The sequence below is a fragment of the Panthera onca genome, chromosome X, assembly GCF_046562875.1.
Source record: "Panthera onca isolate mPanOnc1 chromosome X, mPanOnc1 haplotype 2, whole genome shotgun sequence".
NCBI lineage: Eukaryota > Metazoa > Chordata > Mammalia > Carnivora > Felidae > Panthera > Panthera onca.
In genome coordinates, this window is record NC_138357.1 from 24,707,564 (window position 1) to 24,851,742 (window position 144,179).

The following is a 144,179-nucleotide window of genomic DNA, read 5'->3' on the forward strand; positions in this document are numbered from 1 at the left end:
CCTTTTTCCTTTTTTTTTTTTTTTTTTTTTTTTGTTTCAAAGAAAGTTTATTATCTTAGATTTCTGGAGATGAGAAGTCTAAAACATGTTGGCTGCATTCCTTTTAGAGAGTCTGGGGAGAATCCATATCCTTGTCCTTTCCAGCTTCTAGAGGCTGCCCACATTCTTTATTCATTGTCTCCTTCCATCTTCAAAGACAGCAGTGATGGTTAAGTCTTTCACATTACATCACTTTGACTCTGACTCTCCTGGCCACATTTTCTCTTATAAGGACACGTGTGTTTACATTGGGCTCACCCAGAGAATCTAGGAAAATCTCCTTCTCTCTCCACATCTGATTAGCAACCTTAATTCCATTTACAACTTTAATTCTCCTTTCCCTGGTGACATAGCATATTCAGAGGTTCCAGGGATTAGGACATGGATATTATTCTACAGACTACATCATGTCAAGTTTATCCCTACCACACTAGCCATCTCAATGGTCCATTAAAACATTTGTTAGATGATATCACAACTCTAGAGTGATTTTAATTTCTTTTTTTAAATATAATTTATTGTCAAATTGATTTTCATACAACACCCAGTGCACATCCCAACAAGTGCCCTCCTCAATGCCCATCACCCACTTTCCCCTCTTCCCCACCCTTTACCAACCGTAAGTTTGTTCTCAGTATTTAACAGTCTCTTATGATTTGCCTCCCTCTCTCCCTGTAACGTTTTTTTCTCTTCCCTACCACCATGGCCTTCTGTTAAGTTTCTCAAGATTAACATACGAGTGAAAACATATGATATCTGTCTTTCTCTGATTGACTTATTTCACTTAGCATAATACCTTCCAGTTTCATCTATGTTGCTGCAAATGACATGATTTCATTCTTTCTCATTGCCAAGTAGTATTACATTGTATATGTAAACCACATGTTCTTTATCTATTCATCAGTTGATGGACATTTAGGCTCTTTCCATAATTTGGCTCTTGTTAGAAGTGCTGCTAAAAACATTGGAGTACATATGCCCTTACGAATCAGCACTCCTCTATCCCTTGGCTAATTTCCTAGAAGTGCTATTGCTGGGTCATAGGATAGGTATATTTTTAATTTTTTGAGGAGCCTCCACACTGTTTTCCAGAGTGGCTGCATCAGTTTGCATTCCCACCAACAATGCAAGAGGGAACCCGTTTCTCCACATCCTTGCCAGCATGTAAAGTCTCCTGATCTGTTGATTTTAGCCACTCTGACCAGTGTGAGGTGATATCTCAGTATGGTTTTGATTTGTATTTCCCTGATGATGAGTGACGTTCAGCATCTTTTCATGTGCCTGTTGGCCGTCTGGAAGTCTTCTTTGGAAAAGTGTCTATTCATGTCTTCTGCCCATTTCTTCACTAGATTATTTGTTTTTCGGGTGTGGAGTTTGGTGAGTTCTTTATAGATTTTGGATACTAGCCTTTTATCTCATATGTCATTTGCAAATATCTTTTCCCATTCCATCGGTGCCTTTTAGTTTTGTTGACTGTTTCCTTTGCTGTGCAGAAGGTTTTTATCTTGATGAGTCCCAATAGTTCATTTTTGCTTTTACTTCCCTTACCTTCAGAGACATGTCAAGAAAGAAATTTCTGTGGCTGAGGTCAAAGAGGTTGTTAACTATTTTATACTCTGGGTTTTTGATGGTTACCTGTCTCGCATTCAGGTCCTTCATTCATTTTGAGTTTACTTTTCTGTATGGTGTAAGAAAGTGGTCTAGTTTTAATTTCTGCATGTTGATGTCAAGTTCTACCAGCACCATTTGTTAAAGAGACTGTCTTATTTCCATTGGATACTCTTTCCTGCTTTGTCAAAGATTAGTTGGCCATACTTTTGTGGGTCCAATTCTGGGTTCTCTATTCTATTCCATTGGTCTATGCATCTCTTTTTGAGCCAATACCATGCTATCTTGAGGATTACAGCTTTGTAGTAGAGGTTAAAGTCTGGGATTTTGATGCCTTCTGCTTTGGTTTTCTTCTTCAATATTACTTTGGCTATCTGGGGTCTTTTGTGGTTCCATAAAAATTTTAGGATTGTTTGTTCTAGCTTTGAGAAGAATGCTGGTTCAATTTTGATTGGGATTGCATTGAATGTGTAGATTGCTTTTGGTAGTATTGACATCTTAACAATATTTATTCTTCCAGTCCATGAACATGGAATGGTTTTCCATTTCTTTGTGTCTTCTTTAATTTCCATCATAAGCTTTCTATAGTTTTCAGTATACATATCTTTTACATCTTTGGTTAGGTTTATTCCTAGGTATTTTATGTTTCTTGGTGCAATTGTGAATGGGATCAGTTTCTTTATTTCTCTTTCTGTTGCTTCATTATTGGTGTATAAAAATACAACCGATTTCTGTACATTAATTTTGTATCTTGAAACTTTCCTGAATTCATGTATCAGTTCTAGCAGACTTTTGGTGGAGTCTGTCAGGTTTTCTATGTAGGTTTTCATGTCGTCTGTGAAAAGTGAAAGCTTGACTTCATCTTTGCCAATTTTGATGCCTTTGATTTCATTTTGTTGTCTGATTACTGATGCTAGGACTTCCAACACTATGTTAAACAACAGTGGTGAGAGCGGGTATCCATGTCGTGTTCCTGACTTCAGGGGGAAAGCTCTGTTTTTCCCCACTGAAGATGATATAAGCTGTGGGATTTTCATATATGGCTTTTATGATGTTAAGCCATGTTCCTTCTATCCCAACTTTCTTGAGGGTTTTTTATTAAGGAAGGATGCTGTACTTTGTCAAATGCTTTTTCTGCATCTATTGACAGGAACATATGGTTCTTTTCTTTTCTTTTATTAATGTGATGTATCACATTGATTGATTTGCGAATACTGAACCAGCCCTACAGCCCAGGAATGAATCCCACTTGATCATGGTGAATAATTCGTTTTACATGCTGTTGAATTTGGTTTGCTAGTATCTTCTTGGAAATTTTTGCATCCATATTCATCAGGGATATTGGCCTGTAGTTTTTTTTGTTTTTTTGTTTTGTTTTGTTTTTTGTTTCTTTTTTGTTGTTGTTGTTGTTTTTGCATGGTCTCTGTCTAGTTCGGGAATCAAGGTAATGCTGGCTTCATAGAATAAGTGCATAAGTTTTCCTTCTGTTCAAATTTTTTGGAACAGCTTGAAACGATATGTATTAACTTTGCTTTAAAAGTCTGCTAGAATTCTCCATGGAAGCCATCTGGTCCAGGACTCTTATTTGTTTAGAGATTCTGATAACTGAATCAATTTCTTCACTAGTTATGGGTCTGTTCAAAGTTTCTATTTCTTCCCATTTGAGTTTTGATAGTGTGTGGGTGTTTAGGAATTTGTCTATTTCTTCCATGTTGTCCAGTTTGTTGGCATATAAGTTTTCAGAGTATTCCCTGATAATTGTTTGCATTTCTGAGATATTGGTTGTAATAAATCCATTTTCAATCATGATTTTATCTATTTGGGTCCTCTCTCTTTTCTTTTTGAGAATCCTGGCTAGAGATTTATCAATTTTGTTTATTTTCTCATTAAAAACAACTCTTGGTTTCATTTATCTGTTCTACTGGGTTTTTCTTGTTTGTTTGTTTGTTTTTAAAGTTTATTTATTTTTGAGACAGAGAGAGACAGAGCATGAATGGGGGTCAGAGAGAGAGGGAGACACAGAATCGGAAGCAGGCTCCAGGCTCTGAGCTGTCAGCACAGAGCCCGACGTGGGGCTTGAACTCACAGACCGTGAGATGATGACCTGAGCTGAAGTCGGACGCTTAACCGACTGAGCTACCCAGGCATCCCATGTTTGTTTGTTTTTGATTTTATATTGTTTAAGGGGCCTCAGCTAGCTCAGTTGGTAGAGCATGAAACTCTTGATTCTATATTGTTTATTTCTTCTATGATCTTTATTATTTCTCTTCTTCTGCTGGGTTTGTGGTTTCTTTGCTATTCTGTTTCATTTCCATTAGGTGTGCTGTTAGATTTTGTATTTGGCGTTTTTCTTGTTTCTTGAGATAGGCCTGTGTTGCAATGTATTTTCCTCTTAGGACTGCCTTTGCTGCATCCCAAAGGGTTTGGATAGTTCTATTTTCATTTTCATTTGTTTCCATATATTTTTTAATTTCTTCTCTAATTGCCTGGTTGACCCATTCATTCTTTACTAGGATGTTCTTTAACTTCCATGCATTTGGAGGTTTTCCAAACTTTTTCCTGTGGTTGATTTCCAATTTCATAGCGTTGTGATCTGAAAATGTGCATGGTATGATCTCAATTCCTTTATATTTATTGAGGGCTGTTTTTGACCCACTATGTGATTTATCTCGGAGAATGTCCCAAGTGCACTCAAGAAGAAAGTATATTCTGCTGCTTTGGAATGTATAGTTATAAATGTATCTCTCAGGTCCATCTGGTCCAATGTACCGTTCAGGGCCATTGTTTCTTTACTGATTCACTGTCTAGATGGTCTGTCCATTGTTGTAAGTAGAGTATTAGAGTCCCCTGCAACTACCACATTCTTACCAATAAAATTGCTTATGTTTGTGATTAATTGTTTTATATATTTGGGTGTCTCCAAATTCGGTGCATAGACATTTATACTTGTTAGCTCTTCCTGATGGATAGACCCTGTAATTATATAATGCCCTTCTTCCTCTCTTGTTACAGCCTTCAATTTAAAGTCTAGTTTGTCTGATATAAGTATGGCTACTCCAGCTTTCTTTTGACTTCCAGTGGCATGATAGATATTTCTCCATCCCCTCACTTTCAATCTGAAGGTGTCCTCGGGTCTAAAATGAATCTCTTGTAGACAGCAAATAGATGGGTCTTGTTTGTTTGTTTTTTTTCTCCATTCTAGTGCCTTATGTCTTTTGATTGGAACATTGAGTCCATTTACATTCAGTGTTATTATTGTAAGATATGGGTTTAGACTCATTGTGTTATCTGTAGGTTTCATGCTTCTAGTGCTGTCTCTGGTCCTTTGTGGTCCTTGCAACATTTCAATCAGAGTCCCTCTCTGGATCTCTTGTAGGGTTTGTTTAGTAGTGATGAATTCCTTCAGTTTTTGTTTGTTTTGGAAAATCTTTATCTCTCCTTCTATTGTGAATGACAGGCTTGCTGGGTAAAGGATTCTTGGCTGCATATTTTTCCCATTCATCACAGTGAAGATTTCCTGCTATTTCTTTCTGGCCTGCCAAGTTTCAGTAGATAGATCTGCTACTACCCTTATGCGTCTACCTTTGTATGTTAAGGCTCGTTTATCCCTTATGTGTCTACCTTTGTATGATAAGGCCCATTTATCCCTAGCTGCTTTCAGAATTTTCTCTTTATCCTTGTATTTTGCCAGTTTCATTATGATATGTCATGCAGAAGATAGATTCAAGTTACCTCTGAAGGGAGTTCTCTGTGCCTTTTGGATTTCAATGCCTGTTTCCTTCCCCAGATTGGGAAAGTTCTCAGCTATGATTTGTTCAAATATACTCTTCTTCTTCTGGAATTCCTATCGTACGGATATTGTTCTGTTCATTGAATCACTTCGTTCTCTAATTCTCCCCTCATGATACTGGACTTTTTTATCTTTTTTTCACCTTCCTTTTTTTTCCGTAATTTTATCTTCTAATTCACCTATTCTCCCCTCTGCCTCTTCAATCCGTGCTGTAGCCACCTCCATTATATTTTGCACCTCATTTATAGCATTTTTTAAATTCATCATGACTATTTTTTAGTTCCTTGATCTCTGCAGCAATTGATTCTCTGCTGCCTTCTATGCTTTTTTCAAACCCTGAAATTAATTTTATGACTATTATTCTAAATTCCTGCTCAGTTAGGTTGTTTATATCTGTTGTGATCAATTCTTTTGCTATCACTTCTCCCTAGAATTTCTTTTGAGGAGAATTCTTCCATTTCATCATTTTGACTAGTTATATGTCCCTTATGAGTTTTAAAAGCTTGTTATGTGCCCTGCATTTGTGAGCACTGCTATATTAAAGGAGGTCATACACTGTCCAGGGCCTGGCCCTTCAGGAGGTGTTTTTCTGGAGAGTGTTATTTGCTTTCTGTTGTTGTGACTTTGGTTATTTTTTCCCTATGCATAGTGATGTTTTGGACCCTCCAGCATGTGTGCTTTTATTTGTTCTGTGAAGTAGCCTTGGAAAGGAAAACAAACAGACAAACAGGAAACAAAAACATGCAAATACACAAATAAAACAAACAAACAAACAAACAAACACAAAAAACTAAAAACTAAAAACAATCCAAAAGCAAAAAACCAGAAACACCAGCTACAAGTAAAGAACAGAGTGGAGGCAGTGCTGATGGAAAAGCACATACAAAGAAAGAAATGACAGGAGGGGCAGGGAAAAGGAAAAAAATAAACATTGACCAGGAAGAGAGACTAAAAGCCTTAATCCAGAGAGAGAGAAAGGAAAATAAGGAATGAGGCAGGGAAAAAGAAATGAAGACAAAGTTACACAGACAGAGAAACTATATGGCTTGATTATTCCCAAGAGAGAGAAAGGAATGTAAAGAGGGAGGTGTAGAACATGTATCAAGAGATATGATACATATGTATGTATCATGTCTGTTTAAACAAGCCAATAGCCAGAATAACCAGCCTAGAGGAGGGAAGAGATAAGGAGAAATGGAAGGGAGAATATAACTATATAATGAGAATTGTCCTAGAATTAATCCAGGCAATGTAGCAGTGCTGGTCTGGAGGAGGGGTCCATCTGGTTCCACAATGTCTATCCTGCTCCTGTAGATATGCAGTTACCCAGTGAGGAGGGGCATGGTTTGGTGTAGGCTGGTCCTGTCTCCACTGTGGGCTCCGCATGCTGATCTCTGAGGGCCTGCTTTGGTGGGGATGGTGAGAAAAATAGCAATTCCCAGTCTCTTCTCCATGACCCAAATCACTCCTTTGGAGCTGTCCTCACTGTGCCCACAGGTACAAGCACAGATGAGGCTGTCTGTCTCGTTCTGCTGACTCCTTTGCTCTGGTGCTTGGCTGGGATTTAAGCTTCTGCTCCATGCGACCTGGTACTGGGGAAGTGCCTCCCAATATGTGGTCCCAGCTGGTTTTGTCCTGTCTCACAGCACTTCAGGGGATGGGACCTGTTTTTCCTGCTGCAGACTGTGCCCCTGATCAACCACTGAACCCAGAGGTGCCTCCCCTCCTCCCCAGCTGCACAAACATGGCAGTCGGCCCCAGTCCGAAGAAAGCCCTGCAGTTAGAGATGAAATCCCTCTCTGTCCCGGCCCAAGGTTTTTTCTCTTGTCCAGATGCAGCCTTACACTTCCCCAGCCACTCTTTCTCTTCCCTTTGTCTCTTTGCAGAAGGGGATCCTCCCCTCCATACCTACATGGCCCATTTTATCTCTCCTAGTTCACAATCACCCATCTATGGCCCTTCAAGTTGTCCCAGTTTCTCCTTGGTAGACTCAGTCTCTTTTCCTCCCAGACTCGGGATTCAAAGTCCTTTGGCTTCAGCCTTTCTTTGTTTGAGAGATGTGAGAAGTACAGATTCCCCCTACTTCTCTTCCATTTTGGCCACCAGTCCTAGAGTGATTTTCATTTCTATATGCCACTTGAATTTTTATTTATCCCTTAAATTATATTAAATGCCACATTTAATCATTTCTGCATTTGAGGAAAATCAACAAAATAAAATTTGACAAGGATAATTATGATATTCAATATTTTCATCAAAATGCCATCTGCTAATGTTGTTATAGAGGGGATTTCTAAGCTATGAAGAACTGGATAAGTCCCATTCAAATTAGAAGCAGTGACTGTAATTATCAAGAAGAAGAAATAATTCTAGTCCAATATTAACATTATTAGTAATACTAATATTAAAATTAATACCAATACCAGTATCAATGCTAAAACCAAAGAAAATATTAAGTCAAATATCAGTCCTAATTAATGCTAACATTAATATTAAGCAAGCAATCATTATGCATTAAGATTTTTATATGCACTTTCATTAAATCTTCACAACCTTATAAAAAGGTATCATTATTTTCACAATGTAAGTAAAAACAATGACGGTTTGCATCGATAACTAAGTTCTCTGAAGTCTCACAGCTATAAAATGATAAAATTAGGATTATGTACCAAGCCTGCTTGTTTCCAGAGAATTACAATTTCCTAGCAGCAATTTGAAAAGCAGACAAAAAGTGAAAGGAAACTAATCTAAGTACCTTGCTGAAGCATTTTTTTGGCTCCAGGGAAATACTAAAAGTTAGTGTTCTACTAACACGGTAGCAGATATAATGAACTCTTGATGTTCAGTGACATTTAATTAATATGGTTTTGTCTCCAGAGTTTCTGCTTCTCCACATGTAATTACCATTTTTTCTTATTCTATAACTTCTTATGTTTTTATTGTTATTTTTACTAAAGCATTTCTTAGTGGTAATGCATTTGAAAATACTACCATAAAATTTTATATAATATTAGTACTCTGAAAAGAACATATTGGTTGACCAGTTATAATCAATTCAGTTAGTGATTGACCAGAGTTTCTGCATCTTTTACACGGATCAGTTTCATTTGTTCTTTAATTGCTTTTGAAAACTTCTTTTGATTCTTTAGATGAAAGAGATCAATGTGTATAGCAAACAAGACTCACACATCACCCTTTATGACTCTAACACCAGCATTTATTCATCACAGGTTCAGGTTATATTTTTGTGATGGGTTTATGCATAGATATTTTCTTTCCTTATTATGGCCAATGGACATTTCTGAAATAACAATCAGGAAAAAAGAATTATATCCATTCTATGGGTCTGGTGGCACTAAGTATGACACATGATTTTGCTTGGTGACAGCTCCATGTGAACAATAATAGCTATTTCAGGACAGTGGTTCAGGTGTGCAGATTTAGACCATGGACAGAACAAACCTCATGGACCCATTTGGGGACTTATGGTATAACATTGGTCCCATAAGTATAAGGCCATCCTTACTAAACTGGACATCCTTATCTTATTTCTGACCAAAAGGAAAAAAGGTTCTCAGTTTTGCCTCATTGAGGATGATATTAGCTGCATCCATGCTCATCATGGATATTGGCCTGTAATAATCCTTTTTATGGGATCTTTGGGTTTGGAATCAAGGTAATGCTGACCTCCTAGAATGAGTTGGGAAATTATCCTTCCATTTCTATTGTTTGGAACGGTTTGAGAAGAATAGGTATTAACTCTTCTTTACGTGTCTGGTAGAATTCCCCAGGGAAGATACCTGGCCTTCGACTTTTGTTTGTTGGGAGATTTTTGATTACTGATTCGATTTCTTTGCTGGTTGTGGGTCTGTTCAAATTTTCTCTTTCTTCCTGTTTCAGCTATGGTAGTTTATATGTTTCTAGAGATTTATCCATTTCTTTCAGATTTCCCAGTTTGTTGGCATATAATTTTTCATAATATTCTCTATAATTGCTTATATTGTTGTGCTCTCTTCCTTTTCATTCATAATTTTATTTATTTGGGTACTTTCTACTTTCTTTTTGATAAGTCCAGATAAGAGGTTACCAATTTTATTAATTTTTAGAAAGAACCAGATCTTAGTTTCATTGATTTTTATGTTGATTTTTGTAGTTGTTGTTTGCTTGTTTCCATATCATTTATTTCTGCTCTAATCTTTATTATATCCTTTCTTCTGCTGACTTTAGGCTTTATTTACTGTTCTTTTCTAGTTCCTTAAAAATTTTTTAATGTTTTATTTTTTGAGAGACAGAGAGAGAAAGAGACAGAGTGTGAGCAGGGAAGGGGCAGAGACAGAGGGAGACACAGAATTCAAAGCAAGCTCCATGCTCTCAACTGTCAGCACAGAGCCCAGTGTGGGACCTTAGCCCATGAATGTAAGATAATGATCTGAGCTGAAGTCAGATGCTCAACTGACTGAGCCACCCAGATGCTCCTCTAGTTCCCTTAGGTGTAAATTTAGGCTGTGTGTTTGAGAATTTTCTTGCTTCTTGAGGTAGGCCTCTAGTCCAATATACTTCCTTCTTAGGACTGCCTTTGCTTCATCCCAAAGGTTTTGGCCTGTCATATTTTCATTTTTATTTCTTCCATGTACTTTTTATTTCTGCCTTAATATCCTGGTTAACTCATTCATTCTTTAGTTGGATGTTTTTTAACCTCCATATATTTTATGACTTTCCATATTTTTTCTTGCAGTTGATTTCAAGCTTCATAGTATTATGGCCTGAAAATATGCATGGTATGATCTCAGTCTTTTTGTACTTATTGAGGGCTAATTTGTGACTCAGTATGTGATCTATTCTGGAAAATGTTCCGTTTGCACTTGAAAATAATGTGTAGAAGCTGTTTATCTTGATGAGGGCCCAATAGGCCATTTTTTCTTTTAATTCCCTTGTCTTTGGAGATGTGTCAAGCAAGAAATTGCTGCGACTGAGGTCATAGAGGTTGTTGACTATCTTGTCCTCTAGGGTTTTGATGGTTTCCTGTCTCACATTCAGGTCTTTCATCCATTTTGAGTTTATTTTTGGGTATGGTGTAAGAAAGTGGTCTAGTTTCATTCTTCTGCATGTTGCTATCCGATTCTCTCAGCACCATTTGCTAAAGAGACTGTCTTTTTTCCATTGGATACTCTTTCCTACTTTGTCAAAGATTAGTTGGCCATACATTGGTGGGTCCAATTCTGGGTTCTCTATTCTATTCCATTGGTCTATGTGTCTGTTTTTGAACCAATACCATACTGTCTTGATGATTATGGCTTTGTGGTAGAGGCTACAGTCTGGGATTGTGATGCCTCCCACTTTGGTTTTCTCTTCAATATTACTTTGGCTATTCGGGGCCTATTGTGGTTCCATACAAATTTTAGGATTGTTTGTTCTAGCTTTGAGAAGAATGACGGTGCAATTTTGATTGGAATTGCATTGTGTAGATTACTTTTGGTAGTATTGACATTTAACAATATTTATTCTTCCATTCCATGAGCAAGGAATAATTTTTTTCCATTTCTTTGTGTCTTCTTCAATTTCCTTCATAAGTTTTCTTTAGTTTTCAGCATACAGATCGTTTACATCTTTGGTTAAGTTTATTCCTAGGTATTTTATGGTTTTTGGTACAATTATAAATGGGATCAGTTTCTTGATTTCTCTTTCTGTTGCTTCATTATTAGTGTATAGAAGTGCAACTGATTTCTCTACATTAATTTTGTACCCTGCGACTTTCCTGAATTCATGTATCAGTTCTAGCAGTGTTTTGGTGGAGTCTTTAGGGTTTTCCAGGTAGAGTATCATGTCATCTGTGAAACGTGAAAGTTTGACTTCATCTTTGCCAATTTTGATGCCTTTTGTTTCATTGTTGTCTGATTGCTGATGCTAGGACTTCCAACACTATGTTAAACAACAGTGGTGAGAGTGGACATCCTTGTCGTGTTCCTGATCTCAGGGGGAAAGCTCACAGTTTTCCCCATTGAGAATGATATTGGTTGTGGGCTTCTCATATATGGCTTTTATGATGTTTAGTATGTTCCTTCTATCCCAACTTTCTTGAGGGTTTTTATTAAGAAAGAATACTGTAGTGTGTCAAATGCTTTTCCACATCTATTGACAGGACATATGGTTCTTATTCTTTCTTTTATTAATGTAATGTATCACATTGATTGATTTAAAAATATTGAATCAGCCCTGCAGCCCAGGAATAAATTCCACTTGATCATGGTGAATAATGCTTTTTACATGCTGTTGAATTTGATTTGCTAGTATCTTCTTGAGAACTTTTGCATCCATGTTCATCAGGGATATTGGCCCGTAAATTACCTTCTTTGTGGGGTCTCTGTCTGGCTTGGGAATCAAGGTAATGCCGGCTTCATAGAATGAGTCCAGAAGTTTTCGTTCTGTTTCTATTTTCTGGAACAGCTTGAGAAGGATAGGTAATAACTCTGCTTTAAATGTCTGGTAGAATTCCCCTGGGAAGGCATCTGGCCCAGGACTCATTTGTTGGGAGGTTTCTGATAACTGATTCAATTTCTTCACTAGTTATGGGTCTGTTCAAATTTTCTATTTCTTCCCATTTGAGTTTTGGTAGTGTGTGAGGGTCTAGGAATTTGTCCATTCCTTCCATTTTGTCCAGTTTGTTGATATATAATTTTTCATAGTATTCTCTGATAATCGTTTGTTTTTCTGAGGGATTAGTTGTGATAAACCCATTTTTATTTGTGATTTTATCTTTTTGGGACCTCTCTGTTTTCTTTTTGAGAAGTCTGGCTATGGGGTTATCAATTTTTATTTTTTCAAATAACCAACTCTTGGTTTCATTGATTTGTTGTATTGGGGTTTTTTGGGAGGGGATTCTAAAGTGTTTATTTCTGGATTCTATATTGTTTGTTTCTGTTCTGCTCTTTATTATTTCTCTTCTTCTGCTGGCTTTGGGGTTTCTTTGTTGTTCTGCTTCTAGTTCCTTTAGGTGTGCTGTTAGATTTTGTATTTGGGATTTTTCTTGTTTCTTGAAATAGGGCTATTTGCAATGTATTTTCCTATTATGACTGCCTTTGTTGCATCTCAAAGGGTTTGGATTGTTGTGTTTTTGTTTTCATTTTTTTCCATATATGTATTTAAATTTCTTCTTTAGTTGCCTGTTTGACACATTCATTCTTTAGTAGGATGTCCAATCAACAAAACCAAAAGGCAACTGATGGAATGGGAAAAGATATTTGCAAATGACATATTGGATAAAGGGTTAGTATCCAAAATCTATAAAGAAATTACCAAACTCAACACCCAAAAAACAAATAATGCAGTGAAGAAATGGGCAAAGGACATGAATAGAGACTTTTCCAAAGATACCTCCAGATAGCCAACAGACACATGAAAAGATGCTCAATGTCTCTCATCATCAAGGAAATACAAATCAAAACCACACTGAGATACCACCTCACACCGGTCAGAGTAGCTAAAATGAACAACTCAGGAAACAACAGATGTTGGTGAGGATGTGGAGAAAGGAGAACCCTCTTGCACTGTTGGTGGGAATGAAAACTGATTCAGCCACTCTGGAAAACAATGTGGAGGTACCAGAAAAATTAAAAAAAAAATAGAACTCCCCTGTGACCCAGAAATAGCACTACTAGTTAATTATCCAAGGGATACAGAAGTGCTGATTCATAGGGGCACATGTACCCCTATGTTTTTAGCAGCAATTTCAACAATAGCCAAATTATGGGAAGAGCCTAAATGTCCATCAACTGATGAATGGATAAAGAAACACTAGTTGGCAATGAGAAAGAATAAAATCATGCCATTTGCAGCAACATGGATGCAACTGGAAGTTATTATGCTGAGTGAAATAAGCCAGTCAGAGAAGGACAAATACCATATGTTTTCACTCATATGTGAGTCTTGAGAAACTTAACAGAAGACCATGGTGGAAGGAAAGAGCAAAAAAATAATTACAAACAGTGAGGGAGCAAGGAAAATCATAAGAGACTCTTAAATACAGAGAACAAACTGAGGATGGATGGGGGGTATGGGGGAGAGGGGGAAATGGGTGATGTGCATTGAGGAGGGCACTTGTTGGGATGAGCACTGGGTGTTCTATGTAAGCAATGAATCATGGGAATCTTACAAATGCTCTTTTTCATTTAGTTTTTGAGTCTTATTATCTCTCATTTTCATTTTAGATAATGTCTATTGCTTTGTGTTCAGGTTTACTAATTTTATCTTTTTCAATGTCTAATATCCATTAATTCCACTGCTTGTATTTTTTTTAATTTCAGACATTGTAGTTTTAATGTCTATAATTTTGATTTAGGCATTTAAAAATATATTCTATGTCTCACTTTAACTTTATTAACATTTACGATAAATAAATGTTCTGAACTCCTTATCTGCAAATAACCACATCTGTCTCAGTTGGTTTTGATTGCTTGATTTTTCTCCTCATTATGATTCATATATTCTTACTTCTTTTCATGTCTAATAAAGATTGATTGAATGCCAAGCATTATGAATTTTACTTTGTTATGTGCTATATATTTTTGTATTCCTATAAATATTCTTATATTTTTATGAGGTGTATTAAAATTACAATTTTATTCCTCTGAGTCTTTCTTTTGAGATTACTTGGCTAGGTTCATTTAATTTAATCTAGTTATTACCAGTACTGAGATTAGACCCTTCTGAGGTTTCTACCCAATACCCCATGAATTATAAGGTCTTTACTTAACTGTGTGAGTTAAAACAAGCACAATTAATGGTCCCGTGTAATTTCTGAAAACTGTTCCTTTTATCCTCTCAGTTGATTCTTTCCCAAAATTCAAGTAATTTTCTTACAAACATTGACCAGTCAGTACTTGGCTCAACATTCAAGAATGATAATACATGGATTTCTTTTTCTTTCCCTAATCACCTCTTTCTTCTATAATACTCTGACCTACAAATTCTATTCACTTTGATGTCTCCAGATTCTCATCTCTCTCTTCTGAACTCAGACTCCAAAACAATAAAGTTGAGCAAACATGAGACTCATCTTTTTTATTTTGTTTTGTTTTTTCTTCATCTGGTATACATCACTATACACTATACGCTATTCTAATATCCATTACCTTATGAAACATCAGTTTTTATGTATTGTCTGGATTTTGTCCTTTTTTTCTTCTTTATTTTTGGACACATGGAATGATGGCAAATCCAATCTCTCTTACTACATCTTTCCAGAGATAAAGTACCAGTATTTAAACTCTATTAACTTTAAATAAATTTACATAATTAAGTCCTTAAGCAAATCTCTAAAAAATAAACAATTTATTTAAAGTACTATGCAGACTTCTACAGAAAATGGAACTTTCATTTTAATGATTTCTTTTAATTGAAATGACTTGTTCATTAATCCTGGAAAACAATTTTTAATTTTTCTTCATCAGCAAGCACCATACTTGCAACTTTCAAATTAGTCCCCTTGAATAAACCCAAAGCATCAAAGTTAGTTTGTTCACTGAGAGAAGACTCTATTTTCTGTCCTGTATCACATTAGACTCTTATATTTCAATGCTGAAAAACCAAAAGTAAGTAAATTTTTAATAAACTTTAGTTTTTAGAGCAATTTTAGGTTCACAGCAATATTGAGCAGGATGCACAGAAATTTCCCATGTTTCCCCAATACCCACATATGCAAAGACATAATAAAGATAATGCCCACATTATCAACTCCACCAAGAAAAGATACATTCATTATAGTTGATGAGCTTACATTGGCACATGGTGATTACCCAAAGTACATAGTTACCTTAGGGTTCACTCTTGGTTTTGTACATTCCATGAATTTGGACAAATGTATAATGACATGTAGCCACCATTATAGTATCAGACAGAGTAGTTTTACTTCATTAAAAATTATCTGTGCATTGCCTATTCATCCCACCCTCCTTCCTGGCCCACTAACGTTTTTTGCTGTCTCCATAGCTTTGCCTTTTCCAAAGAGTCATATAGTTAGAATCACATGTACTCTTTTCAGATTGGCTTTTTTTTAAATTTAGTAATATGCATTTATATTTTCTACATATTTTGTCATGGCTTAATAGCTTACTTCTTTTTAGTGCTGAATAATGTTCCATTGTTTAGATTAAACAAAGTTTATTTCTCCATTCACCAAATAAAGGACAACTTAATTTGTTCAAGTTTTGGCAATTGTGAATGAAGCTGCCATAAACATCCATGTACAGGTTTTTCATGGACATAAATACCTTTGGGTAAATACCAGTAGCCTGTTTGCTGGATCATATAGTAAAAGAGTTTTTAAGTTTGGTAAAAGATGCCAAACTGCCTTCCAAAGTGGCTATGTCATTTTATATTTCAATCAGCAACAAATGAGACTTCCTGTAGTTCAACATCCTCACCAACATTTGATATTATTGTTGTTCTAGATATTTGCATTCTAATAGGTATGTAGTATGATCACATAGCTGTCTTAGTATACGGTTCCCTGGAGACATATGATATGGAGCATCTTTTCATATGTTTGTTTGTCATCTGTACACTTCTTTGGTGAAGTATTAAATTCTGAACAATTTTTTAATTAAATTGTTATTTGTCTCTTTTACTATTTTTTATTGAAGTGTAATTAACATATAATATTATATTACTTTCAGGTGTACCATATATTGATTTAACAATTCTATATGTTACTCAAAATTCAGCATAAGTGTAGTCACAATTTGTCATCTTATAACATTATTACAACATTATTGATTATATTCCCTATGTTGTACTTTTCATCTCAATGACTTACTTATTTTAGAGCAGGAAGCTTATACCTCTTAATCCTTTTTACTTACATGCCCCATTTCTTTACACAGATACCCTCTGGCAGCCATTTTGTTCTGTGCATTTAAGAGTATATTTTGTTGTTGTTGTTTGTTTAAGATTTCACATATAAGTGAAATCACATGGTATTTGTCTTTCCCTGACATATACCACTTAGCATCCTATTCTATAAGTCCATCCATGTTGGCACAAATGGCAAGAACTCGTTTTTTGTGGCTAGGTAATACTCATATATATGAATATGAGATACGAATATGAGATAAATATATATCTCACATCTTTATCCACTCATCTATCAATGGACACTTGAGTTGCTTCCATATCTTGACTATAGTAAATAATGCTGCAATAAACATAGAAAGGTGCATATATCTTTTTGAGTCAGCATTGTTGTTTTCTTTGGATAAATACCCAGTGGTAGAATTACTTGATTACATGGTATTTTTATTTTTAATTTTTAAGGGACCTCCACACTGTTTTCCACTGTGGCTGCCTGAATTTACATTCCCATCAACAGGGCAGAAGTGTTCATTTTTCTGCACATTCTCACCAACAATTACTATGTCTTTTGTTTTTGATTCTAACAATTCTCACAGGGTGAGGTGATACTTCATTGTGGTTTTGATTTGCATTTCCTTGATGATTAGTGATGTTGAGTTTCTTTTCATCTGTTGGGCATCTGTAGTCTTCTTTGGAAACATGTCCTCAGGTCTTCTGCACATTGTTAATTGATGCTTTTTGATGTTAAGTTGTAAAATTTTCTTTATATATTTTAGATATTAACCCATTATTGGATGTAACATTTACAACTATATTCTCTCATTCACTAGGTTGCCTTTTGTTTTACTGATGGATTCCTATGGTGTGTGATTGTTTTTTTGTTTGTTTGTTTTGCTGTGTCTCACAGTTTGTTTTGTTTTGTTTTGTGTTGTGTTGTTTTGTTTCCCTTGCCTTATGGGTCATATCCATAAATATTTTGGTAAGGCTAATGTCCAAGAGATTATTGCCTATGATTTCTTTTAGAGATTTTATAATTTGGGGTTTTACAGTTAGGCTTCAATCCATTTTGAGTTTATTTTTGTGTAAGGTGCAAAAAACCAGTCCATTTTCATTCTTTTGCATGTAGCTGTGCAATTTTCCCAACACCAGTTATTGAAAAGACTATCTTTTGTCCATTACATATTTTTGTCTTTTTCATATAAAATTAATTGACCGTATAAGTGTGGGTTTATTTCAAGGATCTGTATCCTCTTCCATTGTGTTTATTTTTTTGCTGGTACCATTAATGTTTTGATTACTGCAGCTTTGTAGTACTGTATTCAAAACTGAAGATACCTCTAGGTAATTAGATACCTCTAGGATAGGGATACCTCTAGCTTTGTTTTCTTCCTCAAGATTGCTTTGACTATTCAAAGACTTCTGTACTTCCAAAAAATATAGGATTATTTTTTCTAGTTCTGGGAATCACCCTAGCAACTGTGAATAAATTTCATTAGGTTGTGGTGAATCATATTTTTAAATATATTGTTCAATTTGGTTTGTTAAAATTTTGTTGAGAATTTTTTCATGTGTTCGTCAGAGATATTGGCCTGTAGTCCTCTCTCTCTTTTTTTTATAGTATCTTTATCTGGTTTTGGTATCAGGCTAATGGTGGCCTCTTAGAATGAATTTGGAATCTTTCCTACCTATTTTAATTTTTTTGAATAGTTTGAGAAGAATAGGCATTAACCCTTGTTTAAATATTTGGTAGAATATACTTTAGAAGGCATCTGATCACGGACTTGTGCTTGTTGGGATTGTTTTGATTTCTGGTTTAATTCTATTGCTGGAAATTGGTCTGTCCTAATTTTCAATTTTTCCTGATTCAGTTTTGGGAAGTTATATGACTCTAGGAATTTATCCATTTTTTGAACATGTGCAACATGTTGGCATATAATTTTTCATAATATTCTCCTATAATACTTTGTATTTATGTTATTTTGGTTATAATTTCTCCTATTTTGTTTCTGGTTTATTTGAGTTCTCTAACTTTTTTTTCGGAGTATGGCTAAATTTTTTTACAATTTTGCCGATTTTTTCAAACCATCTCTTGGTTTCATTGATTTTTCCTATTGTTTCTATTTCATTGATAGAAATAAATAGTTTCTATTTCATTAATTTCTGCACTAATCTTTATTATTGTCTTCCTTTTGCTGGTTTTGGGCTTGTTTGCTCTCTTTTGTAGCTCCTTTAGGTGTAAGGTTTTGTGTTTTATTTGAGATTTTTCTTACCTTGTGAGATAGTCCTGTATTGCTATGAACTTCCCTCTTAGAACTCTTTTTGCTGAATCTCAATGAGTTTGGATCATTGTGTTTTCATTTTCATTTGTTTCCATGTATTTAAAAAAAATTCTTTTTGATTTCATGGTTGGCATCATTTGTTTGGTAACATGTTTTTTAGTGTCCATGTATTTGTGGTCATTCAGATTTTCTCTGTGGTTGATTTCTAATTTAATAGCATGGTGGTCAGAAAAGATGCATGGTATGACTTTGATCCTTTTGGATTTGTTGACACTTGTTTTTTAGCCTAACATGTGATCAATGAGGGTGTGTATTTTGATGTTTTAGGATGTAGTATTCTGAATATATCTGTTATATCCATCTGGTTCAGTGTGTCATTCAAAGCCACAGTTTCCCTGTTGGATTTTCTGTTCAGATAATCTATCCATTGATGTAGCTGGGGTGTTAAAGTCCCCTACTATTATTGTATTACTATTGATCAGGCCTTTTATTTTTGTTATTAGCTGTTTATATATGGGTGCTCCCATGTTGCATATGAAAATATTTACAATTGTTTTAATTTCTTATCAGATTGCTCTACATATGATTATATAGTGTCCTTCTTTGTCTCTTGTCTATATATCTCAAAGACTAGAGACAGAGTGAGCACAAGCAGGGGAGAGAGGCAGAGGGAGAGAAAGAAAGAGACAGAGAATCTTAAGCAGGCTTCATGCTTAGCATAGAGCCACAAACAGGGCTCGATCCTACAACCCTGGAATCATGACTTAAGCCAAAATCAAGAGTCAGATGCTCAACTGACTGAGCCACCCAGGCACCCCCAGTCTTTGTTTTAAAGTCTATTTTGTCTGGGCACCTGGTTGGCTCAGTCAGTTAAGCATCCAACTTTGGCTCAGGTCATGATCTTGTGGTCTGTAGTTCGAGGTCTGCATCAAGCTCTGTTCTGACAGCTCAGAGCTTCAAGCTTGCTTCAGGTTCTGTCCCTCCCTCCTTTTCTGCCTCTCCCCTGCTCATGCTTTGCCTCTCTCTCAAAAATAAATAAACATTAAAAAAATTAAAGTCTATTTTGTCTGATGTAAGTATTGCTACCCTTTCTTTGCACTTCCATTTGCAAAATAATGCTTCTCCATCCCTTCACATTCAATCTGTGTGTGACTTTAGGGCTGAAATGAGTCTCTTTAAGTAGCATGTTAATGGGTCTAGCTTTTTTATCCATTCTGTCACCCTATGTCTTTTGGCTGGAGCATTTAGTCCATTTAAATTTTAAGTAATTACTGATATATGTGTACTTATTGCCATATTGTTACTTGTTTTATGGTTGTTTTTGTAATTCTTTTCTATTACTTCCTTTCCTTGCTTTCTTTTATCATGGTTTGTTGGCTTCATTTAGTGATATACTTGGGTTCCCTTCTCTTTATTTGTTGCATATCCATTATATGTTTTTGATTTGTGGTTACCATTAGGTTTGTATATAACATCTTATCCATATAGGATATGCATAAGTTGATTGTCACTCAAGTTTGAACTCATTCTTTACTTTTCTACCTTTCATGCTTCAGGTGTATTGTGTCATATTTTAGATCCTTTTATTTTGTGAATTCCTTTGCTGATTTTTGTAGATATACTTATTTTTACTGTTTTGTTGCTTTCTACTTTTCTTACTCCTACTTATGGCCTTTCCTTTCCACTCAAAATGTCCCCTTTAACATTTCTTGTAGGGCTGGTTTAGTGGTCATGGATCCCTTTTTTTGTTTTTCTGGAAAACTCTGTCATTCCTTCTATTCTGAAAGACAGCCTTTTTGGATAGAGTATTCTTGGGAGCAGTTTTTTTTTTTTTTTCCATTTTTCTCTTAGCACTTTGAATATATCATGCTACTACCTCCTGGCCTGCAAATTTCCTGCTGAAAAATCAGCTGATAGATTTATGGAGTTTCCATTGTACATAACTGTATTCTTTTATCTTGATAATATTAAAATTCTCTCCTTATAATTACTTTTTGCTATTTTAATAACTATACATCTTGGTGTGAACCTCCTTGGGTTGATTTTGTGGGGGGTCTCTTTAGGCCTCTCAGATTTGGGTTTCTGGGTTTTTTTCCCACAGATTTGGAAATATTTCAGCTATTATTTCTTCAAATAAATTTTCCTTTTCTCTTTCTTCTCTTTTTAGGACCCCTATAATGTGAATATTATCACACTTGATTGTGTCACTGAGTTCCCTAGGTTTATTTTCATTTTTTAAATTATTTTTACTCTTTTCTGTTTTTTTTCTCTCTCTTGATTTCATTCCATTACTCTTTTCTCTAGGTCACTGATCCATTTTCCTGATTCCTCTAGTCTACTATTTATTCCATCTAGTACATTTTTAATTTCAGTTATTGACCTCTTCATGTGTTATTAGTTCTTTTTTATGTTTTCTAACGTTTTTAAACATCTCACTGAAGTCCTCCACTCTTTTCTCAAGTCTGCTGAATATCTTTATGACCATTACTTTAAATTCTCTATCAGGCATATTGCTTATCTCCAGTTCATTTAGCTCTCTTGCTGTGAATTTGTCCTGTTATTTCATTTGGGACATATTCCTCTCTCTTCTCATTTTGTCTAGCTCTCTGGGTCTATTTCTCTGTGCTAGAAATGTCAGCTACGTCTCTTGCTCCTGAAACTAGTGGCCTTATGAAAAAAAGGTCATGTAATGTCCTGCAGTGCAATATCCCTTGTTCACCCACACTTAGCACTTCAGGGGTGTCTTTTATGTGTGATTGCAGCTGAGCTGCTTTTGCACTCAGTTCAGTAGGCCACAATGGTTCTTTTCCCTGTTGTAGACAGGGTTTGGTTTCTGTGTTGTTAGTGGAACAGTCTTGGGCCATCTTGGGCTTAAATTGAGTCAGATGCGGCATTTGCCAGAGATGCAATAACACTTATGCAGGAGAATGTGGAGGCAGGTTGCATGTTCTGCACTGTTCCACTGGGAAAGGAGACTTGCAGTGCAGGTGTTTGAGGCAAACCAGGTTGGACATAGCACATCTGCAGAAGTGTTTGGGTGTGGGATACACAGAGTTAGAAAGTTTGTGCAGTCCCACTGTGGGAGGAAACCTGGAGCTGAGGCCTGGCTGGAGGGGGCATGTACACAAAAGAATGTGATAGTGGGTGTCACTGTTAGCAAAGCTTGTGTGGGTGTGCTGTGGAAGGGAACGTGGAGCCAAGGGCTTGCTGGAGGGGGTATATATGCAGAACACAGGAATAGGACACACTGTTAGCAAGTTAGATAGCAAGTCTTGGTGTTGTGCTGGTTCCCACGGGTATCAACATGTCTAGGCTTGGCGGGGGGGCTGGTGGAGGAGGGAATTGGAACCCACGAATTCCTTTCTTCCTGGAGAAGTCTTCCAAAGAGCCCTGCCTTTCCAGTAGAAGCTCTGTGATTAGCAAACAAATATCACTCCTATATTACCCCAGGCATTTTTCAAATTGCTGTTTATCTGCTGTATCTCTGTGAGGCTCTTTGTTGTGCTATATCCTTAAGGGTAGGGTAGTAGGGGCACCTGGGTGGCTCAGTCGGTTAAGCATCCGACTTCGGCTCAGGTTTCGGCTCAGGTCATGATCTCGCAGTCCATGAGTTTGAGCCCCGTGTCAGGCTCTATGCTGACAGCTCAGAGCCTGGAGCCTGTTTCAGATTCTGTGTCTCCCTCTCTTTCTGACCCTCCCCCGTTCATGCTGTCTCTCCCTGTCTCAAAAATAAATAAACGTTAAAAAAATTAAAAAAAAAAAGGGTAGGGACTCAGTTTTCTCTAGTTCCAGGTTTTAAGCCCACTTGATTGTAAGAACTGGAGAAATTTTGTCCCTCTGGTTTTCAAAGCCAAATGTTAGGGGGATTTCTTTTCCCTATGTGGGCTTCCTATGCCTGGGGTGCCTGGGGTGACAATCTGTTTCTTTTCTTTCTCCATGCTCACAGAGTCCCTTCTTCCTGTGGACAGTATGGCAAGTCCATTTAGCTCCAGAACACTTCTCTGCCCTTCCTACCCACTTTGATATGGCCTATTCTCTATATTTAGCTGTGGAGAGTTTGTTCTGCCAGTCTTTGTGTAGTTTTCTAGGTTATTTACATTGATTTGGCTGTAACCTAGTTGTAACCATGGGACAAGTTGAGCTTAGGGTCCTCCTTCTCCATAATCTTCCTCAGAAATCTCTTAATTTCTTTTTCTCCAACTTAATTATTAGTGTACAGAAATGAAACCAATTTATGAATATGAATTTTGTATCTTGCAACTTTATTGAATTTATTTATCAGTTCTAATAGTTCTTTTTTAGTGGGGTCTTTAAGATTTTCTATATAATAGTATGATACCATCTGCAAACAGTTGGTTTTACTTTTTACTTACCAATTTGAATGTCTTTTATTTATTTTTCTTGTCTGATTGCCACAGGTAGGATTTTCAGTACTATGTTGAGTGAAAGTAGTGAGAAGATATATCCTTGTCTTGTTTTTGACATTAGAAGAATAGCTCTCAATTTTCACCATTGATTATAATGTTAATTGTAGTTTTGTTTTAATGTATGGCTTGTATTATATTGGGGGTATGTTCCCTCTAAACCTGCTTTGTAGAGAGTGTTTATCATGAATAGATGTATTTCGCCAAATGCTTTTTTTTGCATTTATTCACATTATCAATGGTTTTTATCCTTCTTCTTGTTAATGTGATATGTCATATTGACTTATGAATACTGAACCATCCTGGCATCCATAGAATAATTCCTATTTAATCGTGGTGAATAATTTTGTAATGTATTGTTGAAATCAGTTTGCAAATACTGTGTTGAGGATTTTTGTATCTATGTTCATTAAGGTATTGGCTTGTAGGGTTTTTCTGTAGCGTCTTTATCTGCTTTAAAAAATTATTTTAAATACTTTTATTTATTTTGAGAAAGAGAGAGAGCTAGAGCAAGCAGGGGAGAGGCAGAGAGAGAGAAGGAGAGAGAGAATCCCAAGCAGGGTCCACAAGTCAGCCCAGAGCCCAGTGCGGGGCTTGAACTCACAAACTGTGATCATGATCTGAGCTGAAATCAACAGTCAGATGCTTAGCTGACTGAGACATACAGGCACCCCTCTTTATCTGCTTTTGGTATCAGGGTAACGCTAGCCTCATGGAATAAATGTGGAATCTTTCTTTCCTCTTATTTTTTTTGAATACTTTTAGAAAAATAGGTATTAAATTTGTATTAAATATTTGGGAGAATTCACCTGTGAAGCAATCTGGTCCTGGACTTCCATTTGTTGAGAGTTTTTTGAATACTGATTCACTTTCATTACTATTAATCTGTTCCAATTTTCTATTTTTCCCTGATTCAGTTTTGGAAAATTATATGTTTCTAGGACTCCATTTTTTTAGGTTGTCAATTTGTTAACATATAATTTTTCACAATATTCTCTTATAATCCTTTGCTTTTCTGTGGTGTGAGTTCTTATGTTTCCTTTTTCATTTTTAATTTTATTTCCATCCTCTGTTTTTTTCTTGAGAAGTCTGACTGAAGGTTTATCAATTGTGTTTATCTTTTCAAAGAATCAGCTCTTGGTTTCATTGATTTTTTTTTCTATTTTTTGTCTCTATTTTATTTGTTATACCCTAATCTTTATGATTACTTTCCTTCTACTAGCTTTGGGCCTTGTTCATTTTCCTTTTTCTAATTCATTTAGGTGTAAGGTTAGATTATTTGATATTTTTATTATTTCTTGAGGTAAGCCTGTATTACTATAAATTTCCCTCTTAGAAAAACTTTTGCTGAATCCAAAACATTTTAGACCATTGTGTTTTCATTTCCATTTTTGTCCATGTACTTTTTTATTTTGTCTTTGATTTCCTAGTTGACCCATTTTTTTGTTTAGTATCAATGTTGTTTAGCCACCATGTGTTTGTGGGGGTTTTTTTCCCCAGATTTTTTCTTGTAATTGATTTCTAATTTCATAGCATTGTGGTTGGAAAAGATGCTAGATATTGTTTTAATTATTTCAAATTTATTGAAACATGCTCCGTGGCCTAATATGAGATTTATCCTGGAGAATATTTCTTGTGCACTTGAAAATAATGCATGTTCTGTTGTTTTGTGATAGAATGTTCTGTATATATCTGTTAGGTCCGTGTGGTTTAAGGTGTGTTTCAAAGCTACTGTTTCCATATTAATTTTCTGCCTGGATGATCTATTCAGTGATGTAATTGGGGTGTTAAAGTTCCCTATTGTATTGCCATCAATTTTTCTCTTTATGTCCATTAATATTTGCTTTATGTATTTAGGTATTCCTATGCTGGATTCACAGATATTTATTATATCCTCTTGTTAGATTTATCCCTTTATCACTGTGTGGAAACCTCTTTGTTTCATGCTACAATCTTTGTTTTAAAGTCTATTTTGTCTGAAAGAAGTATTGCTACCCCAGTTTTTTTTTTCATTTTCATTTTAATGGTATGTATTTTTCCATCCCTCCACTTTCTATCTGTATATGCCTTTAAATGTGAAGTGCATCTCTTGTAGGCAGCATATAGATGGGTCTTGTTTTTTTTTAATCCATTGTTACCCTTGTTACCCTATTTTTTTATTGGAACATTTAGTCCACTTACATATTGAATAATTATTGATAAGTATGTACTTGTTGCCATTTTGTTTATTTTTTCTGGTTGTTTTTGTAGTTCTTCTCTGTTCCTATTTTTCTTCTCTTACTCTTCTTGCTTCTGGTTTGATGGCTTTCTTCAGTGTTGGGAGTGGATTCTTTTGTTCTTATTTTTTGTGTGTCTATTATAGGTTTTTGATTTGTGTTTACCACTGGGTTCATATGCAACATCTTCTGTGTATAACATTCTATTAAGTTGATGATCAATTAACTTAAACACATTCAAAAAACACTAAATCTTTACTCTTCCTCCCTGCTTTATGTATATGCCATATTTTACATAATTTATTTTATGTATTCCTTAACTAACTGTTGTAGATATAATTGATTTATCACTATTTGATTTAACCTCTATACTAGTTTTATAAGTTCTTAATCTACTACCTTTGCTCTGTTTGCTTTTACCTGTGAATTTTTCCCTTTCATGCTTTTCTTACTTCTAGGTATAGGGTTTAATTTCCAATTAAATAATTCATGTTAATATTTCTTTTAAGTATGGTTTAGTGATAATGAATGTCTTTAACTTTTGTTTGTCTGGGAAATTTTCTCTCTCCTTCTATTTTGAGTGATTTCTTTCCTAATAAAGTATTCTTGGCTGTAGTCCCCCCCACTTCAGAACTTTGAATATATTATACCACTCACTTTTGACTTGTAAAATTTGTGCTGAAAAATCAGATCATAGCTTTATGCTGTTAGCCTTGTATGTAACTATTTTCTTTTCTCTTGCTAGTTAAAATTTTATCTTTAGGGATGCCTGGGTGGCTTAGTGTCCAACTTTGGCTCAGGTCATGACCTCATGACCTCATGACCTCATGTGAGTTCAAACCCCTCATTGGGCTCGTTGCTGTATGTGGCACAGATCCTGCATAGGATCCTCTGTACCCTTCGCTCTGCCCCTACCCTACTTGTTCCCTCATTCCCTCTCTCTGTACTCCTTCTCAAAAATAAATAAGCATTTAAAAATTTTTTAAACTTTTAAAGAATAAAATAAAATTTTCACTTTATTATACCATTTTTCCATTTTACTTATTATGTGTTTTGATGAGGACCTCTTTGAGTTTATATTATAGGCTCTCTGTGTCTCCTTTACTTAAATATCTGGAGATTATAGGAGGAAGATGGTGGCATAGGAGGACGCTGGACTCACCGCGTCCTGCTGATCACTTAGATTCCACCTACACCTGCTTAAATAACCCAAAAAGCCACCAGAAGACTAGCAGAACAGAGTCTCCGGAGCCAAGCTCAGACGAGAGGCCCACGGAAGAGGGTAGGAAGGGAGGCAAGGCGGTGTGAAGCAAGGACGGAGCGTGTTCAGACAGCAAGCAGAACTTAACATCTGGAAGGTTATAAGTTAACAGCTCTGCTCAGAGAGCGGGAAGGCTGGAGGACAACTGGAGGGAGAGATGCTGAGCCCCGGGACGACAGAGCTCAGTTTGGCGGGGAACAAAGGCGCTCACCAGGGCTATCTCCCTTGCCCATCCCCCAGCCAAAATCCCAAAGGGAACCAGATCCTGCCAGGGAAATTGCTTGCACCGCACAAACACCCAACGCTGTGCTTCTGTGGATCCAACCCTCCGGCAGCGGGTCTGACTCCCTCCCACTGCTGCAGGGCCCATCATGAAGCAGATCACCAAAGGAGAAGCTAGCTGAGCTTGCCCCTCCTGCCCTTGTGCACCTTGCTTATCCACCCCAGCTAATATGCCAGATCCCCAGCACCGCAAGCCTGGCAGTGTGCAAGTGGCCCAGAGAAAATTCTGAAAGCAGCTAGGGATAAACGTGCTCTAACATATAAGGGAGACCTATAAGACTCGTGACCGATCTCTCTACTGAAATTTGGCAGGCCAGAAAGGAATGGCAGGAGATCTTCAACGTGATGAACAGAAAAAATATGCAGCCAAGAATCCATTATCAATAAAGTCTGTCATTTAGAATCGAAGGAGAGAGAAAGGTCTTCCAAAACAAACAAAAACTGAAGGAATTCGTCATGACTAAATGAGCTCTACAAGAGATCCTAAGGGGGATCCTGTGAGACAAAGTACCAGAGATTACTACAAGCATGAAACCTACGGATATCACAATGACTCTAAACCCATATCTTTCTACAATAACACTAAATGTAAATGGACTAAATGCGCCAACCAAAAGACATAGGGTCTCAGAATGGATAAAAAAACAAGACCCATCTATTTGCTGTCTACAAGAGACTCATTTTAGATCTGAGGACACCTTCAGATTGAGAGTGAGGGGATGGAGAACTATTTATCATGCCACTGGAAGTCAAAAGAAAGCTGGAGTAGCCATACTTATATCAGACAAACTAGACTTTAAATTAAAGGCTGTAACAAGAGATGAAGAAGGGAATTATATAATAATCACAGGGTCTATCCATCAGGAAGAGCTAACAATTATAAATGTCTATGCACAGAATACGGGAGCCCCCAAATATATAAAACAATTACTCACAAACATAAGCAACCTTACTGATAAGAATGTGGTAATTGCAGGGGACTTTAACACTCCACTTACAGAAATGGATAGATCATCTAGACACACGGTCAATAAAGAAACAAGGGCCCTGAATGATACATTGGATCAGATGGACTTGACAGATATATTTAGAACTCTGCATCCCAAAGCAACAGAATATACTTTCTTCTCGAGTGCACATGGAACCTTCTCCAAGATAGATCACATACTGGGTCACAAAACAGCCCTTCATAAGTATACAAGAATTGAAATCATACCATGCATACTTTCAGACCACAATGTGATGAAGCTTGAAATCAACTACAGGAAAAAGTCTGGAAAACCTCCAAAAGCATGGAGGTTAAAGAACACCCTACTAAAGAATGAATGGGTCGGGGCGCCTGGGTGGCGCAGTCGGTTGAGCGTCCGACTTCAGCCAGGTCACGATCTCGCGGTCCGTGAGTTCGAGCCCCGCGTCGGGCTCTGGGCTGATGGCTCGGAGCCTGGAGCCTGTTTCCGATTCTGTGTCTCCCTCTCTCTCTGCCCCTCCCCCCTTCATGCTCTGTCTCTCTCTGTCCCAAAAATAAATAAAAAACGTTGAAAAAAAAAAAATTTAAAAAAAAAAAAAAAAGAATGAATGGGTCAACCAGGCAATTAAAGAAGAAATTAAGAAATATATGGAAACAAATGAATATGAAAATACAACAATCCAAACACTTTGGGATGCAGCAAAGGCAGTCCTGAGAGGAAAATACATTGCAATCCAGGCCTATCTCAAGAAACAAGAAAAATCCCAAATACAAAATCTAACAGCACACCTAAAGGAAATAGAAGCAGAATAGCAAAGACACCCCAAACCCAGGAGAAGAAGAGAAATTATAAAGATCAGAGCAGAAATAAACAATATAGAATCTAAAAAAAAACTGTAGAGCAGATCAATGAAACCAAGAGTTGGTGTTTTGGAAAAATAAACAAAATTGACAAACCTCTAGCCAGGCTTCTCAAAAAGAAAAGGGAGATGACCCAAATAGATAAAATCATGAATGAATATGGAATTATTACAACCAATCCCTGAGAGATACAAGCAAACATCAGGGAATACTATGAAAAATTATATGCCAACAAATTGGACAACCTGGAAGAAATGGACAAATTCCTAAACACCCACACTCTTCCAAAACTCAACCAGGAGGAAATAGAAAGCTTGAACAGACCCATAACCAACGAAGAAATTGAATGAGTTATCAAAAATCTCCCAACAAATAAGAGTCCAGGACCAGATGGCTTCCTAGGGGAGTTCTACTAGACGTTTAAAGCAGAAATAATACCTATCCTTCTCAAGCTATTCCAAAAAATACAAAGGGAAGGAAAACTTCCAAACTCCTTTTATGAAGCCAGTATTGCTTTGATTCCTAAACCAGACAGAGACCCAGTAAAAAAGAGAAGTACAGGCCAATATCCCTGATGACTATGGATGCAAAAATTCTCAATAAGATACTAGCAAATCGAATTCAACAGCATATAAAAAGACTTACTCACCATGATCAAGTAGGATTCATTCCTGGGATGCAGGGCTGGTTCAACATTCACAAATCAATCAACGTGATGCATCACATTAATAAAAGAAAAGAGAAGAACCATATGATCCTGTCAATCGATACAGAAAAAGCATTTGACAAAATTCAGTAAACTTTCTTAATAAAAACCCTCGAGAAAGTCGGGATAGAAGGAACATACTTAAAGATCATTAAAGCCATTTATGGAGAGCCCACAGCTAACATCATCCTCAATGAGGAAAATCTGACAGCTTTTTCCCTGAGATCAGGAACAAGACAGGCATGCCCACTCTCACCGCTGTTGTTTAACATAGTGTTGGAAGTTCTAGTATCAGCAATCAGACAACAAAAGGAAATCAAAGGCATCAAAATTGGCAAAGAAGAAGTCAAGCTTTCGCTTTTTGCAGATGACATGGTATTATACATGGAAAATCCGATAGACTCCAACAAAAGTCTGCTAGAACTGATACATGAATTCAGCAAAGTTGCAGGATACAAAATCAATGTACAGAAGTCAGTTGCATTCTTATACACTAACAATGAAGCAACAGAAAGACAAATAAAGAAACTGATCCCATTCACAATTGCACCAAGAAGCATAAAATACCTAGGAATAAATCTAACCAAAGATGTAAAAGATCTGTATGCTGAAAACTATAGAAAGCTTATGAAGGAAATTGAAGAAGATATAAAGAAATGGAAAGACATTCCCTGCTCATGGATTGGAAGAATAAATATTGTCAAAATGTCAATACTACCCAAAGCTATCTACACATTCAATGCAATCCTAATCAAAATTGCACCAGCATTCTTCTCAAAACTAGAACAAGCAATCCTAAAATTCATATGGAACCACAAAAAGCCCCGAATAGCCAAAGTAATTTTGAAGAAGAAGACCAAAGCAGGAGGCATCACAATCCCAGACTTTAGCCTCTACTACAAAGCTGTCATCATCAAGACAGCATGGTATTGGCACAAAAACAGACACATAGACCAATGGAAAAGAATAGAAACCCCAGAACTAGACCCACAAACATATGGCCAACTAATCTTTGACAAAGCGGGAAGAACATCCAATGGAAAAAAGACAGTCTCTTTAACAAATGGTGCTGGGAGTACTGGACAGCAACATGCAGAAGGTTGAAACTAGACCAATTTCTGACACCATTCACAAAAATAAACTCAAAATGGATAAAGGACCTGAATGTGAGACAGGAAACCATCAAAACCCTAGAGGAGAAAGCAGGAAAAGACCTCTCTGACCTCAGCCATAGCAATTTCTTACTCGACAGACCCCCAAAGACAAGGGAATTAAAAGCAAAAATGAATTACTGGGACCTTATGAAGATAAAAAGCTTCTGCACAGCAAAGGAAACAACCAACAAAACTAAAAGGCAACCAACGGAATGGGAAAAGATATTTGCAAATGACATATCGGACAAAGGGCTAGTATCCAAAATCTATAAAGAGCTCACCAAACTCCACACCCGAAAAACAAATAACCCAGTGAAGAAATGGGCAGAAAACATGAATAGACACTTCTCTAAAGAAGACATCCGGATGGCCAACAGGCACATGAAAAGATGTTCAACATCGCTCCTCATCAGGGAAATACAAATCAAAACCACACTCACATATCACCTCACGCCAGTCAGAGTGGCCAAAATGAACAAATCAGGAGACTATAGATGCTGGAGAGGATGTGGAGAAACGGGAACCCTCTTGCACTGTTGATGGGAATGCAAATTGGTGCACCCACTCTGGAAAACAGTGTGGAGGTTCCTCAAAAAATTAAAAATAGATGTACCCTATGACCCAGCAATAGCACTGCTAGGAATTTACCCAAGGGATACAGGAGTAATGATGCATAGGGGCACTTGTACCCCAATGTTTATAGCAGCACTCTCAACAATAGCCAAATTATGGAAAGAGCCTAAATGTCCATCACCTGATGAATGGATAAAGAAACTGTGGTTTATATACACAATGGAGTACTAGGTGGCAATGAGAAATAATTAAATATGGCCCTTTGTAGCAACGTGGATGGAACTGGAGAGTGTGATGCTAAGTGAAATAAGCCATCCAGAGAAAGATACCATGTGGTTTCACTCTTATGTGGATCCTGAGAAACGAAACAGAAACCCATGGGGGAGGGGAAGGAAAAAAAAAAAAAAGAGGTTAGAGTGGGAGAGAGCCAAAGCATAAGAGACTGTTAAAAACTGAGAACAAACTGAGGGTTGATGGGGGGTGGGAGGGAGGGGAGGGTGGATGATGGGTACTGAGGAAGGCACCTTTTGGGATGAGCACTGCGTGTTGTATGGAAACCAATTTGCCAATAAATTTCATATATTGAAATAATAAATAAAAAAATAAATATCTGTTTCATTCTCTCCATTAGAGAAATTTTCAGTTATTATTTTTTAAATAAGTTTCCTCTTCCTTTGTATCTCTCTTCTCTTTCTGGTAACCCTATGATGTGAATGTTATTACATTGTTGAAGATACTGAGTTTCCTGAAGTTATTCCTACTTTTAATTCTTTGTTGATTTTTGATGCACCTTTTGCATGCTTTAATCTGCTGTAGATATCCCTAGTATACTTTTCATTTCAGTTATTAAATTATTAATCTCTGACTGGTTCTTCTTCATATTTCTGTTTTGATGACATTCCCATTTAGTTCATTTCCTTTTTTCTCAACCCCGGTAATATCTTTATGAACATTACTTTCAACTATTAATTACACATATAATTTATTTCTTTTTCACTTAGCCCTTTACTGTGGTTTTCTCTCATTCTTTCATTTGGGACATATTCTTCTACCTCCTCATTTCGAGAAACTCTCTGTGTTTGTTTCAATTTTTCATAGTTTATTTTATTTATTTAAATTTATTTTATTTTATTTTTTTAAATTTATATCCAAGTTAGTTAGCATATATAGTGCAATAATGATTTCAACGTTAGATTCCTTAATGCCCTTACCCATTTAGCCTATCCCCCTTCACATACCCCCTCCAGTAACCCTCTGATTGTTCTCCATGTTTAAGTGTCTCTTATGTTTTGTATACCTCCCTGTTATTATAATATTTTTGCTTCCCTTCCCTTGTGTTCATCTGTTGTGTCTTAAGCCCTCATATGAGATAAGTCTCATGATATTTGTCTTTCTCCGACTAATTTCACTTACCATAATACCCTCTAGTACCATCCAAGTAGTTGCAAATGGCAAGATTTCATTCTTTTTGATTGCTGAGTAATATTCCATTGTATATATGTAGCACATCTTCTTTATACATTCATCCATCTATGGACATTTGGGCTCTTTCCATACTTTGGCGATTGTTGACAGTGCTGCTATGAACATGGGGGTACATGTGTCCCTTCGAAACAGCACACCTGTATCCCATGGATAAATGCCTAGTAGTACAATTGCTGGGTCGTACGGTAGTTCTATTTTTAGTTTTTTGAGGCACCTCCATACTGTTTTCCAGAGTGGCTGCACCAGCTTGCATTCCCACCAACAATGCAAAAGAGATCCTCTTTCTCTTCATCCTCGCCAACATCTGTTGTTGCCTGAGTTGTTAATGTTAGCCATTCTGACAAGTGTCGGGTGGTATCTCATTGTGGTTATGATTTGTATTTCCCTGATGATGAGTGATGTTGAGCATTTTTTCATGTGGCAGTTGGCCATCTGGATATCTTCTTTGGATAAGTCTCCATTCATGTCTTTTGCCCATTTCTTCACTGGATTATTTGTTTTTTGGGTGTTGAGTTTGATAAGTTCTTTATAGATTTTGGATACTTTATCTGATATGTCATTTGCAAATATCTTCTCCCATTCTGTTGGTTGCCTTTTGGTTTTGCTGATTGTTTCCTTCGCTGTGCAAAAGCTTTTTATTTTAATGAGGTCCCAGCAGTTCATTTTGCTTTTGTTTTCCCTTGCCTCCAGAGACATTTTGAGTAAGAAGTTGCTATGGCCAAGATCAAAGACGTTTTTTCCTGCTTTCTCCTGGAAGATTTTGATGGCTTCCTGTCTTACATTGAGGTCTTTTTTTTTTTTTTTTTTTTTTTTAATGTTTATTTATTTTTGAGACAGAGAAAGACAGAGCATGAATGGGGGAGGGTCAGAGAGAGAGGGAGACACAGAATCGGAAACAGGCTCTGGACTCTGAGCTGTCAGCACAGAGCCCGACGTGGGGCTCGAACTCACGGACCGCAAGATCATGACCTGAGCCGAAGTTGGATGCTTAACCAACTGAGCCACCCAGGCGCCCCTGAGGTCTTTTATCCATTTTGAGTTTATTTTTGTGTATGGTGTAAGAACGTGGTCCAGGTTCATTCTTCTGCATGTTGCTGTCCAGTTTTCCCAGCACCACTTGCTGAAGAGACTCTCTTTATTCCTGCTTTGTCAAAGATTAGCTAGCTATACGTTTGTGGCTCCATTTCTGGGTTCTCTATTCTTTTCCATTGATCTGAGTGTCTTTTCTTGTGCCAGTACCATACTGTCTTGATGATTATGGCTTTGTAGTGTAGCTTGAAGTCCGGGATTTTGATGCCTCCAGCTTTGGTTTTCTTTTTCAAGCTTGTTTTGGCTATTTGGGGTGTTTTCTAGTTCCATACAAATTTTAGGATTATTTTTTCTAGCTCTGTGAAGAATGCTGGTATTATTTTGATAGAGATTGCATTGAATATGTAGATTGCTTTGGGTAGTATCGACATTTTAACACTATTTGTTCTTTCTATCCAGGAGCATGGAATCTTTTTCCATTTTTTGGTGTCTTCTTCAATTTCTTTCATAAGCTTTCTATCATTTTCAGTGTATAGATTTTTCACCTCTTTGGTTAGATTTATTCCTAGGTATTTTATGGTTTTTGGTGCTACTGTAAATGGGATCGATTCCTTGATTTCTCTTTCTGTTGCTTCATTGTTGATATAAAAGAAAGCAACCTATTTCTGTGCATTGATTTTATATTGCTGACTTCATGAATCAGTTCTAGCAGTTTTTTTGTGGAATCTTTTGGGTTTTCCACATAGAGTATCATGTCATCTGCAAAGAGTGAAAATTTGACCTCTTCCTGGCTGATTTAGATGTCTTTTATTTCTTTGTGTTGTCTAATTGCTGAGGCTAAGACTTCCAATACTATGTTGAATAACAGTGGCAAGAGTGGACATCTCTGTCTTGTTCCTGACCTTAGGGGGAAAGCACTCTGTTTTTCCCCATTGCGGATGATATTAGCATTGGGTCTTTTATATATGGCTTTTATTATCTCGAGGTATGATCCTTATGTCCCTCCATTCTTGAGGGTTTTTATCAAGAAAATATGCTGTATATTGTCAAATGCTTTCTCTGCATCTATTGAGAGGATCATGTGGTTCTTGTTCTTTCTTTTTTTATGTGATGAATCACATTGACTGTTTTGCGGATATTGAACCAGGCCTGCATCCGAGGTAAAAAATCCCACTTGCTTGTGGTGAATAATTTTTAATGTATCTTGTTGAGGATTTTTGCACCCATGTTCATCAGGGAAATTGGTCTATAGTTCTCCTTTTTAGTGAGGTCTTTGTCTGGATTTGGAATTAAGGTAATACTGGCTTCATAGAAAGAGTTTGGAAATTTTCGTTCCATTTCTGTTTTTTTGGAACAGCTTCAAGACAATAGGTGCTAACTCTTCCTTAAATGTTTGGTAGAATTCCCCTGGAAAGCCATCCGACCCTGTACTCTTGTTTTGGCACACTGTTGATTACTAATTCTATATCCTTACTGGTGATGGGTCTGTTCAAATTTTCTATTTCTTCCGGTTTCATTTTGGTAGTGTATATGTTTCTAGGAATTTGTCCATTTCTTCCATATTGCCCATTTCATTGGCGTATAATTGCTCACAATATTCTCTTATTATTGTTTTTATTTCTGCTGTGTTGGTTGTGATCTCTCCTCTTTCCTTCTTGATTTTATTTATTTGGGTCCTTTCCTTGTTCTTTTTGATCAAACTGGCTAGTGGTTGATCAATTTTGTTTATTCTTTCAAAGAACCAGCTTCTGGTTTCATTGATCTGTTCTACTGTTTTTGTTTTTGTTTTTGTTTTTGTTTTTTTGGTTTCAATAGCATTAATATCTGCTCTAATCTTTATTATTTCCTGTCTCCTGCTGGTTTGGGGTTTTATTTACTGTTCTTTTTCCGGATATTTTAAGGCATAAGGTTAGGTTGTGTATCTGAGACCTTTCTTCCTTCTTTAGGAAGGCCTGAATTGCTATATACTTTCGTCTTATGACCGCCTTTGCTGTGTCCCAGACATTTTGGGCTCTGGTGTTACATTTACATTGGCTTCCATGTACACTTTAACTTCTTGGTTAGCCCATTCATTCTTTAGTAAGATGTTCTTCAGTCTCCAAGTATTTGTTACCTCTCCAAATATTTTCTTGTGGTTGATTTCAAGTTTCATAGCACTGTGGTCTGAAAATATGCACAGTGTGATATCTATCTTTTTGTAACTTATCGAGTGCTGATTTGTGTCCCAGTATGTGGTCTATTCTGGAGAATGTTCCATGTGCCCTGGAGAAGAATGTATATTCTGCTACTTTAGGATGGAATGTTCTAAATATATCTGTTAAGTCCATCTGGTCCAGTGTGTCAGTAAAAGCCATTGTTTCCTTGTTGATTTTCTGATTAGATGATCTACCCATTGTTGTATGTGGCGTGTTGAAGTCCCCTAGTATTCTGGTATTATCATCAATGAGTTTATGTTTGTGATTACTTTATTTATATATTCCGGTGTTGCCACATTTGAAGCATAAATGTTTATAATTGTTAGGTGTTCTTGGTGGATAGACTCCTTAATTATGCTATAATGTCCTTTTTCATCTCTTGTTTCAGTCTTTATTTTAAAGTCTTGATTGTCTAAGTATGGCTACTCAGGCTTTCTTTTGTCAACAATTAGTATGATAAATGGTAATCCATCCCCTTACTTTCAAGCTGAAAGTGTCCTTAGGTCTAAAGTGGGTCTCTTGTAAACAGCATATGAACGGATCTTGTTTTCTTATCCATTCCATTCCCTATGTCTTTTGATTAGAACATTTAGTCCATTTACATTTAGTGTGAGTATTGAAAGATGAACTTATTATCATTTGGTTGCTTGTAGAGTTGGAGTTTCTGGTGGTGTTCTCTGGTCCTTTGTAGTCTTTGTTGCTTTTAGTATTTATTTATTTATTTATTTATTTATTATTTGTCTTTTCTCCCCTCAGGCAGTCCCCCTTAAAATTTATTGCACAGCTGCTTTAGTCACAAACTCCTTTAATTTTTGTTTGTCTGGGAATCTTTTAATATCTCCTTCTATTTTGAATGGCAGACTTGCTGGGTATAGAATTCTTGGCCGCATATTTTTCCAATTCAGCACATTGAATGCATCTTATCACTGCTTTCTGGCCTGCCAAGTTTCTGGGACATGTCTGCTGCAAACCTGATCTGTATTCCCTTGTAGGTTAAGGACTCCCCCCCCCCTTGTTGCTTTCATGATTGTTTCTTTGCCTGAGTATTTAGTGAATTTGACTGTGATATGCCTTATTGATGTTGGCTTTTGTTGAATCTAATGGGAGTCCTCTGTGCTTCTTGGATTTTGATGTCTGTGTCTTCCCCAGGTTAGGAAAGTTTTCTGCTATGAATTGCTCACATAATACTTCTACCCCTTTTTCTCTCTCTTCATCTTCTGGGACCCTTATGATTTGGATGTAATTCCTTTTTAATGAGTCACTGATCTGTAATTCTTAAATCGTGCTCTTTTTCCTTAGTCCACCTCTTTTTTTCTCCTTCATTATTCTCCATAAGTTTGTCCTCTATATCAGTGACTCGCTGCTCTGCCTCATCCATCCTTTCCTCCGTGTCATCTAGTCGAGTTTGCAGCTCAGTTATAGCATTTTTTTTTATTTCATCCTGACTAGCTTTTACTTCTTTTATCTCCACAGAGTGGGATTCTTATATATCTTCAACTTCAGCTAGTATTTTTATTATTGTGATTCTAAATTCTGGTTCAGACACTTGCTTGTATCTATGTTGGTTAAGTCCTTGGCTGTCATTTCTTTCTGCTCTTTCTTTTGGGGTGAATTCCTTCTTTTCATCACTTTAAAGGAAGAGAAGGAATTAATGAGGTAAAAAAATAAAATTTAAAAGAAAATTAAAATTAAAAAGTTAAAAACAACAACACACACACACACATACACACACATAAAAATCAAATAAGTGATGCTAGATCCTAGGTGTGTTTTGGTCTGTGTATTGAAAGGGGCTTGATAGATTAGAGAAAAAAGGGGGAAAAAAGGAAATTGTTAGAAAATTTGAAAAAAATGAATACCCTGAAATAGAATAAAATGAAATGATGGAAGTATAATAGAATTTGAAAAATTACAAAAAAGTAAAAATATAGTTGAAAAACATTTTTAAATATTTTTAATAAAAATTTATAATAAAAATAGATTTTTTCTTTCTTTATTCAAGAAAAAGAAAAGAAATGAAAAAGAGCCAAAAAAAATTGAATAGATGGACCAGCGAACAGACTGAAATACAATTGAAATTACTTTGTTTTCCCCTAAAAGTCGAACTATGAAGTGCTTTATAGTCTTTAAACTAAGCAGGCAGAGAGATTTGTTTTCCTGAAGAGTGATGTTGACCATTTTGGGCGGGACTTAGTTTAATGGCTGCCTTCTCCACTAGATGGCGCTGCTTAGCTTACTGGGATGAATTGCTGTGGCACCTGTAGGGGGGTATGAGCATGCGTGGGGGGGGGGGGTGAAAATGGTGTCACCCAGCTACCTAGTCTCTCATATCGGATCTCTGTTCTCCCCTATCAGCAATCACACACCTGTCCTTTGTCTCTGGCTTCCCTCCATTCCTCACTTTTACACTGTACATGACCAAGCCCCAGGCACCACCTCCCTCCTGAGTTTTATCTCAGATGTAGCTATTTTTCCCGACCCCTACTTCTGAGGGACTGAGGGTTTGACCCATTCTGCTCCTCTGCAGGATGGTCTCACCAAGCAATGCCTGGGTGCCAGCCACACTCAGGAACATTCGCAGGACTGTGGTGCTCCTTATGTCCAGAGACTGTGGCTGGGTGCCAGCCTGACCCCAGAAAAAGTTCATGTGATCATATAGCAGCAGTGTTTCAGGGATTATGGAAAATCACAACACACATCTGGCACCAGGCTTCACCCTTAATGACCTTCTTCCAGCGCAAGCAAATGTGGTTGTTCTCCTGGGTCCACTGGGGCCTTTGCCTATGGGAGGGCCACTCAGACTCTACCAGATGTCCTCCCAGCATGGTAACTGCCTCTTCCGTGTGGCCTGAAGACCCTGGACTTTGCTTGTGGGGATTCGCCCTTCTCACCATAGCACAGCCAGGTATCGAGCTGCAAAGTTTGACTCTGCAACTCCCCCGTTTATAGAGTCTTAATGGAATTTACACCCTCTCCTTACTCCTTTCTTCCTTTTTAGTTCAGTCCCTGTGAGCTGTTTCCACTTTTCCACTTTCTCTCCAGCTGCTTTTTTGGAGGGAGTGTTTTTCCTATATTCTCCCCTTACCCCATTTCTGTCCTCTCTCCACAAGCAAAAACAGCTCCCTGCCTTCCGTGTCTTCTCTCTGCCCCAGTTCATCTCTCCATGCCATGTACCTGCTGAGTTCTGTGGTTTAGGTTGTGCGGATTGTTGTGTTAATCTCAAATCAGTTTTCTAGGTGTGCAGGATGGTTTAGTGTTGATTTGACTGTATTTCATGGACACAAGATGCAAAAAACTTCCCTGCTGTTCCACCAATTTGGCTCCTTCTCTGTGTTTGTTTCTATATATTAGGTAGGTTAGCTACATTTCCTGGTCCTGAAAATAGTGGCCTTATGTAAATGTCCTGTGGTGCCCTGTAGTGTAATTCCCTTGGTTCACCAAAACCAGGAGCTCCAATGGTGTCTCCTATGTGGGCTACTACTGTGCCAATTGTTGTGGCTGATCCACAATTGCCTTTAGCTGAGCCAGCTACAATGACCCACTTTACCTACAAGGGTGCAAGGTTTGGTTCCCATGTAATGAGAGGCCTTTATGAGGCTGCCCTGGTTCATTGGTGGGCATTGCTGTCTGCAGTTAGCCTCTTTGCTATATAGTTGTTAGTGCACCAAAAGGCAGCAACTCCTCCATGCACAGCCAGCAAAGAAGCCAGGTTGAAGGAACTGCAAGCTTGCTGGTATGTGGGGTTATCTACTCCCATCCCCAAGACAAGATTTATTTTCATGTGGCATGGGTCTTGGCTGGGGTTGTCTGCAGGATGTGTTGGGGAATGAGCTGCTTTTGAGGGACACCTGCTGAGGTGAGTGGGTTCGATGTGGTGGGTCCTCAGTAGAATGCAGGGGTGGGGCATGCAGTAGTAGCAAGTTAAATGGAGAGTTATTAGTGCTGGCTCCCAAAAGCCTCCAGGTATCTAAGTTTTGGGGAGTGAAAAAAATAGTGCCCACTAGCACCTTAGCTCACAGAGACATATCCTAAACGCCCCTGCCCCTCCAGCATACCTTCTAAGATTAGTCAATAAGCCTCCTTCATGTATATCTCAGGCACTTTTCAAACTGCTATTTCTGTGCTTTGTCTCAGGTCATTATTTATTATGCTGGCTCTTTAAGGGTGGGGACTCAGTTTCTTGTTGCCCTCCAGCTCTCCCAGAGTTAAGCTCACTGATTTTTAAGGTTCTCAAAGTTAAGGCCCACTGTTTTTCAAAGCCATATGTTATGAGGACTTGTCTTTCCAATGCAGATCCCCACTGCTGGTGGTGCCTGGTATAAGGTCCAATCCTTTCACTTTTCTATGCCTGTAATGTCCCTCCTGATCACATTTCTGCCTCTCTTAGCCTTTTTTATGTAGCCTTCCCTCTATGATTACTATGGAAGACCTGTTTTGTCAGTCTTCATGGCATTTTCAGAGTTATTTGCATAGATACAGCTCTTGGTGCATTCATGGGATGAGATGAGCTTAGGATCTTCTTATTCCACTGTCACCCTACCTTCCTGGGGTTGTCAGTTTTCTTATTGATGACTTTCAAGAGTTCTTTGTGTATTTTGGAAAACAGTCCTTTATCAGATGTTCCTTTTGCAATTTTTTTGCCAGTCTGTAGCTTATATTCTTATTCTATTAAATTAGTTTTGCAGTGCAGATTTTCACTTTAATGAAGTCCAACTTATCAATTATTTATTTCACGGATTGTGTCTTTGGTGTTTAATCTAATAGTTAACACCTATTAGATTTTCTCCTATCTTTTAAGTGTTTTGCAGTAAATATCCCATATGAGCTTGAAAGGAGTGTGTATTCTACTTTTGTTGGATCAAGCAGTCCATTATAACCTGGTGATTGACAATGTTGTTGGGTTCAATTATATTCTTACTAATTTTCTCCCTATTAAATCTGTCCATTTCTGATAGAGCTATGGTAAAGTCTCTAACTATAACAATGGATTTATTTATTTCTTCTTGCAGTTCTGTCAGTTTTTGCCTCTGTTGTTTGGAGCATACACTTTAATGATTGTTTTGTCTTTTTGGAGAATTGACCCCTTTTTAATTATTTTATATATATATATATATATTTTTTTTTTTTTGGTCTGAAGTCTTCTCTATCTGAAACTAATACAACTGCTTCTGCTTTCTTTTGATTAGTTTTAACACAGGGTATCTTTCTCCATACATTTACTTTTAATCTATTTGTCTTTAAAGTGTGGTTTTGTGGACAACATATAGTTGGGTCCTGTTTTTCAATACACTCTCCCCATCTCCCATTTTTAATCAATACACTTAAGTCATCGATATTCAAAGTAATTATTGATATGGTTGGATTAACATCTAAATATGTGTTACTTTTTTCAATTTGTTGTTCTTCTTAGTTCCTATCTTGTCTTCCATTCTTGTCTTTTGTGATTTCATTTTAACATTTTATGATTCAGTTCATCTCCTTTGTTAACATATTAGTTATATTTCTTTTAAAAAATTTAGTGGTTACCCTAGAGTTTGCAATATACATTTACAAGTAATCTAAGTCCACTTTCAAATAACACTATCATTTCACAAGTAGTATGAGTAGCCCACATTTAAAAAAAAATCCTAATTTCTAACTCTCATTCTTTGTTTCATTGCTATCATTTATTTCATTTATGGATCAACATATGTAAGCATGAATCTATATAGGTATATATAATTGAATGCATTTTGGTATTATTTTGAACATTGTTATTTGTTGGATCAATTAGTATTAAAAATATTTTATTTTATTTTACCTTTGCTTATTTCTTCGCCAGGACTCTTCCTTCCTTTCTTTTTTTATTTTTAAATTTTTATTTAAATTATAGTTAGTTAACATATGGTGTGATATTAGTTTCAGGTGTATAATATAGTATACGCTTCCTTTATTTATGTAGACCCAAGTTTCTTTCTTATATTATTGTCTTTCTCTCTAAATAACTTCTTTTAACATTTCTTGTCAGGTACTTACTGGTGAACAGTTCCCTAAGTTTTGGTTTGCCTAAAAAAGTTCTATTTCTCCTTTACTTTTGAAAGGTAATTTCACAGAGAATTGTGCATCAGTTTTTTTTCTTCTGTCAGTACTTTAAATATTTCACTGCACTTTCTTTGTATATGTATGGTTTATAAGCAAAAGTTGGATATAATCTTTTTATTTCCTCCTCTTTAGATAAGGCTATTTTTCACCCTTCTGTCTTTTTGCCAGGATTTTTCTTTATCTTTGATTTTCTATGGTTTAAAAATGATATATTTGGGGTGGCTGGGTGGCTGAGTTAGTTGAGCATCCAACTTCACGTCAGGACATGATCTTGTGGTCTGTGAATTCAAGCCCCAAGTCGGACTCTTTGCTGAAAGCTAGAAGCCTGGAGGCTGTTTCAGATTCTGTGTCTCCCTCTTCCTCTGCCCACTCACACTCTGTCTCTCTCTCTCTCTCTCAAAAATGAATAAATACTATTTTTTTAATAATATACCTAAGTGTAGTTGTTTTTTGGTATTTATATTACTTGGCTTTCTCTGAACTTCCTGAATCTGTGGTTTGATATCTAACATTAATTTGGAGAAATTCTCAATCATTATTATTTCAAATATTTCTTCTTTTTCATTTCTTTATTCTCCCTCTGGTATTTATATTATGCATATGTTACATATTTTGTAGATTTCTTAGTATTTTTTGATATTCTATTTTGTTTTGAGTTTTCAGTATTTTTTTCCTGTTCGCTCATCAGGCTTTTAAGTTTCTATTGTGATGTTCCACAAGCTCAGGGAATTATTTTTAGCCATGTCCACTAATAAGCCAATCAAAGAGGTTCTTTGTTACTGTTACAATATTTTCAACCTGTAGCATTTTGTTTTGGTGGTTCCTAGAAGTTCAGTCTCTCTGCTTACATTGCCCGTGTCTTCTCACATGTGCTCTACTTGATCCATTAGAGCCCTCATCATCTTAATCATAGTTGTTTTATATTCAAAGTTTGACAGTTCCAACATGCCTGCTATATCTGAACTTGGTTCTTATGCTTTCTCTGTATCTTCAAATTGTGTTTATACCATTTAGTGTAACTTGTAATTGTTTCTTTATATCCAGGTATGATTGATGTCCTGGGTAAAAGAAGTGTTGTAAATAGGCATTTAGTCATGTTGTAGTAAGAGGGAAAGCATTCTATAGTTCTAGAGTTAGGTCTCAGTCTTTTCGTGAGTTTATGCCTCTAAACTGTGAACTTCACCTATATTTCTTAGTTCTCCCCCTCTTTGGTGGAACAGGATGGGCACAATAGGCTTGAATTGGGTATTTTCTTTCTCCCATATGAAAGGTTAGAGCTGACTTAGGTTATTTCCTTTTCCCAGGTCAGTTAGGCTCTAGTAAAACTCCAGTAGATAAATGTCTGGCTACTTCCCCCAGGGTAGACATTGTTAGAAAGAACAGAATGCTCCAGTGTATTCAAAATGATTTTTTGTCCCCTCCTCCTGCCAGAACCAGGAGAGGATTCTTCTCCAATATTAACTGAAAGAATCTGGTAAAGTTCTAGGAGGTAAAATTTACAAAACTGTGAGTACTCTGATGACTGGGTCCTAATAGAGTTTTTATATCTCAGACTTTTCCACACTGAGACTCCAAGAATTTGTCAATTACAGTCAGGTTTCCCTCTCCTGGCACCAGTTTGCATGGGGGTTTTTACTCTGGTACATTGTTATTCTCTGTATTAGACTGTTAGTCTCTTCCATGGGAGATGGAAAGTGAGTAGTGATTGTCCCTGTGAACTCACTTCTCGTTCAGATCTAAGAGATTCTTCAGTTTATTCAGATGTTACTTTTAAGACAGAGTGGTGACTTCTAAACATCTTGCATGCTGGACCAGAAGACAAAAGTCTTTAAGTGATTTTTTTTATTTATGAATCTAAAGCCCCAATATATACTGAAGCATGTGATGTGACAAGTGGTCACATGAAGCTCTCTTCAGTAAATTTAAATAAAGTAATTCATCTCCTTTTCTCTCCAAGTAGTATATTAATAACAATGATGATAATGATGATGATGATGATGATGATGATTTAATAGTTAACAGTTAAGGCACTTTTCTAAGAGCTTTACAAATATCAACTCATTTATTCTCCAGAATGTACTTGAAATAGATCTTATTCATATCCTTGTTTTACAGATGAAGAAAAATGAAGCACAAAGATGTTACTTGCCTTGCCTGTGGTCATTTAATTAGTGGCAAAGATGAAATGTGAACTTATTCAATGTGACTCTAGGTTAGTATGAAAGAGGTTGGAAAAGCCAGATTTTTTATTCTGATTTATTCCTTATTAGCTACATGACATTCAGCAAGTTATTGAGTCTTTTTCTATTCATTTTCATCTGTTAAGTGGTAATAATAAACTAAATTGTGATTGTGTTTTTTTTAAATGAGATGTGTGTGTGTATGCATGTGCATGTCTGTGTGTATATAACATTTACCACAATACCAGATCTTATATTTATTAAATAGTATATATTTTTCAAATTAGACCTTGACCATAATGGTACTTTTGATCTCATTTATTTTATTTTATTATTTTTAGTCTGATATATTTTACTAGAAATTTGCATCCATAACACATGGAAGTAGGAATGATAAAAAAAAATGCATGAGCAAGTAAGATTGATACTCTGACATTATGTTCCTTTTAGTATTATGGTGCCCAAGCTATGTATCCATTAAGCAAATAGTTTAGCTGTATCAATTTGCATCAGCTCATATGTTTAACTTTTATAGAGCTATTAATGAACTGTAAGGATAAAATTTGCATTTGAACACCTGAGATTTTCGAACAGTTTCCAGAAATTAGGTCAAAGTCACCAGGGAACAATTTATGAAAATGCTTCTAAGCTCTTAAAGGTCTTAAGCACAGACTCAGCCTGAACTTGGAAGTTTCACCAGGAAAAAAAATATATTTACAATGTTGTTTATTGGTAAAAGACACTGTGTGTGTATATGTGTGTGTGGAGACAGGGAGAGAGAGAGGTAAGGAAGAGGGAAAATGAGGAAAGTATACATGTTGATAAAAGGAAAGTAACCATGTTGAAACAATGTATATATATATTCATTGTTTACTTAATAGATAATCTATTCTTGATAAGTAGCTTTTATCAAACTTATCCAGTTTTTATTTCCTTGTATTTCCTATGTATTGTCTCCTGTTCTATGTTGAATATGTAACTTTGCATTGATTGCTTGCCCTGAACATTATTCACTAAATATTTCATTTGTTGTATTTTGAGGAAAGGAGTTTGTACTTTCCCCAACTCTGCAATATTGGTTTCCCAAGAGCATCATCCATATATTCCTTATAGTTCCTACTACTTTGTTCCAATTCCAGATTTTGCCATCAAATTTCCACTTAATCAATTTTGTAGACTAAATTGATATGTTTAAACACTTGTAAGATGTTTTTGCCCTTAAGATAAGTTGAATGCTATATTTTGTACTGCATAACAATGCCAGGTATTGAGTAATTTTGCCTCTACTATGATAAATTTAAATAAGTGAACTTAAAAACTGAAATGACAAATCAAAATTTTCCTCAAATAGAAAACTCCTTTAGTACATGTAAAATGTAATTTAAATTTCAAAAATTCAGGATATGCACAATTCCTCAGAGAAATGCTCATTGCAAATATGAGTCCCACCTGTACTTGTTAATTAAGTTGCTCTACAAATATGTTGTTTGTAGTAAACTCTGATAACATCAGGAGGAGTTGTGATAATTTTTAGGCCTTTAAAGTTTCAAAAATATGTAAAGTGTGGAACGCAGTTCTTATTATCTCTCAGTAGGTACAAAGCCCCTATTTTTCCGCCAAAGCCTTTAAACATAGAATGCCATAACCATTTGAAAATCAAATTTCCACCATGGGGGAGGGGAAGGAAAAAAAAAAAAAAAGAGGTTAGAGTGGGAGAGAGCCAAAGTATAAGAGACTCTTAAAAAGTGAGAACAAACTGAGGGTTGATGGGGGGGGTGGGAGGGAGGGGAGGGTGGGGGGTGGGTATTGAGGAGGGCACCTTTTGGGATGAGCACTGGGTGTTGTATGGAAACCAATTTGACAATAAATTTCATATATTGAAAAAAAAAAGAAAATCAAATTTCCAGTTGCTTCTCAAAATTTTTGTGCTCGTCCCAATACATCAGAAATTTAGATTTTTAGAAGACATATTTTTGGTAGTAAGCTGGAGAAGGCAAAATAGAACGTAAAATTACTTACACCTGCAGTCATTGGTCTCAGCAAAATGAAGTGGCCATTTAGCTCACCATTCAATCTTTAGCTGCATTTTAAGAATGGCAGACACAGCTATTACACAGTTTGAACCCAGAATGCAGAAGATGCATATGCAGATTGAAGTAAAAATCAAAATATCTCCCCAATATAATTTTAACAAATGATTCTATCCCTCTGGTCAATGTAGTGCAACCTTTCCAATTTCTTTTAACTTACTTCACTACTCCCCACCATCCTGTATGAGCACCTATACTAAAAAAGTATTAATATAGAGAATAAATACTTTAGGTAATATAGAGAATGAATACTTTAGATAAGTATATTAAATACCAAACAACTCTTATCGAGCATCTCAAAGACAATTGTAAATTTTGAAGATTACTTATTTTTAATATTCTACCATAATAGAGTGCCTAGAGTTGCCATACTTTTGAGGATTCTTTTATAGCCAAAGTAATGCATCATTAGCTACTACTTCCTGTCTTTTCTGTAGTTTCTAAGTAGTTTTTGAACAGTTAATATATCCATATGATATAAAAGATACAAAGTCTTTTGCTATCAGTTTTCTTTTTTTAGAGACTACTTTTATCCATTTTTTGGTAAAATAGTTTTACAGAAGAAATATATCTATAGATACCTCATTGTTAAGATATACACACACTTTTACCTATTACCTTGTGTCTTACATACTATTCATATTGTTTTATAATGTTAGATATAGAACTACCTCATTTTTTTTCAACAAGTACATAGTTTACATTGTACTAAAGTACCAGAGCTTCTTTGCCCAATCCCCATCAATGGATTTTTTCAGTCTTAAGCTGCTATAAAAATACTGTAGTGAATATCATTTTATATTTTGCTATAAAAATGCTGTAGTGAGGGGCAACTGGGTGGCTCAGTCGGTTGAGCATCCGACTTCGACTCAGGTCATGATCTCACAGTCTGTGAGTTCGAGCCCCACATCAGGCTTCATGCTGACAGCTCAGAGCCTGGAGCCTGCTTCGGATTCTGTGTTTCCCTCTCTCTCTGCCCCTCCACCTCTCATGCTCTGTCTCTGTCAAAAATTAATAAACATTAAATTTCTTAAAATATGTAGGGAATATCATTTTATATTTTATACACGTGTGAGTATATGGAAGATATATCCCTAGAAGCGTTTAACTTTACATACTTTACATATTTTAACTTTAGTATGTAATGGCATTATTTTCTAGAGAAAGATTCTAATTTATATTGCCATAAGCAGCATGAGAATTCTTCCACATCTTCACACACATCAAATTGTCAATGGTTTACAAAGTTGCAAGAAGAGACACTCTATAAAAATGATTATACTATTTTCCCCTTTCATTCTGATATTTTGGGACACTACACTAATTTTCAAAAATTAAACCAACCTTTTATCCCAAAATAAATCCAACTCTATTTTAGTAAATTATTTCATTATGTCGTGGGATTTGGTTTATTAACATTTTATTTAGGTTTATCTCCTATGTTCACTGGTAAGATTTGCTTATATTTTTGCCTACTCATAACGTTCTTTTCAAATATTATTTGTCGCAACATGAAAATGTACATCAATATTTAGTAGCTGCATTAGAGTTCTACAAACAGAAATTGGATATATGAGGAGATTTATTATCAGAAATTGGCTCACAAAATTAGGGAGGCCGAAAATTTCCACAATCTGCAGTCTGCATGCTGGAGACCCTAGAAAGTCAGTGGTATAATTCAGTCCCAGTCTGAAGTGTAAGAACCAGGCATGCCAGTGTAGCTTTAAACACTTATGAACCAGAAGCATGGAGTATCATCAATTGCTTAGCAATCAAGGAGAAAGAACAGGGCAAAATTTTCCTTCTTCTGTTTTTTGTTCTATTCAGGATTCAATGGATTGGGTGATGCACACCCACATAATAGAAGGCAATCTACCTTACTGAGTTTACGATTCAAATGCTAATCCCATCCAGAAACATTCTTACTGACACACCCAGAATTAATGTTCAATCTGGGTACCCTACAGCTTAATTGACACATCAAATTAATTAAGTATCACAGTAGCCTAAAAAAACTTTGATTTATTATGTCAGTTTCTATAAGTTAGAAATATACATGTGGGAAAGGGGAGTTAAGATGGCAAAGAAATAGGGGGACTTGGATCTCCCTTGTCCCTCAAATACACTTGAAGTCAGAACACTTGGAACATCCAGGAATACAGTCTTTGGAGTGATAGAAAAATCTCCATGAGTGGATGGAGACAGGTTGGTGGGAGAGGTGCATGTATACAAATAGGGACAGATAAAATGGTGGACAGCATAGGCACAGAGAGGAGGGGACCTGTTCTTTGAAGAGACAATAGGAAGAGAAAGGCTGTGGAAGTTTGGTATTGTGTTTGGACAGGAGAAAAAAACACTCCGAACCATGGACTGGGGAATGAGAAATACAGAGTACCAGTTTCTACTTTACAAACAACCCTAGGAGCTGAATATTGGAGTTTCAGGATTGGGTGACTTTCTCTGAACCAGAGCCACCACTATGTGCATGCACCTGTGGGTGAGGGGCCAGCCCTGGGGTGCAGTAGCAATCTCAGGGGTGCACGGGGAGAGAACAGTCCCCTCCCTTGACTAGTGTGGGAAGAGGGTATATTGCCAATCCAAGGACAGAAGACAATGCAGGCACCAGCCAGAGGCCCTTTATCAGGTGGGCAGAATGGTGCTACCCCAGAACTGGGTCCACGGGGTGAAGGATCATTCAAGGTATCAGGTTTCAATCCCAGCCTAGTGCTTAGGAGGCACAGAACTGTGCCACAGTACTGGCAGACTGCCTGCATTACTCTGTGAGGGCTACCTGAACAGCATAGTTTGAGACACCTGGTCCAGGGAGGAGAAACTGTGGTGTTGCCATTTTTCTCCCCATCACCAACACAGTGGGGCTTTAGGGAACATAATAGCAGCCCCCAGTGGAGGCAGGACCACTTACAACAAATCCCGCCCCTCTGTGCCTGGTAACTTCTTACCTACAGGAGTGAGATTGATACTGAGTGAACCAGATTGCCTCTCCTCCAGACCAGCACAGCTACAGGTCCCAAGCACCAACATACAAGTGTTCTGAAGTTTTGTATGTTAGTCTGGTTTTTTTTTCTCTTCTTTCTTTCCTTCTCCTGTCCTTTCTTTATCTTTCTACCCTTCTCTTCACCCTGCTTTTGAAATCAGTCTCATAGTTTGATTTCATTTTTAATCAATTCTAAATATATATATATATATATATATATATATATATATATAATCTTTCTTTCTCTCCTTATTTCTTTTCTTTCTCTGTTATGGTTGTTTGTATTATCAGGCATTTTTTTCTCTATTCTTTTTACACCTTTTCTGTATCTCCTTCTTTATTTTCCTCTCTTCCTCTGGGTTAAGCCTCATAGTTTCTTTGATTCTCTGGTCTTTTTTTCTTTTCTCCTCTTTCATTTCCCTCTTTGTATAGGATAAGGTTTCTCCCCTACCTTTCCTTTTTCTGGGGTTACTTCAACAATCAAACCTGTGGAAGGTCCAAACAATCCACCACTACAAGCAGTGGGATAGAACAGCCAATTATGCAACAATAAAGTGAATGCAACACACTCCAAAAACACTTCTTGAAGTGCCAGGCCCTGGAGAGTGTATGACCTCTTTTTAATATAGTAGTACCTGCAGGTGCAGGACACATAACAACCTATTAAAACATGTGAAAGACAGAAATTTAGCCAAAATGATGAAATGGAAGAATTCTCAAAAGAAATTCTAGGAAGGAATGGTAGCCAGAGAATTGCCCAAAACAGATATAACAGATATAAAACAAGAATTTAGAATAACAATCATAAGACTAATAGCTGGGTTTGAAATAAGCATAGAAGACACCAGAGAATCTATTGCTGTAGATATACAAGACCTAATAAATAGTCACAATAAATTAAAAATGGTGTAAATAAAATGCAAAATAAACTAGATAAAGTGACAGAAAGGGTAGAAGAAGGAGAGAATAGGTTAAATAGAAAATAAAATTACAGAAAATGATGAAGCTGAAAAAAAGAGGGAAAGGAAATTACTAGACCATGAGGGGAGAATTAGACACCTAAGTGATTCAATGAAAATAGATAGTACCATATCATAGGAGTTCAAGAGATGAATAAGAAGAGAGAGAAAGGGGAAGAAGGTTTATTTAAACAAATTATAGCTGAGAACTTCCCTAATCTGGAGAAGAAAACAGACATGCAAGACCAAAAGTCACAGAGAACTCCCTTCAAAATCAACAAAATTGGAGAAAACACAAAGATAAAGAGAGAATTCCGAAAACAGCTGGGGAAAAATGGGCCTTAACCTACAAGGGTAGACACAAAAGTTTATAAGCATACCTGTCTACTGAAACTTGGGAGGCCAGATGGAGTGGCAGGAAATATTCAATGTGCTGAATAGCAAAAATATACAGCGAATAATTCTTTACCCAACAAAGCTGTCATTCAGAATAGAGAGAAAGATAAAGACTTCCCAGACAAACAAAACCTAAACATGTTCATGACCACTAAGCCAGCCTCACAGGAGATCCTAAGGTGGACTCTGGGTGGAAAGAAGCAAATACTACAAAGGACTGGAGATATCACCACAAACATGAAACCTACGTATAACACAATGAAACTAAATCCATGTCTTTCAATAATCACTCTGAATGTAAATGAACTAAATACTCCAATCAAAAGATATAGATAGAGCCGGGCACAGCTGCTGGTACTAAACACAGGGGCTGATAGTTGATAAGCCTCTTTTGTGAACAGTTTCCCTATGGCAAAGTGGAGGGTGACCCTCTTTGGGCTGAGTGCATGTGATAGGAAGGCTGTAGGCAAGAAGAAGAACCATAGTAAAGGAAGTGTGGGGACTGGTAGCTCTGCCTTCAGGAGTCACTAACCCAAAGTTGCACCTGGCCCCAGAGATAGAAAGGAAGTTCATGAGATTGTCTGGATCTGCACATTTGCTGAGGCTGTACTGTACTGTGCAATCCTTCAACCCCAGGATATGTAGATTTATTTAAGAGAACACTCCTCTGCTGCTTACCCTGATCTATGCTACTTCAGAATTAAGAGAACTTATTCAATGCAAGGAAATAAATTAAGAAGATGGTGGAGTAGCATGGAAGTTTTCTGCTTCTCTTGTCCCTGAAATGCAGCTAGATCAACACCAAACCATCTTCCACACCTAGAAAATTGATCTGAGGATTAAGACAACAATCTGCAAAACTTGAGCCACAGAACTCAGCAGGTACATGGCGCAGAGAGGTGAACTGGGGGACAGAGAAGCTGTGGAGGGTAGGGAGCTGTTTTTGCCTGCAGAGAGAGGATGGAGACATGTGGAGAGTACAGGAATAGTACTCCCCCCCCCCAAAAAAAAAAGCAGCTAGAGAGAAAGAGAAAGAGTGGAAACACCCATAATGGACTGAACAAAAAAGGGAGAAAGGAGAAAGGAGAGGGTCTAAATACTATTAGGACTCTATAAACAGGGAAGCACAGAGTCTGAAACTCCACAGTGCAGTACCTGACAGAGCTCTGGTGGGAAAGGTAAATCCATAGGATCACACAGCGAGGTCTGAAGGCTCCTCGAGCCACTTGGGGAGAGGCAGTTCCCTTGCTGAGAGGACGTTTGGTAGAGGCTGTGCAGCCTCTCCACAAGCAAAGGTTCCAGTGGACCCCAAAGAACAGCCACGTTTACTGGTGTTGGAATAAGGATGTTAGGGAGTGGTGAAATCTGGCACCAGGTATCTATTGTGATTTATAATCCCTGAAATGCTGCTGCTACGTGATCACACAAACTTTTTCTGGGGTGGGCTAGAACCTGGCCACACTCTCTGGATATCTGCAGCAGCACATTTGCATGAACGTTCCTGAGGGCAGGCAGCAAGGATGGATGAAGCAGAACAGCAAATCATCGATATAGAGGACAAACTTATAGAGAAAAATGAAGCAGAAAAAAAAGGAAACCAAGGCAAAAAAGCACAATATAAGAATTAAAGAACTCAGTGACTCATTAAAAAAAGAATAAAATCCAAATCATAGGGGTTCCAGAAGAGGAAGAGAGAGAAATAGGAGTAGAAGGGTTATGTGAGCAAATCATAGTAGAAAACCTTCCAAACCTGGGGAAAGACAGACACAAAAATCCAAGAAGCAGAGAAAAGTCGCATTAGATTCCACAAAAACCGACCATCACAAAGTCATATCATAGTCAAATTGACAAAATATTCAGGCAAAGAAAGAATCATTAAAGCAGCAAGGGATAAAAAAGTCCTTAACATACAAGGGAAGACAGATCACGTTTGTAGCAGACCTATCCCCAGAAACTTGGCAGGCGAGAAAGGAGTGGCAGGATACATTAAATGTGCTGAATCAGAAAAATATGCAGCAAAAAATTCTTTATCCAGCAAGTCTGTCATTCAAAATAGAAGGAGAGATAAAGAGCTTCACAGAAAGACAAAAACAAAAGGAGTTTGTGACCACTAAACTAGTCCTGCATGAAATTTTAAGGGGAAATTTCTGAGGGGATAAAAGACAAAACAAAACAAAAATACCTAAAGTAACAAATACTAGAAAGGGCCAGAGAACACCACCAGAAACTCCAACTCTACAGAAAACACAATGGCAATAAATTCATATCTTTCAGTATTCACTCTTAATGTCAATGGGCTGAATGCTCCAATCAAAATATTTAGGGTAACAGAGTGAATAAGAAAACAATATTCATCTATATGCTGTTTACAAGAGACCCATCTTAGACCTAAAGACAACCTCAGATTGAAAGGAAGGGAGTGTAGAACCATCTATCATACTAGTAGTTGCCAAAAGAAGGTGGAGTAACCACACATATCAGATAATCAAGATTTTAAAATAAAGACTGTAACAAGAGATTAAAAAGGGCATTATATCATAATCAAGGGGTCTATCCATCAAGACCTAACAATTGTAAACATTTATGTCCCAAACGTGGTAGAACCCAAATACATAAATCAATTAATTATGAATATACAGAAACTCATTGAAAATAAAACCATAATAGTAGAGGACTTCAAAATCCCACTTACAACTATGGACAGATCATCTAAACAGAAAATCAATAAGGAAATAATGCCTTTGAATGACACACTGGACCAGATGGACTTAACAGATATATTCAGAACATTTCATCCTAAAGCAGCAGAATAGACATTCTTCTCGAGTGCACCTCGAATATTCTCCAGAATAGACCACATACTGGGACACAAATCAGCCCTGAACAAGTACAAAAAGATTGCGATCTTAACGTGAGTATTTTCAGACCACAACACAGAAATCAACCACAAGAAAAAAATTTGGAAAGGCAACAAATATTTGGAGACTAAAAAAGAGACTATGAAAGAACGAATGGGCTAACCAATAAGTTAAAGAGGAAATAAAGAATTACATGGAAGCCAATGAAAATTATAACACTACAGCCCAAAAACTCTGGGATGCATCAAAGACGTTCATAATAGGGAAGTGTATAGCAATCCAGGCCTTCTTAAAGAAGGAAGAAATATCTCAGATACACAACCTAATCTTACACCTTAAAGAGCTGGAAAAAGAACAGGAAATAAAACCCCAAAACAGCAGAAAATGAGAAATAATAGATTAGAGCAAAAAGCAGAAATGAATTCTATTGAAATAAATTTTAAAAAATTGTAAAATATATCAAAGAAACCAGGAGCTAGTTCTTTGAAATAATTGACGAAATTAATAAACCCCTGCCAGTTTGTCCAAAAAGAAAAAGGAAATGAGCCAAATAAAATCACAAATGAAAGAGGGAAGATCACAACCAACACTGAAGGAATACAAACAATAATAGGAGAATGTTGTGAGCAATTTTATGCCAATAAATTGGGCAATAAGAAAGAAATGGACAAATTCCTAGAAACATAAACTTCTAAACTGAAACAGGAAGAAATAGAAAATTTAAACAGACCCATAGCCAGTAAAGAAATTTAATTACTAATCAAAAATCTGCCCCCCCCCCCAAAAAAAAAGAGTCCAGGGATGGATGGCTTTCCAGGGGAATTCTACCAAACATTTAAAGAACAGTTAACACCTATTCTTTTGAAGCTGTTTCAAAAAATAGAAATGGATGGAAAACTTCCAAACTCATTCAATGGAGCCAGCATTACCTTAATTCCAAAACCAGACAAAGACCCCACCTAAAAGGGGAACTACAGGTCAACTTCCCTGATGAACATGGATGCAACAATTCTCAACAATATACTAGCCAACAGAATACCCAACAATACATTAAAAAAATTTATTCTTCATGATAAAGTGGTATTTATACCTGGGATTCAGGGTTGGTTCAATATCTGCAAAGCAATCAATGTGATACATCACATCAATAAAGAAAAGGACAAGAACTACATGATCCTCTCAATAGATGCAGAGAAAGCATTTAACAAAGAACAGCATCCTTTCTTGATAAAAAACTTTAAGAAAGTAGGGATAGAATGGTCAAACCTATAGATCATAAAAGCCATATACAAAAGATCCAGCACTAAAATCATTAACAATGAGTAAAAACTAAGAGATTTCCCCATAAGGTCAGGAACATGACAGGGATGTCCACTCTCACCATTCATACTATTCAACATAGTATTGGAAGTCCTAGCCTCAGCAATCAGACAACACAGAGGAATAAAATGTATACAAATAGGCAAAGAGGAAGTCAAATTTTCACTCTTTGAAAACAACATGATACTCTATATGGAAAACCCAGAAGATTCCACCAAAAAACTGCTAGAACTGATTGATGAATTCAGCAAAGTAGCATGATACAAAATACATGCACAGAAATTGGTTGCCTTTCTATACACCAATAATGAAGCAACAGAAAGAGAAACCAAGGAATCTATCCCATTTACAATTTCACCAAAACCCATAATAGTACCTAGGAATAAACCTAACCAAAGAGATGAAAAATATATACACAGAAAATTATAGACAGCTTGTGAAATAAATTGAAGAAGACAGAAAGAAATGGAAAGATATTCTATGGATTCCATGGATTAGAGAACAAACATTGTTAAAATGTCTACACTACACAAAGCAATCTACATATTCAATGCAATCCACATTCAAATAACACCAGCGTTCCTCACAGAGATAGAACAAACAACCCTAAAATTTGAATTGAAGCAGAAAAGACCTCAAATAGCAAAAGCAATCCTGAAAAAGGAAACCAAAGATGAAGGCATCACATCTCAGACTTTTAGATGTATTACAAAGCTGTAATCATCAAGACAATATGGTACTGCCACAAAAACACTTAGTTCAATGGAATAGAATAGAGAACCCAGAAATGGACCCACAAACATATGGCCAACCAAATTTTAACAAAGCAGGATATAATATCCAGTGTAATAAAGACAGTCTCTTCAAGAAATGGTGATGGGAAAACCTGACAGTGACTTGCAGAAGAATGAACCTGGACCATTTTCTTATACCATACACAAAAATAAACTCAAAATAGATGAAAGACCTAAATGTGAGACAGGAAACCATCAAAATCCTAAAGGGGAAAACAGGAAAAAAACTTCTTTGGCCAAGGCCACAATAACTTCTTACTCAACATGTCTCCACAGGCAAGGGAAACAAAAGCAAAAATGAAGTATTGGGACCTTGTCAAGATTAAAAGCTTCTGCACAGTGAAGGAAACAATCATCAACTAAAAGGGACAGAATGGGACAAGATATTTGCAAATGACATATCAGATAAAAGGATAGTATCCAAAATCTATAAAGAACCTATCAAACTCAACACCCCCTCCCCCCAAAAATAATAACCCAGTGAAAAAAATGGGAAAAAGACACTTCTCTAAACAGACACTTCTTTAAAAAAGACATCCAGATGGCTAACAGACACATGAAAAAATGCTCAACATCACTCATCACCAGGGAAATACAAATTTAAACCATAATGAGATAGCATCTCACACCAGTCAGAATGGGTAAAATTAACAACTGGGGCAACAACAGATGTTGAGGAGGCAGAGAAAGAAGATCTCTTTTGTACTGCTGGTGGGAATGCAAACTGGTGCAGCCACTCTGGAAAACAGTATGGAGAGCCCCCCAAAAGTTAAAAATAGAACTTTCCTATGGCCCAGCAATTGCACTACTAGTTATTTATCCAAGGGATATAGCTATGCTGTTTCAAAGGGGCACATGCACCCAATGTTTATAGCAACACTATCAACAGCCAAAGTATGTAAAGAGCCCAAATGTCCATTGACAGATGAATGGATTAAGAAGTTCTGGTATACACACACACACACACACACACACACACACACACACAATGAAATGTTACTCGGTGATCAAAAAGAATGAAATCCTGTCATGTGCAACAATGTGGATGGAACTAGAAGGTATTATGGTAATCGAAATTAGCCGGTCAGAGAAAGACACATATCATATGACTTCACTCATATGTGGAATTTAAGATACAAAATAGATTAACATAAGGGAAGGGAAGCAAAAATATAAAAACAGGGAGGGGGACAAAAAAAGACTCTTAAATATAGGGAACAAACTGAAGGTTGCTGGGAGGTTTTTGGGTAGGGTGATGAGCTAAATGGGTAAGAGGCATTAAAGAAGTCATTTGTTGGTGTGAGCACTGGGTGTTATATATAGGGAATGAATCACTGGAATTTACTCCTGAAATAATGATTTCACTATATGCTAACTAACTTGGATATAAATTAAGAAAGAAAAAAGAAAAATGAAGAAAAAGACATAGGGTATCAGAATGGATAAAAAAATATTCATCTATATTCTGCCTACCAAGGACTCCTTTTAGATCAGGATACCTGCAGATTGATAGTGAGGAGATGGAAAACCATGTATCATCATACTGGATGTCAAAAGAAAGTCAGAGTAGACATACTTATATTAGAAAAACTAGATTTTAAAACAAAGACCGTAACAAGAGATGAAGGAGGGTATTATATTATAGTTAAAGGGTTTATTAATCAAACAGAGCTAATAATTGTAAATATTTATTCCCCCAACATGGAACACCCAAATATATATATATATATATAAAACGAACAAATCACGAGCAAAAATAAATGTATAGATAATAATACCATGATTTTAGGTTTTAGGGGACTTTAATACTGCACTTACAGCAATGGACAGACCATCTAGGCAGAAAATAAATAAGGAAACAACGGCTCTGAATGACACATTGGACCAGATGGCCTTAACAGATATATTCAGAACTTCTTATCCAAAAGCAGCAGTATACACATTCTTCTCGAGTGCACATGGAACATTCTCCAAAATAGATTACACACTAGGTCACAAAACAGTCCTCAACAAGTATATAGGGATTGAGATCATACCATGCATATTTTCAGATCACAACGCTATGAAACTTGAAATCAACCACAAGAAAAAATTTGGAAAGCCCCCAAATACATAGAAATTAAAGAACATCCTACTAAAGAATAAATAGGACAACTAGGAAATTAAGGAAGAAATTAAAATTTCTATGGAAGAAAATGAAAGTGAAAACATGACATTCCAAACCCTTTGGGATTCAGCAAAGACAGTCCCAAGAGGAAAACACATTGCAATTCATGTCTATCATAAGAAGCAAGAAAAGTCTCAAATACATAACTTAATCTCACGCCTAAAGGAATTAGAAAGGCAGCAGCAAAGAAAGCCCAAAGCCAGCAGCAGAAGAAAAATAAGAAAGGTTAGAGCATAAATAAACAATATAGAATCCCCCAAAAAACAGTAGAACAGATCAATGAATCTAAAACTTGTTTTTTTTTCTGAAAGAATAGAAAAAATTGATAAACCCTTAGCTAGACTTCTCAAAATGAAAGACAGATGACCCAAATAGATAAAATCACAAATGGAAGAGGAGAGATCACAAAAAACACCACAGGAATACAATTTTTAAAGAACTCTATGAAAAATTATATGCCAACACACTGGACAATCTGGAAGAAGTGTACAAATTTCTAGACACCCACAACCTACAAAACTCAGATGGGAAGAAAGAGAAAATTTTAACAAACTCCTAACCAGTGAAGACATTGAATCAGTTATCAAAAATATCCCAACAAATAAGAGTCCCAACAAATAAGATGGCTTTCCCAGGGAATTTTACCAGATATTTAAAGAAGAGTTAATACCTGTTCTTCTCAAGCTGTTCAAAAAAAAAAAAAAATAGAAATGGAAGGAAAGATTCTCGAGTCATTCTATGAAGCCAGCATTATCTTGATTCCCAAAGCAAAGATCCCACTAAAAAGGAGAATTATAGGCCAATATCCCTAATGAACCTGGATGCAAAAATTCTCAACAAGATACTAGCAAATCAAATACGACACTATATTAAAGGAATTATTCACCATAATCAAGCGGGATTTTTTTCCTGTGCTGCAGGGCTGGTTCCATATTTGCCAATCGGAAGAAAGGATAAGAGCCAAATGATCCTGTCAATAGATGCAGAAAAAGCATTTTACAAAATATAGCATACTTTCTTAATAAAAACCCTCAAGAAAGTCGAGATAGAAAGGACATACTTAAACATCATAAAAGCCATATATGAAAGGCCCATGGCTAATATCTTCTGCAATAGGAAAAACTGAGAGCTTTCCGCTAACATCAGGAACATGATAGGGATGCCCACTTTCACCACTGTTGTTTAACATAGTGTTGGAAACCTAGCCTCAGCAATCAGACAACAAAATGAAACAAAAGTCATCCGAATTGGCAAAGAAGAATCAACATTTAAGTTTTGCAGATGACATGAGAGTCTACTTGGAAAACCTAAAAAGTTTACCAAAAAACTGGTAGAACCGATACATGAATTCAGCAAAGTCACAGGATATAAAATCAAGGTACAGAAATCTGCTGCATTTCTATACACCAAAAATGAAGCAACAGAAAGATATTAAGGAATCAATCTCATTTACAATTGCACCAACACCCATAAAATACCTAGGAATAAGCCTAACCAAAGAGGTAAAAGATCTGTACACTGAAAGTTTATGAAAGAAATTGAAGACATAAAGAAATGGAAAAACACTCCATGCTCATGGATTGGAAGAAAAAATATTGTTAAAATTTCGATACTACCCAAAAGATCTACACATTCAATGAAATCCCAAACAAAGTAGCACCATCATTCTTCACAGAGCTAGAACAAACAATCCTAAATTTGTACGGAACCACAAAAGTCCTTAAATAGTCAAAGTAGTATTGAAAAAGAAAACCAAACCTGGAGGCATCACAATCCCAGACTTTAGCCTGTATTACAAAGCTGTAATCATCAAGAAAGTATGGTATTGGTACAAAAAAAATACACATAGACCAGTGGAATAAAATAGAAAACCCAGAAGTGTGCCCACAAATATATGGACAACTAATCTTTGGCAAAACAGGAAAGAGTGCTCAATGGAAAAAAGACAGTCTCTTTAGCAAATGTGCTGGGAGAACTGGACAGCAACATGCAAAAGAATGAAACTGGACCACTTTCTTAGACTATACACAAAAATAAAATAAAGATGGATGAAAGACCAAATGTGAGACAGGAAACAGTCAAAATCCTACAGGAGGAAACAGGCAGCAAACTCTTTGTCCTTGGTTGCAGAAACGTCTTACTTGACATGTATCCAGATGCAAGGGAAACAAAAGCAAAAATGAACTACTGGGACCTCATCAAAATAAGAAGCTTCTGCACAGCAAAGGAAACAATCAACAAAACTAAAAGGCAACTGATGGAATGGGAGAAATTTGCAAATAACATAACACATAAAGGGTTAGTATCTAAAATCTATAAAAAACTTACCAAACTCCACACCTGAAAACAAAACAGTGAATTAATGGACAGAAGACATGAATAGATACTTTTCCAAAGAAGACATTCAGATACCAAATAAACACATGAAAAGTGCTCAACTTCACTCATCATCAGGGAAATACAAGTCAAAACCACACTGAGATGCCACTTCACACCAGTCAGAGGGACTAAAATTAAGAACTCAGGAAATGACAGATGTTGGCAAGGATGGAGACAAAGGGAACCATCTTGCACTGCTAGTGGGAATGAAAACTGGTGAAGCCACTCTGGAAAACAGTATGGAGGTTCCTTAAAAAATGAAAAATAATTACCCTATGACACAGAACTAGCACTACTAGGTATTTATCCAAAAGATACAAGGGTGCTGATTCCTAGGGGCACAGGTATCCCGATGTTTATAGCAGCACTATCAACAATAGCCAAATTATGGAAAGAGCCCAAATGCCCATCACCCGATGAATGGATAAAGAAGTGGTATATATATACAATGGAATACTACTCAGTGATGAAAAAGAATGAAATCTTGCCATTTGCAATAACATGGATGGAACCGGGGGCTATTATGCTAAGTGAAATAAGTCAGTCAGAAAAAAAAAGATATCATATTGTTTCACTCATATGTGGAATTTTAGAAACTTAACAGAAGACCATAGCGTAAGGGAAGGGAAAATAAGATACAAACAGAGAGGGAGGCAAACCATAAGAGATTCTTAAATACAGAAAACAAACTGATGGTTGATGGGGGTGGGAAGTGGGGGGATGGCAAAATGGGTGATGGGCATTGAGGAGGGAAATTTTTAGATGAGCATTGGGTGTTATATGGAAGATATGAATCACGGGAACCTATTCCTGAAGCCAAGACTACACTGTATCTTAGCTAACCTGACAATAAATTGAATAAACAAATAAATAATTAAATAATTAAAATATCAAAGCTAAAAAAAATAATAAAATGCTTTTTTAACACTCAAAATTGATTCTAGAATGATGCATTGTCTAAAATAATATTGACAACTAGTGATTTTTAAAAGCAAAATAAAAATCAAGTACTTTATCATTCTGAAAAATAAAAAAAGAAAGAAATGTACATGTGGCTTACCTGAGTCTTGTGTTTCAAAGTATCTCAAAGGCTTCAGTCAAGATATTAGCCAGGTCTGTGGTCATCTCAAGATTCAACTGGAGAGAAATTAGTCTCTAAGTTCAGTCATTTGATGGTTGGAAAGATTTATTTGAGTGTTGTTTGACTAAGAGCTGCAGTTTCTTGCTGGTTATTGACTGAACGTTGCCTGAGTTCTGCAGTATGTAAGCCTCAGGAAGGTTTACAGCATGGTAAGATGACAGTTTTACAGTGAGCAAGTGAGAGCAAGAGAATGTCACAGTCTGAAATCACAGACTTTTGTAATGTAGTCTTGGAAGTGACATTCTATCACCTTTGCCATATTTAGTTTAAGGCAAGTCACTAGATCCTACCCATAATCAAGTGAAAGAGATTATACAAAGAGTGATCTTCTTTTTCTATTCTCTGTAATTTTGTGTATTATTTGTATGTATTTTCCTTAGGTCTATTATTGTTTAATTTTTTTTCTTCAACATAATATAATAATACATTTTTCTTTAAAATATAATATATGGCCTAATACATTGATACCTTGATATCAAGTCTGTTAATCTTTATATGAATAAAAAATAAATTTCAAATATATTATATATTAAATATGTATAATAAGTATATAGTAAAACCTTGGGTTCCACATAACTTGTTCTGTAAGTGTTCCCCAAGATGAGCAAACGTTTCTACTAAATTTTAACTTGGTAAATGAGCAATGTCTTGCAATACGAGTAGCTCATGATGCCTAACATCACATGATCACAACTGAGCCAATGGTTCTTGAAATTCGCTTTAATTGTTTTGCATTACAAGCATGTTTCCAGAATGAATTACATTCGCAAACCGAGGCTTTACTGTATATGTTTTAAATATATTATATTATTTTATTTTACAATACAATGTGTAATAAATATAATATAATGAATATAATATATATTCCATAATGCATGCTGGGCCTGGAGCTGATAAAGTTAACCCATATACCAAAAACTATTTTAACAAGGGGAAATAATGGATAGCCCTCAATCTAAGTCTCCATGAAGGGACTACAAAGGCTTGAAGGTAAATCCACAGCATAAACAACTGGAAGACTTAGGGAAATAAATTAAGACAGGAAATTCAGACTGTTTTGATCAATGGCACATCAAAATCTAAGCAGGCCCAAGTCAAACAATTACAAGTTATTAGGGCAAGTAACAAGATGGAGGAATAGTAGGGTGACCCTGCGCTTGCTTCATCCCTTGAACACAGATAGATTAATATCAAATAATTTTGAACACCTAAGAAATTGATTAGAGGATCAGAGAACAATCTACACAATTTGAAGGAGAGAATGTGTCAGGTAAGAGTTGTAGAGACATGAATTAGGGGAGATAAAAGCCATGGTGCTGCGGAGAGGAGGGAACACTTCTCATGGAGAGAGGAGAAAGAAAGAAGGGGAGAGAGAGCAGTGTGTTGAGTTTACATAAGAAAAACACTTCCCCAAAACCATCGCCTGGGGAATCAAGAGCAGCTCACTGTTGCAAGTTTTTTATAAGCAGTGGTGTTCAAATTCTGAGGTTTTAGAAGTCTATGTCATTCATGAGAGTCAAGCCATGTGGGCAGCAGTGCTCCTGCAAAGGAGAGTTCAGGCCAGGGAGTGGAGAGCACAGTCCAAGGATTCCCTGGGTTGCACAGGAGAGACTGTTCCTCTTTCTGGAGTACATTTGGAAGAGGTTTTATTGCCTCTACAAGGACAAAGGACTCCATGGGTGCCATTGAGTGGCCTTATATCAGCAAAGGACAGAAGCCCACACAGAGGGCAAATAACCTGGTGGCTGCTTTTTGCTGTGCTTCGCCGTAACTTCCAAGCACCTGGGCAGCCATGTGACTGATTTTCAGGGAAACCAGACCCAGTGCTGCAAGGCTCTCCTTTGGAGGAAAGGAGCAGGTCCATGCTATACTGTGTCCTTTAAGATTTGAAGTTTTTAATCCTAGTTGCACCAGGGATAAAACACAGGAGAACTGTAGTGTGGGGCATGCCGAAAGGGTGGGCACAGACAAAGGGAGGGCAGAGATCTGACACAAGCCTGAGACACAGGACGGGAGATTGTTCACTTTTCCATGAGGGCATCCTGAACAGCAGCAGGCATGAGTTCGCCTCTCCAAGAATGCAAGAGCAGGATGACACCATCTTCTTACCACCCACCAGCACAGTCACATTTCAGTGAGCAACACAGCAACACAAACCCCACTCCACTGTGCACTGCAGGTGCATCTTTACTAGGGCAGGGCTGACTGTGAGCCAGTGCAGCAGGCCTCTCTCCCACAGGACCAGCACAGGCCCCTCATATGCACCAAGTCTACTGATCATAGAGTATTCCAAAGTGTCAGCTTCAGTTTTGGTGGAAATAGGACAAGGTTTTCTTTTTTTTCTTTTTTTCTTTTTGTTTGGAATCAGGCTTATAGTTTTTGTCTGTTTTTTTCATTTTCTTTTCTCTTTTTTGGATCACGTTTCTTCTTATTTTTTTGTTTTGCATTCTTTTCTTTTGGAATCAGGCTTATAGTTGTTTTGTGTTAATTTTTTTGTTTGTTTTTATTTATTTTCCTTTTCACTTTTTTAAAAATCAACTTTCATATATATAAATAAAATTATATTTAAGTTTCTGTATTCATATTTATATTTATTTATATATATTATTTATTATTTATTTATTATAATATGTATTTATTATATAAAATATATATAAATATTTATTTATTATAAAATATGAATATTATTTATTATTATATTATTTATATTATACATTATATGTAAATATATAATATATAATATATAAATGTATGTTATATATGATATATAAATATATTATGTAATATATTTATATATTATATCATATTATATTAAATATAATATAATATAATATATATTATATTATATTAAATATATTTATATATTATATATTATATATAAATACACATTTATATATTTATATATTAAATATGCTTTACATGTTATATATTAAATATATTTTATATCTTATATATTATATTATATATAATATATTTTATTTATATTATATATTGTATATAATATATAATAATATAACATATATTATATTATATATAATATATATATATATAAAATCAGGCTTATTTTAACAAACAAATCAAAGCACAACTACTTAAAGGTAGTAACATTTCCCACTGCAAGCAAGGAGGAACTCTGCAGAAGATTCACCTGAGGGAAAGACCAGCCAAAATAATAACAGATTGCCCATAGGATACATAAGAAATACTTCCTGGAGTACCAGGCCCCGGACAGTGTACCCTTTCTTAATACAGAAATCAGGAACAAGAAATATAATAAGCTTTCATAACATGCAAAATACACAAACCTAGACAAAATGACAAGATGGCGTATTTCTCCCCCAAAGAAAGATCAAGAAGAAATCACTGCAAAGACTTACTCAAAACAGTCATAAGCAATATATCTGAACAAGAACTTAAAACAAAGGTCATTAGATTACTAGCTGGGCTTTAAAGAAGCATAGAAGACACTAGAGAAACCCTTGCTGCAGATATCAAAAACCTAGAAATTAGGCTGCAATACAAAAATGTTGTAACTGAGATGCAAAATTGGATGTAATCACAACAATAGAAGAAGCAGAGGAATGAATAGGTGATATAGAAGATAAAATTATAGAAAATAATGAAGCTAAAAAGAAGAGACAAAGTAAATTATTAGATCATGAATATAGACTTAGGAAACTCAGTGACATCATAAGGAATCATAATATCCAAATCATAGGAGTCCCAGAAGAAAAGTGGGAAAAAAGAGCAGAAGGTTTATTTGAACATATTATAGATGAGAACATCTGTAATCTGCACAAGAAAACAGGCGTTCAAGTCCAAGAGGCACAGAAGCCCCCTCAAAATCAACAAAAACAGGTCAACACCAACATATCATAGTAAAATTTGCAAAATGCAAAGACAAAAAGAGAAATCGGAAAGCAGCTAAGGACAAAAGTTCCCTAACCTATAAGGGTAGACACATAAGGTTAGCAATAGACCTGTCTACAGAAACTTGCCAGGCCAGAAGGGAATGGCATAATATATTCAAAGTGATAAGTAGAAAAAAATACAGCCAAGAATACTTTATTCAGCAAGGCTGTCATTCACAATAGAAGGAAAGAGAAAGAGTTTACCTGACAAACAAAAACTAAAGGAGTTCATGAACAGTAACCAGTTCTGCAAGAAATATTAAAGGGGACTCTTTGAAACAGGAAAGAGATACCAAAAGCAACAAAGACAAGAAAGGAGCAGAGACAATCTATAGGAACAATGACTGTAGAGGTATACAGTGGCACTATCTATCTATCTATCTATCTATATATATATATATATGATTATATAATCCATTTACATTCAAAGCAATTACATTACTAATGGACTAAATAATCCAATCAAAAGACATAGGGCAGCATAATGCATAAGAAACAACACCCATCAATATGCTACTTATAAGAGACTCATTTTAGAACCAAAGACACATGCAGATTGAATGTGAGGAAATGTAAACCATTTATCATGCTAATGAACATCAAAAGAAAGCTGTAATAGTCATACTTATATCAGAAAAACTAGATTTTAAGCCAAAGACTGTAATATGATATGAAAAAGGGCATGTAATAAAGATATATATCATAATAAAGAGGTCTATCCAACAAGACGATATAACAATTATAAATATTTGTGCCCCGACTTGGAATAACCCAAATATATAAATCACTTAATAAAAAACTTAAAGAAATTCATTGATAATAATGCAGTATTAGTAGGGGATTTTAACACCCCACTTACAACAATGGACAGATAATCTAAGCAGAAGATCAAGAAGGAACAATGGCTTTGAATGACACACTGGAACATGCTATGAAACTTTAATTCAGACATAAGGAAAAAAATTGGAAAGACTACAAGTACATGGAGGTTACAGAACATCCTCCTAAAGAATGATTGGTTTAACCAGGAAATTAAACAAGAAAACAATACATGGAAGCAAATGAAAAAGAAAACACGAAAGTACAAAATCTTTGGGTTGCAACAAAGGAGGTCATAAGAAGGAAGTATATACCAATACAGTCTGCTTCAAGAAGAAAAGTCTCAAGCACACATCCTAAAATTACACCTAAAAAAGCTGGAAAAAAGAAGAGCAAATAAAGCTTAAAATCATCAGATTAAGAGAAATAATAAAGATTAGAGCAGAAATAAATGATATAGAAAGAAAAAAATAAACAGGAGAATAGATCAATGAAACTAGGACCTGGTTCTTTGAAAAAATTAACAAAATTGATAAACCTATAGACAGGTTTATCAAAAATAAAAGAGAAATGACCCAAATAAAATCACAAATAAGTGAAGAGTGATCACAACCAACACCATAGAAATACAAACAATTATAGTAGAGTATTATGAGAAATTTTATGAAAATTAATTGGTCAATCTGGAAGAAATAGATAAATTCCTAGAAACATATAAACTACAAAAACTGAAACAGAGATAATTTGAACAGGTCCATAATCAGCAAAAAAGTTGAATCAGCAATCAAAAGTCTCCCAATTAATAAGAGTCCATGTCCAGATGATTTCCCAAGGGAATTCTACAAAACTTTTAAAGAAGAGTTAATACTTGTTCTTCTGAAACTTTTCCGAAAAATAGAAATGAAAGGAAAACTTCCAAACTCATCCTATGAGGTCAGTATTACCTTAATTCCAAAACCAGACAAAGAACCATCGTAAAAGGAGAGTTACGGGGCGCCTGGGTGGCTCAGTCGGTTAAGCCGCCGACTTCGGCTCAGGTCATGATCTCGTGGTCCGTGAGTTCAAGCCCCGCGTCGGGCTCTGTGCTGACAGCTCAGATCCTGGAGCCTGTTTCAGATTCTGTGTCTCCCTCTCTCTGACCCTCCCCCGTTCATGCTCTGTCTCTCTGTCTCAAAAATAAATAGACGTTAAAAAAAAAAAAGTTAAAAAAAAAAAAAAAGGAGAGTTACAGGCCAATATCCCTGAAGAACATGGACGCAAAAATTCTCAACATACTAGGAAATCGAAACTAACAGTGCATTAAAAGAATTATTCACCTCGGGGCGCCTGGGTGGCTCAGTCGGTTGAGCATCCGACTTCAGCTCAGGTCACGATCTCGCGGTCTGTGAGTTCGAGCCCCGCATCAGGCTCTGGGCTGATGGCTCAGAGCCTGGAGCCTACTTCCGATTCTGTGTCTCCCTCTCTCTCTGCCCCTCCCCCGTTCATGCTCTGTCTCTCTCTGTCTCAAAAATAAATAAATGTTAAAAAAAAAAAAAAAAAAAAAAAAAAGAATTATTCACCTCAATCAAGAGGAATTTATTCATGGGTTGTGGGGGTGGTTCAATATCTGCAAATCAATCAACATGATACATTACATTAAGAAAAGAAAGGATAAGTACCATATGATCCTCTCAATAGATGGAAAAACAGCATTTGACAAAATACAGCAACTTTCTTTATAAAAACCCTAAAGAAAGTAGGGATAGAAGGAATATACTTCAACATCATAAAGGTCATATATGAAAAACCCACAGCTAATATAATCCTCAATGGGAAAAACTGAGAGCTTTCCCCCTAAGGTCAGGCACATTACAGGGAGGTCCACTCTCACCACTGTTGTTCAACATAGCAGTGGAAGTCCTAGCCTCAGCAATCAGACAACAAATAGAAATAAGAGACATCCAAATCAACAACAAAGAAGTCAAACTTTCATTCTTTGCAGACAACATGATACTCTATGTAGAAAGCCCAAAGTCTCCACCAATAAACTGCTAGAACTGATACATGAATTCAATAATTTTCAGGATAGAAAATTAATGTACAAAAATATGTTGCATCTCTGTATAGCAATAATGGAACAGCAGAAAGTAAAATCGAGGAATCGGTCCCACTTACAATTGCACAAAACCCGTAAGATACCTAGGAAAAAAACTAAAGAGGCAAAAGATATATATTCTGAAATCTATTGAACACTTATGAAAGAAATTGAAGATGACACAAAAAATGGAAAAACATTCCATGCTCATGGATTGGAACAACAAATACTTTTAAAATGTCTATACTACACAAAACAATCTACACATTTAATGCAATCACTATCAAAATAACACCTGCATTTTTCACAGAGCTCAAACAAACAATTCTAAAATTTGTATTAAACCAGAATAGTCCTTGAATAGCCAAAGTAACATTGGAAAAAAAAAAAAAAAAGCAAAGTGGGAGGCATAACAATTCTGGACTTCAAGTTGTATTACAAAGCTGTAGTCATCAACACAGTATGGTACTGACACAAAAATAGACATATAGGTCAATGGAAAAGAATAGGGATCCCAGCAATTGTCACACAACTATATGGTCAACTAATCTTTAGCACAGGAGGAAAGAATATCCAATGGGAAAAAAAAGAATGTCTCTTCAATAAATGGTCCTGGGGAAACTGGACAGCAACATGAAGAAGAATGAAACTGGCCCACCTTCTTGAACCATACACAAAAAGAAATTCAAAAAGGATGGTATTCAAAATATCTAAATATGAAAAAAGAAACCATCAAAATCCTAGAGAACACAGGCAGCAACCTCTTTGACCATGGCCATAGCAACTTCTTACTAGGACCATCTCTAAAGACAAGAGAAACAAAAGCAAAAATGAGCTATTGGACTTCATCAAGATAAAAACTTCTGCTCAGTAAAAGAAAAAAAATCAACAAAAATAAAAGGCAACCTTCATAAGAGGAGAATACATTTGCAAATGACATATCTGGTAAAGGTCTAGTATTCAAAATCTATCAAGAGCTTATCAAAGTCAATACACCCCCCAAAAAAATAATCCAGTTAAATAATGGGCAGAAGACATGAACAGACGTTTGTCCAAAGAAGACATACAAATGGCTAACAGATACATTGAAAACTGCTCAACACCATTCATCATCAAGGAAGTACAAACCAAAACTACAACAGGATGCCACCTCACACCAAGCAGAATGGCTAAAATTACCATAGAAAACAACAGATATTGTCGAGAATGTGGAGAAAGGGGAACTCTCTTTCAGTGCTGGTGGAAATGCAAACTGGTGCAGCTGCTCTGGAAAAAAAAGTAGTGATATATACATATACACACACACAATGGAATATTACTCAGCCATCAAAAAGAATGCAATCTTGCCATTTGCAATAACATGAATGTAACTAGAGTGTTTTATGCTAAGTGTAATAAGGTGATGTGCTAATGGGTGATGGTCATTAAGGAGGGCACTTTTAGTGATGAACACTGGTTGTTATATGTAAGTGACAAATCAATAAATTCTACTTCTGAGACCAATAGTACACCATATGTTAACAAACTTAAGTTTAAATAAAAATGTGGAAGAATTTTTAAAAAATAATAAAATTTTAAGAACAATATAAGCTATTAGTGCATCTGCCACTATAAGGAAATATTCTCATGAAATTAATAATAGATCCCTAACACGAATCTCAGAAGCCAAAGGCACAAAATAGGTGAGTATGGGTTGAATATTTAAAAGTTGTTAGAGCACTTGCCACCTAATTCTAAGACTCCCATGTTAGGATAAGATGATCACAGAACTGGTTAAATGTCAATAGGTCACCTACCAATCTCAATAAAATTTCCATGCAATGAGGCACACTTTAAAAACCACAAAATTCCCAACCTGGTGGCACATCCCTTTCAAGTATTATTTTCCCTCTGTGAGACCCTAAAGAAATAGGATTCTCAGGTGTCAAAGAATTGAGCACACTGCTAATTTAAGTCTAAAAATTGCAGTCACAAAAGCTAGAGATAACTACAAAAATGGCAAAATCTTACTAAGACTATCTAGAAATATAATACTTATTGTGGGGAATATTCTGAAAGGGAGCAAAGTATGCCACTTTGGCATATTGATTATTTTGAATTAAAGTTACTTGAGAACCACTAATGCAGAAAGGACAGTCTGTCCTTTGCGCCTTGAAAGCAGGAAATAAATCTCCAATGAAAGTTGCTTTCTTTGTACTAGACATGCAGAAATCTTCCTTATCACCAGAAATAGGGAATTTGGAGCCAAGAAGACTGTTTACATTGTTACTTCTTCACTAATTTGCTATCCAAGCCCAGACACCTTGTCTTTTCAATTCTTCATAAATTTATTGTTACTTTGTCTAAAAAGTATAAATGCTTCCTGCTTTGGTTGCTTCTTGGAGTCTCATATTTTTATGGAACTATTATATGTATAAAATTATGTTTGTTTTTCTCCATTAATCTCTTAAGTCAACTTAATTATTAGACAAGCCAAAGAACCTAGAAGGAAAAAGGGAATTTTTTTTTTCTTTCCTACCATTTAATTAGGCAAGATCATTCATTGAAGAAGTGCACTTGAAAGTAAGGGCTAACCAATCAAACAAATGGGATGTCTATTTTCACTGACATGCAGAAAGCTCCAAAAGATTTCAAAATACCAAATTAGCTTCATTGAAAGATTCATCACAAAGGACAAATGAAAAATTAAAGATATAAGAGGTACCTAAGAGACTATAAGACTAATGTGACTCTTATTACTCCCCTCTATTCTCCTTTACCTGAGCACTCAGTCTACTAATTCTCTATCTAAATTTTCTTTTCACTCTGAAGAGATTACAAGACCATAAAAAACAGTTCCCCAAGTTGGTGGCCTTACAGATATCCCCATATCTACTTTCAAAGGACCACCACTATTTGGTCCCCTCTCATAGTTGATTGAACTCTAATGGATTCTCCAGTATACTTCTACTAGTTATTCCCTTAAACATTAGAACTTGGCTTAGCCACCGTCAGAGTGGGGGAGGTCCCAAAAATATAGCCTGGCAAATGTATTTTGCACATCATTTGTGGCTGAGATCCTACCAATTGTTGCCAGCTTTCAAGGAAATTGTCTATTTTTTATTTCTTTTGACTATCTTTTGTGTTAATATTCTCTTTTCCTTTATTGGCACCAAGGGGATGTTTATTACAGCCAGGAATATTTCCTGTTTGTCCTGGATGAAATCTGACAAAATATTTAAAAGGATTTTTTAAAGTGGCCCTATGGTCAATAGTTGGCCAAAATGAAGCTGATATTCAGGTTTTAATAAGAATGTTTTTTAGGACTTCTCCCCTAAGCTAAATGAAACTGTGTACTCAGAGGGAAAGACATTTCAAAACCAAACAGCTCTAAATCTAGAACATAGGAATCTTTTTTATTTCCATCTTTTTTTCCCCTTAAGTTTATTCATTTTGAGAGAAAGAGATACAGTGAGAGTCAGGGAGGGGCAGAGAGAGGGAGAGAGAGAATCCCAAGCAGGCTCTGCATTGTTAGCACAGAGGCTGATACAGGGTTCAGAATCACAAACCATGAGATCATGATCCCAGCCAAAATCAAGAGTTGGACACTTAACCACCTGAGCCACTTGGGCACCCCTCTTTTATATTTCCATCTTAATTGAAGATCTTCTTCCTGATTTAAAGAAACAAATAGGAGATAATGTAGTTGGAAGAATGGGTCACCTATTTGATATCATTCAGGTTGTAACCCAATTCTTTGAAGAATTAAAAACTGTCCTTGTTTTATAAGTTGATTATAAGAACAGAAATTAAGTCCTAAAAACAATTCAGAGCTTACTTATCCTGTTTTCTAATCCCCAAATTTTACCTATACATCTATAATGGCTTGTAGGTATGATAAAATTCTAGATTTAGGAAACAAAACTTCTTGGAGGAATTGCATTCTTTCCCTGTTCTTTTGAGATGTAAATTTTCTTCCTGATTTTCTCTTGGGACTCTTATCTAAGCCATTTCTTTGAAATGCAAAATTCCGGAGGTAATTCTTATCAGAAGAAAAAAAAAAAAAAAAGGAAAGGCTGTTTAGTAACTAAGCAAAAGAAAAATCTTAAAAATACTTATCACAGATATAGTAGAAAGTTTAAGCTATCTCAGCAGGTAACCTTAACTTATTCCATCTGCCATAAACACAATTTGAAACCAACTGTTCTTTTATAAATGTGTGAGTTTTGCATTATTATACCTATTATTATAAAGCTGTATCTGTTTGCAAATGTCTCTATGTTTATGTATGTCTATGTATGTACATTACAAATGTGGTTTTTTTTAAACTCTGGATGGTATAGCTAAAACTAATTTCAAGAGCTCTAATTGGCTAAAGAAAATTAAACATTTATATAAGTCAAGTGTACTCTCAGAAATATAGAAACTATCCCAAATTTTTTTCAAGTTCATATGTTCTAGGTTAATCTTTGATAAACGCTAATTTAAATTTGTTAGTTTAATTAAAACATGTAGTTCTTTAGAATTCTCAGCATTAAATACAATGCAGACATATAACTTTTTTTCTACCTAGGTTTATTAAAAGTCAAATAAGCTCACATTATCTCTGACACAGAATTTGCCAGCAAGAAAGATAACATGATGGTTAGCTATTTAATATCTCAAGAAATTTTCATGAGTAATTTAAACATAATCAATCATTAAGAACAAGTAAATTAAATAGATGTAAGATAAAAGCTTATAAATTTTCAATAATTGTTTCATATGTCTACTTAAAAATAGATTCCAAAATATTTTCAAAAACTTGAAACTTTAAGTTATACTGGAATAAAGTAAATAATGAATATTCATTAAATATCTAGATTATTTACAAGTAAGATAAAATACTGAAATATTGATTACTGAGCATAGGTTTGTCCACCTTTGGCTTCCTATTAAAGAGGAACTAAAGAAATTTGGGTCTATTATTAAACGTGTTTTGTGTAACAATGAAAAATTTACTGAGGAAAAATATACTTCTAAAAATTATGAAATATGCTTTTAAATTTGCCAATCCACAAAATGCTAGTGTAACAGTCCATAATTTCTTACTTTGTAGTTTTCACTAGAAATTGAGGATTCTAAGTGTTAAGAATTCTAATTAATATATGTAATTTAAACTACTAGAAATAAATAAGGATAATATCCCTATTGGAGAAAACTAGGATGTGTTCTTGGTAAGCAAAGGTATGAGATATGATGTATCTTTGAATATGTGGTCTTTGTGACTGGTTTATTTACTTAGCATAATATTTTCAAGGTTCATCCATCTTGTAACATGTATATGTGCTACATTTTTTATGGCTAGATAATATTCCACTGTATGGCTATACCAAATTTCTTTTTATGCATTTATCAGTTCATGGATATTTTAGTTGTTTCCACTATTTAATGATTGTTAATACTGCTATTAATACTGGTGTACAAATTTAAGTGCAAACACAGGTTTTCAACTCCCTTGATTACACGACTAGGATTGGAATTGCTGTATTATATATATAGTAACTCTATGTTTCATGTTGCGAGTAATGTCTAAACTGTTTTCATAGCAGCTGAGCCATTTTACATTCCCATGAGAATTTATGAATGATAAAATTCTTCATAATATGGCCAAGACTTTTGTTTTCTATTTGGTTTTTGTTTCTTGGTTTTGTTTTTATTATGGTGACTCTGGTTGACGTAAACTTGTATTTTGGTGTGGTTTTCATTTATATTTATGTAACAACTAATGATCTTTTTGGGGGGTGCAAGCAGGGGAGGGGCAGAGAGAGGGGGACAGAGGATCTGAAGCAGGCTTTATGCTGACAGGCTGACAGCAGTGAGCCCAATGTGGGGCTTGGACTCATGAACTGTGAGATCGTGACCTTGGCAGAAGTCAGACATTCAACCTATTGAACCACCCAGGCGCCCCACTAATAACTAATTATCTTGAGCATAATTTTAACTGCTTATTGTAATTTATATATATTTAGATAAATGTTTATTAATGTACTTTGCCCATTTTTAAAACTTGGCTCTTTTTGTTGAGTTTTATCAATTTATGAATTCTATAAAACAACTGCATTATAAGATATATGGTTTGCATATATATTTTTTCCAATCTGTGAGTTGCCTTTTCACTTTCTTGATAGTATCTTTTCATGCCCAGAAGTTTTTAACTTTGATGAAGTACAATTTATTTATTTTTCCTGTTGTTGTTTGTGCTCTGGTGATAGTGTTTAAGAAACTGTTACCTAATCCAAGGTAAAGGATTATAATTATTTTTGCTTCTAAGAGTTTTACAGTTTTAACTCATATTTAGGTCTTTGATCTATTGTGTATATACATACATACATATATAAATGGAGGTAAAGGTCAAAATTCTCTTTTTTGTATGTAGATATCCAATTGCCCTGGCACAATTTGTTGAAAATACTATTCTTGCCCTATTGATTGGTCTTTGCATCCTTGTCAAAAATCAGTTGACCATACAGGTATAAATTTATGGACGCTTAATTCTATTGCACTGATCTGTATGTCTACCTATGTTCTGTGTCACATTGGTTGTGATTTATTGTAGCTTTGTAGTAAATGTTGAAATTAGGAAGTGTAAAGACTCCCACTATTCTTTTTCAAGGTTGTTTTCTCTGTCTACAGTGCATTAAAATTTTATATAAATTTTAGCATAATCTTTTCTATTAATTAAAAAAAAGAGTGGGCATTATGATAAGGATTGCATTGCATCCATAGATTGCCTTGATGACTATCTTACCTATATTAAAATCTTCCAAACCATGAACATGGTAGCTCTTGACACTTAAGTCTTCTATAATATCTTTCAGCAATATTATGCAGTTTTCAGTGTACATGTCTTGTTCTTCTTTGCTTAAATTTATTCCTAACTATTTTATTATTTAGATGATATAAATGTAATTATTTCATTTTTTTTCAGATTGCTGGTATACAGAACACAACTGATTTTTGTGTATTGATCTTGTATGCTACATCTTTGCTGAACTCTTTTTATTTATTTATTTATTTATTTATTTATTTAGGTTTATGGAATGATGGATTTGTTTTAAATATAATTTATTGTCAAATTGGCTAACATACAGTTTGTAAAGTGTGCTCTTTGTTTTGGGGGTAGATTCCCATGGTTCATCACTTACATACAACACCCAGTGCTCATCCCAGCATCCCAACAAGTGCCCTCCTAAATGCCCATCACACATTTTCCCCTCTCCCCCACCCCCTATCCGCCCTTAGTTTGTTCTCTGTATTTAAAAGTCTCTTATGGTTTGCCTCCCTCCCTCTGTGTTTTTTTCAACTATTTTCCCCTTCCCTTCCCCCATGATCTTCTGTTAAGTTTCTCAAGATCTACACATGAGTGAAAATATATATCTGTCCTTCTCTGACTGACTTATTTCTCTCAGCATAATATCTTCCAGTTCCATCCATGTTGCCACAAATGGCATGATTTCATTCTTTCTTATTGCCAAGTAGTATTCTATTGTATACATAAACTATATTTTGTGGGTTTCTTGGAGATTTTGCATGAAAATTATATCATCTGTGAACAAGTAATTTTAATTCGTTTTTCATCTAAATGCCTTTTATTGTTTTTTTTTTTTCTTGGCTAATTACACTGGCTAGGTCTTCCAATATAATGGTGACTAGAAGTGGCAAGAGTGAACATCTTTCTCTTGTTCCTGATCTTAAGGGGGAATTTTTCATCTTAAAAACTATTGAAAAATTTTAATTTTGGTAAAAAAACATAACATTCATTTTTAACTTTTACTATCTTAGAATTTTTCAAGGGTACAATTTAGTAGTTTAAGTATGTTCACATTTATTGTGTAACAGATCTCTGGAAGTTTTCATCCTACAAAACTGAAAAATCTATACCCATTGAACAATTCCCCATTTCCATCTCCCCCTGGTCCCTGGAAACCACTATTTTACCTTCTGTTTCTATAAATTTTACTAATATACCTCTTTTAGGTGGAGTCATACAGTCTGTCTGTGATTGGCTTATTCCATTTAGCATAAAGTCCTCAAAATTTATCCATGTTGTAGCACATGACAGGATCCCCATATTTTAAAGGCTAAATAATATTACATTGTACATATATAACATATTTTCATTATCCACTCACCTATTGATGTGACATTTGGAATGCTCTATTTATGTATGCTAAGTCCATTTTGTCTATAGTATTTTTCAAATTCCTTGTTTCCTATTGATTCTCTGGCTGGATGATCTATCTATTGTTGATAGTGGAGTATTAAAGCAACTATTATTGTAATGCTATTTATTTCTCTTTGTAATTCTTTTTAGTATTTGTTTTATACATTTAGGTGTTCCAATGTTGGGTGCATAAATATTTACAATTTTGTATATCTTTTTGATGAATTCACCTCTTTATCATTATATAATGACCTTCTTTGTCTTTTTTGACCGTTTGTAGTTTAAAGTTTATTTTATTTGATATAAGAATAGCAACCCCGTCTTTCTAGTAGGATAGATAATCATAAAAACAGAAAGATTGTGTTAAGTATCCGTCAACTTCTATTTTATCTGAATCAATGTTAAATTTTATTAGATCCCTTTTCAAGAATTACAGTTATGCTTGTAATCTTTTGTCACTTTTTCTCCTTATATATATAATTCATATTAATAGAATTGCTATCATTGATTTGTTATTACCTCTTTGCCATGAGTTATTTTTGGGAATAATATTAAATCTTTGAAACATTCTTCTGTTTAGTAATATTTACAATTTAGCAATTAAAATATGCTGTAGTCTTAATTTGTTCTTATTTTTCTCAAGTTTTGATATTAATGTTATAATTATAAAATTATACATACCCTATAATTATATGTTCAAAGGCTTTTGTTCTTTTTCTGCTTGCTATGGTAGTTTATATAACATGAAGATTATATATTTTTTAAAGATTTAGGTAGAATTCCACTGTGAAATTATGCAGGCCTCGGGCCTTTCTGCAGGTTAAGTGATGGTGGAAAATGCAGTTTTTGAAAAAGTTTATCTCTTCTATGGTAACTGGACTTTTAAAAGTTCCTATCTATTCTAAATTCAGTTTTGGTTATTTGTATTTTCCTAGAAACTAATCCAAATCATCCAAGTTTTTAAATAGATTAGTAAACAGTTGACAGACATAGCTAGTTATGATTGCTTTTCTTTGTTCAGTTGTTTTAACATTCTTTCTGTTTTCTATAGTTTCAATGCTTTATACTTCTTTCATTCATTAAATGTGGTATTTTCTAGTATATTTTGCACATACCAAAAAATGGATTTATTTTTTTAGTTCTGCTATTTTACAGTTCATCAATTAAATAATTACTCCATTTTACTTTTTTGTTTGTTTCTTTGTGTTTGTGCCTACTGTGGTTAATCTATCACGTTGATTTGAATAGTTTTTACAGGATTTGTTTGCATTCTTTTTTCTTAATTAATTTTGAGAGAGAGAGAGAGAGAGAGACAGAGATCAAGTGGAGGAGGGGCAGAGAGGAAGAGGGAAAGAGAGAGAATCCCAAGTAGGCTCCACATCGTCAGTGTGATGTCCCATGTGGGCCTGAACCCATGAACTGTGAGATCGTGACCATGCTTAACCAACTGAGCCACCCAGGTCTCCCTATTTCCACTCTTTTTGTTTTTTTTTCCAATATGACAACATATGAACCTAGCATCATGCTGCAATCAGTCCATGTTTTCCCAAATGATCCTCCTGATTCAGAACCCTGTTATATTCCTTTCGTATGTATATCTATCCCTGAGGCAATATACATCATCTTAATTCCTTTATTGTGAAACAAAATTATCTGATATAGCATGCATTCATTCTTTATTCTTATTTGTCAACATTTTTGCTATTTTTAGGTGCTATAAATTTTAGAATCAGATTTTCAAATTCCATGAAAACCTTATTCAGTTTTAAATTGTAAATACAGCTGACTTTTGAACAATGAAGGTTTAGAAGCATCAACCCCTGCAGTCAAAAATCTGTGTATAGCTCTTGACTCCCCAAAACTTTAACTATTAATAACTTACTACTTACTGGAAGATTTAATAAACACATAGTTAGTTAACACATATTTTGTATATGTATTTTACACTGTATTCTTACAATAAAGTAAACTAGAAAAAAGAAAATCTTATTAAGAAAATCATAAGAGAAAATACATTTGCAGTACTGTACATACCCTTACTGAAAAAAAAATTCATGTATAGGCAGGCTGCCCAGGCCAGGCTAGGGCAATGGTGATGGCAGTGAAACTCATCCCAGGATGGTGATGTTCCATAGCATGGTGGCCTCAGCTTAGCAGTGTCAGCTGCCAGGGAGGCCAATGGGCAGCAACAGCAGCTGGGAGGCACAGTGGAGTTGCCTCATCTGCTAAGTGTTGTACCACCAGTCAGTGAACATCGATGGCTCCACACAAGTGAGCATTCTGGCCTCTTGGTGGACACAGGGCCAAGCCACAGCCATGTGGAGCAGTCTGCTCCCAGCTCCAGAGGTGCCCTCTCATGACCATCCTAGCATAGATCTAGACCCTGGCACATAGAAGACTCAGGGTTTGGGGCACCAGGGCTATAGGTTTCCCTGAATAGTGCCATCTCTGCTCTCTGGGCATGTTTCCCCACTTCAGCCCAGCCTTCTGCCCATCATCCCTGGGTGCATGACCCCATTACCCTGTTGTCATGTGGAGTGGGGAAAATTGTATCCCAGCCTTGTCCTGGGCCTACAGGGGCTGCTGATAGCCTCAACAAGCCTCCCAGGTATTTGAAGAGCAGCTTCTATGCCAGTTGCCTTCAGTTAAGTCTTGTGAAGATTGGAGTAGGCAGTTATAAATAAATGCCCTGTAACTTTTACTGTCAACTCTTTAAAAAAATGCACATATAAGTGAACCCATGCAGTTTAATCTTATGTTGTTCAAGGGTCAACATTACATTAATATTTGAATTATTGATTTTTAAAAATGATTGTGGGTCTATTCAGGTTTTTAATTTCTTCCTAGGTTAAATTTTTATAAAGCAAAACACTTGCTTAAATAAATCCTCAGAAAATACGTCCCTAAATAGTATACTGAGGAACATAACAAAGATGCTTTTATAAAAAAATTGATTTTTTTGAAAATAAGTATATTTTATTGTGTGATAATTTTGAAAATTAGATACTTTTTTCTTTTAGTTTTATTGAGATACAATTGACATACAAGTACTATATAAGTTTGAGCTCCATAGCATGATGACTTGACTTACATATATGGTGAAATAATTACCACAATAAGTTTAGTTAGCATCTATCATCTCACATAGAAACAAAAAGAAAAAAATGAAATATTTTTTTCTTGTGATGAGAACTTTTAGGATCCACTCTTTCATTTTTTTAATCTTTTTTTAAAGTTTATTTATTTATTTTTGAGAGAAAGAGATTGAGCAGGGGAGGGGCAGAGAGAGAGAAGGAGAGAAAGAGAATCCCAAGCAGGCTCCACAGTATGGAGCCTGATGCAGAGCTTGAACCCATGAGCTGTGTGATCATGACGTGTGCCCAAACCAACCAACTGAGCTACCCAGGCACCCCAGGTTCTACTGTCTCATAACAAATTTCAAATATATCATACAGCAGTATTAACTGCAGTCCTCACGTTGTACATTGATATCCTTAGTACTTATTTGTCATAAATTAAAGCTTGTACCTGTTCACCACCTTTATCCAATTATCCAATCTCCCACCCCCCACTTCCTAACTATGATAACCACACATTTAATTTCTTTTTTTATGAGTGTGATTTTTTTAGATTCCACATATAAGAGAGATCATACAGTACTTTATCTTTCTCTGTTGAACTTATTTCATTTACCATACTGACCTAAATGCCCATCTACATTATCCCAAATGGCATGATTCCTTTATTTTAATGGCTGAATAATATTTAAGTGTATACATATGCATATATACACAGTCCATATTTTTTTTATATGTTCATCCACTGATGGGCGCTTAGGTAGTTTCCATGTCTTGGCTGTTGTAATGAACACTGGGTAGCAGGTATCTCTTCAACATTGGGAATTTTTTCCTTCAGATAGATACCCAGAAATGGAATTATTGAATCATATGATAGCTCTATTTTTAATTTTTTGAAGAACATCTGTAATGTTTTCCATAATGGTCGTACCAATTTACAACCCTACCAACAGTGTACCAGGATTCCTTTTTCTCCACATCTTTGCCAGCCAGAATTTGTTATCTCTTGACATTTTGTTGATAACCATTCGAACAAGTATAAGGTGATAACTCATTTTGGTTTTGATATGCATTTCCCTAATGACTAGTGATTTGAGCATCTTGTATCCATTGGCCATTTGTATGTCATCTTTGGAAAAATATATATTCAGATCCTTTGCCCATTTTTAAACTGGGTTATTGGCTCTTTTGCTATTAAGTTGTATGACTTCTTTATATATTTCAGATATCAATATCTTATCAGATATATGATTTACATATACTTTTTTCCATTGTGTAGGTTTCCTTTTCATTTTGGTGATTATTTCCTTTGCTGTGCAGTAGTTTTTAGTTTGATGAGGTCTGACTTTTTCCTCCTTGCTTCCTTCCTTCCTCCCTCCCTCCCTTTCTTTGTTTTCTTTCTTTCTTTCTTTCTTTCTTTCTTTCTTTCTTCCTGTGTTATTTTATTGCTTGTGCTTTAGGTGTCATATTAAAAATAATTATTGCCAGGGTGGGAATGCAAATTGGTGCAGCCGCTCTGGAAAGCAGTGTGGAGGTTCCTCAGAAAATTAAAAATAGACCTACCCTATGACCCAGCAATAGCACTGCTAGGAATTTACCCAAGGGATACAGGAGTACTGATGCATAGGGGCACTTGTACCCCAATGTTTATAGCAGCACTCTCAACAATAGCCAAATTATGGAAAGAGCCTAAATGTCCATCAACTGATAAATGGATAAAGAAATTGTGGTTTATATACACAATGGAATACTACGTGGCAATGAGAAAGAATGAAATATGGCCTTTTGTAGCAACGTGGATGGAACTGGGGAGTGTTATGCTAAGTGAAATAAGCCATACAGAGAAAGACAGATACTATATGGTTTCACTCTTATGTGGATCCTGAGAAACTTAACAGAAACCCATGGGGGAGGGGAAGGGAAAAAAAAAAAAAAAAGAGGTTAGAGTGGGAGAGAGCCAAAGCATAAGAGACTGTTAAAAACTGAGAACAAACTAAGGGTTGATGGGGGGTGGGAGGGAGGGGAGGGTGGGTGATGGGTATTGAGGAGGGCACCTTTTGGGATGAGCACTGGGTGTTGTATGGAAACCAATTTGACAATAAATTTCATATATTGGAAAAAAAATAAATAAAATAAAATAAATAAAATAAAATAAAATAAAATAAAATAAAATAAAAATAATTATTGCCAGGACCAGTGTCAAGTTTTTTCTTAAGTTTTCTTTTAGGAGTTTTATGGCTTCAGGTCTTACATTTAACTCTTTAATCCATTTCAAGTTTATTTTTGTGAGTGGTATAAGACAGTTATCTAATTTCATTTTTTTACATGTGAATATCCAATTTTCTCAGCACCATTTATTGAAGAGACTATCTTTTCTGTATTGTGTATTCTAGGCTCCCTTGTCAAATAATAGTTAACCATACATGCGTGAGATTATTTCTGGGCTCTTAATATCTTCCTTTGGCCTGTGTGTCTGTCTTTATGCTAGTACCATACTGTTTTGATTATTATCAATTTATAAAATAAAATCAGGAAGTGTGATGCCTGCCACTTTGTTCTTCTTTCTCAGAATTATTTTGATTACTCAGGGTCTTTTGTGATTCCATATACATTTTAGGACTGCTTTTTGCTACTTCTATTAAAAAAATGCTGTTACAATCTTTATAGGGATTGCATAGAATCTATAGATGGCTTTAGGTAGTTAGAATATTTTAACAATATTCTTCTCATTGGTGAACGTAGGATACCTTTCTGTTCACGTGCATCTGTTATCTATCTATCTATCATCTATCATTTATCTATCTTATTTATCTATGTTTGCTAGCTTCCAGAATAGAGCTCTTTCACCTCCTTGGTTGAATTCATTGGTAAAAATCTGGTTGTTTTTGATGGTATTGTAAATGGGCTCACTTTCTTTATCTCTTTTTCAGATAATTTGTTGTCAATGTATAGAAATCCTACTAATTTTTGTATGTTAATTTTGTTTCCAGTAATTTCACTAAATTTGTTGATTATATCTAATAGTCTTTTGATGGAGTCCTTAGGATTTTCTATACATAAAATCATGCCATCTGCAAATAGACATGATTCTACTACTTCCTTTCCAGTTCTGATGCCTTTTATTTCTTTTCCTTAACTGATTGCTTTGGGGAGGACTTACAGTACTATTTTGCATTCCATTTTTTCTTATCTATTAGCATATATTGAAAAGTCTGAAATTTCCTTTGAGAACTGTTTATCTGCATCCTCTATGGTCAAATATGTAGGACTTTCATTCCCATTATCCTCTAGCTTTTTTATAATTATAGTTTGTATTTCTTTAATTCAGATGTTGAAATTTTTAACTCTTATACTTATAGGTGTTAAGTTTTTCTTCTAATTTGGTTATTAATGATAAATTTCACTGGTAAATATTTTTTTTTGGTAATTTACCACTCATGGGTGTTTATTTTTAGTTTCCTTTTGGCCTAATATCTGGTAAAATTTTGTGAAAATTTCATCAGCAATTTATATAAGGTCTTGCTCTCTGTTTTGATTTATGTATCTATTAGATCCAACAAACTACGTATGCATTTAGGTCTTCTATAATCTTACTTTTGCTTTTGAATTTTAATGGAGGAAAGAAGTTTATTAGGTTCTCCTACTAATAATGTTATTACCAATTTGTCTTTGCAGTTAGTAAAGTTTTTGGTTGTTTTCAGGTTTTTTGGTAGTTTTTGCTGTATGACTTTCTAAGCGTTATCTTATTTGAAAAATAACAGACACACCTTGATGTTAAATTGCACTCTGTTAATATGAATTGTTCTTCGTTTAATGATTTCTTTGTGTGTGTGTGTGTGTGTGTTTTGTTTTTTTTTTTCTTTGTTTAAAGGTTTTATTTACTTAGTTTTTGTTTCAAGTTTTTATTTAAATTCTGTTTAGTTAACATATAGTGCAATATTGGTTGCAGGAGTAGAATTTAGTGATTCATCACTTATATATAACACCCAGTACTCATCACAAGTGCCCTCCTTAATACTCATCACCCAGTTATCTTATCGCACACTCACCTCCCCTCCAGCAACCTTCAGTTTGTTTTCTATAGGTAATAGTCTTTTATGGTGTGCTTCCTTCTTTTTTTCCTTCCTTCCCCTGTGTTCATCTGTTTTATTTCTTAAATTCCACATATGCATGAAATCATATTTGTCTTTCTATGAATGGCTTATTTTGCTTAGTATAATACACTGTAGCTCCATCCACATTGTTGCAAGTGGCAAGATTTCATTCTTTTTGATGGTTGAATAATACATATATATATACATATACACACATATATACATACACACACACACACACACACACACACACACACACACCGATGGACACTTGGGCTGTTTCCATAGTTTAGCTATTGTAGAATAACACTGCTATAAACATGTGGGTGCATGTATCCTTTTGAATTAGTATTTTTATATTCTTTTGGTAAATACCAGGTACTGCAATTGCTAGATTATAAGGGTATTTATCATTTTAAATTAATCTTTTTAAAACTCTTTGTTCATATCCATGTTTTTCTTACTAGCTTTTTTCAATTCTCATTTACACATTTCTTGTTATGTCTTCAATAGCTTACTTTCCTTTATGCTATTTAAAATTTAAGATGGTTCTATATTTCTCTTCTGTTTTTCTTTTGAATTCTGCTGGATAATAATTTATCTTGCACTATTGCTTTACTACATATTTTTTGACATTATAACACTGCTTTTAACTCCTGTTTTATTTTATTTTTTTCCAGCTTTACTGAAATATAATTGGCATATATTATTGTGTAAGTTTAAGCTATACAAAGTGATGATTTTATATATGCTTATATTGTAAAATGAGCTCTTATTTCAAATACATAATTGTTTTATTGAGTTACTTGAATTTATAGTAATATATTTAATCGTATCACTATTAATTTCCAGTATATTTCTTATATTTTGCAACTACCATTTGTTTTCCCTGTTCTTTTTATTATCTTTTTTATGGTATATTTTTATAGACAATTTTCTGGTTCCTCATTACTGATTCCTTATCTTTGAATAAACCAAGTATCAATGGACCCTCAGTTTACAGGGTCTTATGTGGAAGAGGGGAAAGGGTAGGCTTTTTTTTTTTAACTGAAGACACAGAGTTGTGTGTGAGTAATTAAAATTTTATTTCTTCCCAAACAACCATAGAGCACTTATTATTTCATCTTTCAATAAGCTTGGCTTCTTTTTATACTTACTGGAATACAGGAAATATAGTAAAATACTCTGTAAATGTCCATGCTCTTCTTTCTAAACAACTTATTGGCAATTTTAGCTATGCCACTTTGAAATTTGTACCTGCAGACTTTCTTCCTATGTGTATTTCTAGGTGTCCTCTGAGTTATTTTGTATTTGTCAACTCTTCCCCACATTTTTGAAGCATACAGTTACAGAAGTCTTCTAGCTTTACTAAAATGTGCACGGTTTTTTTTTTTTTTTTTACAAGTATATTGTTTTGGAATGGTTTTTGATAGCAGTAAGCATTGCTTTCTCTATTCCATCTAAAAATTGTATGTCTAGAGCAATTACCTCATTTACATTTTGAAACTTCTATATTTTAGAGAGCTCATTTACTTGAGATAATTATTGTCTCTTGATATGTCTATAATAAATACTGAATAACATTTAAATTAGGAACTTCTTGATTATTTTAATGTTCAGATTTTTTTTAACATACTACAAACACATCTGAAATTTGTTCCCTTTTGGTAATTTTAAGCTATATTATTAACTTTCTAGCTTACTTAAGCTTACCTATGTATCCTCAGTTCATCATGGAATGTGTAGTTTTGCAAATGATAAATAACCTCCCAAACATTATAGATGATTTTTGCAGTATCATCTACAGACTCTGTTTTAGTTTCTTGATACTGTCACATAGAATTGGCTAATTTCTATCATCTACAAGTTTATGATAAACACTGTGTGCTAAGCACTGTGTCAAATAATTTTATTAGCAGCTTTACCAGTTGTTTTATTATTATTATTATTATTATTTCTTTTCATTACTGCTTCCATCTGTGGTCTAGTTCCAAAATGACGTTCAATAACATAAAACAACTTAGGACAGTGAGATAGATTTTTAACAGATCAAAGTCTTTCTATTAATACCTAGATGTAATTCTACTGCCAGTAACTCTATATGGAGTTGCCTATGTATATGATTATAAAAATGTGTGAGTGATTATAAATATAGATATCTATACATTAGTTGATATAAATAGATTAATAGAATATGTGCAAAAATAAAAACAAACATCAAACTCAGTATTATATGCAACCCCACTTTATAAATTAATTGGGTTCTGATGGAGTTGTTTACTTTAGGAGATGGACTGTAGAAGTAGTTATCCTGCATAACAAATAGTCTAGATTTCCAGGTACAGATAATGAAAATCTATATAACCAATATGATTCAGCACTGAATAAAAATATTTGAGATACCACTTGATGGACTGGGTTATGGAATGGGTTTATTTTCAATGTAAGAAAAATACAGTTTAAAATAAGATTTGGGGCTTGGCTCAGTTGGCCAAGTGTCCAACTCTTGATTTTGGCTTGGGTCATGATTTCACAGGTCATAAAGTTGAGACCTGCATTAGGCTCTGTGATAACAGCATGCAGCCTGCTTCGGATTGCCTCTCTCCCTTTCTTTCTGCCCCTACCCTGCTCATGCTTTCCCTATTCCTCTTTCTTTCAAAATAAACTTAAAAAAATAAAAACAGTAAAATAAGTTTTTTTATTATTTTATTTCCAAAGATGTTCACCGAAGTGTTGTTTATAAAACATAGTCTAGAATGGCAAATTTAATTAAATGCATCAATATGTATTAAATTATGTGTATATAGAGTCTCAATATCTAAGAGAAAAGCTTATTGTAGTAACTTTAAAGACAATAAACACAGAACATACAGAACAGAAAAGTACATAATAGAGGTGTGATGGTGGTTGTATTAGTACTAGGAGTAGCAATAGCAGAAGCAAATATTCACTGGATAATTATTAAATTTCAAGTACTGGGGAAGAGTTAAGATAGCAGACAAGTAGGGGGAGCCCAGAAGACAAGAAAAAAAAAGGGCAGAAAATTTATTTGAACAAATTATAGCTGAGAACTTTCCTAATCTGTGGAAGGAAAGAGGCATTCACATTCAAGAGGCACAGAGAACTCCCCTCAAAATCAACAGAACAGGTCAACACCATGACATATAGGGAAACGTGCAAAATAAAAAGATAAGAAAGAAATCTGAAAGCAGCTACGGACAAAAGGTCCTTAACCTACAAGAGTAGACACATAAGGTTAGCAGCAGGCCTGTCCAGTGAAAGTTGGCAGGCCAGAAAGGAGTGACAGGAGAGGAAGGACCCAAGATGGCAAAACAGCATGGAAGTTTTTTGTGTGTCTCCCGTCCATGAAATACAGACAGACCAACAATAAACCATCCTGCACACCTAGAAAACTGATCTGAAAATTAACACAACAATCTGCACAGCCTGAAACACAGAACTCAGCAGGTACGTGGTGCGGAGAGGTGAACTTGGGGAGAGAGAAGCCGCAGAGGGTAGAGAGGTGCTTTTGAATGTGGAGAGAGGATGAGACAGTGAGGAGAATATGGGGAGAATATGAGAAAAGCACCCCTCCCCAAAAGTAGCTGGAGAGAGAGTGAAAAATTGGAAACAGCCACAGGGACTAAAATAAAGAGGGAGAAAGGAGAAAGGAGAAAGGAGAAAGGAGAGGGTTTAAATTCCATTAAGACTACAAACAGAGGGGGCACAGAGAGTCTGCAATTCCACAGCTTGATACCTGGCAGTTCTCTGGTGGGAAGGGAAAATCCCCAGGAACAGAGTGGAGTCCAGGAGTTTCTCAGGCCACACGGAGACAAGCGGTTCCACTGCTGGAAGGTCATTTGGTAGAGTCTGTGAGGCAACCTGGGCCCAGCAGACCCCACAGAATGGCCACATACACTGGTGCTAGAAAAAGGTCCGTAAGGGTGAAGCCTGGTACCAGATGTGTATTGTGATTTTTCATAATCCCTGAAACGCTGCTGCTACATCTTGCGAGCTTTTTCTGGGGCAGGCTGGCACCTGGCCGCAGTCTCTGGGCTTCAGCAGCAGCACGGTCCTGCAAACTTGCCTGAGTGTGGCCGGCATTCAGCCATTGCTGGGTGAGACACTCCACAGAGGGGCAGAACAGGTCAAAGCTCCAGTCCCTCAGAAATAAGGGGAAAACAGCTGCATCTGACACAAAACGTGGGAGAGAGGTAATACCCAGGGCTTGGACACAGTGTAAAAGTGGGGAGTGGACGAAAGATGAAGACAAAGGTTGAGGGTGCAATTGCTGATTGGGGAGAACAGAGTTCCAATACTAGAGACTGGGTTGCTGGGTGACACCATGTTCACCGCCCTCGCACATGCACATACGCAGCTAAAAGGGCCACAACAATCCACCCCAGTAAGCTAGCAGCACCATCTAGTGGAGAATGGAGCCCTGCCCAACTGGTCCAACCTTGCTATTCAAGAACAAAAGTCTCACCGCCTGCTTAGTTTATGAACTATAAAGTGATAAATAGTCTGACTTCTAGGAGAAAATGAAATAATTTCAGTCGTATTTCAGTCAGGTTGAACAATTCAATTGTCTTTCCTTTATTTTTCCTTTTCTTTTTTTCTCTTTTCATTTCTTTACTTTTTCTTGAATACAGAAAGAGAAAAAAATAATTTTTATTTAAATTTTCATTAAATATCCTTCTTTAATCTTTCCACTATACTTTTTACTTTTGTGTACATTTTTCTCAATTTCTAGTTTACTTCCATCATTTCCTTTTAGTCTACTTCAGTGTATTCATTTTTTCAAATTTTCAAACAATATCCTTTTTCTCCTTCTTTCCCCTTTGTTTCTCTAATCTATCAAGCCACTTTGAACACCCAGACCAAAACACACCTAGGATCTAGAATCATTTATTCAATTTTTCTTTTGTGTGTGTGTGTTTTCAATTTTTTTATTTTAATATTTTTTTAATTTTAATTTTTTTACATTTAATTTCTTCTATCTCATTAATTCATTTTCTCCCTTCACAATGATGAAAAAAAGGAACTCACCTCAAAATAAAGACCAGGAAGAAACCACAGCCTGGGACTTAACCAACACAAATACAAGCAAGATGTCTGAACCAGAATTTAGAATCACAATTATAAGAATACTAGCTGGAGTCAAAAAGAAATTAGAATCCCTTTCTGCAGAGATAAAAGAAGCAAAAACTAGTCAAGATGAAATTAAAAATGCTATAACTGAGGTGCAATTATGAATAGATGCCACAGTGGCAAGGATGGATGAGGCAGAACAGAGAATCAACAATATAGAGGAAAAGCTTCTGGAGAATAGGAAAGCAGAAAAAAATAAGGAGATTAAGGGAAAAAAAGAGCACGATTTACGAATTAGAGAAACCAGTGACTCATTAAAAAGGAACAACATCAGAATCATTGGGGTCCTAGAAGAGGAAGAGAGAGAAATAAAGGTAGAAGGGTTATGGGAGCAGATCATAGCAGAAAAATTTCCTAACCTGGGGAAAGACACAGACATCAAAATCCAAAAAGCAGAGAGCACTCCCATTAGATTCAACAAAAACCGACCATCAACAAGACATATCATAAACAAATACACAGGCAAAGAAAGAATTATGAAAGCAGGAAGGGAAAAAAAGTCTTTAGCCTACAAGGGAAGACAGATCAGGTTTGCAGCAGACCTATCCCCAGAAACTTGGCAGGTCAGAAAGGAGTGGCAGGATATATTCAAAGTGCAGAATTAGAAAAAATATGCAGCCAAGAATTCTTTATCCAGTAAGACTATAATTCAAAATAGAAGGAGAGATAAAAAGTTTCCCAGACAAAAAAAAAAGGAAAAAAAAAATTAAGGGAGTTTGTGACAACTAAACCAGCCCTGCAAGAAATTTTAAGGGGGACTCTCTGAAGGGATAAAAGATAAAAATATAAATAAATAAATAAATACATGCATACATACATACATACATACATACATAAATACCAAAAGCAAAAAAGATTAGAAAAGACCAGAGAATAACACGAGAAACTCCAACTCTACAAGAAACATAATGGCAATAAATTTGTGACTTTCAGTACTCACTCTAAATGTCAATGGACCCAATGCTCCAATCCAAAGACAAAGGGTAACAGAATGGATAAGAAAACAAGATCCATGTATATGGTGTTTACAAGAGACACACTTTAGAACTAAAGACACCTTCAGATTGAAAGTAAGGGGATGGAGAACATTTTATGATGATAATGGTCAACAAAAGAAAGCCAGAGTCCCCGTACTTATATCAGACAATTTAGACTTTAAAATAAAGACCATGGATCTGTAGGAGATGCAGAAGGAAATTATATTACAATTAAGGGGTCTATCCCCCAAGAAGACCTAACAATTGTCAACATTTATGTGCAAAATGTGGTAGCACACAAACACGTAAATCTATTAATCACAAACATAAAGAAACAGATTGATAGTAGTACCATAATAGTAGGAGACTCACAGCAAAGGACAGATCATCTAATCAAAAAATCATCGATGAAACAATGGCTTTGAATGACACACTGGAACAGATGGACTAAACAGATGTATTCAGAACATTTCATTCTAAAGCAACAGAATATACATTCTTCTCCAGGGCACATGGAACATTTTCCAGAATAGACCACATACTGAAACAAAATCATCCCTCAGCAAGTACAAAAAGATGGAGATCATACCATGCATATTTTCAGACCACAACACTATGAAACTCAAAATCAACCACAAGAAAAAATTTGGAAAGGTAACAAGTACTTGGAGACTAAAGAACATCCTACTAAGGAAAGAATGGACTAACCTAGAAGTTAAACAGGAAATTAAGAAGTATATGGAAGGCAATGAAAATGATAACACCACAAACCAAAACCTCTGGGATGCAGCAAAGGTGGTCACATGAGGAAAGTATACAGCAATCCAGGCCTTCCTAAAGAAGGAAGAAAGAACTCAGATATACAACGTAACCTTACGCCATAAACAGCTGGAAAAAGAACAGCAAATAAAACCCAAACCAGCAGAAGACAGGAAATAATAAAGATTAGAGCAGAAAGTAAAGCTACTGTAACCAAAAAAAAAAAAAAAGGTAGAACAGATCAATGAAACCAGAAGCTGGTTCTTTGAAAGAATTAACAAAAGTGATAAACCATTAGCCAGTTTGATCAAAAAGAAAAAGGAAAGGACCCAATAAATAAAATCAAGAATGAAAGAGGAGAGATCACAACCAACACAGCAGAAATAAAAACAATAATAAGAGAATATTATGAGCAATTATATGCCAATAAAATAGGCAATCTGGAAGAAATGGACAAATTCCTAGAAACATATACACTACCAAAACTGAAACAGAAAGAAATAGAAAATTTGAACAGACCCGTGACGAGTAAGGAAATTGAATTAGTAATAAAAAATCTGACAAAAAACAAGAATCCAAGGCCAGGTGGCTTCAAGGGGAATTCTACCAAACAATTAAGGAAGAGTTAACACCTATTCTCTTGAAGCTATTCCAAAAAATAGAAATGGAAGGAAAACTTCCAAACTCTTTCTATGAAGCCAGCATTACCTTGATTCCAAAACCAGAGAGAAACCCCACTAAAAAGGAAAACTATAGACCATTTTCCTGATGAACATGGATGCAAAAATCCTCAACAAGTTATTATCCAACTGGTTCCAACAATACATTAAAAAAATTATTCTCCATGACTAAGTCAGATTTATACCTGGGATGCAGGGCTGGTTCAATATCTGAAAAACAATTAACGTGATTCATTACATCAATAAAAGAAACAACAAGAACCATATGATGCTCTCAATAGATGCAGAGAAAGCATTTGACAAGACACAGCATCCTTTCTTGATAAAAACCCTCAAGAAAGTAGGGATGGAAAGATCATACCTTGAGATCATAAAAGTCATATATGAATGTCCAACGCTAATATCATCCTCAATGGGGAAAAACTGAGAGCTTTCCCCCTAAGGTCAGAAACAAGACAGGGATGTCCACTCTCACCAGTGTTATTCAACATAGTATTGGAAGTCTTATCCATTGCTATCAGAGAATACAAGTAAATAAAAGGCACCCAAATCAGCCAGGCAGAGGTCAAACATTTACTCTTCGCAGATGACATGATACTGTATATGGATAACCCTAAATATTCCACCAAAAAACTGCTAGAACTGATTCATGAATTCAGCAAAGTTGCAGGATAAAATCAATGCACAGAAATTGGTTGCATTCCTATACAGCAACAATGAAGCAACAGAAAGAGAAATCAAGGAATTGATCCCATTTACAATTGCACCAAAAACCATAAAATACCTAGGAACAAATGTAACCAATGAGGTGGAAAAATGTATAGAATGAAAACTATAGAATGCTTATGAAAGAAATTGATGAAGAAACACACAAAAAAAGAAAAAAATTCCATACTCTTAGATAGGAAGAACAAATATTGTTAGAATGTTGATACTACCCAAAGCAATCTACATATTCAATGTAATCCCTTTCAAAATAACAACAGCATTCTTCAGAGAGCGAGAACAAATAATCCTAAAATCTGTATGGAACCAGAAAAGACCCCGAATAGCCAAAACAAACTTGAAAAAGAAAACCAGAGCAGAATGGACTCTCCAGAGCCAAGCAAAGACAAGAGGCCCATGGAAGAGGGTAGGAAGGGCAGAGAGGCAGTGCATGCTACACGGACTGGCAGGAGGGAGCAGGGGCAGTGCAGAGGCAACCCACCAGGCAAGGCAGAGGCCCTGAAGTCTGGCTTGCAAAAGTGGAAGGGCCAGATTCTGTGAGTTCTGACAGCCAGTGGGACTTAATATCTGGAATGTTAAAAGTCAACAGCTCTGCTTTGAGAGAGGGAGGGAGAGAGGACACCGGGAGGGACCGTTGTTGAGCCTGGGAAGACAGAGCTCAGCTTGGCAGGGGAACAAAGGTGTTGGCAAGTGCCATCTCCCTCTCCCATTCCCCAGCCATAATCCCAAAGGGAACCAGTTCCCATCACCGAACTTGCTTGCACCACGCAAACACCCAATGCTGTGCTTCTATGGATCCATCCCTCCAATGGGCCTGCCTCCCTCCCAGTGCTGCAGGGCCCCAACCTCAGGGGACCACCTATGGCAAAGCAAGCTAAGCCTGCCCCTCCCACCCCTGTGCACCTTGCAGATACACCCAAGCTAATACGCCAGATCCCATCAAAACAGCAACACAAGTCTGGCAGTGTGTAAGTTGCCTGGATAGGGGCCACACCACTCCACAGTGAGTACTGCCCCTGGGAGAGGGGAAGATAAAGTAAACACCAGTCTGACTGTGGCGCCAGCTATGGGATGGGGAAGGACATGGGGTTTAACTGCGGCCCTGCCCACCAACACAAGTTACTCCAGACAGCACAGGGGAAATGCCCTGCAGTTCTGCGCCACCCCAGGGACTACCCAAAATCATGAAAGGGAAGAACTCTCCTCAAAAGAAACTCCAGGAAGTAGCGACAGCTAACAAATTGATCACAAACAACTTATGCAATGTAACAGAAAAAGAATTTAGAATAATAGTCATAAAATTAATCGCTGGGCTTGAAAAAAGTATAGAGAACAGCAGAGAATCTATTGCTACAGAGATCAAGGGACTAAGTAATAGTCATGAGGAGCTAAAAAATGCTATAAATGAAGTGTAAAATAAAATGGAGGTGGCCACAGCTAGGATTGAAGAGGCAAAGGAGAGAATAGGTGAATTAGAAGATAAAATTGTGGAAAAAGAGGAAGCTGAGAAAAGAGAGATAAAAAAAATCCAGGAGCATGAGGGGAGAATTAGAGAACTAAGTGATGCAGTCAAACAGAAAAATATGCGTATAATAGGAATTCCAGAAGAGGAAGAGAGAGAGAGAGACAGGGGTTGAAGGTGTACTTGAACCAATCATAGTTGAGAACTTCCTTGATCTGTGGAAGGAAAAACGCACTGAAATCCAAGAAGCACAGAGATTTCCCTTAAGACATAACTTGAATTGATCTTCTGCATGACATGTCATAGTGAAATTGGCAGAATACAAGGATAAAGAGAAAATTCTGAAAGCAGCTAGGGATAAACATGCTCTATCTTATAAAGGGAGACTCATAAGAGTAGTGGCAAACCTATCTACTGAAACTTGACAGACCAGAAAGGAATGGCAGGATATCTTCAATGGGATGAACAGAAAAAATATGCAGCTGAGAATTGTTTATCCAGCAAGTCTGTCATTCAAAATAGAAGAAGAGATAAAGGTCTTCCCAAACAAACAAAAACTGAAGGAATTCATCACTACTAAACCAGCCCTACAAGAGATCCTAAAGGGATATTCTGTAAGTGAAATGTTGTAAGGACCACAAAGTACCAGAGACATCACTACAAGCATGAAACCCACAGACATCACAATTACTCTAAACCCCTAACTTTCTATAATAACATTGAATGTAAATGGACTCAATGCTCCAACCAAAAGACATAGGGTATCAGAATGGATGAAAAACAAGACCCATCTATTTGCTGTCTACAAGAGACTCATTTTTGACCTGAGGACACCTTCAGATTGAAAGTGAGGGGATGGAGAACTATCTATCATGCCACTGGAAGTCAAAAGAGAGCTCAAAGTCATACTTATATCACACAATCTGGACTTTAAATTAAAAGCTGTAATAAGAGATGAAGAAGGACATTATATAATAATTACAGGGTCTATCAATCAGGAAGAGCTAACAATTATAAAATTCTATGTGCCAAATACGGGAGCCCCCAAATATATAAAACAATAAATCACAAACATAAGCAAACTTATTGGTAAGAAAGTGGCAATTGCAGGGGACTTTAACACTCCACTTACAACAATAGATAGATCATCTAGACACATGATCAATAAAGAATCAAGGGCCCCGAATGATACATTGGATCAGATGGACTTGACAGATATATTTAGAACTCTGCATCCCAAAGCAACAGAATATACTTTCCTTTTGAGGGCGCATGGAACATTCTCCAAGATAGATCACATACTGGGTCACCAAACAGCTGTTTTAAGTATAAAAGAATTGAGATCATACTGTGCACACTTTCAGACCACAATGCTATGAAACTTGAAATCAACTTCAGGAAAAAGTCTGGAAAAGCTCCAAAAGTATAGTGGTTAAGAATACCCTTCTAAAGAATGAATGGGTCAACCAGGCAATTAGAGAAGAAATTGAAAGATATATGGAAACAAATGAAGATGAAAATACAACAATCCAAACGCTTTGGGATGCAGCAAAGGCAGTCCTGAGAGGAAAATACATTGCAATCCAGGCCTATCTCAAGAAACAAGAAAATCCCAAATACAAAATCTAACAGCACACCTAAAGGAAATAGAAGCAGAATAGCAAAGACACCCCAAACTCATTATAAGAAGAGAAATAATAAAGATCAGAGCAGAAATAAACAATATAGAATCTAAAAAAAATGTAGAGCAGATCAAAAAATCAAGAGTTGTTTTTTTTTTTGAAAAATAAACAAAATTGACAAACCTCTAGCCAGCTTCTCAAAAAGAAAAGGGAGATGACCCAAATAGATAAAATCATGAATGAAAATGGAATTATTACAACCAATCCCTCAGAAATACAAGCAATTATCAGGGAATACTATCAAAAATTATACACCAACAAACTGGACAACCTGGAAGAAATGGACAAATTCCCAAGCACCCACCAACTTCCAAAAGTCAAACAGGAAGAAATAGAAACCTTGAATAGACCCATAACCAGTGAAGAAATTGAATCAGGTATCAAAAATGTCCCAAAAAATAAGATCCCTGGAGCAGATGGCTTTCCTGGGGAATTGTACTAGACATTTCAAGCAGAGATAATACCTATCCTTCTCAAGCTGTTCCAAAAATAAAAAGGGAAGGAAAACTTCTAGACTCATTCTATGAAGCCAGCAATACTTTGATACCTAAACCAGACAGAGACCCAGCAAAAAAGGAGAACTACAGGCCAATATCCCTGATGAGTACGGATGCAAAAATTCTCAATCAGATAGTAGCAAATTGAATTCAACAGCATTTAAATAGAATTATTCACTGGGATCAAGTGGGATTCATTCCTGGGATGCAAGGCTGGTTCAATATTCTCAAATTATTCAATGTGATACATCACATTAATACAAGAGAAGAAGAGAACCATATGATCCTGTCAATCGATGCAGAAAAAGCAGTTGACAAAATTCAGCATCGTTTCTTAATAAAAACCCCGAAGAAAGTTGGAATAGAAAGAACATACTTAAATCTCCTAAAAGCCATTTATGAAAAGCCCACAACTAATATCATCATCAGTGTGGAAGACCTGACAGCTTTCCCCCTGAGATAAGGAACACAACAGGGATGTCCACTCTCACCACTGTTCTTTAACATACTGTTGGAAGTTCTAGCATCAACAATCAGACAACAAAAGGAAATCAAAGTCATCAAAATTGGCAAAGATGAAGTCAAGCTTTCACTTTTTGCAGATGACATGGTATTACATATTGAAAACCCGATAGACTCCACCAAAACTCTGCTAGAACTGGTACATGAATTCAGAAAATTGGCAGGGTACAAAATCAATGTACAGAAATCAGTTGCATTCTTATATACTAACAATGAAGTGATGGAAAGACAAATAAAAAAAACTGATCCCATTCACAATTGCACCAAGAATCATAAAATACCTAGGAATAAACCTAACAAAAGATGTAAAAGATCTGTATGCTGAAAAATATAGAAAGCTTATGAAGGAAATAAAAGAAGATACAAAGATGGAAAAACATTCCATGCTCATGGATTGGAAGAATAAATATTGCTAAAATGTCAATACTACCCAAAGCTATCTACACATTCAATGTAATCCCAATCAAAATTGCATCAGCATTCTTCTCGAAGCTAGAAGAAGCAATCCTAAAATTTGTATGAAACCACAAATGACCCCGATTAGCGACAGTAATTTTGAAAAAGAAGACCAAACTGGAGGCATACCAATCCCAGATTTAGCTTCCACTACAAAGCTGTAATCATCAAGACAGCATGGTATTGGCTCTAAAACAGACACATACACCAGTGGAATAGAATAGAAACCCAAGAATTAGACCCACAAAATTATGGTCAAATAATCTTTAACAAAGCAGGATAGAATATCCAATGGAAGAAAAACAGTATCTTTAACAAATGGTGCTGGGAGAACTGGACAGCAACATGCAAAAAAATGAAACTAGACCACTTTCTTACACCATTCACAAAAATAAGCTCAAAATGGATAAAGGACCTGAATGAGAGACAGGAAACCATCAAAACCCTAGCGGAGAAAGCATGAATAAAAACCTCTCTGACCTCAGCTGCAGCAATTTTTTAATTGACACGTCTCCAAAGGCAAGGGAATTAAAAGCAAAAATGAACTATTGGGACCTCATCAATCTTAGAAGATAAAAATCTTCTGCACTTCAAAGGAAACAATCAACGAAACTAAAAGACAACCAATCAGATGGGAAAAGGTATTTGCAAATGGCATATCAGACAAAGGGATATTATTCAAAATCTACAAAGAGCTCACCAAACTCCACACCTGAAAAACAAATAATCCAGTGAAGAAATGGGCAGAAAACATGAATAGACACTTCTCTAAAGAAGACATCCAAATGGCCAACAGGCACATGAAAAGATGCTCAACGTCACTCATCAGGGAAATACAAATCAAAACCACACTCAGATACCACCTCACACCAGTCAGAGTGGCTAAAATGAACAAATCAGGAGACTATAGATGCTGGCGAGGATGTGGAGAAATGGGATCCCTCTTGCACTGTTGGTGGGAATGCAAACTGGTGCAGCCACTCTGGAAAACAGTGTGGAGGTTCCTCAAAAGTTAAAAATAGATCTACCCCTATGACCCAGCAATAGCACTGCTAAGAATTTACCCAAAGGATACAGGAATGCTGATGCATAGGGGCACTTGTTCCCCAATGTTTATAGCAGCACTCTCAACAATAGCCAAATTATGGAAAGAGCCTAAATGTCCATCAACTGAAGAATGGATAAAGAAATTGTGGTTTATATACACAATGAAATACTACGTGGAATGAGAAAGAATGAAATATGGCCTTTTGTAGCAACGTGGGTGGAACTGGAGAGTGTTATGCTCAGTGAAATAAGTCATACAGAGAAAGACAGATACCATATGTTTCGCTCCTATGTGGATCCTGAGAAACTTAACAGAAGACCATGGGGGAGGGGAAGGGAAAAAGAAAAAAAAGTTAGAGAGGGAGGGAGACAAAATATAAAAGACTCTTAATAACTGAGAAGAAACTGAGGGTTGATGGAGGGTGAAAGGGAGGGGAGGGTGGGTGAGGTGTATTGAGGAGTGCACCTGTTGGGATGAGCACTGGGTGTTGTATGGAAACCAATTTAACAATAAATTCCATATTAAAAAAAGAAAGAAAGAAAACCAAAGTAGGAGGCATCACAACCCCGGACTTCAAGATGTACTACAAAGCTATAATCATCAAGACAGTATGGTACTGGCACAAGAACAGACACTCAGATCAATGGACCAGAATAGGGAACCCATAAATGGACCCACAAACATATGGCCAACTAATTTTTGACAAATCAGGAAAGCATATCCAATGGAATAAAAGAGTCTCTTCAGCATGTGGTGCTGGGAAAACTGGACAGCAAAATGCAGAAGAATGAAACTGAACTACTTACTTACACCATACAAAAAATAAACTCAAAATAAATGAAAGACCTAAATCAAGCCATCAAAATCCTCCAGGAGAAAGCAGGAAAAAACTTTTTTGATCTTGCCTGCAGCAACTTCTTATTCTACACGTCTCCAGAGACAAGGGAAACAAAAGTAAAAATGAACTTCTGGGACCTCATCAAAATAAAAAGCTTCTACACAGCGAAGGAAACCGTCAGCAAAACTAAAAGGCAAGCGACAGAATGGGAGAAGATATTTGCAAATGACATATCAGATAAAGGGTTAGTATCCAAAATCTACTAAGAACTTATCAAATTCAACACCCAAAAAACAAATAATCCAGTGAAGAAATGGGCAAAAGACATTAATAGGCACTTCTCCAAAGAAGATATCCAGATGTCCAACTGACATATGAAAAAATGCTCAACATCACTCATCATCTGGGAAATACAAATCAAAACCGCAATGAGATACCACCTGACACTTGTCAGAATGGCTAACATTAACAACTCAGGCAACAACAGATGTTGGCGAGGATGAAGAAAAAGATCTCTTTTGCATTGTTGGTGGGAATGCAAGCTGGTGCAGCCACTCTGGAAAACAGTATGGAGGTGCCTCAAAAAAATAAAAATAGAACTACCCTACAACCCAGCAATTGCACTACTAGGCATTTATCCACGGGATACAGGTGTGCTGTTCGAAGGGACACATGCACCCCCATGTTTATTGCAGCACTATTCACAATAGCCAAAGTATGGAAAAAGCCCAAATGTCCATCGATGGATGAATGTATAAAGAAGATGTGGTATATATATAAAATGGAGTATTACTTAGCAAACAAAAAGAATGAAATCTTGCCATTTGCAACTACGTGGATGGAATTAGAGGGTATTATGCTAAGTGAAATTAGTCAGAGAAAGTCAAAAATTATGTGACTTCACTCATATGAGGACTTTAAGAGACAAAATAGATGAACTTAAGGGAAGGGAAACAAAAATAATATACAAATAAGGAGGGGACAAAACATAAGAGACTCATAAATATGGAGAACAAACTGAGGGTTACTGGAAAGGGTGTGAGAGGGGGGAACTGGCTAAATGGGTAATGGGCACTAAGGAGTCTACTCCTGAAATCATTGTTGCACTATATGCTAATTTGGATGTAAATTTTAAAAAAATAAAATTTAAAAAAAAGAAAGGATTGGCAGGACATATTTAAGTGCTGAATGGAAAAAATATGCAGCCCTGAATCCTTTATCCAGCAAGGCTGTCTTTCAAAATAGAAGGAGAGATAAAGAGGTTCCCAGATGAACAAAAACTAGAGGGGTTCATAACCACTAAACCAGCCCTACAAGAAATTTTAGGGGGAATCTGAGTTGAGGGGAAAAATAAGATCAAAGCAACAAAGCCAAAAAGGATCAGAGAACATCATGAGAAACTACAACTTTACAGGTATCAAAATGGCACTAAATTCATATATTTCAATAAGCACTCTGAATATAAATGGAATAAATGATCCAATGAAAAGACATAGAAAATCAGAATGGAGTAAGAAAGTAAGATCCATCTACATGCTGCCTACAGGAGACTAATTTTAGATCTAAAGGCACCTACAGATAGAAAGTGAGGGGATGGCGAACCATCTATCATGCTAATGAACATCAAAAGAAAGCCAGAGTAGCCATACTTCTATTAGACAAATTGATTTATAAAACAAAGTCTGTAACAAAAGATGAAGAAGGACATTATAAATTAATTAAGGGGTCTATTGAACAAGAAGATCTAACAATTGTAAATATTTATGCCCCCAACTTGACATAACCCAAATATATAAATTAATTAATCAAAAACATAAAAAAGAAAAAAAACATTGATAATAATACAATTAGAGTACAGAACCTTAACACTCTACTTACAGCAATGAACAGATAATCGAAGCAGAAAACCAACAAGGAAACAATGGCTTTGAATAATACACTGAACCAGATGGACTTAACAGACATTTTCAGAACTTTTCATCCTAAATCAGCAGAATATACATTCTTCTTCAGTGCACATGGAACATTCTCCAGAATATATCATATTCTGGGTCACAAATCAGACTTCAACAAGTGAGATCATAGTATGATCTCAAAAGAATCAAGATCATACCATGTATATTTTCAGATCACAACATAATGAAACTTGAAGTCAACCATAGGAAAAAATTTGGAAATCCTGAAAATGCATGCAGGTTAAAGAACATTCTACTAAAGAATGAATGGGTTAACCAGGAAATTAAATACAAATACATGGAAGCCAATGAAAATAAGTACATGACAAACACTTTGGGATGCAGCAAAGGCAGTCCTAAGAGGAAAGTATAGTGCAGTAGAGGCCTATTTCAAGAAGCAAGAAAGGTCCCAAATACACAACCTAACCTTAAAACCTAAAGGAGCTTGAAAAGGAACAGCAAATAAAACCTAAAACCAGGAGAGGAAGGGAAGTAATAAATATTAGAACAGAAAAAAAATGATATAGAAACAAAAAAAATCAGTAGAACAGAGCGACTAAACTAAGAGCTGGTTTTTTGAAAGAGTAAACAAAACTGATAAAACCCTTGCCAGATTTATCAAAAAGAAAGAAATGACCCAAATAAATAGAATCATGAATAAAGAGATCACAACACCAAAAAATACAAGTATAAGAGAATACTATGAAAAATTATATGCCAACAAACTGCATTCTGGACGAATGGACAAATTCCTAGAAACTCACAAACTACCAAAACTGAAGCTGGAAGAGATACAAAATTTGAACAGACCCATAACCAGCAAAGACATTGAATTAGTAACCAAAAATCTCCCAATAAACAAGAGTCATGGGCCAGATGGCTTCCAGGGGAATTTTCCCACACAGTTAAAGAAGAGTTTATAGTTATTCTTCTCAAACTGTTACAGAAAATAGAAATGGAAGTAAAACTTTCAAACTCATTCTATAAAGCCAGCATTACTTTGATTCCTAAACCAAAGATCCCACTTAAAAGGACATTTTCAGGCCAATGTCCTTGATGGAAATTCATGAAAAATTCTCAATAAATACTAGCAAATTGAATTCAACAGTAAATTAAAACAATTATTCACCATGATCAAGTGGGATTCATTCCTGAGCTTCAGGGGTCATTCAATATTCACAAATCAATCAACATGATACACTACATTAACAAAACAAAGGATAAAAATCATATGATCCTGTCAATAGATGCAGAAAAAGCATTTGACACACTACAGCATCCATTCTTGATAAAAACTCTCAACAAAGTAGGGATAGATGGAACATCATATTATAATGGCCATATATGAAAGACCCACAGCTGATATCATGCTCAAAGGGGAAAAATTGAGAGCCTTTCTGGTCAGGAATAATACAAGGATGTCTACTCTCATCATTACTATTTAACAGTACTGGAAGTCTTAACCTCAGCAATCAGACAACAAAAAGACATTAAGGGCATACAAATTGGCAAGGAAGAAGTCAAACTTTTGCTATTTTCAGATGGCATGATACTCTATATAGAAAACCTGAAAAAAATCACCAAAAATTGCTAGAACTAATGCATGAATTCAGCAAATGTGCAGGATATAAAATCAATGTGCAGAAATTTGTTGCGTTTTATACACCAATAACAAAGCAGCAGAAAAATAAATCAAAGAACAGATCCCATGTGCAATTGTAGCAAAACCAATAATATACCTAGGAATAGACATAAATAAATAGGCAAAACATCTACTTTGAAAACTATAGAACACTTATGAAAGAAATTGTAAATGACACAATGAAATGGAAAAACATCCATGCTCATGGATTGGAAGAACAACCATTGTTAAAATGTCAATACTACCAAAAGAAATCTATACATTTATGCAATCCCTATCAAAATAACATAAACATTTTTCACAGAGCTAGAACAAATAATCATAAAATTTTTATGCAGTCACAAAAAATGCCAAAGAGTCAAAGCAATTCTGAAAAAGAAAAACAAAACTGGAGGCATCACGATTTCAGATTTCAAGCCATATTACAAAGTTGTAGTCATCCTGATGAATGTATAAATATGTGGTATATATATACAATGGATTATTACTCAGTGATCAAAAAGAATGAAATCTTGCCATTTGCAGTGATGTGGATAGAACTAGATGTATCATGTATTATGCTAACTGAAATAAGTCAGTCAGAAAAAGACAAATATCACATGATTTCACTCATATGTGGGATTTATTTTTTTTATTTTTTATTTAAAAAAATGTTTAGCATTTATTTCTGACAGAGAGAACAAGTGGGGGAGGGGCAGAGAGAGAGGGAGACAGGATCCAAAGCAGGCTCCAGGCTCTGAGCCATCAGCACAGAGCCCAATGCAGGGCTTGAACCCACGAACCATGAGATCATGACCTGAGCCAAAATCAGAAGCTTAACGGACTGAGCCACCCAGGTGCCTCCATATGTGGAATTTAAAAAACAAAACCAATTAACATAGAGGAAGGGAAGAAAAAATAAGCTACAGAGAAGGATGCAAACCAAAAGAGACTCGTAAATACAGAGAACAAACTGAGGGTTGTTAGAGGGGAGGTGGGTAGGGCGATGGGCTAATTGAGTGATGTGCATTAAGGAGGACACTTTTGGGGATGAACACTTGGTATGATATCTAAGTGATGAATCACTGGGTTCTACTCTTGAAACCAATCCTACATTGTATGTTAACTAACTTGAATTTAAATAAATTAATTAAAAATAAAATAAAAAAATAAATGTAAAAAAAAAACTTGCAGAGTTGTAGTCATCAAGACAGTAAAGTAGGGGCACAAAACATACACTTAGCTCAATGGAACAGAAGAGAAAACAAAGAGTTGCATACACAACTGTATGGTCAACTCATCTTTGACAAAGCAGGAAAGAATATCCAATGGAAAAAAAGACACTCTCTTCAACAAATGGTGTGTTAAATACTGGATAGCAACATGTAGACGAATGAATTGAACCACTTTCTTACACCACACACAAAAATAAATTCAAAATGAATGAAAGACCTAAATGTGAGAAAGGAAACCATCAAAATTCTGAGGAGAACATGGCAGCAACCTCTGTGACCTTGGCTAGAGCAACTTCTTACTAGACACATTACCAAAGGCATGGGAAACAAAAGCAAACATGAACTATTGTGACTTCATCAAGGTAAAATCCTTCTGCACAGTTAGGAAACAATCTTCAAAACTAAAGGGCAGCCTAGGGAATGCAAGAAGACATTTGCGAATGACATATCTGATAACAGGTTAGTATCTAAAATCTCTAAGAGCTTATTAAACTCAACATCTAAAGAACAACCCAGTTAAGAAAGGGGAAAAAGACATGAATACACATTTTTCCAAAGAAGACATCCAGATGGCCAACATATACGTGAAAAGATACTCAGCATCACTCATCATCAGGGAAATACAAATCAAAACTGCAATGAGTTACCACCTCACAACTGTCAGAATGGTTGAAATTAACAACACAAGAAACACCAGGTGTTGGCAAGGATGCAGAGAAAGGAGAAACCTCTTGCAGTGCTGGTGGGAATGCAAACTGGTGCAGCCACTCTGGAAAACAGTATGGAGGTTCCTCAAAAAACCAAAAATAAAAATGCCCTATGATATAGCAACTATACTTTTAAGTATTTACCCAAAGGATACAAAAATACAGATTTGAAGGGTTACATACACCCCAATGTTTATAGTAGCATTATCAACAATAGCCAAACTATGGAGAAAGCCCAAATGTCCATAGACTGATGAATGGATAAAGAAGATGTGTTTTCTATATATGCAAAGGAATATTACTCAGCCATCATAAAGAATGAAATCTTGACATTTTCAATGACATGGATGGAGCTAGAATGTATTATGCTAAGCAAAATAAGTCAATTAGAGAAAGATAAATAGTATATGATTTCACTTATATGTGTAATTTAAGAAACAAAACAGATGAACACATGGGGATGGGGGAAAAAGAGAAGAAAGGGAAACAAACCACAAGAGACTCTTAACAATAGAGAACAAACTGAGGGTTGATAGAGGGAGGTGGGTGGGAAATGGGCCACATGGTTGATGGGTATTAAGCACAACACCTGTGATGAGCACTGTGTGTTGTATGTAAGTGATAAATCACTGAATTCTAGTCCTGAAACCAATATTGCACTGTATGTTAACTATCTAAAGCTTAAATTAAAAAAAATATGCAATGAGATACCACCTAACACCTGTCAGAATGACTAACATTAACAACTCAGGCAACAACAGATGTTGGCAAGGATGCAGACAAAGAGGATCTCTTTGGCACTGCTGGTGGGAATGCAAACAGGTGCAGCCACTCTGGAAAACAATATAGAGGTTCTTCAAAAAAACTAAAAATAGACCCAGCAATTGCACTACTTGTATTTATCCAGGGAGTACAGGTATGCTGTTTCGAAGGGGCACATGCACCCCAATATTTATAGAAGCACTATCAACAATAGCCAAAGTATGGAAAGAACCCAAATGTCTATCGACAGATGAATGGATAAAGAAGATGTGGTATATATACAATAGAGTATTACTCGGCAATCAAAAAGAATGAATTCTTGTCATTTGCAACTATGTGGATGGAACTAGAGGGTATTATGCTAAGTGAAATTAGTCAGTCGGAGAAAGACAAATATGACTTCACTCATATGAGGACTTTAAGATACAAAACAGATGAACATAAGGGAAAGGAAGCAAAAATAATATAAAAAAGGGGAGGGGGACAAAACATAAGAGACTCTTAAATATGGAGAACAAACAGAGGATTACTGGAGGGTTGTGGGGGGGGGGTGGTCTAAATGGGTAAGGGTTATTAAAGAATCTACTCCTGAAATCATCGTTGCACTATATGCTAACTAACTTGGATGAAAATTAAATAAAAAAATAAAAATAAAAGACATAAATAAAAGAAGGCATCACAGTAACAGCTCACTTACATTAAAAATACAAATAGTAGTTAATAATAATAATAAAGTTTAAATCGAAATACTATGAAATTGTTGCATGGATTATTTCATTTAATCTTCACAACGTGGAGGAGTATGTGATATTATTATCATAATTATACAGATATGAAAACAAGGATCAAAGAGGTAATGTGACTTGTTCAAATCTTTTGGTTAGAAAGAGAAAGGCAAAAAGAAATTAAATCCAATTGATTTAATTAAAATGCATAAGTTCCCCTCTACATTATAAACTATCACAACAACGTAAAAAAATAAAATTAAGTGAAATACATAAATTATTTGTACATATGCTTATGTAATATAATCATTAAATTCTACATAGCTGTCCCTTTTTTAATGGGATTACCTGTGACTTGTCTTTCTTTCCCTTATGTTTTACGTATTTTTTTTTACATTTAATATACATTAGATTTATTTTTACAATGGTAATATTAGAGTTATATATGGAAAATGAGGTTTTAAAGAAATAATAATCATCAGAAAGCTACGTCAAAAGAAAATCACATAATTATCAAATGAATAAATGGTACTTCAGGTGCTAAAGCAGTTAATACAATTATGAAATATGCTATATGCACTAACAGCTATGTAATAATTCTGAATTTAATATGGTTGAGGCAACTTAACAATCATTAACACATATCCTTTTTATAAGGAATGTATATATCCTTATTTATAATATACAATATATATAAGCTCATATATAACATATATTTAAATATATATAAATATACAATACATATTTTGAATAACATATGATTAGATTTAGACATTTACCAAATGTGATAGTCTCACAAAAGTTTCATAATGTTAAACATTTTCACACACTATTTATAGTGACCACATTGTCATATAGTCATGTTGTTATTTGAGTTGATATCTTGAAAAACCAGAAGATTGAGAAGTTTTCCTGTTAAATTTATACCAGTTTTCAAAGGAGTGCTCAATTTGAATTTAACACTAGTATAAGAATTGAGGTTTATTTATATTTACATACTATTTACTTATGATATCAAACAACTGCAAAAAGTTGCTGTTGAGATGTTGGAGACTGCAATGCTGGGAGGTCATGTAGTACTAGTAGGCTGCTATTTAAAAATGGGACTTTCTTTTCCACAAAATGTTCATATGTGAATTTATCCAAAAGGATATACAGTTTTTTTGGACTACTGTCCTCTTGTTTAAAATGAGAGGTGGGAGGTTCTAGACCAAGATGGTGATGTAGGAAGACCCTGAACTCACCTCCTCCATGTAACACACCAAATTACACCTATTTATAGAACAATTCCTCTAGAAGAAAAACTAAGGGCTGACTGAACAGTTTCTGTACAATAAAATATAGAGAGAATAGCAAAAGAGAACAGCAAGAGAGATGGAGACACAGTGACAAAGGGAACAACCATCCTTCAATGCTATGAACAGCAGTGAGGACGAATAATAATGAGACCAGGAACATATTCTTCTGTCCTTCGATACAGAAATATATATATTTGATACAGAAATATATATAAATATAAATATAAACTGATATAAAATATATAATATATATAAATAAATGTAAATATAAAGAAATATATAAATATAAATATATATAAATATATAAATATAAATATATTATTTATATATTTAAATAAATATATAATATATATAAATATACATAAATATATATAATATATAAATATAAACTGATATATATGTATATGTATATATATATATACATACATACATATATATATACATATATATATACATATATATATACATATATATATATACATACATACATGTATATATATGTATATACATATATATCAGTTTAAAATGACAACTAGTTTATAAAAGAAACAGCCCTAAAACTCCAACAAATGGTGGAGGAGCTGCTAGAACTCTCTCTGGGTCAGAGGGACTAGAGAGTGAAAGTTTACATTCCCTCTCCACTTTGAAAGCACAGACCAAAGAAGCATCCAGACACCAAAACCATCATAGCTGACTTGCCATTTCAGCAAGCCCCAGGTTTCCTAGCCCATACCAGCTTGGGTTGTGCTGGGCTACAAAAAAAAAAAAAAAGAAGAAGAAGAGAAAAGAAAAGAAAAGAAAAGAAAAGAAAAGAAAAGAAAAAGAGAAAAGAAAAGAAAAAGCCATGGTTCAAAAGAGCAAATAGCATATAAAAGAGCCATTCTTAGAATATCATCAAAAGGCAAGGGAGCTGCTAGAACTCTTTCTAAGTGGGAGGGACTGATGAACACAATCTATGCTCACTCTCCACCTTGAAAGTACAGACCAGGGCACATTCGAGGTGTCCTAAATAGTGTACCACCTCAATGAGCCCTGGACCTGAGCCCACACCAGTCCCAGCTATCGCACCAAGTCAGCCACAGGCAGTGCACCCCAGGACATCCTTGGTTAGTGCTCACTAAAGCCTTTGTACCAAGGTAACACAGGCATAAAGCACTCCAGAACACTCCAGGTCCACACCACTTCAGCTTCAGATAACTTGCTAAAGTACCCTTGATACAGAGCACTCTGGAACATTCTGGCTGATACCTGCTTCAGATCTAGCCACCCTGCCAGTTTGCCCCATGCATAGAGTGCCCTGGGGATCCCTGGCATGTGCCTGCATTGTTCCAGCCATCCCACCAGGGCACCCCTTTCATGGAGTGCCCCAAAACAACCCTACATGCACTGGCCTTACTTCAGCTTCAGCTGTCCTACCAGGGCACATTTTGCATGAAGAGCCCAGGGACAACACTGGCCTGTACCCACTTTAGCTTTTGCTGTCCTGCCAGGGATGCCCTGTGCAAAGCACCCGAGGATCCTCTGACCTGTACCCCACATCAGCTCCAGTCACTCCCCCTAGGGTACTCTCTGTGTAGAAAGCCTTGAAACACCCCAGTTTATATCCACTTCACCTTGAACTAGCCTGCCAAGTTTATTTCTCTGTGTAGAGTCCCAGGTCCCCCCAGCTTGCACCCACTTTATCCTTAGCTCTCCTTCCAGGCACCCACTGCATGGAGAGCACAGGGACCACATTAGTCTGTGCCCACTTCAGCTTTAGCTCTCCAGCTAGGGTGCCCACTGCATGGAGAAGGCCAGGACCCCCAACATATACCCGTCTCAGAGCTAGTCAGCCTGGAAAAGTCACCAAGCATACAGTTTACATAGGGGACACCATACACAAGACCATTCTTTCAAGTTCAGGAGACTAGCTGTTCCACTAAATTCAGAGAAGCAAAAAAAAGAAAGTCAAGAAAAATGGAGACAGAGGAATATGCTCCAAAAGAAAGAACAAGGAAAATATCTTAGAAAAAGAACTAAAAGAAATGGAAGTAAGCAATATGCCTGATAAACAATTTATTTTTTTTTAATATTTATTTTTGAGAGAAAGAGAGACTGAGCACAGTTGGGTAAGGGGCAGAGAGAGAGGGAGACACAGAATCTGAGCTATCAGCACAGAGCCCAACATGGAGCTCAGACTCATGAACCACGAGATCATGACCTGTGTTGAAGTCGGAGGCTTAACCAGCTGAGCCACCGGGGTGTCACCCCAACCCCATTAAACAATTTAAATTAAGGATCTTAAAGATGCTCACCAGGCTGGAGAGAAGGGTGGAAGAACTTACTGAAACATTTAATAAAGAGATAAAAAAAATTAAAAAAAGAATCAATTGGAGTTGAAAGTACAATAACTGAAATAAGAAAAAATACACTACAAGGAGGGGAGCCTGGGTGGCTCAGTCGGTTGAGTGGCCGACTTCTGGCTCAAGTCGTGATCTTGTGGTCCGTGGGTTCGAGCTCCACGTCGGGCTCTGTGCTGACAGCTCAGAGCCTGGAGCTTGTTTCGGATTCTGTGTCTCCCTCTCTCTGACCCTCCCCCGTTCATGTTCTGTCTCTCTCTGTCTCAAAAATAAATAAACGTTAAAAAAATTTTTTTTAGAAAAAATACACTACAAGGAATCTGAAATAGATTAGCAGATGCAGAAAAATTCATCAGTGCTGTGGAAGACAGGGTAATGGAAAGCACCCAAGCTGAACAGCAAAAAGAGAAAATAATTTCAAAAATGAGGAGAAGTTAAGGAATCTCTTAGAAAAATGTCAAGTGAACAAAACTTCACATTATACAGGTCTCAGAAGAGAGAGAGAAATGGGAAGAAAACTTACTTGAATAAATAGCAGTTGAAAACATCTCTATCCTAGGGAAGGAAAAAGACATTCAGTGTCAAGAAATAAAGGGAGTTCCAAACAAGATGAACTTAAGGAGCTCTACACCACAACACATAATAATTAAAATGTCAAAATTTAAAGATAAAAAGAAAATTTTAAAAGTAGCAAGACAGAAGTAAAAATTTACCTGCAAGGAAAAACCTATAGGACTATCACCTGATTTTTTAGCAGAAACTTTGCAGGCCAGAAAAAAGTGGCATGGTATTTTCAACCTACTGAAAGGGAAAAACTTACAAACAAGAATAGTCTACCTGGCAAGGTTATCATTCATATTTGAAAGAGATACAAGGAGTTTTCCAGAGAAACAAAAATTATAGGATTTTATCACCACTAAACTAGTCTTAGAAGAAATGTTAAAGGGACTTCTTTAAGTGGAAAAGAAATGGTCATAATTAAATGTAAGAAAAGTGTGAATGAAAAGATGTAAAATATGATAGCATACACATAAAATGTGGAGGAGAAAGTAAAAAAAAAAAGAAAGTTTTGTTTTTACAATGAGTTTGATCTTAATTTTTTTCATATTTTATTTATTTTTGAGAGAGAGAGAGAGAGAGAGACAGAGTGTGAGTTGGGGAGGGTCAGAGAGAGAGGTAGACACAGAATCCAAAGCAGGCTCCAGGCTCTAAGCAGTCAGCACAGATCCTGATGCAGGCCTTGAACTCACAAACTGAGAGATCATGACCTGACCCAAAGTTGGACACTTAACTGACTGAGCCACCCAGGCGCCTCTACAATGGCCCCTACAAGGTCATTTGATCTTAAATGACCATCAACTTACTATGTTGCTATATACATAGAATGCAATATATAAACTTCATGGTAACCACAAATTCATAACCCATAATAGATACACGAAAAATAAAGAGAAATAAAATCAAATATATCACTATAGAAACTCATCAGTCACAAGAAAGAGAACAAGAGAACTAGAAAAAAAACAGAGAAGAACTACAAAACCTACCAGAAAGAAAATAACAAAATTGTAATAAGACCATACCTATCAATATTTACTTGAAATATAATGGTCTAAATGTTCCAATCAAAAGACACAGGGAGGCAGAATGAACTGGAGCACCTAAATACATGAAGTAAACAATGGACAGAAAGAGAGAAGTTGATGGCAATACAATAATAGTAGGGGACATTAATAGTCCATTACATCAGTGGATAAACCATCCAGGCAGAAAATTAACAAGGAAATAATCAACACATTGGACCAGATGGACATAATGGATATATACATTTAACAATATTGAAATCATACCTTGCATCCTTTTTTTTTTTAACACAAATGTATGAAACTAGAAACAAATCACAAGAATAAAATTGGAAAAAACACAAACATGTGGAGGCTAAACAACATTATACTTAATAAATAATGGGTCAATGAAGCAATCAAAGAAATATTTAAAAATATACGTGGGAGAGGAGTGCCGGAAGATGGCGGCGTAGGAGGACGCTGGGCTCACAGCGCGTCCTGCCAATCACTTAGATTCCACCTACACCTGCCTAAAGAACCCAGAAAACCGCCAGAGGATTAGCAGAACGGAGTCTCCGGAGCCAAGCGCAGACGAGAGGCCCACAGAAGAGGGTAGGAAGGGCGGCGAGGCGGTGCGCGCTCCACGGACTGGCGGGAGGGAGCCGGGGCGGAGGGGCGGCTCGCCGGCCAAGCAGAGCCCCCGAGTCTGGCTGGCAAAAGCGGAGGGGCCGGACAGACTGTGTTCCGACAGCAAGCGCGACTCAGCGTCTGGGAGGTCATAAGTTAACAGCTCTGCTCGGAAAGCGGGAAGGCTGGAGGACAAAGGGAGGGAGAGCTGCCGAGCCCCCGGACGGCAGAGCTCAGCTTGGCGGGGAACAAAGGCGCCAGCGCCATCTCCCCTGCCCATCCCCCAGCCAAAATCCCAAAGGGAACCAGTTCCTGCCAGGGAACTTGCTCGCTCCGCGCAAACACCCAACTCTGTGCTTCTGCGGAGCCAAACCTCCGGCAGCGGATCTGACTCCCTCCCGCTGCCACAGGGCTCCTCCTGAAGCGGATCACATAAGGAGAAGCGAGCTAAGCCTGCCCCTCCAGCCCCCGTGCACCTTGCCTACCCACCCCAGCTAATACGCCAGATCCCCAGCAACACAAGCCTGGCAGTGTGCAAGTAGCCCAGACGTGACACGCCACCCCACAGTGAATCCCGCCCCTAGGAGAGGGGAAGAGAAGGCACACACCAGTCTGACTCTGGCCCCAGCAGTGGGCTGGGGGCAGACATCGGGTCGGACTGCGGCCCCGCCCACTAACTCCAGTTATACACCACAGCACAGGGGAAGTGCACTGCAGGTCCTCACCACGCCAGGGACTCTCCAAAATGACCAAACGGAAGAATTCCCCTCAGAAGAATCTCCAGGAAATAACAACAGCTAATGAACTGATCAAAAAGGATTTAAATAATATAACAGAAAGTGAATTTAGAATAATAGTCATAAAATTAATCGCTGGGCTTGAAAACAGTATACAGGACAGCAGAGAATCTCTTGCCACAAAGATCGAGGGACTAAGGAACAGTCACGAGGAGTTGAAAAACGCTTTAAACGAAATGCAAAACAAAATGGAATCCACGATGGCTCGGCTTGAAGAGGCAGAGGAGAGAATAGGTGTGCTAGAAGATAAAGTTATGGAGAAAGAGGAAGCTGAAAGAAAGAGAGATAAAAAAATCCAGGAGTATGAGGGGAAAATTAGAGAACTAAGTGATACACTAAAAAAAAATAATATACGCATAATTGGTATCCCAGAGGAGGAAGAGAGAGGGAAGGGTGCTGAAGGGGTACTTGAACAAATTATAGCTGAGAACTTCCCTGAACTGGGGAAGGAAAAAGGCATTGAAATCCAAGAGGCACAGAGAACTCCCTTCAGACGTAACTTGAATCGATCTTCTGCACGACATATCATAGTGAAACTGGCAAAATACAAGGATAAAGAGAAAATTCTGAAAGCAGCAAGGGATAAACGTGCCCTCACATATAAAGGGAGACCTATAAGACTCGTGACTGATCTCTCCTTTGAAACTTGGCAGGCCAGAAAGGCTTGGCACGATATCTACAGTGTGCTAAACAGAAAAAATATGCAGCCGAGAATCCTTTATCCAGCAAGTCTGTCATTTAGAATAGAAGGAGAGATAAAGGTCTTCCCAAACAAACAAAAACTGAAGGAATTTGTCACCACGAAACCAGCCCTACAAGAGATCCTAAGGGGGATCCTGTGAGACAAAGTACCAGAGACATCACTACAAGCATAAAACATACAGACATCACAATGACTCTAAACCCATATCTTTCTATAATAACACTGAATGTAAATGGATTAAATGCGCCAACTAAAAGACATAGGGTATCAGAATGGATAAAAAAACAAGACCCATCTATTTGCTGTCTACAAGAGACTCATTTTAGATCTGAGGACACCTTTAGATTGAGAGTGAGGGGATGGAGAACTATTTATCATGCTCCTGGAAGCCAAAAGAAAGCTGGAGTAGCCATACTTATATCAGACAAACTAGACTTTAAATTAAAGGCTGTAACAAGAGATGAAGAAGGGCATTATATAATAATCACAGGGTCTATCCACCAGGAAGAGCTAACTATTATAAATGTCTATGCGCCAAATACCCGAGCCCCCAGATATATAAAACAATTACTCATAAACATAAGCAACCTCATTGATAAGAATGTGGTCATTGCAGGGGACTTTAACACCCCACTTACAGAAATGGATAGATCATCTAGACACACAGTCAATAAAGAAACAAGGGCCCTGAATGATACATTGGATCAGATGGACTTGACAGATATATTTAGAACTCTGCATCCCAAAGCAACAGAATATACTTTCTTCTCGAGTGCACATGGAACATTCTCCAAGATAGATCATATACTGGGTCACAAAACAGCCCTTCATAAGTTTACAAGAATTGAAATTATACCATGCATACTTTCAGACCACAATGCTATGAAGCTTGAAATCAACCACAGGAAAAAGTCTGGAAAACCTCCAAAAGCATGGAGGTTAAAGAACACCCTACTAACGAATGAGTGGGTCAACCAGGCAATTAGAGAAGAAATTAAAACATATATGGAAACAAACGAAAATGAAAATACAACAATCCAAACGCTCTGGGATGCAGCGAAGGCAGTCCTGAGAGGAAAATACATTGCAATCCAGGCCTATCTCAAGAAACAAGAAAAATCCCAAATACAAAATCTAACAGCCCACCTAAAGGAAATAGAAGCAGAACAGCAAAGGCAGCCTAAACCCAGCAGAAGAAGAGAAATAATAAAGATCAGAGCAGAAATAAACAATATAGAATCTAAAAAAACTGCAGAGCAGATCAACGAAACCAAGAGTTGGTTTTTTGAAAAAATAAACAAAATTGACAAACCTCTAGCCAGGCTTCTCAAAAAGAAAAGGGAGATGACCCAAATAGATAAAATCATGAATGAAAATGGAATGATTACAACCAATCCCTCAGAGATACAAACAATTATCAGGGAATACTATGAAAAATTATATGCCAGCAAATTGGACAACCTGGAAGAAATGGACAAATTTCTAAACACCCACACTCTTCCAAAACTCAATCAGGAGGAAATAGAAAGCTTGAACAGACCCATAACCAGCGAAGAAATTGAATCGGTTATCAAAAATCTCCCAACAAATAAGAGTCCAGGACCAGATGGCTTCCCAGGGGAGTTCTACCAGACATTTAAAGCAGAGATAATACCTATCCTTCTCAAGCTATTCCAAGAAATAGGAAGGGAAGGAAAACTTCCAGACTCATTCTATGAAGCCAGTATTACTTTGATTCCTAAACCAGACAGAGACCCAGTAAAAAAAGAGAACTACAGGCCAATATCCCTGATGAATATGGATGCAAAAATTCTTAATAAGATACTAGCAAAACGAATTCAACAGCATATAAAAAGAATTATTCACCATGATCAAGTGGGATTCATTCCTGGGATGCAGGGCTGGTTCAACATTCGCAAATCGATAAACGTGATACATCACATTAACAAAAAAAAAGAGAAGAACCATATGATCCTGTCAATCGATGCAGAAAAGGCCTTTGACAAAATCCAGCACCCTTTCTTAATAAAAACCCTTGAGAAAGTCGGGATAGAAGGAACATACTTAAAGATCATAAAGGCCATTTATGAAAAGCCCACAGCTAACATCATCCTCAACGGGGAAAAACTGAGAGCTTTTTCCCTGAGATCAGGAACACGACAGGGATGCCCACTGTCACCGCTGCTGTTTAATATAGGGCTGGAAGTTCTAGCATCAGCAATCAGACAATAAAAGGAAATCAAAGGCATCCAAATTGGCAAAGATGAAGTCAAGCTTTCGCTTTTTGCAGATGACATGATATTATACATGGAAAATCCGATAGACTCCACCAAAAGTCTGCTAGAACTGATACATGAATTCAGCAAAGTTGCAGGATACAAAATCAACGTGCAGAAATCAGTTGCATTCTTATACACTAACAATGAAGCAACAGAAAGACAAATGAAGAAACTGATCCCATTCACAATTGCACCAAGAAGCATAAAATACCTAGGAATAAATCTAACCAAAGATGTAAAAGATCTGTATGCTGAAAACTATAGAAAGCTTATGCTGGTAATTGAAGAAGATATAAAGAAATGGAAAGACATTCCCTGCTCATGGATTGGAAGAATAAATATTGTCAAAATGTCAATACTACCCAAAGCTATCTACACATTCAATGCAATCCCAATCAAAATTGCACCAGCATTCTTCTCGAAACTAGAACAAGCAATCCTAAAATTCATATGGAACCACAAAAGGCCCCGAATAGCCAAAGTAATTTTGAAGAAGAAGACCAAAGCAGGAGGCATCACAATCCCAGACTTTAGCCTCTACTACAAAGCTGTCATCATCAAGACAGCATGGTATTGGCACAAAAACAGACGCATAGACCAATGGAATAGAATAGAAACCCCAGAACTAGACCCACAAACGTATGGCCAACTCATCTTTGACAAAGCAGGAAAGAACATCCAATGGAAAAAAGACAGTCTCTTTAACAAATGGTGCTGGGAGAACTGGACAGCAACATGCAGAAGGTTGAAACTAGACCACTTTCTCACACCATTCACAAAAATAAACTCAAAATGGATAAAGGACCTGAATGTGAGACAGGAAACCATCAAAACCTTAGAGGAGAAAGCAGGAAAAGACCTCTCTGACCTCAGCCGTAGCAATCTCTTACTCGGCACATCCCCAAAGGCAAGGGAATTAAAAGCAAAAGTGAATTACTGGGACCTTATGAAGATAAAAAGCTTCTGCACAGCAAAGGAAACAACCAACAAAACTAAAAGGCAACCAACGGAATGGGAAAAGATATTTGCAAATGACACATCGGACAAAGGGCTAGTATCCAAAATCTATAAAGAGCTCATCAAACTCCACACCCGAAAAACAAATAACCCAGTGAAGAAATGGGCAGAAAACATGAATAGACACTTCTCTAAAGAAGACATCCGGATGGCCAACAGGCACATGAAAAGATGTTCAACGTCGCTCCTTATCAGGGAAATACAAATCAAAACCACACTCAGATACCACCTCACGCCAGTCAGAGTGGCCAAAATGAAGAAATCAGGAGACTCTAGATGCTGGAGAGGATGTGGAGAAACAGGAACCCTCTTGCACTGTTGGTGGGAATGCAAATTGGTGCAGCCGCTCTGGAAAGCAGTGTGGAGGTTCCTCAGAAAATTAAAAATAGACCTACCCTATGACCCAGCAATAGCACTGCTAGGAATTTATCCAAGGGATACAGGAGTACTGATGCATAGGGGCACCTGTACCCCAATGTTTATAGCGGCACTCTCAACAATAGCCAAATTATGGAAAGAGCCTAAATGTCCATCAACTGATGAATGGATAAAGAAATTGTGGTTTATATACACAATGGAATACTACGTGGCAATGAGAAAAAATGAAATATGGCCTTTTGTAGCAACATGGATGGAACTGGAGAGTGTGATGCTAAGTGAAATAAGCCATACAGAGAAAGACAGATACCATATGGTTTCACTCTTATGTGGATCCTGAGAAACATAACAGAAACCCATGGGGGAGGGGAAGGAAAAAAAAAAAAAAAAAAGAGGTTAGAGTGGGAGAGAGCCAAAGCATTAGAGACTGTTAAAAACTGAGAACAAACTGAGGGTTGATGGGGGGTGGGAGGGAGGGCAGGGTGGGAGGGAGGGCAGGGTGGGTGATGGGTATTGAGGAGGGCACCTTTTGGGATGAGCACTGGGTGTTGTATGGAAACCAATTTGACAGTAAATTTCATATATTAAAAAATAAAAAAAAAAAAAATATACGTGGGAACAAATGAAAATGAAAACACATTGGTCCAAAGCCTTTGGGAAACAGTGAAACCAGTTCTAAAAGGGAAACATATATCAAAAGAAGCCTACCTCAAGAAACAATAAAAAACTCAAATAACAATCTGACCTTACACCTACAGGAACTGGAAAAATAAAAATAAAAAAGCCAAAGTGAGTAGAAGGAAGGATATAATAAAAATCAGAGCAGAAATAAATGACATAGAGATTAAAAAACAATAGAAAATATCAGTGAAACCAAGAGGTGGATCTTTGAAAAGATCTACAAAATTGATTAACCCTTTGACAGACTCACCAAGAGAAAAAAAAAGAAAAAGGACTCAAATAAATAAAATCAGAAATGGGAGAAGTAACAACTGACACCATAGAAATATAAGAAATTATAAAAGAATACTATGAAAAAGTATATACCAACAAATTGGAAAACCTAGAAATTTGATTGGATAAATTACTAAAAGAAATACAATCTTCTAAAACAGAACCAGAAATAAATAGAAAACCTAAACAGACGATTATAAGTAATGACATTGAATCAGTAATCAAAAAAACTACCAAAAAACAAAAAACAAAAAAAAGCCCAGGACAAGATGGGTTCACAGGTCAATTCTACTGAACATTTAAAGAAGAGCTAAAAACCTATTTTCCTCAAACTACTCCAAAAAATATAAGAGGAAGGAAAGCTTCTAAATACATTCTATGAGGCCATCATTACCCTGATACCAAAACGAAAGACACGAAAATAACAACAACCAGGAAAAAAAAAAAAAAAAAGCAACTACAGGCCAACCTCCCTAATAAGGAAAAAACCTCAACAAAATATTAGCAAACTGCATTCAACAATACATTAAGAGGATCATTTACCATGATCAAGTAGGACTTATCCCAGGGAAGCAAGCATGGTTCAATATTTCCTAATCAATCAATGTGATATACCACATCCATGAAACAAAAGATAAAAATCATATGATAATCTTAATAGATGTAGAAAAAGCATTTGAGAAAATTCAACATCCATTCACAATAAAAAAAATCTCTGTTTAGAGGGAATATACCTCAACATAATAAAAGCCATATATGAAAAACTCACAGCTAACATCACACTCAATGGTGAAAACTGAGACTTTTTCCTTTAAGAAGAACAAGACAAGGATGTCCACCCTCTCCACTTTTACTCAACATAGTACTGTAAATTTTAGTCATGGCAGTCAGACATGCAAAATAAATAAGAGGCATAAAAAATAGTAAAGAAGAAGTTAAACTTCACTATTTGCAGATGATGTGATACTATATTTAGAAAATCATAAAGACTCTACCAAAAAACTACTAGAATAAATAAACTCAGTAAAGTTGCAGGATACAACATTAATACCCAGAAATCAATAGAATTTCTATACACTAATAATGAAGTATCAGAAAGAAAAATTAAAAATTCCATTTGTAATTACGTGAAAAAGAATAAAATATTGAGGAATAAACTTAACCAAGGAGGTGAAAGACTTACATTCCAAAACCTGTAAAGCTCTAATAAATGAAATCAAAGATGACACAGACAAGTGGAAAGATAGCCCATACTCATAGATTGAAATAATTAATATTTTTAAAATGTCCATACTACTTAAAGTAACCTATAGATTCAATGCAATCTCTATCAAAATATCAACAACTTTTTTCACAGGACTAGAAGGAATAGTCTAAAATTTGTAAGCAACCACAAAAGACCCCAAATAGCCAAACCAATCTTGAGAAAGAAAAACAAAGCTGGAGGTATCACAATTCCAGATTTTAAGATATACTACAAACCTGGAGTAACCAAAATGGTATGGTGCTGGTACAAAAATAGACACATAGATCAATGGAACAGAGCCCAGAAATAGATTCCTACTTATATGGTCAATTAATCTGTGACAAAGGAGACAAGAATATACAATGGGGAAAAACAAATGGTGCTAGGAAAACTGGACAGCTACATGTAAAATAATGAAACTGGACCACTTTCTTAAACCGTACACAAAAATAAACTCATAATGATTAAAGACATAAATGTGGGACCTGAAACTATAAAAATCCTAGAAAAAGACACAGGCAGTAATTTCTCTGACAGTAGTGTGGCAACATTTTTCTAGATATGTTTACTAAGGCAAGGGACACAAAAGCAAACATAAACTATTGGTACTACACCAAAATAAAAACCTTTTGCAGAGCAAAGGAAACCAACCACGAAATGAAAATGCAACCTATTGAATGGGAGAATACATTTGCAAATGATATATCATTTGCAAGAAACAGCTAAATATCCAAAATATAAGAATTTATACAATTCAACACCACAAAAATCCAATTAAAACGTGGGCATAGGGCCTGAATAGACATTTTCCCAAAGAAAACACAGTTAACTAACAGATACGTGAAAAGTTGCTCAACATCACTAATCACGAAGGAAATGCAAATCAAAACCACACTGAGATATCACCTTATACTTGTTAGAATGGCCAAAATCAAAAAGAAATAGCCAGTGTTGTTGACAAGGATGTGGAGAAAAAGGAACCCTTGTGCACTGTTAGTAGAAGTGTAAATTGGTACAGTCACTGTGGAAAACAGTATGAAGTTTCTTCAAAAAACTAAAAATAGATATCCATATGATCCAGAGATTCCACTACTGGGACTTTACACAAAGAAAATGAAGACACTAATTCAAAAAGACACAATGCACCCCCATGTTTATTCCAGCATTTTTTTACAATAGCCAAGATATGAAAGGAATCTAGGTGCCAATTGACAGATGAATAGATGAGGAAGATTTGGTATACATATATAATGCAATATTGCTCAGCCATAAGAATGAGATTGTGGTATTTGAGACAAAATGGATGGACCTAGAGGGTATTATGCTAAGTGAAATAAGTCAGACTGAAAAAGACAAACACCATATGATTTCACTCAGGTGGGGAATCAAAAAAAAAATGAATAAACAAACAAAAAGCAGAATCAGTCCTATAAATACAGAAAAAAAAACTGATGGTTGCCAGAGTAGAGGGGTGAGGGGATGGGCAAAATAGATGAATGTGAGTGGGAGATACAGGGTTCCAATTATGGAATCAATAAGTCATGGAAATAAAAGTCACAGTGTAGGGAATATAGTCAGTGATATTGTGATAGCGTTGTATGGTGACAAACAGTAACTACATTTTTAGTGAGCATAGCATAAATATGGAGAAGTTGAATCACAATGTTTCTTACACTTGAAACTAAGGTAGCATTCTGCATCAAGTATACTCAAATAAAATAATTAAAAAAATAAAAACTACGGAAAATATTCAGAGGTGGGAGGTATCCAAATAACCACCCCTGAAAGTGACTTATATGTTGGGAGAAGCCTAGGAAAGAAAACAAGTATGCTCTGAATATTACATTTATGAGTTTGTTTGGATGTCATCCAAAATCATTGAAAGGAATGAACAGACCTATACACCAAATCCCAGAACCATGTTTGAATTGTTCAGCATACATTCCAGACTGAGAATCAATGTTACAAACAGCTACAACTGCCAGCAGCTTTGAGAATAACTTGAAAACATGACATTTTGGATTTTAGAAATACTTTTCATGGCAATAGAGATGGGTAAAACACATATACTTATGTAGCACACCACTTTGCCTTATGTCAGTAATTGCTGATGTGGGCTTCTGAGACATCTCTATGAATCCTTTGAAAATAAAGCTAGAAGTGAGCATTCTATGGGTGAACAAATTTCTGTATTTAAAATATCTAAATGTTTGAAGGACATTATTTCTGACTCATTTACAGTGACTTTTTAAAACTTTTATTTTGAGATAATTATAGACTGACATGCAATTGTAAGAAATAATACAAAGAAATCCAGTGTACCATTTAAGCAGTTTCTTCCAATGGTAACATTTTTGCAAACATATAGCACAATATTACAACTAAAATAGTGGCATTGACCCAATCAAGATACAAAATACTTTCATCATCACAAGGAGTTTTGAGTTGCAGTTTACAGCTATTGCTTTTTTTTTCCCTACCCTACCTTGCTCCTAACCTCTAGAAAACCCCCATCTGTTCTTCATTTCTATAAATCTGTCATTCCCAGTTGCTTTTAGGAGATAATCTCTATTGTTTCCACTTTCCTACCTTTCAGCAATTTTTTTTTTGTGACTTTTACTTAGGTAACTTTCCACTAAAGCACTTTAGGTTCAATGTAAGTTCCCCCTTTTCTGGAGATAAATGCCCAGAAAATGTAAACCAAGTTTAGGTAGTTTAAATCATTCATTCAACATTTATTTAGTGTCATATGCAGGATACTGTTCAGCACATTAGGGGATGTGGTGAAAAAGACAGAAAAGGTCCTGGTCCACATGGAACTTATATTCTAATGGAGAGAAACACAGAATGAACAAATTTAAATATATTAAAAGTACAAAATTTATAGGCAGATATCTTATTTATGTTGTTCACTTTTTTATTAAAAAAAGGTGCTTGGAATATAGTAGTTGGTTATATGCCCTATTTTAGTTTTTTTTTTTTTAATTTTATTTATCTATTTTGAGAGGGGAGAGGGGAAGAGATATAGGAAAAGATAGAATCCCAAGAAGGCTCCATACTGTCAGTGCAGATCCCGACATGGGGCTCAAACTCACAAACTGTGAGATCATGACCTGAGCTGATATAAAGAGTCAGACTTGATCTTAACCGATTGAGACACCCAGGTACTCCAGTATTTTAGAGTCCATGCAATAGTCGCAGGCATTGGTTCTATGCACTGAAAGTATGGCAGTAATCAGACAAAACTCCCAGCTCTCACAGAGTTTATATGAATCCCAAAGATACCTGGCAGAAAATAAATTTTCAGAAATTTGCTGAAATTTGCTGTTGCTGCTGCTTTTACTATTGCCATTGCTTTTACCATTGTTAATATTTACTTCAGCTTATTCATATATATATATATATATATATATATATGTGTGTGTGTACATACATATATATGTGATATATGTGTATATACATATATATGTATACACACACACACACACACATATATATATATATATATATATATATATATATATATTTCTTTGCAATTCTAAATATATCCTAGGTTGACTTTGGTAGTATTGATTGTGCTGATTGGGTAAAGCACACAGTTTACGTAGCACATCACTTTGTTTTAGGTAAGTAATTTAGGTCAAAAATTGCTTTGACATAGATTACGTAGCACATCACTTTGTTTTAGGTCAGTAATTGCTGACATAGAACATAATAAATCGAGTTATTATGATATAACCCAATTCCGAAAGATTTCTAATCTTTGGGAAGAATGATCAGGATTGGGCCAGGTACAAAGATCGCTTGCTAAGGATATCTGACTGAACATGTATAATAGTCAGTTGCTACTCAGTATCAACATGCTTGGACAGACTTCCATGGGTGGTTTGGAGCTGCTTGTTTCTCTTGATGAAATGAGAGTGCTTTCATCTAACTCACCTCCACTTCCAAGAGTATGGGTAATATTATTCTGTACATAAATGGATGCTCTTATCTGAGACTTTTATCTCCTGACCTTGATTATCTTTTCTCCTCTATTTTGGTGTTGGTTGTTTGCAAAAAGCATTTGTTGAGATTTTTTTTCTCTTTTTAACCTCTTTTATTTTTTGGTAGAAACATAAAGATTTCAGGATCAAATATAATCTCAGGGGAAGTCCAAGCTTTTCTTATACTGAAAGGCTCTTCAAAGCAGAATCCAGGCCAATAGGATGACATTTCTAAGTGTTTGAATTTCTGGTGGTTTATTCTATACAAATGTAAATTTAACATTATCTGGCCTTTAAAGGAAGAGCACATGAGAGCAAAACAAAACCAAGCCAAAAAAAGAAACACTTCTTTGGAAAGGTCTGACATTAGTAACATGCTTTTTCATTACCATTGCCACTGTCCTAATCTTGGCATTCACCTTTATGCCTAAAACTATATTAAAAACTCCTTACCTAGAACATCTGCTTCTACTGCCTCTCAATAAACTCATCTCTTATCACTCTATCTTCATATCAGTCCTTTTTGTACATTTTGTCTGGAATTTTCTTTATAAAAACACTTTTTCTCTTTCATCAAGTTATGATAAAAATAAATCAAAGCAAAAATACTGAATGGCTACCTTCACTATTCCATCTGGGTTGCAGTCTTAGAATCTGTCTTTTTAAAACTTCCAGGTCACCCTCAAATGTAGGCAAGATTGAGGAATTGCTGGCATGCATGTTCAAAGTCTTCAATTTGTTATCTAAAGTTCAATTCAATATGACTTGGAAGTTGTTATATTTACCAGAAATATATTTTGGAAAACAGCAAATTTCATTAATTTTAATATCTTCTAACTAACTTGAATGTGAAAAAGATTTCCTTCATTTATCCAAAACAAGTGAAATTTTAACACATACCTGAGTTTCACACAGGAAGGATATGAAATTCTAAACTATCAATTTCATAACAATCTAACTTTAAAAGGCAGTTTTTTTTCTCATATCTTGAAGCACTAGAATGCCTTTAGCTATAGCTTTGTACATAAATAACAGAAAAAAAATAAAACAATGCAATAAATGATATAGCTGCAAGTAAAATCTTAATTTGGGGGCTACTTAAGACAGACTGCTAAAATTTGCATCTACTTTGAGTATGTTTGATTGCTTACTCAAAATACTTACAGGAACAACAAGGCTTATTGTGAAAGCCTTGCTGCATTAAACACAAATGCATGGAACCCATTTCATTGACTGAGTAGTCTAAAAGATGATTAAGGTACTGACTGGAAGATTTTATTCAAAATATTGATGGCTTAGAAAGAACAAGTTATCTTACTTAATTCAAAATTGTGCTGACTAATCAATTTCTTCAATAGTAAATTCTGAAGGTGTCAGAAGGTTTTAGTGTTTATATGACCAAAAATGTTTATTTGTTCTCTTTTAAATCCCAGGCCTTTGCTGAAAACTTAATTATTGATAGTTTATATTTTTTTAAGTTTATTTATTTATTTTGAGAGAGAACACAAGTAGGGTCAGGGCAGAGAAAGAAGGAGAGAGAGAGAATCCCAAGCAGGCTCTGCGCTGTCAGTGCAGAGCTCAACATGGGGCTTGAACTCAAAAACCATTAGATTTTGACCTGAGCCAAGAGTTTGATGCTTAACCAACTGAGCCACTAGGTGCCCCTGGTGGTTTATATTTTTACATTTTCATATAACTTTGGCACATGTATCTTACTGGTAATTGTGGTCCACAATCACATTGAGTATACTTTCATGATAAATACTTGGGTTAAACAACTATATCAAAGGGATTTTTTTTTTGAAACTAAAATGCCTGCCACCATTTCTTCAACTGTAAAATTGATACTGTATTAGTTATTTGTTGGTATGTAAATATTACCTCAAAACAGTGGTTTAAAACAATCAAAATCTACTCTATCACAGTTTCTGTGAGTTAAGAATTTGGGAGAAGCTAAACTGGAGATTTTGGTTCAAGATTCCACATGAGCGGGCACCTGGCTGGCTCAGTTGGTTAAGATTCTGATTGTGGATTTCAGCTTGTTTCATGATCTCATGGTTGGTGGGATCAAGCCCAGTGTTGGGCTCCATGCTCAGCATGGAGCCTGCTTCAGATCCTCTGTCCCCCTCTCTCTCTGCCCCTCCACCCCCCTCTCTTTCTCAAAATAAATAACAGTTTTAAAAATAATTAAAAAAATAAAAAGATTCTGCACGAAGAGGTGACCAATAGTCCTGTTTTCTCTGGAACTGAGGAAGTTCCCAAGATGTGGGACTTTCAGTTTTAAAACTGGGACAGATTCTGGCAAACTGAAATAAGTTCTCATTAAAGCTGGAGGCCTGGGATGTAAGATTTTAATGCTAAAATCGAACAAAGTCCTGAATAAATGAGGACAATTTAGTCATAACATTCATAACACTGCAGTCAAGATGAAGGCTGAGGCTGCAGTCATCTGCAGGATTAACTGGGCCTGGAGGATCTACTTCTAAACACATCCACATCATTGTTGGTGGTAGGCCTCAGATTGGTTCATTCATGGCCATTGACAAGAGTCATCAGTATTGCATCACATAAGCCTCTGTATAGGGTAGCTTGAGTGTCCTCATGATACGGCAGTTGTATTGCTGCAGAATGACTGCTATAGAGATAACAGAAGAAAACTTTTTGACCAAATCCCAGAAATGATACATTGTCATTTGTGTCTTACTTTATTAGGTAGGTATTAAGTTTAGATCACACACAGGGGAGAATTAAACTCCACCTCTTGAATGGAGGAAATTAAAGAATTTGTGGACATATTTTAAAACTACCACAGGAATGACGATAATGATACCTACATCATGGATTGTTGTCAGTATTGAATGAATTAATAAAGAATTTAACAATACTTGGCATACAGAAAACATGATATTAGTGTTTGATTTTTTTACCTTCCCTCAAATAACAAAATATTACAAAAAATAAGCTTTGTCTAAGTTATGACAACCACACTGATTTTATGAATCATCCAGAAATCTGCATTTTAAAATCTATTAGAAGCCAGGAACATTGGAAAAAGTAGAAATACAATATCAATTTACATAGTAAGCTCACTGGGAGAAATTCTTATATGAAATATTGGTGACTATAGTGCTAAATAGATAGCCATCCATTTAAGTGGATGGCTAGATTTTATAGTAGCTAGCTCATTCTCAGGAATTCTTAAACTTTATTTAGATTTCAAAAGTGTCAGAACCACTGGATCATTTTAGCCTGTCTTCAATAATTTGTAACCATGCTCCATTAACTGTACCCCTTCTTTGAAAAATTACTAACCCTGGCAACCAGCGGAACTTAACATCTGGAATGTTAAAAGTCGACAGCTCTGCTCTCAGAGAGTGGGGCGGGCAAGAGGACGCCCGGAAGACAGAGCTCAGCTTGGCGAGGGAACAAAGGCACTGGCAAGTGCCCTTTCCCTCTCCCATCCCCCAGCCCAAATTCCAAAGGTAACCAGTTCTTGTCACCAAACTTGCTTGCACCACACAAATGCTGAAGGCAGTGATTCTGAGGATCCATCCCTCCGACAGGCCTCCCTCCCTCCCGGTGCTGCAGGGTCCCTCCCACAGGGGATCACCAATGGCAAAGCTAGCTAAGCCTGCTCTTCCCTCCCCTGTGCACCTTGAGGATCCACCCGGGTTAATATGCCCTTGGCCACATCCTATCAAAGCAGCACCACAAGCCTGCCATGTGCAAGTAGCCTAGACAGGGGCCACACCACTCCACAGTGAGTCCTGCCCTTGGGAGAGGGGAAGATAAGGTACACACCAGTCTGACTGAGGCCCTAGCTGTGGGATGGGGACACACATTGGGTCTGACTGAGGCCCTGCCCACCAACACAAGTACTCCAGACAGCACAGGGGAAGTGCCCTGCAGTTTGGAGCTACCACAGGGACTACCCAAAATGACAAAATGGAAGAATTCTCCTCAAAAAAACTCCAGGAAGTAGCGACAGCTAACGAATTGATCAAAAACGATTTCAGAAATATAACGGAAAAAGAATTTAGAATAGTAGTCATAAAAATAATCGCTGGGCTTGAAAAAAGTATAGAGGGCAGCCGAGAATCTATTGCTACAGAGATCAAGGGATTAAGAAATAGTTATGAGGAGCTAAAAAATGCTATAAATGAGGTGCAAAATAAAATGGAGGCATCCATATCACAGATTGAAGAGGCAGAGGAGAGAATAGGTGAATTAGAAGATAAAATTATGGAAAAGAGGAAGCTGAGAAAAAGAGAGATAAAAAATCCAGGAGCATGAGGGGGAAAAGTAGAGAACTAAGTGATGCATTCAAATGGAACAATATCCATATCATAGGACTTCCAGAAGAAGAGAGAGAGAAAGCGGCTGAAGGCATACTTGAACAAATCATAGCTGAGAACTTCCCTGATCTGGGGAAGGAAAAAGGCATTGAAATCCAAGAGGCACAGACATCTCCCTTCAGATGTAACTTGAATCGATCTTCTGCATGACATATAGTGAAACTGGCAAAATACAAGCACAAAGAGAGAATTCTGAAAGCAGCTAGGGATAAACAGGCCCTAACTTACAAAGGTACACACATAAGAGTAGTGGCAGACCTATCTACTGAAACTTGGCAGGCCAGAAAGGAATGGCAGGAAATCTTCAATGTGATGAACAGAAAACATGTGCAGCCAAGAATCCTTTATCCACCAAGTCTGTCATTCAGAATAAAAGAGATAAAGGTTTACCCAAACAAACAAAAACTTAAGAAATTCATCACCACTAAACCAGCCCTACAAGAGATCCTAAGGGGGATTCTGTGAGTGAAATGTTGCAAGGACCACAAAGTACCAGAGACATCACTACAAGCATGAAACCAGCAGACATCACAATGACTCTAAACCCATACCTGTCAATAATAACACTGAATGTAAATGGACTAAGTGCTCCAACCAAAAGACATAGTGTATCAGAATGGGTTAAAAAAAAAAACAAGACCCATCTATTTGCTGTCTACAAGAGACTCAGTTTTGACCTGAGGACACGTTCAGATTGAAAGTGAGGGGATGGAGAACTATCTATCATGATACTAGAAGTCAAAAGAAAGCTGGAGTAGCCATACTTACATCAGACAAACTAGACTTTAAATTAAAAGCTGTAACAAGAGATGAAGAAGGGCATTATATAATAATTACGGGGTCTATCCATCAGGAAGAGCTAACAAAAATGTCCTTGTGCCGAATACAGGAGCACTCCAATATGTAAAACAATTAATCATAAACATAAGCAACCTTTTTGATAAGAATGTAGTAATTGCAGGGGACTTTAATACCCCAAATACAACAATGGATAGATCATCTAGACACAGGATCAATAAACATGGGCCCTGAATGATACATTGGATCAGATGGACTTGACAGATATATTTAGAACTCTGCATCCCAAAGAAACAGAATATACTTTCTTCTCGAGTGCACATGGAACATTCTCCAAGGTAGATAACATACTGGGTCACAGAATAGTCGTTCATAAGTATAAAAGAATTGAGATCATACCATGGACACTTTCAGACCGCAATGCTATCAAACTTGAATTCAACCACAGGAAAAAGTCTGGAAAACCTCCAAAAGCATTGAGGTTAAAGAACACCCTACTAAAGAATGAATGGGTCAACCAGGCAATTAGAGAAGAAATTTAAAAATATGTGGAAACAAATGAATATGAAAATACAAAAATCCAAATGCTTTAGGATGCAGCGAAGGCAGTTCTGAGAGGAAAATACATTTCAATCCAGGCCTATCTCAAGAAACAAGAAAATCCCAAATATAAAATCTAACAGCACATCTAAAGGAAATAGAAGCAGAGAAGCAAAGACACCACAAAACCAGCAGAAGAAGAGAAATAATAAAGAGCAGAGCAGAAATAAACAATATAGAACCTTAAAAAAGGAACAGTAGAGCAGATCAATGAAACCAAGAGTTAGTTTTTTGAAAAAATAAACAAAATTGATAAACTTCTAGCCAAGCTTATCAAAAATAAAGGGAGATGACCCAAATAGATAAAATCATGAATGAAAATGGAATTATTACAATAAATTTCTCAGAAATACATGCAATTACCAGGGAACACTTTGAAAAATTATATGCCAACTAACTGGACAACCTTGAAGAAATGGACAAATTCCTAAGCACCCACACACTTCCAAAATTCAAACAGAAAGAAACAGAAAATTTGAACAGATCCATAACCAGTGAAGAAATTGAATCAGTTATGAAAAATGTCCCAACAAATATGAGTCCAGGATCAGATGGCTTCCCTGGGGAATTCTAATAGACATGTAAAGCAGAGATAATACCTATCCTTCTCAAGCTGTTTCAAAAAATAGAAAGGGAAGGAAAACATCCAGACTCATTCTATGAAACCAGCATTACTTTGATTCCCAAACCAGACAGAGACCCCGCAAAAAAAGAGAACTACAGGCAAATATCCCTGATGAGTATGGCTGCAAAAAATTCTCAACAAGATACAAGCAATTCAAATTCAACAGCATATAAAAAGAATTATTCACCATGGTCAAGCAGGATTCATTCCTGGGCTTCAAGGCTGGTTCGACATTCGCAAATCAATCAATGTGATACACCACATTAATAAAAGAAAAGAATCATATGACCCTGTCAATCGACGCAGAAAAAGGATTTGACAAAATTCAGCATCCTTTCTTAATAAAAACCCTCAAGAAAGTCGGGATAGAAGGAACATACTTAAACAATATAAAAGCCATTTGTGAAAACACCCCAGCTAATATCATCCTCAATGGGGAAAACCTGAGAGCTTTCCCCTGAGATCAGGAAAAGACAGGGACGTCCACTCTCACCACTGTTGTTTAACATAGTGTTGGAAGTTCTACCATCAGCAATCAGACAACAAAAGGAAATCAAAGGCATCAAAATTGGCAAAGATGAAGTCAAGCATTCACTTTTTGCAGATGACATGATACTATACATGGAAAACCTGATAGACTACACCAACAGTCTGCTAGAACTGATACATGAATTCATCAAAGTCGCAGGATACAAAATCAATGTATAAAAATCAGTTGCATTCTTATACACTAATAATGAAGCAACAGAAAGATAAATAAAGAAACTGATCCCATTCACAACCGCACTAAGAATCATAAAATACCTAGGAATAAACCTAACCAAAGATGTAAAAGATCTGTATGCTGAAAACTATAGAAAGCTTATGAAATAAATTGAAGAAGATACAAAGAAATGGAAAAATATTCCATGCTTATGGATTGGAAGAATACATATTGTTAAAATGTAAATACTACATTCAATGCAATCCCAATCAAAATTGCACCAGCATTTTTCTGAAAGCTAGAACAAGCAATCCTAAAATTTGTATGACAAAAGACCCCGATTAGCAAAAGTAATTTTCTTTTTTTTGGTTTTTTTTTTATTTTTTAATGTGAAATTTATTGTCAGATTGGTTTCCATACAACACCCAGTGCTCATCCCAAAATGTGCCCTCCTCAATACCCATCACCCACCCTTCCCTCCCTCCCACCCCCCATCAACCCTCAGTTTGTTCTCAGTTTTTAACAGTCTCTTATGCTTTGGCTCTCTCCCTCTCTAACCTCTTTTTTTTTTTCTTCCCCTCCCCCATGGACTTCTGTTAAGTTTCTCAGGATCCACGTAAGAGTGAAAACATATGGTATCTGTCTTTCTCTGTATGATTATTTCACTTAGCATAACACTCCCCAGTTCCATCCACGTTGCTACAAAAGGCCATATTTCTTTTTTTTTTTAATTTTTTTTAACGTTTATTTATTTTTGAGACAGAGAGAGACAGAGTATGAACAGGGGAGGGGCAGAGAGAGAGGGAGACACAGAATCTGAAACAGGCTCCAGGCTCTGAGCGGTCAGCACAGAGCCCGATGCGGGGCTTGAACTCACGGACCATGAGATCATGAACTGAGCCGAAGTCGGACGCTTAACCGACCGAGCCACCCAAGCGCCCCCAAAAGGCCATATTTCATTCTTTCTCATTACCACATAGTATTCCATTGTGTATATAAACCACAATATCTTTATCCACTCGTCAGTTGATGGACATTTAGGCTCTTTCAAAGTAATTTTCAAAAAGAAGACCAAAGCGGGAGGCATCACAATCCCAGACTTTAGCCTCCACTACAAAGCTATAATCATCAAGACAGCATGGTACTGGCACAAAAACAGACACATACACCAGTGGAATAGAATAGAAACCCAAGAATTAGACCCACAAAAGTATGGCCAAGTAATCTTTGACAAAGCAGGAAAGAATATCCAATGGAAAAAAGACAGTCTCTTTAACAAATGGTGCTGGGAGAACTGGACAGCCATATGCAGAAGGATGAAACTAGACCACTTTCTTACACCATTCACAAAAATAAACTCAAAATGGATAAAGGACCTGAATGTGAGACAGGAAACCATCAAAACCCTAGAGGAGAAAGCAGGAAAACACCTCTCTGACCTCAGCCGCAGCAATTTCTTACTTGACACATCCCCAAAGGCAAGGGAATTAAAAGCAAAAATTAACTATTGGGACCTCATCAAGATAAAAAGCTTCTGCACTGCAAAGGAAACAATCAACAAAACTAAAAGGCAACTGACAGAATGGGAAAAGATATTTGCAAATAACATATCGGACAAAGGGCTAGCATCCAAAATCTATAAAGACCTCACCAAACTCCAAACCCAAAAAACAAATAATCCAGTGAAGAAATGGGCAGAAAACATGAATAGACACTTCTCTAAAGAAGACATCCAGATGGCCAACAGGCATGTGAAAAGATGCTCAACTTTACTCCTCATTAGGGAAATACAAATCAAAACCACACTGAGATATCACCTCATGCCAGTCAGAGTGGCTAAAATGAACAAATCAGGAGACTATAGATGCTGGAGAGGATGTGGAGAAATGGGAACACTCTTGAACTGTTGTCGGAAATGCAAACTGATGCAGCCACTCTGGAAAACAGTGTGGAGGTTCCTCAAAAGTTAAAAATAGATCTACCCCTATGACCTAGCAATAACACTGCTAGGAATTCACCCAAAGGATACAGGAATACTGATGCATAGGGGCACTTGTACCTCATTGTTTATAGCAGCACTCTCAACAATAGCCAAAGTATGAAAAGAGACTAAATGTCCATCAACTGATGAATGGATAAAGAAATTGTAGTTTATATACACAATATAATACTACGTGGAAATGAGAAAGAATGAAATATGGCCTTTTGTAGTAACGTGGATGGAACTTATGCTAAGTTAAATAACTCATACAGAGAAACACAGATACCATATGTTTTCACTCTTATGTGGATCCTGAGAAACTTAACAGAAGTCCATGGGGGAGGGAAGGGAAAAAAAAAGAGGTTGGGGGGGAGAGCCAAAGCATAAGAGACTCTTAAAAACTGAGAACAAACTGAGGGTTGATGGGGGGTGGGAGGGAGGGGAGGGTGGGTGATGGGTATTGAGGAGGGCACCTTTTGGGATGAGCACTGGGTGTTGTATGGAAACCAATTTGACAATAAATTTCATATTAGAAACTGAAAAAAAATCTATAAAGAACTCACCAAACTCCACATCTGAAAAACAAATCATCCAGTGAAGAAATGGGCAGAAATCATGAATAGACACTTCTCTAAAGAAGGCATCCAGATGGCTAACAGGCACGTGAAAAGATGCTCAACGTCACTCCTCATCAAGGAAATACAAATCAAAACCACACTGAGATATCACCTCATGCCAGTCAGAGTGGCTTAAATGAACAAATCAGGAGATTATAGATACTGCCGAGGATGTGGAGAAACGGGAACCCTCTTGAACTGTTTGTGGGAATGCAAACTGGTGCAGCCACTCTGGAAGACAGTGTGGAGGTTCCTCAAAAAATTTAAAATAGATCTACCCTATGATCCAGCAATAGACTGCTAGGAATTTACCCAAGGGGTACAGGAGTGCTGATGCATAGGGGCACTTGTACCTCAATATTTATAGCATCACTTACAACAATAGCCAAATTATGGAAACAGCCTACATGTCTATCAACTGATGAATGGATAAAGAAATTGTGGTTTATATACACAATGGAATACTACGTGGCAATGAGAAAGAATGAAATATGGCCTTTTGTAGCAACGTGGATGGAACTGGAGAGTGTTATGCTAAGTGAAATAAGTCACGCAGAGAAAGACAGATACATATGTTTTCACTCTTATGTGGATCCTGAGAAACTTAACAGAAGACCATGAAGGAGAGGAAGGAACAAAAAGTCAGAGAGCAAGGAACCCAAACTATAAGAGACTTAAAAACTGAGAATAAACTGAGGGTTGATGGGGGGTGGGAGGGAGGGAAGGGTGGGTGATGGGCATTGAGAAGGGCACCTGTTGGGATGAGCACTGGGTGTTGTATGGAATCCAATTTGACAATAAATTTCATATTAAATAAAAAAGAAAAATTACTAACCAAATAAGCCAAAAATTATTAAACCTTTGAGTATGATACCTCTTCATATTGCATGGCTCCAGGTAATGAATATAAAATCTTTTAATGCTTGTAAAATACCAAGAATCCTTCTGAAGAATGTTATGAGAATCAGCTCTTTGGTAACAAGAAAGAAAAAGAAAGAAAGAAAGAAAGAAAGAAAGAAAGAAAGAAAGAAAGAAAAATGAGTGCTTTAACCTGAAAAGTATGAGTCCTACAATGGCCAACCAACAAACCTAGACCCTAATACAAGGTTTCCAAAACTCTTTCTTCCTCCAGAGTTTCCAAAATCCTGCTTACAAATAACCTAGGAATACTATATTTCAAGAACCTGCAAAATAATAAATTTTAGAGGTGTTCTTTTATGAAATAGAGATAACCTAAATTATGTAGAATAAATGAGATTAATAAAAAATCCATTGTGATTTTACTTATGTTGCCGTGACTATGTTTCTTAAGGATTGTGTAATTTGGTTTTGTAATATTCCAGCCAATTTGAGATTAAGAAGGGGAGTCTGAATATTACTTTAAAACTGACAAAATGGAATACTACCCCTTAAATTCCTATAGCTTTCCAAATTGTACCCTAAGGGGAAATACATATTAGTTTGTACTCTAAGAACAGTTTCATAAGGTGAAACAAAATACACGGAGACACACACTGTAAAGGATTTCATCTACCATTGGAGATTTATGATACATACATATTTCTTTTTTGTTGCTGCTAAGGAATGTTAGAGCCTTTTTCTTTTTCATTTGTTGAACATTTTTAATTTAAATTCAAGTTATTTAACATACAGTGTAATCTTGTCTTCAGGAGTAGAACCCAGTGATTTCATCTCTTACGTATGACACTCAGTGCTCATCCCAAGTGCCCTCCTTAATGCCCATGACCCATTTAACTCATCTGTCCACCCACCTCACTTCCAGCAACCCTTTGTTTGTTCTCTCTATTGAAGAGTCTCCTATACTCTGCCTCCCTCTTGTTTTTATCTTATATTTCCTTCCCTTCCCCTGTGTTTATGTGTTGAGTTTCTCAAATTCCACATATGAGTGAAATTGTTATATCTTTCTCTGACTTATTTCACTTAACATAATATCCTCTAGATCAATCCATGTTGTTGCAAATGGCAAGATATCATTCTTTTTCATTCCCAAGTAGTATTCCATTAATATATAAACAACATCTTCTTTATCCATTTATCAGTCGATGTACATTTGGGCTCTTTCCATAATTTGGCTACTCCTGATAGTGCCACTATAAACAATAGGGTGAATGTGCCCCTTTGAATCAGCATTTTTGTATCCTTTGTATCCTTCCTAGTAGTGCAATTGCTGGGTCATAGGGTAATTCTATTTTTAATTTCTTAAGGAATCTCCCTGATGTTTTCCAGAGTGGGTTCACCAGTTCGTATTCCCACCAACAGTGCATACTTCTGAGGAGTTCAGCAGGAAGAAGATCTTCTAAAGCTTTTTAATGTTTAAAATAAGGAAACTTTCTCACAAAGGAAAACTTTTTAAATATCCACTGTCAGAATTTTTGAGACAAAATGAAGACAAAAGACAGATTAAATATGTTCATCAGCATCAAAATACTATAGTCAATACTTAATACTATTCTTATACAACTGTATCTGTTTGCTAATGATTTATCATTAGTTTTAGTGTTCTCTCTCATGCATTGGCTGCAGTGACTTAATTTTGACACTACATTTCATAGAAATAATCTCTGCTGCCCTGAAATTAGGAGTGTACTAGGTGACAACACTTTCTTTGAAAGCAACAGTAAATGGTCTGAGTATGAAGAAAACCAACTGTCTATTAGTTACTCCATATCAGATATCAGTCTATCAACCCACTCAGATTCTCCATCTGGGCAACTATGTTAGAGTTACAAATAGAAGATAGATTATTTTAGCTATGGCTGCCACGAAAAGGAACACTGATCAAATTTTCTAATTTTCATAAATTGTGCTATGAATCCCAGACTAAAACTTTGATGAAGTGGCCTTTCAAAATACATTATTCTTGAATATGATTATAGCAAATCTCCAAAACTAAAAGTAACCTAATTTTTCTCTTCCTTGAAACCTCAAAGAGTTTGAGTAGCATATCTTTTCATTACATTCTATTGTCCCTCTTTTATTTTCTGCATCATTTTCTTTAAAATTTTGTGTCTTGTCACATGATCAAACATGGTTTCTGGAGTGGCCTAAATTAAAAAGTAGGTATTAATGTTATCTTCATTATATTCATAGGTTAAATGACTTGCCCACTAGTGGCAAATATGGGAGCTGAAAAGTTAACTAACTGGCTCCAAATTCTGAAGTCTGCTTATCACTATTGGATTACCAGAGAATACATTATATTTTAATAATCTTCAAAGATTAACTCAAAACAAGCCCCCCAAAAATGAAGAAAGAGTACCCCTTTAGAGGGACTAGAGGTTCTTTAGTAACATGTGGGTGTGTATGCCAGAAGAGATTTATTAATCTTGAGAGAATCCTATTTTCATGTCCTCTCAATAATTCCAAAGCTCAACATTGTTACTGTAAATTATAGAAGCATGAGGTAAAGAATAAATATATTAACTATATAGAGAATGAAGAAATATTACTGTTAATATTATATCCCTGGTCCTAAATGACATTGTAGAATTAGGACATAATAGAGAAAGAAAATAATCTACAAAAGAAACAGAAAAGGGAAGAAATTAATGAATTCTCAATACCACTATAGGTATGATCTTCATGTAGCTTCTATTACTTTTTTTACTTAATAAGCAAAATAAAAATCCTTATTGTATCCCCAAATATTCTTGTCTTTCGACGCATTGATTCCAGCATTAAAAGGAATCACAGGTCTACAGTACCTTCGTTTAACATATATATTTATTTTATTTATTTTGAGAGAAAGAGAGAGACAGACAGAGAAAACAAGCAGGGGAGGAGAAGGGAGAGAGAGAGAGGGAGAGAGAGAGAGAGAGAGAGAGAGAGAGAGAGAGAGAGAATCCCAAGCAGGCTCTGTGCTGTCAGCACAGAGCTCAATGCAGGACTCAAACTCATGACCATGAGATCATGACCTGAGCTGAAATCAAGAGTCGGATGCTTAACCAACTGAGCCATCCAGGCATCCTTATAGTACTTATATGACTTTTGGATGTCTACGAAGTTTCCCATTTGGCTGTCTTTCAAAAGGAATAGGTGCCTGACCAGTTAGAGATTGTCTTCTTGGAAAAGATGTTCCCAAAGGCCTCAGCATGGCATGGCACATAATGACACAGTGAGCTATAAGCATTCATTTAAATAGAAATAGAAATTTAATAGAAAGCATTCATTTAAAGCTCCCATACCAAATAAAGGACTTCAAGTAAAAACATTGCTGCTGAAAATAAATATTAGTTTTGTCATATTTCATATTCATCTGCCTCCTCTTAATTGTCAAAGAATGAACAAAACAAGCCCTAATGTGGCAAATGCTATCTTCTCTCCCTTCTCAATTATGTCTGGATAGATATAAAGGATGAAAGATGTTAACATTGTTGTCCATTAGTCATGACTCGATCCAGGAGGACAGATATGTCACCCAACCTAAAACAGAAAGATTGCTGGGGCTCTGAGAGAGAACTTGATTAGCTCGGATCTGAAACTTTATCAATTTGTATGTTCATGAGATATACTGTCAAATTAAAGACAGATGCCCCACTTGAGTACACAAAGATAATATACACACAAATGTACCATCAATTCAGATATATTCATATTTTTTCAAAGTTTAATATCTATTTCAAAAGTACATGAACTGCCTTCTTCCTGCTGTATATGTTGTATATTACTAGAAAAGGGATAAAACCCTTCTCTTGGGTACTGTACCAAGGAAGTAATACCACTCCAAAGAATATATTGGAAAGGTAAACTTCTTTCTGTATATGGCAAAAACTAATTAGAAGTCCTATCTATTATCAAAGATTTTGGCTTGAGAAAATAAGAAAACTATACTATTTTGTGTTATCTTTCTCTGATTCTGTCTTTACTACACCTAAGACGAAATATAGTACTATTGACAATAAAGAAATAAAATTGTGCCATGGCCACTATGGGTGAAGACTAAACTCAAGTTTCTGATATTTTTGAAGCTTACTACACTAACTGTAATATGTAATTAAAAATATTTATTTTTATAGTGTTTGAGAGTCAATCAAAAAGTGGAATATGTCAAACAAATAGAATTACTTCCAGAAAGTATGTCTTAAATTAGGAGAGAAATAGAAAACCCTTAAAAATAAATTTAGATTTTAGATAGGTAGAGTGAGCGAGTTTTCTAGTCTTAGCATAAACTTTTAAAAAATATATGAAATCTCTATTTTCTCTGAAAATTCCAATGGTGTAATATTATAATCCAGAGGAAAATATCATAATAAGAAATAATAGGTATTCTTTATCAGGTTTATTACTGTGTATATGTTTAAGACACTGCCATGGGCCGATTAGCTGACCTTTCAAAGTTAAGTTTGCATATTTCCTTGCTTATCCACCATTGTCTGTTAAAGGGAAAATTTCTCCTGTTCACTTCCTTGTACCTTGGGGTAGAAAAGGGGCTATCTAATCACCCATGAAATATATGACTTTAATCCTGTTCAAGAAGGAGAACATTTGTAAGTTGCACAGCATGAGAAGCACATGAGTTATGGGAAATTACTGTGGTGGTATAAAGTTGTCTTTTCCAAACAGAATTTTTCTATAAAAGTGTAATGCATAAAGTACATTTTCAAGTATGATATTCCTTAAAATGGGTATCAATAAGAGACAGATATCATTAGGTTGCTTGATTTTTGGATGATGATATTCTCACAGTGAGTTAAAAAACAAACAAACAGAAAACTGTGTCCCTTCCGGTTTTCCTTCTTTGGCATCCATCGACAGGTGGGACTGTAATTCACCCTCATGAGATATTATAACACCCGTACCAACTAAATGTATTAATAACAACTTAATGTAATTGCAAAGAATATTCACCTGTTTTAAATGAATTTCTAAATAAGTCAGTTTTCCTCTCCACTATGAAAGATTGTTTTTTGAAAGCTTGACAAATATATTTGTTACATAGACGTTGGTTAAAGCAAGTGGCATTCAGAAATGTTTACAAGCTATATTTGAACAGCTACTACAATCTAGTCTATCGTGAAAGTTGAGTTTATTTTTTTTTTGTTAATTTGTGAAAATATATTATGTTTTATCTGAAACCAAGTTGACCAGATAATTCACATATACCAATCTTGGAATGTTTTAAGTGAAGATATTTTAAATAAACCCTAACTAAGGGACTTAGTAAAACTTTTTTTTTTTTTTTTTTTGCACAAATGTTGTATGTTAAAACACGTAATAAAGATTTACTATGGACTGAATTGTGTACTCCCTGAAATTTATATGTTGAAACCTTGGAGATGGGGCCTTTGGGAAGTAATTATTGTTAGATAAGGTCATGAAGGTAGAGCCCTCATGGTGAGATTAGCAGCTTTATAAGAAGAGGAAGAAAGAGAGATTGTTTTCTCTTTACCATGTGAGGACATAGTGAGAAGACAGCTGTATGCAAGCCAGGAACAGGAATCTCTCACAAATCCAGCACCCTGCTATTGGACTTTTGGCCTCCAGAACTGTGAGAAATAAATGTTGATTAATCCATGCAGTTTGTGATATTCTGTTATAGCAGACTGAATAGACTAATAACACAAAGTCTTAAATGAATAGTGATAGAAACAACTTATCAGATCTTATGGAGTATGTCTTTTATAAATATGTCTTTTATAAATACTCAGACTATTGCTACCTCTAATGGTAAGTCCAATGATCAGTTACCACTCTGAGCAGTACCTGTCACAAAGCTGCCATCTTGGAAGAGTTTTCTCCCCTATTGCTTTAGCAGTTATAAAGTCTCAGCCTCTACACTGTTTCATTTGCACTTTTGATATGTTACCAGAAGGTGACAGTACTGGGCCTCAGTTGTGAGAAGATAATTTTCACTGTGAAACGTTTTCTTCTTTTTAACTCTGTTCATTAGCTAACTTTAAACTTTTATATATTCACTTATAATAATTTTCTTCAATTGTTCTTGATTTATATTCCTAAAGATTCCAACAGGAAAGCTAAAGTAGAAGGCTTTTCACAAAAGTCAGCTTCAATTTATCTTTCCAGTCATTCTTCTGACCCCACTCACCTCCTCAAGCAGCTACAAAGAATTATTGCTTTTCTAAGGATACCATGTTCTTTTACACCTCTATGACTTTGAATGTGCTTCCCCCTGTGCATGGAGTACCTTTTTGAATCTCATAAAATCCCACTAATCTTTTAAAGTTCAGGTCAAAATTCCATTTCATACTAAAGACTTTCTAGATCACCTAAGAAGTTATGCTCCCTTGTAATGTCAGAGCGAAAGAAATTGCTAAAAAATAATTAGAATATGCCAAAGGGATACATGAGCCATCTTAAAAAGTTCATAATGGCCAGAGCTGGCAGCATTTTAGCAAAACAATATATATTGTATAAAAATTTAAAATACTGGGATATAACCTAAAGTATAAAATAAATATCCATGAGACATACTTATATAAATAATTGAATACATAAATAAACCAAGGGGGGATAGGGAGAGACAAATCACCTTTGCAAAAGAATTTCAAATAATTTATGTAGATACTTCACTCTCAAATAAATGGAATATAATCCCTTACCCCTTAAATGTGAGGTGCTCATAGTGACTTCTTTGTAAAGGGTCCAGTTTAGAAAGGGGAGAAAATTAACTTTATAGTGAAAAAACTTGACAAACACTACCTCAACCAGATGATCAAGTTTAATATCAACATTGATAAGTCGTTGATAGTATGTACCCTTGATAAGTTGTGATTAAAGTGGAACTTAACCCCTGTGATATTCCTTCCAAAAAGCAATAACTCCCATCTAATCATAAGAAAAACACTAGAAAAATACTGACAGACATTCTGCAAAATATCCAACCAGTAATCTTCAAACTTTTCAAGGTCATGAAAAACAATACAAGTCTGAGAAACTCCTACAACTAAAATATTAAGGAAACATTACTTCTAAATGTAATGTGGCATCCTAGATGGAATCTTGGAACAGGAAAATACATTAGGGAAATAACTGAGGAATTCTGAATGAACTATATAGGTTAGGTAACAATGTATAAATATTGGTTCATTAAATGTTACAAATATACTATACTAATGTGTGATATTAATAATAGGACACAGTGTGGGTATATGGAAAGTCTGTACAATCTTTGCAATTATTGGGTAAATTTAAATCTGTTCTAAATTTTAAAAGTATATTAAAGAAAAATAATAATCATAAAGCAGTTTTACTGCAGCAGAACAGCTACAAGACTTTCTTCACCATTCACTTAAATGGATTTTAGTTACCTGTTTCCTTTTGTCCCTCCCTCTAGACTAAATCCTTTGTATCCCCAGCCTTTCATATATAGTACATTCAACACACAGGTCTATAGAATGAGTTAGAAATATGTATTTAGATACATAACTAATGATGGAATTATTGCATCATTCTGAGAGATATTGTAACCAGAGAAGTAATATAAACTGGCAATGCTATTTGTAATAAATTTTATAGAAGCCTCAATAATAAATGTGAATTTATTAAAGTTATAATAGTTTTCTTTTGATCCTTCATACGCACAGACATACAGACATGAACTTGAATTTGGTTTCTCTTAAAATTAAAACATTTTAGGGGTACCTGCGTGGCTCAGTCAGTTAAGCATCTCACTCTGGCTTTCAGCTTAGGCCATGATATCACAGTTCATGAGATTGAGCTCTACCTTGGGCTCTGCACTGAGCATGGAGCCTGCTTGGGATTCTTTCTCTCTCCCTCTCTCTCTGGCCCTCCCCTGCTCACATTCTCTCTCTCTCTCTCTCTCTCTCAAAATAAATAAACTTCAAAAATTAAAACATTTTTAAATGGTCCTTGATGAAAAATAATCTTCAAGTTGTCATATATATGACTGCATCCCAAGTCATCCATAAGTGATAAGCTTAAGAGTGATTGAAGGCACTGACCCTGGAGCTAGACTACTTCAAAAGATATGTTGCTTTACAGCTGAATGACACTGGATAACTTATTAACCTCTGTAAACCTCGGTTTCCTCATTTGTAAAATGAAGATAATCATAGTACATGCCTTCCAGAGTTATTGTGAGAACTAAATAAATTAATGGCTGTCAATGGCTTAGAGCTCTGTGTGGCAAATTAGGCAATCATTAAATATCAGTTATTATGACTATTACAATTAACAGAAGAATTATTCCAAATATGGCTTTCAGTTGAGCCATACCTCTTCAGACTTTTGCACTAAACACTGGATGAAGTAACTTATTTATTTCTGATTCTATACTAACTATGCTATGTTAAAGTCAGCATTTTATTGATTATTATAACCAAAGTTAATCATTAGACTAGTTATGATTTACAACTTAACAGTACTGACTTGAATGAATGTGATATGAGGTATAGCTTATAGAAAATGCAGTATTTGGAAACCAAAAAAGCATGTACACACACACACACACACACACACACACACACACACACACAGTCTGTTAATGTAAGCTCCATGATGGCAGAAACTATGTCTATTTCACCATTGCAACCTCAGCACCTAACACCAAACTTGGTGCTCATTAGGGCTTAGTAAATACTTGCTGACTGATAGTTGTATATCACCTATACCCAGAATGACCTTTGTTACACTAACCATACAAGGTTGAGATTAAACTAAATAATTTATGAAATACTTTTAAACGTCTAGGCTATATTCTCAGGTCTTGGAGCCAATTGGTCTAGCTTCTATTTTTAGCTTAGAATAATTTTCAAAACTTTTCTCTCCATCTAAATAATTGTTGCTATACAAATGCATAAATAGCTAAGGATAGATTTTCCTTTTAATAGTCTTTAATTGGTTAAAGAATATACTAACTTTAGATTTATTTCACACATGCCCTCATTGATTCTTTTAGTGTCATCCATACCAAATTCTTATTCTCAATGCATATGTACTGTTTGCAAAATAAGACATTTGACTGTAGTTTAAGATGAAAATAGAGGTGAAAAGGGGAGAAGAAAACAGCACATTAGATAAGACATTTGACTGTAGTTTAAGATGAAAATAGAGGTGAAGAGGGGAGAAATAAACAGCAGATTAGATGATGATTGATGTTACAATGGCTCCAAATATTTTGGGTTACATTTTCAAGTGAATTAAACAATAAAAAAGATCCTTTTTGTTTCATGTTTTTCTATACATATATATTCCAGTTTTAAAATTTTAATAAAATATTTATTAAGTGCAAATATTTATATTTCTTATGTGTAAATATTTATACTTATTATGTGTAAGGCATTGTGCAAAAACTATGTACAGAATAAAAATATGAATGCAGTGTGGTCCTCACCTACAAGCTCTACATGAAAAAAGGATGGAATGATAGAAAATGTATATTAATACCTATAATTCAAGCTGTAGAATTCTACTTTGCATCTAAGTTAATATTTTCAAAATTGACTTATTTTTAGGGATATCTTCTTTAATGAGGCCACAGCTCAAGGCTTAGACACATTTAACAGACTGTGTGTGTGTGTGTGTGTGTGTGTGTGTGTGTGTACATGCTTTTTTGGTTTCCAAATACTGCATTTTCTATAAGCTATACCTCATATCACATTCATTCAAGTCAGTACTGTTAAGTTGTAAATATGTGGAAGGCTAAAGTCATGAATGTGAGGTCTGCTTTGTAATATCTCAAAGTTGTATTATACAAAATTGTATAATATAACACAAAGACTTAAATGTTTTTGTTTCATTATAAAAGATTAATACAATACACAAATAAGGACCCCAAACTATCTCTGTTTTCTAACTCAGAGCCAACTTGATAGTTTAATCTTCCTTCAAAAGTCAGCTAAAGTTATACCTAGTCTTTAAATGTACATTTTTTTCCTAAAATGAGTGTATACAATTTGAACAAGAAATGCAATAGTTTCAAATAGAAAAAATGAATCAAAAACTAAGATCTGTTTATTTCTATTCCCAATGCATACTGTACAGCTTATTCACTTTCAAATTTGTCCATTATAAAAATTATTTTTGTATGTATATTTCTGTAAGATTTTGAAGTTCCATGAGAATGATAATATTTTTGTTTTAGCTATACATTGGTATTTAATAGTTGTATTTAATAGTACTCACCATATTTGTCGAATGAATGACTGAACAGATAAGAAAGAAGCTTTTCATAATTCTATAATCAAAAGAAATGATTCTCTTTTCCACATGCTCTATTACCTATTATCAACATGTGTTCATGAAGATATAGTTGTATATTTTTTCTAACCATCTAACATTTATATAGAACACATTTTTGTTGTTGCAAGCCTTCATAATTATCATTTCATTAACTACATAATATTGCATTATGTTATGCTTTTTAGCTTTAGGGTTTCTATTCTTGATGGGAAATCTCAATAAGATTATCTGCGATTTATCTTGCTATTTTTTATCAAAATGATTTATCTTGCTATTTATTTTGCTATTCAAATTTCATGAATAGATAATGCTACAGTTATAGTGCTCGCATAACCCTCTTTTTTTTCTGAAACTTATCTCTTGGGAATAATTTCCATAATAGAAGAGGAGTCAAGTAGTTGTGTGCATAATTATAAAACCGGGACTAACAATAAAAAGCAACTATTTTGAAGGTACTGGAAAGCATTCAAAAGCAGAGTGAAGTCAGAGGAATTTCTTCTTGAAAAACTGTACGTTCAAGAGATAAGAAATGTGAGCTTGTCTTCTTGTCTGTGGGAGTTCCCCAAACCAGACAGCCATGGTGGGCAGAAATTTATAGCTATACCAGTTTGATGTACAATAGAACCGAAATTAAGACAGGAAACTCAGCCAGAAATTTAAGGTAGAAATTCTGGAAGCAAAAGACACAAGAAAGAATGAGACCCAAAATTTTATAGTAACTCTATACCTATCCACTAAACTACACATGTGCATGGGATAGCCCAAGTGACACAGCAAAACAAAACAAAACAAAACAACAACTGATAGGGACCAGAGAGGTGTTTTGCATCAAAAGACAGAGTTATACTGGAGAGCTTTTTTTGAGGTTGTTCTTTTTTCAACTATATGGATTCCTCAATAAAGGCTACCTTGGAAAACATAAAAGGAAGTCTTGTTGACTTATGGTGTTACATGATAGGGCCGAAGTATGGCTAATCAGTTAAAAATTTAAAGGAGAATCCCAAAAGCAAAGACACTATAGAGAAGATTAACTCTGAAATCTGCCAATAAACTCAATCCAGAGTTTTGCTTCAGCAACAAAATGCAGAGTTGC